At 41.0% G+C, this 144,179-nt stretch overlaps 1 protein-coding gene across 1 annotated transcript; it reads left to right on the plus strand.

The window, feature by feature from the left end:
- The first annotated feature begins 3,924 nt into the window (after positions 1-3,924).
- Positions 3,925-119,189, plus strand: PPP1R3A (protein phosphatase 1 regulatory subunit 3A). The gene is made up of 5 exons (XM_056569369.1): positions 3,925-4,700; positions 88,230-88,282; positions 88,389-88,510; positions 117,024-118,482; positions 118,531-119,189. The coding sequence occupies exons 1-5, from the start codon at positions 3,925-3,927 to the stop codon at positions 119,187-119,189; spliced, it is 3,069 nt and encodes a 1,022-aa protein (XP_056425344.1).
- Positions 119,190-144,179: the final 24,990 nt, after the last annotated feature.

Consider the following 144,179-nt stretch of genomic DNA (forward strand, 5'->3'; position numbering starts at 1 on the left):
TCAGTTCCTAAAATGGACAGAGATGTCAGCAGAGAGCACTGTGCTTGTGATGTCAGCAGAGAGCTCTGTGTTCCAAAAAGAAAAGAAGAATTTCCTCTGTAGTATTCAGCAGCTAATAAGTACTGGAAGGATTAAGATTTTTTTAATAGAAGTAATTTACAAATCTATTTAACTTTCTGGCACCAGTTGATTTAAAAAAAAAAAAAGTTTTCCACCAGAGCACCCCTTTAACCTCTTAAGGACCCATGACATACGCGTACGTCATGAGTCCGCTCCCGATCTATAACTCCGCGTCTAAAGTGAAAGCATGAAGCTCAGGGAGCTGTTCGGGATAGCCACGGCGAAATCGCGGCATCCCGAACAGCTTACAAGACAGCCGGAGGATCCCTACCTGCCTCCTCGCTGTCCGATCGCCGAATGACTGCTCAGTGCCTGAGATCCAGGCATGAGCAGTCAAGCCGCAGAATCATTGATCAGTGGTTTGTTATGAAAAACCACTGATCAATGTAAAAGATCAGTGTGTGCAGTGTTATAGGTCCCTATGGGAGCTATAACACTGCAAAAAAAAAAAGTGATAAAAAAGTGAATAAAGTTTGAATCACCCCCCTTTTCCCATAAAACAAAAACTGTGTAAATAAAAATAAAAATAAACATATATTGTATTGCCGCGTGCGGAAATGTCTGAATTATAAAAATATATCCTTAATTAAACCGCACGGTCAATGGCGTACGCGCAAAAAAATTCCAAAGTCCAAAATTGTGCATTTTTGGTCACTTTTTATATCATGAAAAAATGAATAAAAAGCGATCAATAAGTCCTATCAATGCAAAAATGGTACCGCTAAAAATTTAAGAGCACGGCACAAAAAAATTAGCCTTCATACCGCCCCATACGCAGAAAAATAAAAAAGTTATAGGGGTCAGAAGATGACAATTTTAAACGTATAAATTTTCTTGCATGTAGTTATGATTTTTTCCAGAAGTACGACAAAATCAAACCTATATAAGTAGGATATCATTTTAGTCATATGGACCTACAGAATAAAGAGAAGGTGTACTACATAGAAACGGAAGCCCCCAAAATTTACAAAACAGCATTTTTTTTCTTTCAATTTTGTCTCAATGATTTTTTTCTGTTTCGCCGTAGATTTTTGGGTAAAATGACTGAAGACATTACAAAGTAGAATTGATGGTGCAAAAAATAAGCCATCATATGGATTTTTAGGTGCAAAATTTAAAGAGTTATGATTTTTTAAAGGCAATGAGGAAAAAACGAAAATGCAAAAACGGAAAAACCCCGGTCCTTAAGGGGTTAAACAAATTACTTCCTGGTTATAAGAATAGTTAATTAGAATATTTAAACCATAATATTGTCACTTCACAATAACATCAAGATAAGTGATTACCCTTCTTAATAAAAAATACATAACAACTGAGACCAATTTTGGAACTAGTAACCAGGTTTAGAACCTGAAAGTCATGATTTTTACAGTGTATGCACAAGGCCATATTGAGCTGCCATAGCTTAGGGCCCTAGTTTGCTGCCCAAGGATCCTGGACTGAATACACCCCATTAGGGTGAGTCTACTAGTGTCAGAACTTTTTCATGCAGATCTGTTGCACATTACAAGCAAAAATACAGATTTTGTTACAGGTTTACCTTGGATCTTATCCCTTTACACAGAATGTGGTGAAATCAACCACAAATCCACAGTATAGTCATCATGCTGTGGCTTCAAATCTGCAGGTTAAAAAAATGTAGCTGTTGTGACCCATATGGATTCACCCAAAGCGAGAAAATATCTATAGTTCTTTTTACTCACTGGAGTGCTGCCCCCCCTACCCCCCTCAACACTGCTGCCCTATGCACAGACCAATGATGCCTAATGACAATTCCACCCTGTGTACACTCCCAGTTAACCGCTAATGGGTTCATTGACTTGCTCTATGACTCGCAAGTAAGGGTGGTTTCATACAAAACATTTTTGGAAAAACACCACTACAGTTTTGATGTGGTATTTTGGGCCAGAGCCGGAAGTGGATCCAGTAGAAAGGAGAAATACACATCCTTCCTTTATATTTACCATTTCTTTTGATCCCACTGTGTATGTAGTATACGTTGGAACATTTAAACAGTATGTAGGGTGCACTACGAACCCTATGACATATAAAAATGCATCCAAAGACATACAGCAGATATTAGAAATGAAAATGTGAATGTATCAGCAATCTCTCAGCATTTCAGGGACATACATGGAGGGGACGTTTCCAATCTAACAGTGATGGCATTGAAGAAGTTGCCCCCTTTGTGAGGGGAGGAGACATACACAAAAACTTGTGAAAGTTTCTGGATATTTGTAGCAGGCACAAAGAAACCTTATGGTTTAAATCTATGCCATGATCTTATCTTAACGTATTTATGCATGTGTGCTTATGCAGTGTATGGTAAGTCACAAAAATAATTTGTTTGTGTTCAGACATAATAATACATTGTAACGATGCTGGATGTGGATCCACTGACCTGAGTGGCTGATGACATGAGCCGTATCAGGGAGCGGAGTCTAAGGTGCCGCTGGTCTTCACCAGAGCCCGCCACAAGGCAGGATGAGTTTGCTGCGGCAGGCGGCACCCAGGTCGCTACCCCCGATATTACTTGACCACACAGGTAGCTGGGTGAGGCGAAGTACAGTAGGATGAGGCAGAAGCGTAGTTGGACTTAGCAGAAGGTCAAGGTAGGCGGCAAAGTTGCATAGTAAAATAACATAGCGGAAGGGTCAGAACATGGGTAAGGCAAACAGTCAGTATGGAACGCTTAATCTCAGGCAAATGGCACTGAAGATCCAGCAGGGAAGTGTGGAAGATGCAGGGACTTATAATGTGGTGTCAGGTGCAAACACTAATTATGGGCGCACTAGCCCACTAGGAGACGGGGGCGCGTGTGCCGGAGCTGAGACACAGAGGAAGCGGAGCATGGTAAGTGACGGACTGGGATTCGCATGCAGGCGCGTCCTGCAATGCGAATCCCAGCCCTGCCGGCAGACGGGGACACAGGGACACTGCGCTCACAGCTGGAGCTTGCGGCCGGAGCGCAGAGTGTAACAAGGTGGGCAGTGCACTTACGGCCTGGGGAAGTGGCCGGAGCGCAAGGTGTAACATGCATGTACCTATGCATAGGCATAAAATATCCCAATAGGGTTTCAAGAGACCTTATATATTTTTTTAATACAGGCATTTGTTTAGCTTGTTTATGTTATAAACTGGTAACACTGGTGGAGGCGGGACATTGCTTCATACAGAGATAAGCTGAGCTGCAGTCTGAAGTACCAACCTTCGCAAACTAGGAAGAGGACCACAATGGAGGCCGGAAATAGGATACTGGAGGTTCTGTGGGAGTGCTCATTCTGACCAAAATATAATGAGCTTAAAATCAGAAGTCTGTATTTCTAATATGTTTGTGAATATGCTATAATAAATATTGTTGCTGCTAATATTGTGCTTAAGTGTTTATTTTAACCCCTTTATGCATATTTGGCGGAAAGTAATTATTTAACTTGCCATTCATGTATACGCAGGAGGAGATTGTATGTTGCTATAAGTGTGTGTGTGTGTGTGTGTGTGTGTGTGTTTCAAATCGCAGATAAACAATTTCTTGTAGCTATATCACCAGACAGAGAAAAATGTAGCATAAAATAAATATGCATGAACTGGTCTGATTTCTAAGCTAGTAAGTAACACTAAGGGCATCAGAAATGAAACCTTTGGATGGAAGGCCAACATAGTTTACAAGCCACCACACTTATTAATAGGCCTGACTACCCTTTGCAATGTCATGTGTAATGTTAATCCTCATTCTAAGTCACACAGTCTCAAATGTCAGCTGTCAGTAGCCGTCCTGCTTGTCTCCTGTACACATCTAGGAGAAAGATGGAGAGGTTTGAAGAAAGTAATGCAAGTAAAGATAATCTATTAGAACCAACAAGTTTATATGATTCTACTACAGATGAGGAGGATGTAAAAGCTACAATCAAACCTCGTTTATCTCCACTTCCTAGAAGACGTAGCTCTGTGTCTTCAGATGATGGAGACCTGGAGCCACCACCTACAGTAGCAAGGAAAGTGTCCTTTGCAGATGCTTTTGGATTCGATCTGGTATCAGTTAAAGAGTTTGACACATGGGAAATTCCAATTGTAACACCAAGCTTTGCAATGGAAAGCATTAAAATTGAGGAATTTTATTTAACACCAAGCTTTATCTTGCCTCCAGTTGGTGGAATTATGGAAAAGGTGCATGCAAAAAAAGTGACACTGGAATCGGTGGATTTCATCCCAGGTGTATCATCCATGAAGGGGATTATTCGAGTTCTCAATGTTTCTTTTGAAAAACAGGTCTACGTTAGAATGTCACTGGATGACTGGCACAGCCATTATGATATATTGGCAGAATATTTACCGGACTCTTGTAATGGAGAGACAGATCAATTCTTTTTTACATTATCGTTGGTCAGCCCATATCAAAAAGAGGGAGCAAAAGTGGTTTTCTGTATATGCTATGAAACAGCAGTTGGTACCTTTTGGGATAACAATGATGGACAAAATTATGTACTTACGTGTCAGAAGAAGGAACAAATTGTAGAAGTTGATATGGTTCCAGATGAGGAAATAGACAAAAATAAGAAAAGCTGTTTAAAGCCTTCACTAAGGTAAGCCTGATAATAAAGCCTGATAATTTATTTTAACATATATATATATATATATATATATATATATATATATCAGTAATATGACTGCAGACTTATCAGACAAGTTGGATAAAATAGACATATTACATGTGAAAAGATCTCAATTTATGTTTTTGCATGTTTTTTATTTTTTTTTATTTTTACCAAAGGACCAATTAAAGCACCAAGTAAGCACAATAAATGTAAAAAGTAACATATAAATAATGTAGTAAAACACAACTATAAAATATAAATGCCAAAAACATATTCTTATCTATGTCTTATCTGTGTTCTTGCATAGTCTGCATGTTTTTGTTGTTGTTTTTTTAAAAGGAGTTTAGTATATAAAACAGTTATTTTATTTAGTTTTTTGTTTTAATTCAGTTTTATATTGAATTGTGATTTGTTTATAGTTTAGTATCATCATTATAATAGAAAGCACAAGAGTAGCAGACACATGCATCCTTACTGGGTACAAGTTACTTTTTAAGTTGTCATTAACACAAAATTAAGGTAATACCTTAGTAATATGCACCAATACTACTGAAAATAAAATATATATATATTTTTAAGTAACCTAAAAGGTATTATCATTAAGCTGAAGAGCCAATACACTACTGGTATAATACCTAGCAGTTTATGGTCATGTGATCTGGCATAGATGTCACTGTTACGTAAATGAACGTATGCTTGGCTCTGGAGTTTGGTCTCACCTTTCTCTAGCACCATGTGTCATAAGTAGGAAATTGGATAACAGAGGGTAAAAGGGTGTTTCATCAAGGTCAAGAGTGTCTACAAATCACATCTGAAAGTATTCTTGGCCAGATTTATCAAGACATTTGAATGGTGGCTGCTTGGCCAATCTGTGCCAGCCTAATATGCAGAGAATTTTCTTTTCTTTATTGTATATTGCAGTATTCTGTCTGACAATAGCTCATTTTTTAAAAACACTTCTATAACTCCCATATGAACAAATATACATTCAATTTAAGCTTATTTTATTGATATATTTTGCATTGAGCTTTTCATGATAATCATAAATCTTTTACTGAACCAAGTTTAGATTGGCCTAGATCTGTGTTTCCCAAACAGGAAGCCTCCAGCTGTTGCAAAACTACAACTCTCAGCACCCCTGGAAAGCCTTTGGCTGCCTGGGAATGCCGGGTGCTGTAGTTTTACCCTTTAAGGACCAAGCCCATTTTAACCTTAAGGACCAGGCCAATTTTATTTTTGCGTTTTAGTTTTTTCCTCCTCGCCTTCTAAAATCCATAACTCTTTTATATTTCCATCTACAGACCCATAAAAGGGCTTTTTTTTTTTTTTGCGTGATCAATTGTACTTTGTAATGAAACCTCTCATTTTACCATAAAATGTATGGCGAAAATGAGGAAAGGAAGGGAGGAAAGGAAGGGAGGAAATTTAAATGAATACCCAAATTTTGCACATTTTGGAGGGTTTTGTTTTCACACTTTACGGTAATAATGACATGTGTTCTTTATTCTGTGGGTCAATACAATTAAAACTATACCCATGGTTAGATACTTTTATATTTTTGTACCGCTTAAAAAAAATCTAAAACTTTTTGTACAAAATCAGTAATCTAAAATCACCCTATTTGGACAACCTATAACTTTTTAATGTTTCCGTATATAGGGTGGTATGAGGGCTACTTTTTTGCACCGTCATCTGTACTTTTTATTGATACCACATTTGCATATATAAATCTTTTAGATCATTTTTATTATTTTTTTTTTCATGAAATGTGACAAAAAAGCTGCATTTTTGGACTTTTTTTTTTATTTTTACGCTTACGCCATTCACCTTACTGGATAGTTAACATTATATTTTGATAGTACTGACATTTACACGCGCGGCGATACCAAATATGTTTATTAAAAAATTATGCTTTTTGGGGGTAAAATGGGAAAAACTGACAATTTTAATTTTTATTGGGGGAGGGGATTTTTAACTTTTTTCTTTGACTTTTTATTTTTACATTTTCCAACTTTTATTTTACACTTTTTATATCCCCATAGGGGACTATTCATAGCAATCCTTTGATTGCTAATACTGTGCAGTGCTATGCATTGGACACAGCACTGCTCAGTATTATCGGTCATCTTCTGCTCTGGTCTGCTCGATCTCAGACCAGAGCAGAAGACCCCGGGAGATGGCCGGAGCCAGGTGAGGGGACCTCAGGCCGCCATGCCGGATGATCGGATCCCGCAGCAGCGCTGCGAGCGGTCCGATCATCCATTCAAAGTGCCGTACTGCAGCAGCATCTGAGGGGTTAATGGCGGACATCCGCGCAATCGCGGATGTCGGCCATTACCAGTGGGTCCCCGGCTGCTAGCAGCCGGAACCTGGCGTGTATGACGCGAGCACCGTTCCGATGCTCGCGGTCATACACAGGACGTAAATGTACGTCCTGGTGCGACAAGTCCCGCCAAATCAGGACGTACATTTACGTCAGTGGTCGTTAAGGGGTTAACAACAGCTGGAGGCTCCCTTTTTGGAAAAAATTGCCCTAGACTATGGAGATGTAAGTTCAGTTCAATAGAATTTAGTAATGAAACCACCATAATACAAACCATCACAAACAGATGCAAGTATCACTGTCATCTGAAATGGGTGTAAAACCAGTTTTAAAGCCTCTTTGAGGCTATGTACATGGGCATACAAAATAAAGGAGATATTTATCAAACCCTGTACAGAGGAAAAGAGAAGCAGTTGCCCAAAATAACCAATCAGATTACGTCTTTTATTTTACAGAGACCTATTTAAAAATGAAAGAAGCGATCTGATTGGTTGCTATGGGCAACTGTTTCAGTTTTCCTCTGCACAAGTTTTGATAAATCTTCTATCTGAGTATTTTGAAAATACTACATGCACTTTTTTTATCTGTTTTGTAGATTTAAAACACCAAATGACACCTATGGAGCATGAATAACCCCTTACTCCCCCTGTACTAAACAGAGGTACTGGCTGGTAGTGTGGGGGAAGCTGATCAATTTGCTGCCTACCATGCCCAGATCCGTCCCCCCGTTATCTTCTTTTTTGTGGATATGCAAATGAGCTGCTAATTGGCATGGGCGGGGTTACAAGGCACCTCCGGGCACTCTGACATCAGCGCAGCTCATCCACCGCATTGCCCGGCTTATGAATACTCATCCTCTCCTTCCGACTTTTCCTCCCCTCCCTGCTCTGTACTGGACTCCACTGAGGAGGGAGGGGATGAATATTCATAAGCCAGGTGATGCGGCGGACGAGCAGCACTGACGTCAGAGTGCCAGAAGGTGCCTTGTAACCCCCCCCCCCCCCCCGTGCCAGTTAGCAGCTCATTTGCATATCCACAACATAAAGATAACGGGCGAATGGCGGGACGGATCCAGGCATGGTAGGCAGCAAATTGATCAGCATCCCCTGCACTACCAGCCTCTGGTTAGTGTGGTGGGAGTTTACTGACAGTTTTCCTTTAACTTGTTGGGGACGGAGGGCGTACGCCCTTCACCCACTCCCTTTCTATAACGCGGGGCCACAGCGCCATAGTGGGTCGGGCCCGGCCTCTAATAGCCCGGCCGTGGCTAATAGCTCGCTGCACTGATCGCGGTGCCGCATGATGTTAACCCTTTAGATGGGCATTCAAAGTTGAACGCTGCATCTAAAGTGAAAGTAAATGAATGCCGGTTAGCTCAGGGGGCTGTAGAACAGCTGTGGGACAGCAGGAGGGTCCCCTACCTTTTGCTCAATGTCCGATCGCCGAATGACTGCTCAGTGTCTGAGATCCAGGCATGAGCAATCAAGTGGCAGAATCATTGATCAATGGTTTCCAATGAGAAACCATTCATCAATGTAAAAGATCAGTGTGTGCAGTGTTATAGCCTCCTATGGGAGGTATAACATTGCAAAAAAAAAAAAGTGAAAAAAAAGTTAATAAAGATCATTTAACTCCTTCCTTAATAAAAGTTTGAATCACCCCCTTTTACCATTAAAAAAAACCCAGTGTAAATAAAAATAAACATATGTGATATCGCTGCATGAGAAAATGTCCAAATTATAAAAATATATCATTAATTAAACTGCACCGTCAATTACATACGCGCATACCGCTTCGTACGCAGAAAAATAAAAAAGTTATAGGGGTCAGAAGATGTATAAAGTTTCCTGTATGTAGTTATGATTAGGGTATCATTTTAATTGCATGGACCTACAGAATAAAGATAAGGTGTCATCTTTACCAAAAAATGTACTGTGTAGAAACGGAAGCCCCCAAAAGTTACAAAATGGCGTTTTTTCTTAAATTTGCCAAATTGAAAGGGTTATGACTTTAAAAAGTTAAGGAGGAAAAAAACGAAAGTGCAAAAATGGAAAACCCTCCATCCCCAAAGGGTTAAGGACACAGTGGATTTTGGCCTTGAGGGCACAGCCATTTTTTTTTTTTTTTTCAGTCTTTCATATGCGGGCTGTTTTTTGGAGCGACTAATTGTACTTTGTAAAGACACCTTTCATTTTAACATAAAATGTACAGCAAAATAATATACATTTTGATCAAAAAGTGCGCTGAGAGCCTCCATTTTTTGACCTAGAGTGCTGTTGCAACTTTCTTGTTTATATATATATATATATATATATATATATATATATATATATATATATATACTATTTTGGAAACTACACCCCTAAAGGAATGTAACGGGGGTACAGTGAGCCTTGACACCCCGCAGGTGTTTGACGACTTTTTGTTAAAGTCAGATGTGTAAATGAAAAACATTTTTTTTCACTAAAATGAAGTTTTTCCCCAAATTTTATATTTTTAAAAGGGTTAAGGGAAGCCCCCATGATGCAAGAACAGGGCCCCCCCCCCCCACACACACACATGTGACCCCATTTTGGAAATTACACCCCTGACAGAATTTAATAAGTGCAGTGAGCATTTAAACCCCTCTGGCGTTTGACAGATCTTTGGAACAGTAGGCTGTGCAAATGAATAATGAAATTATTTTTCATTTTCACGGACCACTGTTTCAAAAAATCTGTTAGACACCTGTGGGGTGTAAATGGTCACTGTAGATGGCCTTAAACTCCAGACACATTCTCTCTCTAAAAGCCCAATGGTGCCCCTGCTCTTCTGAGCATTGTAGCTCACCCTCAGAATACTTTATATCCACATATGGGGTATTTCCATAGTCAGATAAAATGGGGTCACAAAGTTTGGGGGGCTTTTTCCCAAATTTTCCCTTGTGAAAATGAAAAATTTTGGGTAACACCAGCATTTTAGTAAAAATGTTCACATCCAACTTTAACAAAAATTGGTCAAACACCTGTGGTGTGTAAAGGCTCACTATACTCCTTGCTACGTTCCGTGAGGGGTGTAGTTTCTGAAATGGGGTCACATGTGGATATTTTTTCTTTTTTTTGCATTTATGTCAGAACCGCTGTAAAATCATCCACCCCTGTGCAAATCACCAATTTAGGCCTCAAATATACATAGTGCGCTCTAACTCCTGAGCCCTGTTGTGCGTTCGCAGAGCATAGTACATCCACATATGGGGTATTTCCGTACTCAGGAGAAATTACATTACAAATATCGGGGGGTCTTTTTTTCCTTTTACCTCTTATGAAAATGAAAAGTATGGGGCAACACCAGCATGTTAGTGTAAAATTTTTTTTTTTACAATAACATGCTGGTGTAGACCCCAACTTTACCTTTTCATAAGGGGTAAAGGGCGAAAAAGCCCCCCAAATTTGTAACACAATTTCTCCCAAGTAAAAATACCCCATATTTGGCCCTAAACTGTTGCCTTGAAATATGAAAGGACTCTGATGTGAGAGAGCACCATGTGCATTTGAGGCCTAAATTAGGGATTTGCATAGGGACGGACCCAGATGCAGGCATTACACTTGCCTCTGATACCAAAAAAAAAAAACATACAGCAGTGTTTCCCAAAAAGGGTGCCTCCAGCTGGTGCAAAACTCCCAGCATGCCTGGATAGTCAATGGCTGTACGGCAATACTGGGAGTTGTTGTTTTTCAACAGCTGGAGGCTCCGTTTTGGAAACAGTGCCGTATGAGATGTTTTTCATTTTTATTGGGGGGGGGGGGGGGGGTAACTGACTAGGGGTATATGCATATGTAGTTTTTTACTTTTTATTTTGCGTAGTAGTGTAGTGTAGTGTTTTTAGGGTACATTCACATGGGTGGGGGTTCACAGCGAGCTTCCTGCTGGGAGTTTGAGCTGCGGCGGAAACTTTGCCACATCTGAAATCTCCAGCTGTTGCAAAACTACAACTCTCAGCATGACCTTTGGTTGTCAGTGCATGCTGGGAGTTGTAGTTATGCAACAGCTGGAGGCACACTGGTTGCAAAACACTGTGTTTGTTACTTAACTCAGTGCTTCACAACCAGTGTGCCTCCAGCTGTTGCAGAACTATAACTCCCAGCATGTTTGGTCTGTCAGTGCATGCTGAGAGTTGTAGTTTCCAACAGCTGGAGGCACAATGGTTGTGAAACTAAGTAACAAACTTTGTGTGTGTGTGCCTTCAGTTGTTGCAAAACTACAACTCTCAGCATGTACTGACAGACGAAGGGCATGCTGGCAGTTGTAGTTCTGCAACAGCTGGAGACACACTACTACAACTCCCAGCATGTCCTTTGGCTGTTCGTGCATGCTGGCAGTTTTAGCTATGCAACAGCTGGAGTCACACTGGTTGCAAAACACAGAGTTTGTTACCTAACTCAGTGTTTTGCAACCAGTGTGCTTCCAGCTGTTGCAAAACTACAACTCCCAGCATGTACGGTCTGTCAGTGGATTCTGGGAGTTGTAGTTTGCAACAGCTCGAGGCACACTAGTTGTGAAACACTGAGTTAGATAAAAAAAAAACTATCAGTGTTTCGCAACCAGTGTGTCTACAGCTTTTGCAAAACTACAACTCTCAGCATGCACTGACAGCTGAAGGGAATGCTGGCAGTTGTAGCTATGCAACAGCTGGAGGCACATTACTACAACTCCCAGCATGCCCTTTGGCTGCCCGTGCATACTGAGAGTTGTAGTTATGCAACAGCTTGAGGCACACTTTTTAATAGAAAAAAATGTGCCTCCAGCTGTTGCATAACTATAACTCCCAGCATGCAAAGACAGCCAAAGGGCATGCTCGGAGTTGTAGCTGTGCCTCCAGCGGTTGCAAAACTACAACTCGCAGCATGCCCTTTGGATGTGCATGCTGGGAGTTGTTGCTTAGCAACAGCAGGAGGCGAACAGGACTCACCTCCTGCTGTATCCTGCCGCCTCTGCTACTTCTGCCGCTGCCGTCCCGATCCTGCCACTGCCGCTGCCTGAGGGGACCCCCGCAGACCTCCACTGAGGCTAGTAAGGCCTTAAAGGGGTACTCCGGTGGAAAACTTTTTTTTAAATCAACTGGTGCCAGAAATTTAAGCAAATTTGTAAATGACTTCTATTAAAAAATAATAATCCTTCCTGTACTTATTAACTGCTGAATACTACAGAGGAAATTATTTTCTTTTTGGAACACAGTGCTCTCTGATGACATCACAAGCACAGTGCTCTCTGCTGACATCTCTGTCCATTTTAGGAACTGTCCAGAGCAGCATATGTTTGCTATGGGGATTTTCTCCTACTCTGGACAGTTCCAAAAAGAAAAGAATTTCCTGTGCAGTATTCAGCAGCTAATAAGTACTGGAAGGATTAAGAGTTTTTAATAGAAGTAATTTACAAATCTGTTTAACTTTCTGGCACCAGTTGATTTAAAAAAAAATCCATCGGAGTACCCCTTTAACTCCTAAACGACGAAGGACGTATATTTACGTCTTGCGCTGGCTCCCGCGATATATCGCGGCGGTTTCTGCGGCCATCAACGGCCGGGACCCGCGGCTAATACAAGACATCACTGATCGCGGTGATGCCCTGTATTAACCCTCCAGACGCAACGATCAAAGCTGACCGCCGCGAAAGTGAAACTATCCCGGCTGCTCAGTCGGGCTGTTTGGGACCGCCACGGTGAAATCGCGGCGTCTCAAACAGCTTGCAGGACACTGGACCTCCCTCCTCGGTGTCCGATTGGTGAATGACTGCTCCGTGCCTGAGATCCAGGCAGGAGCAGTCAAGCGCCGATAACACTGATCACAGGCATGTTAATACATGGCAGTGATCTGTGTAAAAGATCAGTGTATGTAATGTTATAGGCCCCTATGGGAGCTATAACATTGCAAAAAAAGAGTAAAAAAAAGTGTTAATAAAGATCATTTAACCCCTTCCCTAATAAAAGTTTGAATCACCCCCCTTTCCCATAAAAAAAAATAAAACAGTGTAAATAAAAATAAACATATGTGGTATCGCCACATGCGGAAATGTCCGAACTATAAAAATATATAATTAATTAAACCGCATGGTCAATGGTGTACACGTAAAAAAATAATTTTAAGTCCAAAAAAGCATATTTTTGGTCACTTTTTATACCATTAAAAAATCAAAAAGTCTGATCAAAACAAAAATGGTACAGATAAAAACATCAGATCACGGTGCAAAAAATGAGCCCTTAAACTGCCCTATACGTGGAAAAATAAAAAAGTTATAGGGGTCAGAAGAGGACATTTTTAAACGTATAAATTTTCCTGCATGTAGTTATGATTTTTTCCAGAAGTACGACAGAATCAAACCTATATAAGTAGGGTACGATTTTAACCATATGGACGTACAGAATAATGATAAGGTGTAATTTTTACCAAAATATGCACTGCGTATAAACGGAAGCCCCGTTTTTCCCGTTTCACTGTGGATTTTTGGCTAAAATGACTAATTTCACTGCAAAGTAGAATTGGTGACGCAAAAAATAAGCCATAATATGGATTTTTATGTGGAAAATTGAAAGGGTTATGATTTTTAAAAGGTAAGGAGGAAAAAATGAAGATGCAAAAACTGAAAAACCCTGTGTCCTCAAGGGGTTAAGGACCAGGCCGATTTTATTTTTGCATTTTTGTTTTTTCCTCCCCGCCTTCTAAAAATCAATGCTCTTTTATATTTCCATCCACAGACCCATATGGGGGCTTGTTTTTTGCGTCACCTATTTTACTTTGTAATAACATCACTTATTTTACCATAAAATGTACGGCGCAACCCAAAAAAAATATTATTTATGTGGGAAAATTTAAAAGAAACCCGCAATTAAGCAAATTTTGGAAGGTTTTGTTTTCACACTGTACACTTTATTGTAAAAATTACACGTTTTCTTTTTTCTGTTGGTCAATACTAGAGATGAGCGAACTGACAGTAAATTCGATTCTTCACGAACTTCTCGGCTCGGCAGTTGATGACTTTTCCTGCGTAAATTAGTTCAGCCTTCAGGTGCTCCGGTGGGCTGGAAAAGGTGGATACATTCCTAGGAAAGAGTCTCCTAGGACTGTATCCACCTTTTCCAGCCCAACGGAGCACCGGAAAGCTGAACTAATTTATGCAGGAAAAGTCATCAACTGCCGAGCCGAGAAGTTCGTGACAAATCAAATTTACTGTAAGTTCGCTCATCTCTAGTCAATACGATCAAAATGATACCCATTATATACGCTTTTCTATAATTGTAACGCTTTAAAAATAATCTCAAACTATTTTAACAAAATTAGTATGTTTGAAATTGCCCTATTTTGACCACCTATAACTTTCTCATTTTTCCATATATGGGGCGATATGAGGGCAAACTTTTTGCGCCATGTTATTTAGTTTTTATTGGTACCACGCTTGCTTAGGTTTTACTTTTCAATAATTTTTTTATAAAAATTTTTGGAAATAAAATGTGACCAAAAAGCAGCAATTTTGGAATTTTTTTATTTATTTATTTTTTTACATTTACGCCGTTCACCGTACAGAATAATTAACAATATATTTTGATAGCTCAGACTTTTACGCATGCAGCATTAACAAATATGTTTATTAATTTTTTTTTACGCTCTTTTGGGGATAAAATGGGAAAAACAGATGACTTACATTTTTATTGGGGGGAGGGGATTTTGCCCATTTTTTTTTATTTTTTTTTACTTCTTTCTTACACTTTAATAGTCCCCATGGGGGACTATTTATAGCAATCATTTGATTGCTAATACTGTTCAGTGCTATGCATAGGGCATAGCACTGATCAGTGTTATCGGCGATCTTCTGCTCTGGTCTGCTCGATCTCAGACCAGAGAAGAAGAAGACCCTTAGAGATGGCCAGAGGCAGGTGATGGGACCTCCGGCTACCATGCTGGATGATTGGATCCCCGCGGCAGCACTGCGGGTGATCTGATCATCCATTCAAAGTACCACACTGTCACACTGATAGCAGCCGGGACCTGCCGCACAAGTACTGACCTGCTCACGGTCATGGTGGAGTGTAAATCTACGTCATGGTGCGTTAAGTACCAATGCACTATGATGTACATTTACGTCAATTGTCGTTAAGGGATTAAGTACCAGGATGTCAGGGTGTACCTGTATGCCCTTGGTCATTAAGGGGTTAATAAAAATTAGTCATAAGAATACACCACATTGTTGTATAGGGGTTAGAAGGGGACAATATTAAGCCTGCAAAATTTCTTGCAACAGTGATTTTTTTTTTCAATAGCAAAGTAAAACAAAACTTATATAAATTGGGTATCATTGGAATTGGATGGACCTACAGAATAAATGTAATGTGTCCTTTTTACTGAAAAGTGCACTACGTAAAAAAGCAACCCCCTAAATGTTGCATGATGACATTTTTTTCAATCTTGCCCCACAAATAATTTGTTGTTGGAAAATGAGTGATGTCATTACAAAGTTCAAAAAGCCCCACAGACAACAAGCCCTATAGATGAAAACTTGCTTAACAATTGGAAGAGCTATGGATTTTAAAAGATGAGAAGGAAAAAATGAAACCGCAAAAATCTAAGGGATTAATACTATGCTCAAATACGGAAATTTAGCTCCAGTGAGGAAATTATTGGTGTCTTCTTTAGTATATCAGATGCTAAAGATATCCATACACATTACTTCACTGATATTTACATCTTGCCGTTTTTAGTCATACCCTTTCATTCATTCACAACCAAATGATATCAGCCATGTTTGATGTCATGCCAATCCAGTTAACCCTCATACCCAGGAGAAGCAGCTGAAGAGGTGTAACTGCTTTCTTCCCATTCCTTTTGTATTGGCCAGTGAGAAAACTTTCAGTTTGTGTTTATGTCACATATATCTGGTCCCCATGTTATATTTACTCTAGCAAGTGGGGGGAAACATTTTGTTGGGAAACTGATCACAAAATGATGTAGTTATTTATTTGGAAAGGTATGTATCTGGCAGCATTAATTATGCCTATTATCATCTCCAGAGTCAATTATTTTTGAGTGAGGTTTGTTATCATGGTCTGTGACATCTGGGTCCTTTAACACGGAGGAGGAGGCTGAGCTCTTATTGTCTTTTCTAACTACTAGTGTCACCTTTTTACTGAAATTTTGTACAGATCACTTTCCAGTTATCAGCAGTTTCAGCTTAATTTTAGGCTTAGTGATGGAATAAAAAAACAGCTAGATTTCAGGTTTATTTAAACAATATAGATAGTAAAATCAAAAATTTTAAACAAACAACCCCCCAAAAAAGTTAAACATTGAGGCCAGGTACACACTATGGAATTTCTGACTGGAATCCTGCTATGGAATTTCGGCCAGAAATTCTGCTGCATGGAGGTAAAATGCAGGTGAATGGGTTTTCCATTAACCCATTCAAACTGCGGAATTTTCTGGGCAAAATTTTGTCAGAAAATTCAGATCAAATAACTCCATCAGAACATTGAACCTGCTGAATATTCTGGTGGAATCTGTGTGCAGACATTGCCAGCTATTAGGACATCAATGTCCATGTGGTTCTAACACCGACCAATTGAGTGGCCGCACTCAGACAAAGATTCAGCCAGTATCATCTGAAATGCACGATTGCCCAAGTCCTAAGCACTTAAAGGGAATCTGTTAGCTCTGTTTGCTGTTTAGAGCTGCAGACACTGTTGGATAGTTGTTAGAATATGAAGGCAAACTACCTTTCCTGAGGCTGATGGTGGTTGTCAAACTAATAAAATCACCTTTTCATTTATTAGTCAAGTATCAAGGAGGTGGAGAAAGACAAAAGAAACTCCGGCTCACCAAATCCATATTCGTAAGTGGGAAAACTTCATAGCAGGGAGCACAGGAGGGGACGCTGAGCCGTACGCTCAGTTCAAGCAGTGGGTAGAAAAACAGGGTACTCCAGCTCCACAAAAAATTTGGATAAAATCACTTGTTTATTAAGGCTTCATATTAATATCCCAACATGGAAAAACAGCACAAAAATGAAAAGTGCAGTAAAAACCTCATGCCAACGTGTTTTAAACCCTATGGGTTCTTATCCATGGCTCCATTGCCACTGCCATTCCAGACACTTTTATACTGATACTAGAACTTGCCAAAATTCAACTTGAGCTCCATCCCTTACTCCGGAAGCACAGGTTATCATGGGGGAGGGGAATTAATCAACAGGTGGCTATTACTATGTGTGTTAACTCGTAGACCTGGGAATATAGAAATCCAGTCTGAACTGAGTCATATAGCATAATTGCAGTAAGTATACAAATGACTAGAGATGAGCGAACTTTTCAAAAATTAGATTCGGACAATTCGCCGAATTTTCCCGAAAAGTTTGTTTTGATCCAAATTTGTTCGCGGCGAATTGATATTAAAGAAGGCTATTTCTAGCCTACATACCGCCTCTATAGGAGTATAGAACACTTTGTTGTGTCCTAAAACGCATATGGAGTGTGCTGGGGTAGTGAAATAATACTGTTATTCAGAATAGCATGCAGATTACCGGCATCGTTCTTAGAATCACTGCCGCACAGCGGAGGTGTTGGCAGCATGAGGACACCATATAGTGGCTGAATGGCACAGCGTGGAGGTGTTGGCAGCATGAGGACACCATATAGTGGCTGAATGGCACAGCGTGGAGGTGTTGGCAGCATGAGGACACCAAATAGTGGCTGAATGACACAGCTTGGATGAGGCTGAAGCATGAGGACACCATATAGTGGCTGAATGACACAGCGTGGAGGTGTTGGCAGCATGAGGAGACCAAATAGTGGCTGAATGGCCCAGCGTGGAGGTGTTGGCAGCATGAGGACACCATATAGTGGCTGAATGGCACAGCGTGGAGGTGTTGGCAGCATGAGGACACCATATAGTGGCTGAATGGCACAGCGTGGAGGTGTTGGCAGCATGAGGACACCATATAGTGGCTGAATGGCACAGCGTGGAGGTGTTGGCAGCATGAGGACACCATATAGTGGCTGAATGGCACAGCGTGGAGGTGTTGGCAGCATGAGGACACCATATAGTGGCTGAATGACACAGCGTGGACATGTTGGCAGCAAGAGGAGACCATTTAGTGGCTGAATGGCACAGCGTGGAGTTGGCTGATGCACTAGTACACTACACACCAGGGCTTCACAATCCCCCCCCCCCCCCAAAAAAAAAAAAACAACACAATATATGACATTTTTGACAAAGATTTCTCATAGGTAGCACCCGCTATCCAAAAATTAGAAATTTCCAGACCCAGGCCCCACCTCTGCGGCATCAGGAACCCATATATTGCCTGAAGGACACAGCCTGGAGTTGGCTGATGCACCAGTACACACCCGGGCTTCACAATCCCCTCCAAAAAACAACAACATTTTAGAATTTTTTTAAAGAAATACCTTTGTGTAAGAACAACAGTTCACAAGACTCTATAATGCAGGACCGTGGACCACCCAAAGACATTCTTCTCAAAAATAATAAACCACTCAATGTTTGAATTTTTTTTACAAAAACTAAGTCAATATGTGTGTAAGCGCATCTGTCTCCAAAAGATCAGATCACCAAAGGACTTTTTTCGCCCAAAATGATGAAGCAGAGTTAATCCCTGTCCATATTTTTTATTCTTTTTTATTTTCATTAAAAAATCACACGCAACAAGAGTTCCGTTGTGTAACAATTAGCATTCTGGAAAATTCAATTTTATTACCGATTAAAATTATCAGTAAATTAAAAAAAAACACTATCCAAGAGTGTTTAATTACCCCATACATATCACCAGGAGCAGTCAGGAGTAGGCCTCAGCAGTACCCAAGAGGCTTTAATAACCCCCTACCTTTGCACAATCAATTGCGAGATCGAGCAATACAAGGTGTGTTATGCCCTCAGATTTCCGGGGGCCGCAGGCGCGCTCCACTGAACGGATTAGCGTGTCTCTATCTTTCATCGACCGGTGCTGGTAACCCGCTAACTCCCGGAAAGGTAAGCTGCCGCGAAGCAGGTGGTCTTCCCCGGGCACGTTTGGCTCCAGAATTTCCACTACTGCCAAACCAACGCTGATTGCCAACCGTGCTACCGCCTTGCTGCCTCATAGACAAAGAAAGAGCAAATCTCTTCTCCTGATGATGATGAAGCCCTGGCTTCTGCACCCAATTGCGATCGGCTTCATCCTCATCAAAAGATGTGTGCACGTCACTGATGTCCTCCACGTGTTCCACAACAGTGTCTGCCTCAGGACCCTGAACAATTGAAACACTGCCTCCCATGTCACTCTCCACATCACTACTTGCCCGACTTGCGGAGCAAGCGACGCATGTCTCCTCACATTCTTGGCTGCCCATTAGATTCTGACTGTCCTCTGTTACATCGTCCTCACTAAATAGTGGAGCTGAACCCAAAGCATGAGATACTTCTTTGGGAGAGGGAACAGCATAGGACAAAGGCAATGGGATTACGGGGACTGCTCCCGGGCCATGCCTACTGAGGGTTGCGTCTGAGGAACCCACCGACTCTTGACTGGGGTTGTCAAATGTCGCTTGTGATGATGGGGATGAGTGTGCAAACCAATTGACGAGGAGAGATGGGTCGACGACACGACCGCTGGGTGTTAACGGGAGCTCAGGCCTATTGCTGCAACTCCTGCTGCCACTCGCCCCAAGTCTGCTGCCAACTCTGCCTGTCATATGTAGGCCTCTGCCCCTTCTCTGTGCACGTCCGGGCACTTCCCTGCCTGACATACTTAGTGCGTTTATGAGGGTATAGAACAGCAGCAGGCGATTACTTACAGCTGTCCTTTCAAAGTATATAGGCCCTAGACAGAATAACAGTTACTAAATAGTACACTCCTTTGTTGTATGTATGCCCTTTGCAATGATGAGTGCACTGTTAAGCGTATTTGTATGCAGGAAAAACTTTTTGATTTTTTTTTAATACACCGGCAGGTGTATAACGTGTGGTATAACACTGAATTTAGCACAGAGACAGAAAAAAAGGTAGTATATGGTACGCTATTTGCTTGTATGTAGGCCCTTTGCAATGATAAAGCCACTGAAAAAGCGTATTTGTACTCAGGAAAAACTTTTTTTCTTTAATACACTGGCAGGTGTATAACGTGTGGTATAACACTGAATTAAGCACAGAGACAGAAAAAAAGGTAGTATATGGTACGCTATTTGCTTGTATTTAGGCCCTTTGCAATGATAAGGCCACTGTTAAGCGTATTTGTACGCAGGAAACCCTTTTTTTTCTTTAATACACCGGCAGGTGTATAACGTGTGGTATAGCACTTAATTTAGCACAGAGACAGAAAAAAAGATGGTATATGGTACGCTATTTGCTTGTATGTAGGCCCTTTGCAATGATAAGGCCACTGAAAAAGCGTATTTTTAAGTAGGAAAAACTTTTTTTTCTTTAATACACTGGCAGGTGTATAACGTGTTGTATAACACTGAATTTAGCACAGAGACAGAGTAACAGGTGAAAAATGGTAAAAAGGCACTAAGGTCCACACAGCAGCAGGACCCAACAGTGCAGCACCACAAAAAAAAATCCAGGGATTAAACCCTAAATTGCGCTCTGTCACACAATTCTGAGCAGCAGAAGATTTGTGGAGCAAAAAAAAAACTCAATTGGGCTGAACAATAAGGAGATGAGATGGTTGATAAAGTTCAGGCAGCTTGAAGATCTGTATGAGGCAGCTGACAGCTATCTGCCCCTCTCTGCTGCAATGCTCAATAACGTGAATAGGAGGTTTAGCAATCATCATCATCCTTCTCAGTGTAACAGCACAGCACTCTGCACTCCTGCCTTTCCCTAATGCTGATGTGACTAGCAGTTGCAGTGTAACGCTGTGGTATGAGCTATTCACACACACGCAGTCCCGTCCTCTCCATCTGAGTGCATAGATGAACTGAAGTGAGGCAAGATGGCCGCCGATTATATAGGGGCTGTGACATCACAGGGGTCAGTGAACACTGATAGGCTGCATCTCACATGTGGTTCAGGGTCAGCCCGCCTACCTTCATTCCCGCCGCTGTTTCCCGCCCTCCCATAATCCCCTGCCCCATGTACTCACATGTGAATCCGCCATCTTAGGTCTCCAATAGGCTGGAACGCTGTAAAATGGAGTTTAATGAAGCAATTTGTGCGATAGAATCGCGGCAATATTCGTATTCGTTGCAAATCAAATTTTTCATGAAATTCCTAACGAATTCGGGTTCGTCAACTTCGATTCGCTCATCTCTACAAATGACTACACTATGTACAAGAAGCTAGAAAGGTGAATGCACAAAATAAACTAATTATATCCATAATGCAAAAGCACAAAATCCAAAATGCCTCTCTCAAAAAACTACAGTGCTACAGTGCCATGGGTTGCAAACTTCTTGACAATGTAGCGCTTTGTGAACAAAGGCAAATCTAGATCTCTGGAGATGGACTTGTAACCTTGAGATTGTCGATATTTTTCCACAATTTTGGTTATCAAGTCCTCAGACAGTTCTCTTCTCCTCTTTCTGTTATCCATGCTTAGTGTGGCACACACAGACACAATGCAAAGACTAAGTGAACTTCTCTCCTTTTTATCTGCTTTCAGGTGTGATTTTTTTTTATTGCCTACACCTGTTGCTTCCCCCAAGTGAGTTTAAAGGAGCATCACGTGCTTTAAACAATATTATTTTTCCACAATTTTGAAAGGGTGCCAATAATTTTGTCCAGCCCATTTTTGGAGTTTGGTGTGACATTATGTCCAATTTGCTTTTTTTCCTCCCTTTTTTGGTTTAGTTCCAATACACAAAAAGGGAATAAACATGTGTATAGCAAAACATATGTTACTGCAATCCTTTTCTGTGAGAAATACTTCATTTACTAGAAAAAATTCAAAGGTGCCAACATTTACGGCCATAACTGTAGCTATTTGTATTCACTTTGTTAAAGAAAGTGGAGGTAAGAAAATTCTGCTGGTCATGAGTTATCACCAAATCTAAGAATTTGATGGATTCCCTGATGGTATGCATGGTGAAAGATATCCCCCAGTCATTGGTGTTGAGGTTCTCTAAGAGTTCATCTGTGGATGACTGGGATCCCTTCCATATGGACACTAACTCGTTGATAGCATATAATGTGTTCCATAAGAAGGGTGTTACCCCATATATACTGGGATTCAAATGCTCCCATAAATTAATTAGCATAGGAGGGGACTACCCTGGTCCCCATGGTGGTGTTTTTACATTGTTGATATGTAACGCCATTGTATGTAAATAAATTATTTTCTAAGATGAATCTTAGACCTTCCGTCAAAAAGTTACATTGTTGTTCCTGTATTTCGTCATCTCTTTTCAGGAAGCTTTCCACTGCCTTTAGTCCCAGTTGATGGCTTATGTTTGTATATAGGGAGGTGACATCACAGGTTGCCATGATGTATGACGGGTCCCATTTTAGGTTGGATAGTTGTGTAATCAGTTGGGATGAATCATGTAAAAAACTTGGAAGGGTGGTAATGTATTTTTGAAGATACAGATCAATAAAGTGTGCTAGATTACTGGTGGGAGAATTGGTACATATAATTGCTATAATTGGTCTGCCCGGTACTTTTTTTTAGAGATTTGTGTATTTTTGGCAGAAAATAAAGATATGGATGATTGTGATTATAAACTGTAAGAAATTGATACTCCTGTTTGTTTAAGATATTGCCTTGGTATGCCTGTTGGAAGATGGATCCCAGTTCTTTAACCATGTTGGTGAATGGTTCTATGTGGATTCGCTTGTAGAATTCTTTATCCGATAGTATCCTCAAAGCCTCTTCATGATACTGTTGGTAACTCATAATTACTAGGCCTCCCCTTTGTTCGCTGGGCGGAACACAAGTTCTAGATTTTTTTGCAGATTTTTCAAAGCTTGCTTTTCACATGTTCCCAAATTGGATTTGTTATGTTTCCTTGGTAATTCCTTAAACTGGAGAGATACTATTTCATGAAAGGTACTAATAAATTGTTCTTGTGAATGAACAGGGTAAAAGAGGGATGGTGCCTTTACTGGCTGATGTACAATTCCAACTGTAGGGATTTATTCATTAATGAATGATTCTTCATTGTAAGATTCCTTTTGTTGTTGTTGCATGTTGAAATATCTCTTAAGAGTGATCTTTCGGGTAAAATGATGTAGGTCTAGGAAGAGTTGGAATTGATCCATCTTTTAAGTGGGAGAGAAGGATAACCCCTTTTTTTAGAAGGGATATTTCATATGGGTTTAAATGATACGGTGAAAGATTAAATATCTGAATTGTATCTTTTGGTTCCCAGGCCATTTTCTTCCAGGCTTTGACCCTTTTCCCTATTTTTGCCTCCTCTCTTTCCTCTTGCTCTGTTTTTATTTTTTGTGTTTTCACTACCGGTTTGTGTGGGGAAAAAAATTGGGGCTATAGGGGGGTTGGTCTTCACTGCAGGTACCCCTAAAAAAAATCGACATTCTTAGAGGGAAATTGAACCTCTGTGGTAGGTGTAGTAGTGTTGGCCCCTGTGGTGTTGAGAAAAGGTAACAGCATAGATGAATTATTAGAGTTATCTATGAGTACAAGGTCCCTCTTGTTCCTGTCTCTGGGGCTGGCCTCACAGGTATTGGAGCAAGGGATGTCACTTATATCGTGGATAGAGAGATCGAGCATGTGGGGCCATTTTTGACTTGGTTATTGATTGGACTCGCTGGTGATCTAAGGGGAGAGGTCGCATTTTTTTTTGTAGGATTGCTTCATACTTCCTTTTAAATCTTAATCCAGCTTGTAGAAGTCGCACCATCGGTGTATTTGATAACTCTGGTGTGGCTGATTCTACTCCCTCATTTTGGGTTGCTGTTGTTACAGCGATCGCTCCGATCCCCGCCTCTGGATCGGAGCGCCCGCTGCCTACCTCTGTTGTCCCTGGTCCCCGGTGTCTCCCGGTCAGAGACACCGACCTGGAGCGCGGGTCCTACTGTCCCAGGGACGCGGCTCGCGTGGCGGCTGGCCACCGCTCATGCGCCGCGTCCCCCTCCTTCTCACCTGCGCTCCGGCGCGCTGCGGCCCTGTCCTCGGCATTCCGGCTCGCGCGGCCCCGTTCCTCAGGGCGCACCCGCGCCGTGTATGGTAAATTTAAAGGGCCAGCGCACCGATAATTGATGCGCTGGTTCCTGATTCCCCCACTGTGTCCCTGCCTATTTAAGAGCTCTTCCCCTTCCTGCCCTTGCCGGATCTTTGTGCCTAGTGCCATTTTGAAAGCGTTCCCTACAGTTGTGTATTGCCTTGCCCGTTGCCGTACCCATTGCTATTGTCCTCTCGCCTGTGAACCTTTGCCGCCTGCCCTGACCTCTGCTACGTCCGACCACGCTTCTGCCTTCTCCTTTGTACTTCGCCTGTCTCAGCAGTCAGTGAGGTTGAGCCGCTACCGGAGGACACGACCTGGTTGCTACCGCCGCAGCAAGACCATCCCGCTTTGCGGCGGGCTCTGGTGAAAACCAGTAGCAACTTAGAACCGATCCTCCGGTACGGTCCACGCCAATCCCTCACTGACACAGAGGATCCACCACCAGCCTGCCGAATCCTGACAGCTGTCCTGGTGGGGGTCTCAAATCCTAGTGAAGGACATTCCTTTTGTCCCAGATCCTGTGTTGCATTATCCATTGGGGGAGTTTTACTCTTCATAGGATTCTTATCCTCACGTATAGGTGTTTTTTTCTTCATTATGGGAGTCTTTTCTCCTTGGTTCTTTTTTCCTCTGTTATGTATGTCAGAATCTTCTCTCTTCCTTTTATAGTTGGTGTTTAAAAAAGGATTTCGTTGGCATACAATTTCTTGCCCCTCCTTCCGGATTCAGAATGTATGGACCAAATTTATTTCTGTTTTGATTCTCATTTTTATTATTGTTGTTATTGCTATATTTGGGGTCTGGTTTGGTATAGGGTTTATATGTTCTGGAATTATTAGGGGTATAATCCCTGTAGGGTTTCTTATTATGATTGGTATGGCTGTTATGTTCATTTATCTTTTGGTTACTTAGTGTTCCCAGATTTTCTCTCTATTACCAGAGATTTCCCTTAATGTAGTTGTTTATGTCCCTGTTTAGTTTTTGTACTTTTTTTTATCAATGGTATAGAACTCTACTTTAGTCAGCCTACTGTTAATGTTTTGATTAATATATAGAAAGTCTTTGTGTATGGTAAATTTAGTAAAAATGTCTCTAATATTGGTATCAGCTTCTATACACAATTTTTGTCTTTTATCAAACAACATATGCATCATATTGAACGTACTTTGGTCAATCAGTTTATCCCAGCCTTTAGAATAATCAGCATCATCAGGAAAAGCTGGGTTAACACATAGTCTTAGACCCCTAGGGGTGATGCCCTCTTTTAAGTAGATATTAACCCCTTAGCGCATATGGGCGTTTATGAACGTCCAAATGCACATCCCCATTTATAATACGCGCTCACGAGGTGAGCGCGCATCATACCCTGTGGGTCCCGGTTGCTATAAGCAACCAGGACCCACTTTAATGCCGGACATTGCCGATCGGGCTGATGTCCGGCATTAACTCTTTAGACATGGTAATCAAAGTTGATCGCTGCGTCTAAAAGTGAAAGTAAAAGCATCCTGGCCTCTCAGTCGGGCTGATCGGGACCATCACGATAAAATCGCGATGTCCCGATCAGCTAGGACGCAGCAGGAGGTCCCCTCACCTGTCTCCTGTGCGTTCAAATGGCGATTGATTGCTCCAAGACTGAAATCCAGGCTTGAGCAATCAACCGCCGATAACACTGATCCCTGCCATTGAATTCAAGTGTATTGAATCAATGTACTGCATGTCATAGCCCCCTATGGGGGCTATGACATTGCAAAAAAAAGTTTAAAAAAAAAGTTAATAAAGATCATTTAACCCTTTCCCTAATAAAAGTTTGAATCAACCCCCTTTTACCTATTTAAAAAAAACTGTGTAAATAAAAATAAACATAAGTGGTATCACCGTGTGCGTAAATCTCTGAACTATAAAATTTATAATTAATTAAACTGGATGGTTAATGGCATAAGCGCAAAAAATTCCAAAGTCCAAATTAGCGTATTTTTGGTCACTTTTTATACCATAAAAAATTTTTAAAAAGCCATCAAAAAGTCTGATAAAAAAAAAACTTTAGAGTACGTCGCAAAAAATGAGCCCTCATACTGCCCCGTATGTGGAAAAATAAAAAAGTTATAGGGGTCAGAAGAGGGCAATTTTAAACGTATACATTTTCCTGTATGTAGTTATGATTTTTTTCAGAAGTATGACAAAATCAAACCTATATAAGTAGGGTATCATTTTAATCGTATGGACCTACAGAATAAAGATAAAGATTAAAAGATTTTTACTGAAAAATGTACAGCGTTTTTTCTTCCATTTTGTGGCACAATGATTTTTTTTTCCATTTCGCTGTAGATTTTTGGGCAAAATGACTGATGTCATGGATTTTTAGGTGAAAAATTTAAAGGGTTCAGGTAAGGAAGAAAAAACAAAAGTGCAAAAACAAACAAATGCTCTGTCCTTAAGGAAAGGAAAGGTTAAGAAAGGAAACATCTACCTGATGTTGTAGTTAGGTATACAGTTGTAATTCAAGGACATTAAATAGATCAGTCATAGTTTTAACTTCAATATCTGTAAATCGATTACCGGTATCCTCGGCAGGTGGTCTTTATGGTACCTCCGTCTTGAGGTGAGAAATCTGCTGGTCACGGAAATTTATCCTGTTCTTGTAGTAATACATGTTAAAGAGAAGTTACTTCCACAATAGGGCAGTGATATCCTGAGCCTCAGCTCACAACGAATGGATCATTGATCCTCCACAGAAAAATGCACAGGAAAAACAGAAAAAGGGATATGCGTCCCTAGTGAAATACGTCAAAATTCACAATACATATGATAAGTGGAATTACACTCACCAAGTAGGGCTGCGTTCAGAGCACAAAACCTCAGAAGACATCTAGTAATAGCAATGACAGTTTACGATCTGCAGCCGTGGCTCATCTGGTGTTAGCCATGCTAGTCCGTTAAATAGACACTGGTAGAGAGTAGGAAAAAATCCGAACTTCTAGGTGCTGGTTCAATAGGCTAAAGTAGTTAGGACACAAGGTTTATGTCCTACAATCAGGTTTATTTGCACTAGAGCAATATGTTTCTGGTCCATAACGGACCCTTTGTCAGGCAAGGTGCATACACATAGACAACAAGACAAACAATAAATATCCTCATGGTGTCCTTGTAAAGGGCACATCAATTAGGTAATTCACAACCCATCTTATGCATGGAGCTGCATTAAAAAATAGACAAACAATGCATAAAGTTGCAAACATGTTTAAAAAAACTATATGACATTAGTGCTGTGTCCCCTATTGAATAATGCTAAGTATTGTATTGTAGTATTACAGTAATGTAACTGTTACGTGCAGTTTATCTGTGAAGATAGGCTGAGCTAATGCCGTAGTCATTAGTGTTCCACAGCTGAAAGATATCGGGCAGAGGTAATACTCGCAGTATAAAAGAGTTCAGAAGAACTGTACAGATCATAAAGGCTTCCTTGTACAAGCAGGGATCCTTAAAAAACTCTTTAAAGCAAAGAAATATCCCAACTACTTTCAGATGCATTCGAAAAAACAAAGACTCTAACCCAAGAAGAGTGTCTGAAGCCCCGCATTGAAACTAACAAAAAGAAAAAGACCAAACAATTTGAATACAATTTTATTACCACCTTTAGTTTGTCCTCCCATGCCATCCGAAGAATTCTTAAAAAACAATTGGCATCTTCTAGTAAGTGACAACTTCCTCAATGGGACACCACCAAAAAATCCGGTAGTTACCTACAGAAGACCACCATCTCTAAAGAATTTGCTTGGCCCAAGCCAGCTGAAACAGCAACAACAGAAACAGCCGGAACACAAAAAAACAGGGAGCTTTCGATGTGGGAAAAGTCGCTGTCTCGTCTGCAAAGTGATTATCCATGATCGTTGGTCACTTCACTCGGAAACAACAGTTGAAGCCTTTGATATTAAATATCATTTAACCTGTGAATCGGACTTTGTTATTTATCTAATACAATGCTGATGCAGTCTCCAATATATATGAATAGGTATAGTTGATAGAACAACTAAGGACCAGTCCTCAAGGTGTATCAGAAATATAAGATGTGAGAAATATAATTAGCGTATGATCCAGATAATATAAATGGTAATTTAATAATAAAAGCCACAGATGTATATAAGTCACTAATACCTGTCCCTGCAGGGCCCTTGCAAGGGACATGGAAATCAGTGCATAGAACTCAGTGTAAACATATCAAATAAATAAAACAAATATTCATAAAAAGAATAAAATATGTTGAGAACTTGCATCCATATAAAAAAGTTCAGTAGCTAGATATATTGTACTAGCAACAGTTCAATGTTCTCGTAATAGAGTTCCAGTAACTAAATATGATGTGCTGGCAACAGAGTTCAATTAATAGCGATCCTTGTACGGAATAAATGATAACAATCGTTGGTGGTACAGTGTTGCAACCTGTATCACAATTATAGAATCCTGCTAAGAATGAAAGTTCTAATGATACGAGGTCTGGTGCACGGCACCACTCACCACTCCTGAGAACTCCTGAGTTCCAATATATAGGTGGAACCACCCAGAAATTGAGAAACAGGATAAATAAACACCAGTTTAACAAGAAAACCGTTTTTTATTACACAGTCTTTCTAAGCACTACTACAATGTCCACAGAGGAATAGAGAAACCCTTTACAGTAACCCCCATTGAAACAGTTCCAATAAAGGAATCTAACTGGTTCGAGATTCTAAAAAAATTGGAAGTCTTCTGTATTTATAAATGCAGCTCTTTGCAGTCCCTAGGCCTGAATGAAATATCAGAAACCATCCTAGTATAATCTATAATGAGATCACCATCTAGTGAAATAATCCTGGGTCCCCCTGTCCTCTAGTGAAAATCCATCTTAATCTAGCAGACTAAATCCAATAGCTGGAAAAATCTATTATAAAAACAATATATTTTAACTGTAAATAAATAAGTGTTAAAAATGATCCTCTTATAAAGTCCATTTTAATCTGTATATCCCCCAGGAGAATCATGACTACTAAGATTTTAACTAGTCCACATTATATAGGACTTTGTGTGAGCACAAATTATATACATTTATATTTATATTATATGTATATTATACTATTAGCCAGTTTTTAATTATCCCACATTTTATATATTAATATGGGTGAGTACATTATTGTTATCTATATTAAGATTATGCACATTTATATTACTATACATCCTATACATACTAACTGTATGCCATGCTATACTTTATATGTTATACCCTTCATTGCACATTGGTCTCAATACTACATGTTTGGTCTCAATACTACAACTGCTACATACACATCAGTCCAAATTCCTAAACAGGAATTAGCCCCACCCCCTTTATACATCGTTACTGATACAGTGGTCCCTCAACATGCAATGGTAATTCGTTCCAAATGGACCATCGTTAGTTGAAACCATTGTATGTTGAGGGATCCGTGCAATGTAAAGTATAGGAAATTATACTCACCTGTCCCTGCTGCTCCGGACCGTCACTGCTGCCTTGGATGTTGCCCTCCTTTACTGTCGCCGTGTCCCCGCCGCTCCAGACGTCTCTGCTGCCTGGGACCGTCGCTCTTCATCGCTGTCATTACGTCGCTAAGCACGCCGCTACCATTTGATGATGGGACGGCATGCGCGGCTACGTGATGACGATGAAGGAGAGCGACGGCAAGGCAGGGGATCCTGAAGAGGATGGTCTGGAGCACCGAGGACAGGTGAGTGATCATCACCGGACCACACGGGGCACCGTAAACGGATATCTGGCAGCAGCTGAAGCAGTCTGCACTGCCGGATAGCCGTTTATGCGATGGCCCCGACATACAAAAGCATTGTATGTTAATGCTGCCTTCAACATGCAATGGCCTCTGAGAGGCAATCATATGTTGAAATTATTGTCTGTCGGGGCCATCATAGGTTGGGGGGGTCACTGTATATCACAAAGGTCCTACCTCCTGGAGGAAGCTGGCCCCACCTCTTAAAATCGCAACAGCCTGAATTGGCCTGAGCCAAACTCCTTAATGGAAGTTGGCTCCGCCCCTTCTCAACATTGCCACTGCTATATATCGCTGCCATACGCAAGCAGATAGAAACTCAATACAGGGAGCCGAGGCTTTCCCTTTTTACTCCTCACTTCACACTATGGCAATAACCATTGAGAAATCTAGTTTCTGTATCTCTATATCTATGAGTCCTACCCTTTGCAACAACGTGACAGCTCTATATCGCGGAACTTCTGCTGACTACGGCATTAGCGCAGTCTATCTTCACACATAAACTGCACGTAACAGTACTGTAATACTACAATAGAATACTTAACTAATGTTTCTGCATTATTCAATAGGGGACACAGCACTAATGTCATACAGTTTTTTAACATGTTTGCAACTTTATGCATAGTTTGTCTATTTTTAAATGCAGCTCCATGCGTAAGATGGGTTGTATATTACCTAATTGATGTGCCCTTTACAAGGACACCATGAGGATATTTATTATTTGTCTAGTTGTCTATTTGTATGCACCTTGCCTGATGAAGGGTCCGTTATGGACCAGAAACGCGTTGCTGTAGTGCAAATAAACCTGATTTTAGGATATAAATCTTGTGTCCTAACTACTTTAAACCTATTGGACCAGGGCCTAGAAGCTCGTTTTTTTTTCCTATTCTCTACCAGTGCAAAATACAAATAAATGTAACTTAAAACCTAAAAACAGACATTCCTGAAAACTATTACCATATTACAAATGCAATATTAAACAGTCTAATGTTGAATTTATATACTACCATCTTCTAAGTATCAAGTATGTTCTGCGCCTGTATTTCTAATCTGCTGCAATTATTTTGATTCTTATTATTTACATAATTCACTTACAATTCCCTGCTTATTATTTATTCCTGTTATAAGGTGGAAAATAATTTGTATAATGCATTTTTAGATTAAGAAAATGTTTTGAAGGTAGCGTCTTTTTAGACACTTCTGCTTCCATTGTCAGTTTGAAGAAGATGTCCACATTTCAGTTTAAACGCAATTGGGTCTTCATGACATAGGAAGTACAATCACTGACATAATGGAGACAGCAGGGAACATATTTCACATCTTTCGCCAGTCTAACCTATCACAGGTTGCTTTGCTCCTAATAAGAGACTCCTCTGGGTTGAAAGGATGATATACTGATAATTCTATCTGAACATCTCCGGTTTCCTACAAACAACAATCTCATGTAATGTGTAAAGACATCAATGTGTCACCAGCTCTTTTATTCCTTAATCAGTATTTATCTGTTGCCAATCAAATAGTTGAGGATGTAACCTCATAATGTCCTTGTTTGTGTAATGTCCAGGTGAAAGTAAGGTAACATCAAGTTATGTTGGCTTTTAAAATTTTTTTTTTTATGTCTGCTGAAGTAATATACACTGTCAATTTTATTAGGTACACCTATTCGAATGCTTGTTAACTCAAATAGCTAATCTCATGGCAGCAAAGTTCAACCTGAGTATCAGAATGGGGGAGAAAGGGAATTTTAGTAACTTTGAACGTAGCATGGTTGTTGCTGCCAGACGGGCTGGTCTGAGTGTTTCAGTAATCTAAAAAAATTGTTAATGTCGGAGAAGGGGCCGACTGGTTTGAGATGACAAAAAATTCAATTAAAAAAACTTCTTGTTACAACTAATCTATGTTGACTGCCATCTCTGCATGCACAAGACATCCAACTTTGAAGCAGATAGGCTACAGAAACAGAAGACAACACTGGGTGCCACTCCTGACAGCTAAGAACAGGAAACTGAGGCTACATATCACACAGGCTACACAATGGAAGACTAGAGGAATGTTTCCTGGTCTGATGAAGCTCCATTTCCTGCTGCACCATTCAGATGTCCGGGTCAGAATTTGAAGTAAAGAATATGAAACATGGATCCGTACTACCTTGTATATTGAACATGTCCTGAACAATCACCAATAGAGCACCTCAATAGAGCACCTTTGATATGTGGTGGAAAAGGAGATTTACAACATAGATATGCAGCTGACAAATCTGCAGCAACTGTGTGATGCCATCATGTCCATATGGACCAAAATCTCTGAGAAATGTTCCCAGCACTTTGTAGGAAGTATGTCATGAAGAATGAAGGCACAGCAAAGGGGGGTCCAACCCAGTACTAGCAAGGTGTACAAAATAAAGAGGCCAGTGAGGGTATTTGTGTACTACCTTTTCTTGCCTTACTTATAGGGGACTATAAGGCTAGGTTCACACCTAATATTTTAGCATAAACCTGGAGTGGTGTAAACATTTCTATGCCAATATATGTCGCATCAGCACTAGGCTCAGAATGAGCTGACATTGATGCTGCATTCCTCCAAAATCTCCTATACAGGCCCCGGCTCTCACCACTCGATTTATCCTACTTCTAAGAACTTCTGCCCCCACCTTCGAAGAAGAAAGGGTGTAATGTCCAGCTCAATCACCAGCTGAGATTCCCCCCTATCTCAGCCAATAATTAGTTGAGCGGACTGTCACATGAACATGTTTCTGAAGGTGAAGGCAGAGTTCTCAGGAGTATGTTAAAAGGAGAGGAGCTGCTGAATGGTTAAGCCCAGAAGATTGCAGGGGCTCCCAGTTGGACACCACCCAATACTATTACTGTGTTGGGGGCACTGAGTACTGTTATTGTGATTATTATTGTGTAGAGGTCACTAAGGGCTAAAAGGTCACTATTACAATGGTTGACCCAAGAGTGTCCATTGTTACTCCGTGGGTAACTATTAATATGTTTGATATGTTTGGCACTTTTCAGGGGGCTATGTAACTATTGTTATGAGGACCAGCAAGCAAAATATTGGGGGAAGCAAAAGATGGTTTCCTTAAAGGAATGATGATATATGTAATGTGAGTAGGGGAATGGTTAGGAAGTGTTCTGCAGAAACAAAGAATCCAAACATGTACTGCAAGTATAGCTCTGGGCTGGATGGAGAAGAACAGGAAAAGTAAACAACTTACTGTCTAAACAGCACCTTTACTGGTATCTACCTCTCATGTTATGTGTATGTGTCTTATTACCCTATACTGGCAGTATTGGTCTGTGTTCATTCTTTTAATTCAGTAACAAACAGTATGTTGGTATTAGTTGGTCACTATGTGGTGGTAATGTTTGTTCCTGGTGGAGAGGTTTTACTTGGTAATAGCTTGGTAGTATTATTCAGAGACTATGTAGAGGCAATGGTGGTCATGAAGAAGAAATATTTTTTGATGAAGCAATATTATTTGCCACTTTTATAGTGGTATTACATAGTAACTGTATAACTGCATAATTTAGAGACAATACATCAGATTCTGCTGGACAGATGATGCATCTGCTATTCTCCCAAATATAGTAACCTAATTCTTTGCTTAGAAAAGTCTTCTATACTATACCCAGCCTGCTCTGCCTGTCTTAGCACTGGTAGAGAGCAAGTGCTGACTTCTACTTCTGTGAGCAAGTATTTCCGCCCAGCACAGAAGCCAAGGACAGGTAGCGCAGGCTATAGGATCTCTGTCATACCCAGAATGACTAGGAACCTGTCACATCTGGGCAGGGAAAAGAGTGCACACTATTCTCGCCCACTCCCCCCTGTCCATGCCTACTTGTGTATCTGTCCTAAATAACAGGTCCACAACCACCGAGACAGTCCCTTCCTATATACGTGAGGGGCATAATTGTCAAAATAATAAACTACAATAACACAGACTAGGTCCGGGGACAGTAGGATAACAGACATACTAATAAAGAAAGACTAAACACTCACACAATAAGTACAATGTCAACTATCTGCGTCTGAAGCCAGGAGATGTCACATTACAAAATTGCTAATACCAGAGAGAATAGTCAGAGAGAGGAGCCAAAGGATCAAGTAGCCAGATATAACAAATATGAAAACAAAAGAAGGTAGCAGCACTCCTAGTGATGAGTAGATGCTGGGTGCACTTCAGAGGGGGGACCCCTGGCCACAGGACCCCCAAACTGGATACAAGCACAAGAAGATAACCGCGGCACCCCAAAGCGGGGGTTAAGGTAAAAAGTGTTTATTCCATCCAGAAATACAACAACGTTTCAGCTGCTACAATGCTTGAGAAAGGCTGCATTGTAGCAGCTGAAACGTTGTCATGTGTTTCTGGATGGAATAAACACTTTTCACCTTAACTACCGCTTTGGAGTGCCGCAGCTATCTTCTTGTGCTTTTATCCAGATATAACAAGTAGAGATGAGCAAATCTAAGCAGACGAACCCGAATTCATTTCGAATTTCAGGAAATATTCGATTTGCAACGAATGCGAATATCGCCCCAATTCTACTGCGCAAATCGCTTCATTAAACTCCATTTTACAGCATTCCAGGCTCCAGGACACCTAAAATGGTGGATCCAAATGTCAGTATATGGGGCAGGGGATGCCGGGTAGGCGGGAAGGGAGGTAGGCGGGATGACCCTTAATCACATTCAGAATGCAGCCTATCAGCATTCAGTCACCCCTGTGATGTCACAGCCCTATATAATTGGCAGCCATTTTGCAGCTGTTCATTTTACACTGCAGAGGATGGACTGTGTGTCTCTGTGTGTTACACAGACGCTGAATTGATCATACCGCAGCGTTCCACTTCCAACTGCTAGTCACAGCAGTGCCGTGCTTTGCTTGTTCTTACTGAGAAAGATTTTTACGCTAGCCAAAACCTCCCAGTCACTTTATTCAGCATTTTATCAGAGAAGGGAAGATAGCTTTTTGTTGACTCATATATTTCAAAAAGCTGTCTTAACTTCATGAACCTTAGCAGAGGAGGCATGAATGATTTTTCAGCACAATTCTGTATATTTTTTTCCACAAAAAACATCTGCTGCTTATACTAGTCTGTAGACGGTATAATAACCAGCAGTTCACTCCATTCTTAATACTCTGACAGAGTGCAATTTTAGGTGTAATGCACGTTTTTTTTTTGTGGTGCTGCACTGTTGTGTACTGCTGCTGTTGTGCAAAAATATGTTTTTTCAGTGGACTGTAATGCATTTGTCTGCCCTCATACATGCATATCACATACCTACATCAAAGCAGTCTACTATTTTGTAGCTGTAAATCTGTAACAAGTCTAGATACTGGGAAAGTCCAGGCAAAAGTAATCACCAGCTGGAGTTTTACGAAAATACGTTTTCCAAGTGATTGTAGTGCATTTTTTTTGCCCTCATACGTGCATACCACATACCTACATCTAAGTAGTGCACTTTTTTGCACCTGTTAATCTGTCAAAGGCCTACATATTGTGAAAGGCCAGGGAAAAGTAATCACTGGCTGTTGTTTCATGAAAATTAATTTTCCAAGTGTACTGTTGCAAATTTTTTTGCCCTCATACGTGCGCACCACATACATACATCTAAGTAGTGCACTTTTTTTGTACCTGTTAATCTGTAACAAGCCTACTTACAGTGAAAGGCCAGGGAAAAGTAATCACTGGCTGTTGTTTTATAAAAATATGTTTTCCAAGTGTACTGTAGCACATTATTTTGCCCTCATACGTGCATACCACTTACCTACATCTAAGTAGTGCCCTTTTTTGTACCTGTTAATCTGTAACAAGCCTACCTACAGTGAAAGGCCAGGGAAATGTTTTATGAAAGTACGTTTTCCAAGTGTACTGTAGCACATTTTTTGGCCCTCATATGTGCATACCACATACCTACATCTAAGTAGTGCACCATTTTGTACCTGTTAATCTGTCAAGGGCCTACATACTGTGAAAGTCCAAGCAAAAGTACTCATTGGCTGGTGTTGTACTCAGATACTTTTTTTAGTGTACTGTAGAGAATTTTTCTGCCCTTATCAGTGTATACCACATACGTACATCTAAGTAGTGTACTATTATGTACCTGTTAATCTGTCAAGGGCCTACATTCTGTGAAAGGACAGACAAAAGTAATCACCAGCTGGTGTTTTAAAAAAAATACAGAGTCTTTAGGCGCATTGTAGCGCATTTTTCTGCCCTCATAAGTGCATGCCGCATATGTACATCTAAGTAGTGTACCATTTTGCACATGTTAATCTTTCAAGAGCCTACATACTGTGACAGTCCAAGGTAAAGTACTCACGACTGGTGTTTTACAAAAATACAGAGTTTTTAGCCGTAATGTAGCACATTCTTCTGTCCTAATCAGTGCATACTTGTTAAGGGCCTAGATACTGTTAAAGGACAGCCAATAGTACACACCTGCTGCTGTTCTAGATAAATACTGTTTTAAGTGTAGTGAAGCGTATTGTACTCCCGTCATATACGCTTCAAAAGTATGTCAGGAATAGTATTGCCAGGACATGCACAGAGGAGTGGCATAGGCCTAAATTCATCAGGCACAGGCAGAGGTCGCAGCAGAGTAGGAAGTGTGTGGCAGCTGGAGTCGCAGCGAGAAGTCTGAGCTCCCGGTGTCAGCTAGCAGTCATGTCACGACCAGCAACCCAGCAGCCGTGATTGATCCGTTCACTCGGTCATCCGCTTAATCTCAAGTGACATCCGACACCCCCAGTCAACAGTTGGTGGGTTCCTCACACTCAACCCTCAGTTGGCATGGCCCTCATGCTGCTGCCACCTCCAGGCTTTTTCATTGTGCTGCTCTATGGTCTCCTCATGCTGTTGCTGCCACCTCCAGGCTCTCTCAATCTGCTGCTCTTTGGTCTCCTCATGCTAATGCTACCACCTCTATGCTCTGTCATTGTGCCACCATATGGTCTCCTCATGCTGATTCTACCACCTCCAGGCTCTGTCATTTTGCCGCCATATGGTCTCTTCATGCTTATGCTGCCACCTCCTGGCTCTCTAATTGTGCTTCTCTATGGTCTCCTCATGCAGATCCTGCCACCTCCAGGCTCTCTGATTGTGCTGCTCTATGGTCTCCTCATGCTGATGCTACCGCTTCCATGCTCTGTCATTGTGCCACCAAATGGTCTCCTCATGCTGATGCTACCACCTCCAGGCACTGTCATTGTGCCGCCATATGGTCACCTCATGCTGATGCTGCCACCTCCAGGCTCTCTAATTGTGCTGCTCTATGGTCTCTTCATGCTGATGCTGCCACCTCCAGGCTCTATAATTGTCCTGCTCTATGGTCTCCTCATGCTGATGCTACCACCTCCAGGCTCTCTCATTGTGCTGCCATGGATACTGCAAAACATCCATGCTGGTCCCAGTTTCAGAAATTCCTTGCATTAGGGTAACTTTCAGGACTCCTGATGCCACCTCCAGGCTGTGCCATTCAGACACTGTATGGGCTCCTTATGCTTTCCCCACCTCCAGGCTGTGTCATTCAGCCAATATATTTTTTTCCGATGCTGCTGGGACTGTCTTGGATATTACCTACAATTTTTTTATGGTAGCACTAGCAAACATACATGCTCAGTAAAGATTTCAAAATTGATCTTTTAATGTTAGGGGTTGTGAAGCCCTCTTATGTACGCATCATGCTGCCTGATCCAGGCTGTGTGTTTCAGGAATTACTTGGTTTACTGATGCTGCTGGGCCTGTGCCTAAATTTTTTTGATGTTAGCACTAGCTAACATACATTTTCTATACAGATTTCAATATTCACCTTTTAATATTAGAGATTATTAAGCCCTCTTGTGTACATCTGCTGCTGCCTGATCCAGGCTGTGTGTTTCAGCAACTTTATGGTTTAATGATGCTGCTGGGTCTGTGCCTAAATTTTTTTGATGTTAGCACTAGCTAACATACATCTTCTATACAGATTTCAACATTAACATTTTAATGTTAGGGGTTGTGAAGCCCTCTTGTAAACTCATGCTGATGCCTGCTCCAGGCTGTGTGTTTTGGGAACTACTTGGCTTAGTCATGCTGCTGGGCTTGGGCCTAAAATTTTTGGATGTTAGCACTAGCTTACATACATGCTTAATTGAGATTTCAACATTAATCTTTCAATCTTAGGGGTTATGAAACCCTCTTGTGCACTCCTGCTGCTGACTGCCCCTGTCTGTGTCATTCAGCAACTACATGGTTTAGTGATGCTGCTGTGCTTGGGGCTTAAATTTTTGGATGGTAGCACTAGCTTACATGCATCTTCAATAGAGATTTCAACATTCACCTTTTAGTGATACGGGTTGTGAACCCCTCTTGTGTACTCATGCTGCTGCCTGCTCCTGTCTGTGTCATTCAGCATCTACATGGTTTAGTGATGCTGGTGGGCCTAGGACATTACCTATATATGTTTATGGTAGCACTAGGTACCATACATCTTCAATGGAAATTTCTAAATTCATCTTTTATTCTTAGAGATTGTGAGGCCCTACTATCTCCTCATCTGCCGCCAACTCCAGGCTGTACCATTCAGACACTATATGGTCTCCTCATGCTTCAGCCACCTCCATGCTCTGTCATTGTACTGCCATGGGACATGTGACTCCTTGTTAGATTTGGTCCTTTTACCCACATGCCGGGGCCAGGGACACTAAAACTTGGGAGTTAAAAGTTCAATTTCACAATTCTTAATTTAAATTTCAAAATCTTAAATTTAAATTTAAAATTCATACATTTCAATGGTCTCCTCATGCTTCTGCCAACTCCAGGCTGTGTCATTCAGGCAATATATGGCTTACTGATACTGTTGCATGGCCTGGGTCTGGGAATAAAAATTTTGTTATGGTAGCACTAGCTACCCAAAATCTTTGGTTTAAATTTCTGAATTAATCTTTTAATCTTAGGGATTGTGAAGGCCTAGTGTCTACTCATGCTGCTGCCAACTCCTGACTGTGCCATTCAGCCACTATATGGTCTCCTCATGCTGCCAACACCTCCACGCTGTGTTATTCAGCCACGATATGGTCTCCTCATGCTTCAGCCACCTTCAGGCTGTACCATTCAGATGCTCCTTATGCTTTCCCCACCTCCAGTCTGTGTCATTCAACCAATATATTGTTTTCTGATGCAGCTGGGACTGGGATATTAACTCCAAATATATTATGGTAGCACTAGCTAACATAAATGCTTAATTGAGATTTCAAGCTTAATCTTTTAATGTAAGTGGTTATGAAACCCTCTTGGGTACTGCTGATGCCTGCTCCTGACTGCTCCTGTGTCTTTCAGGAATTACTTGGCTTACTGATGCTTCTGGGCTTGTGCCTTACATTTTTGGATGTTAGCAATAGCTTACATACATGCTCAATAGAGATTTCTACATTGATCTGTCAATCTTAGGGGTTATGAAACCCTCTGGTGTACTGCTGATGTCTGCTCCTGACTGTGTGTTTCAGAAACTACTTGGCTTAATGATGCTTCTTGGCTTGGGCCTTATATTTTGTTATGTTTAGCAGTTGCTTACATACATGCTTAATTGAGATTTCAACATTGATCGTTCAATCTTAGGGATTATGAAATCCTCTTGTGTACTGCTGATGCCTTTTCCTGACTGTGTCTTTCAGGAACTACTTGGCTTACGTATGCTGCTGGGTCTAAAATTTTTGGATGGTAGCACTAGCTAACATACATCTTCAATAGAGATTTCAACATTCATCTTTTAATCTTAGGGGTTGTAATTTTTTCAAGACTGAGGCCCTTTGGCCGTCGACATCATATTACCTATGGAATTATCACAAGAATCCAATGAAACATGTTGGAGCAATAGAAATGAACCATAACTGATTAAATGAAACATTCATACTTTCATAATCAGGGTGGCACTGAGAGGCAGGGGTTGGAACAGGTGGTATCTTGCCTGGCGGAGGACCGCCAGCTCGATGCTCACCAGAATGGATAATTAAAAAATTGAATTTTCACATCAAATTACATTAAATATGACATAAAAGATCTCTTTATCCTCTTCAATTTTGACACCTTATGGTCTCCCTGCTGCCACATAGACGCTCTGCAGCAGTGATTCTAATGGCAATGCCTGTGATCTGCATTTCATAATGAATAACAGTATAATTTTACTAACCCGGCACACTCCCTATGCGTGTTCTACACCCCTATTGGGGCTCTCTGTAGGCCAGAAATAGCCATTTTTAATACAGTTTCGCCGTAAAATTATTCGACCCGAAACAAACTTTTCAAAAAAATTTGGCGAATCGGCCGAATTGAATTTTTTAAAAGTTCGCTCATCTCTAAGAACAAATACAGAAGACAGCTAGCTAGAGTTCAAACTGAGCTCTATAGCAAGCACTGACTGGGAGAAGACTGCCAGCTTCTGAGCCAGAACAAGTGCTCCAATCAAGGTCAGCTGACCAGTCAGACATCTGGGCATAACCCAGCAACAAAAAAATCTAAATTTAACCCTGTAGGTTCTGACAGAACCTCTTCTCCACAATAAGCAGCCACCATATCCCCCCTCTTCAGAAAATCCTGCAGTTATGTTGCTTACCTTCTTGGTATGACAGCTGCTTTTAATTTATTATTATAATGTATGAATGAGGATTTACTACATTCATATTTCAGAGTGAATATTACTGAATCACAAAATAGTTTTCAGGTTTAAATACATGAATAAAAGGGGTGGAAAGAAAATTATTTAATTTGCCATTTGCTTGCATTGTGGTAAAATATAATTTTTGACAAATCTGACTATTTAGAATATGAAGCAAGCAAATGCAAATAGCATGATATTTATTCACCCATATGTGATTGCAACATTTCAACTTTGCATTTGTCTTTTTAAAGCATCAATGTTAATCACATATGGGTGAATAAATAACAAATTATTTAGATTTATTGGAGTGTCAGCTGCTGCCTTTGGTTGTTTTATGTGAATTTGTTTCAAGTGAATTTGGAGTCAGAATTTTGTAAGCCCCTCTTTACCATCTTCACATTGCTGTCCCTTTTGAAATATTGGTGACTATTTATTACCTTTCACACTGTAAAGCAATATTAAAAAGTAAATATTAGTGTTGAGCAATCTAAACGTGTAGAACTGTCTGTGAGTCAGTATGGCTGGGGTTTTATTTATTAATTTACTAGCTGAATACCTGGCATTGCCCAGTTTTTCCATCCTATTCCTTGTTGGGAAAGAAAAGTAATCATATCCCCTCCTCATATCCCCTCCTCATATCCCCTCCTCATATCTCATCCTCATATCCTGACCTCATATCCCGTCCTCATATCCTATCCTTATATCCCATCCTTATAACCCAACCTCATATCACGACCTCATATCCTGACCTCATATCTTGTCCTCATATTCTGTCCTCATATCCCGTCCTCATATCCTGTTCTCATATCTCATCCTCATATCTCGTTCTCATATCCTGACCTGATATCCTGACCCCATATCCCGTCCTCATATACCGTCCTTATATGTCGTCCTCAAATCCCTTCCTAATATCTAGTCCTCATATCTCCTCCTCATATCCTGACCTCATATCCCGACCTTATATCCTGTCTTCATATGTTGTCCTCATATCCGGTCCTCATATCCCGACCTTTTATCCCATCCTTATATCTCAACCTCATATCCCATCCTCATATTCCGTTCTCCGGTGGGGCTGAGTTGTGATGAAGATATTGTAAGCCAAAAATAGAAGGGGACATGGCTTTGTGGGAGTGGGTGTGATGGGACAAAAACATCATCCTTCACATAATGGAGAAGGTCAGGTTAATTTAACTATCCTATATTTTTATTTGACATGTAAGTAATATTATTAGTATCATTGAAATATCTCCAGCCGTTTGGAAGTTATGCAGTAAGATATATTTCCCATAGACTTGTATGGGACTTTAAACAAAAACCCAGACCCTCACAAATGGGGGAGGGGGGTAAGGGTTAATTAACCTATCCTACATTTTTAGTTGACATATTAGTAGCATGTGTACACGTGTGTTTCATGGAAATATCTTTAGCCGCTTGGGGGTGATACTGGAACATACATACATACACACATACCATTAACCCCTTAAGGACTCAGGGTTTTTCTGTTTTTGCACTTTCGTTTTTTCCTCCTTACATTTTAAAAATCATAACCCTTTCAATTTTCCACCTAAAAATCCATATTATGGCTTATTTTTTGCGTCGCCAATTCTACTTTGCAGTGACATTAGTCATTTTACCCAAAAATGCACGGCAAAACGGGAAAAAAAATCATTGTGCGACAAAATCGAAGAAAAAACGCCATTTTGTAACTTTTGGTGGCTTCCGTTTCTACGCAGTGCACATTTCGGTAAAAATGACACCTTATCATTATTCTGTAGGTCCATATGGTTAAAATTATACCCTACTTATATAGGTTTGATTTTGTCGCACTTCTGGAAAAAATCATAACTACATACAGGAAAATGTATACGTTTAAAAATGTCATCTTCTGACCCTTATAACTTTTTTATTTTTCCACATACAGGGCGGTACACGTACAGGGCGCCATGATCTGAAGTTTTTATCGACATGATTTTTGTTTTGATCTGACTTTTTGATCACTTTTTATTCATTTTTTAATGGTATAAAAAGTGACCAAAATATGCTTTTTTGGACTTTGGTATTTTTTTGCGCGTACGCCATTGACCGTGCGGCGATACCACATATGTTTATTTATTTATTTTTTTACACTGTTTTATTTTTTTTATGGGAAAAGGGGGGTGATTCAAACTTTTATTAGGGAAGGGGTTAAATGACCTTTATTAACACTTTTTTTTTACATTTTTTTGCAGTGTTATAGGTCCCATAGGGACCTATAACACTGCACACACTGATCTTTTACACAGATCACAGGCGTGTATTAACACGCCTGTGATCAGTGTTATCGGCGCTTGACTGCTCCTGCCTGGATCTCAGGCACGGAGCAGTCATTCGCCGATCGGGCACCGAGGAGGCAGGTAAGGGCCCTCCCGGTGTCCAGTCAGCTGTTCGGGAAGCCGCGATTTCACCGTGGCGGTCCCGAACAGCCCGACTGAGCAGCCGGGTCACTTTCACTTTAGAAGCGGCGGTCAGCTTTGACCGCCGCTTCTAAAGGGTTAATACCGCACATCGCCGCGATTGGCGATGTTTGGTATTAGCCGCGGGTCCCGGCCGTTGATGAGGGCTGGGACCGACGCGATATTATGCGGGATCGTGGCGCGATCCCGCTTCATATTGCGGGAGCCGGCACAGGACGTAAATATACGTCCTGCGTCGTTAAGGGGTTAACATTGCTAATGTTAACTCCCCCCCCATACACACACACACATACACACAGATACACCAAAATCTGGAATAACCTGGTAATTGGTTTTGTATCAAGTTGGTAATAGGGCAGACCCAAAAAGAAGAAAAGTGCAACTGTCATTATAAGCCTGACTGCTTTAATCTCCACCCCCATGACGTACTATGGCGAATAATACAGCAGAGCCGCTTAAACCAAAATAGCCAAGCTTGCCTTTTTTTGCTCAGCTGGCTCTGCTGTACTCTCTGTACCTATGACATAGTCGGCATAGAAGCAAGTATAACCATATCCAGGGTCTTCTGCACAGCCAGAAAAGATTTTTGCTTCTGGGTGGGAAATCCTGTACCTGTCAGCCATTGGCAGTAAGCCAAAGCTGTATATGTTGAATAATGATTCCCTGGGTTGAATGCAATGCGTCTGGTCTTGGCAATCTAAAAAAAAAAGTAATAACATCCAGTTTGGACAGAACTGAGGTAGAGGTTTGGCCGAGACAGAACAACATTTTTCAAAAAAGTTCAATGAATATTAAGGCTATGGTTTAAACTGTACATTTAAATATTTACACACATCACTAATGTTATTCATAATGGCCCTGATTTACTAAGAGTGTTGTGTAGGTTTCTTTGTGGGTTTTAATTCCCTACATTTTGCACTTATTCCTACATTTAGCTTTTTTTACACATGCTCTGATCTGTAGGGTTTTTCCCCACTACATTTTCTGTGGAAACCTTAGTAAATATGTTGGGTTTTTGTGAAAATGTCAGGAACACGCCACTTTTCAGTGACCATGCCCCCTTTTCCCAACAGCCACACCCCTTTTTCGGGTTTTCTCAATAAAATGGAGAGTTAGTCGGGTCTTTTTCAATTCTGGCGCAAATTCTGGCGCAGAATCTGGTGCACAACCTGACAATACATCTCGGGTTTGCAATAGTAAATGAGAGACAATGTGTACAGAAAAATGAAGCACCAATATAGTGTTATTCATTCTTAAAACATTGTATTTGCTTTAATTTTATGTTCTTAAAGGGAATTTCTATTTTATGTAAATAAAGTGTAATCTTTACAAAAGTTACATAATTTTCTAATCTATTGTGATTTAATTCCTATTTTTGAAGTCTCTGTTGTTTGCCAGTGAATAAAATAATTCTTGTTTTCATGCAAAGGTTAAAAAACTATAAAGACCTGATATTTAAAGAGTTTTCCCCACAAACTGTGTTAAGCTGCGAAAGAACAACCAACAATCTACTGAAGCACTCAAATGCCATTGAACATTAAGTGATTTAAATAGCTTTATTTCTATCCTTAAAGGGGTACTCCATAGGAAAAAATCTATTCAAATAAACTGATGAAAGAAATTTGAAAATAAGTTCTATTTAAAAATCTTATCCAGTACTTATCATCTGCTTTATTCTTTGGTGGAAGTAATATAGTCTTTCCTATTCTTTCTGTCAGTGTCAGGAACTGTTTATAGCAGAAGAAGTTTGTTCGAGGGATTTGCTTGTCTTATTGCGTATGTTTTCTTTTGTGTCCCTGGAGGACAGAGAACCGATGGCCTGTGTTACAGACGGTTCTGGAGAACAGGAGGGTTTAGGGTACAGAAGTGTTTGGACAGGACAGAGGGGTCTAGGGGTACAGAGGGGTCTGGAGAACAGAGGACAAATGGTCTGGGGTACCGAGGAGTCTGGAGGAAAGAGGGGTATGGAGTGAACAGAGTGGTATGGAGTATAGGGATCAGATTTACATGGGGGTCAGAGGTACAGAGAGTCTGGAGAGGACAAAGGGGTCTAGGATATCGATTGGTCGGGAGAACAGAGGGATTAGGGGTCTATATAGATAGCAGTGGGAGATGTCAGAAGCCCAGCAGCTGTCATGGTTGGAGGATCACAGGCTGTCAGTGTGCACCAGCAGTAACGTGACAGTCCTAAAGCATGTGTGTAACACAAAATTATCTTGCTCCATCACATAAAAGGGATCAAAACGGGCACTGCCACTGATGAAGGAACCAATCCGGTTCTGAAATGCATTGTACGGTTTTTCTGTTCATTAAAGATTTTTGTCCTACTTGGCAGCACCCGTTTTGATCCTTTTATGTGGTGGAGCAAGGTCGTTTTAGATTACTATTTGTGCCTTTGGCGCTATTGGGAGGTGCGGCAGCCATTGGTCTTCTATACGTTCCATATGTGTGTTGTGCCTTACATGCACAACTCTAGCCGATGAGTGGTTTGATGATCACTTTCCCTATTTATCTTACTTGGGAGGTTTTCGTACAGGGGAGCACCTCATGTGTGTTGTTTGTGTTTAAAACATGTGTGTGGCAAAAAAAGGCTCCTTACTTTCCCTGTAATCCACCAGTGTGCCCGCCCTGCTTATGACCTGTGTCCTCTGGTCACCATGGTGCAGCCTGAACCAGATAGAACAGATATGAAATATTAATTCATTGTAGCAGTAGAATCAATTATTAGGATGTAATTTATTAGAACATGATAAGTTATGTAATTTATGTATAGAATGACTGCACTAGCAGAATAATGAGTGAAGCTCTGGAGTATATTACAGGATGTAACTTAAGATCAGTACAGAATAATAATGTAATGTATGTTAACAGGAACCCCCACCAAAAGAATAGTGAATGCAGCTCTGGAGTATAATACATGTAACTCATTATCAATACAGGAATAGTACTGCAGTTTAGGAAAACATATTCCACTACCCACAGTCCTGCCTAAATCTCCTGAATTCACTACTCCTCTGTAGTACCAGTATTGAGGAGCCTGAAGCTCAAGTTTGTGTGATTCCACCCCTTTTGTTCCCTCCTCTTTTGGCCCCTCCCTTTTGCGGCTCTGCCCTCACATTGCCACGCCTAGTTAAAATGCTGCTCCCCCAGATTTGTAGTGGTTCCTAAGGTTGTCTCTCCCATTACATATTCAACAGCATCCCTGGCAAGCAAAGAAGACACTGCCAGAAATGCTTGAGAACAGGAGTTAGGGATTTGTAATGTCTAAAAGCCCAGGGCACTTCACTACTATGCAACTAAACTGAGCAGTTTGGGGAAGTGAAAATAGCTGACAATTTCTCTTCAACAAAAACCTTTACTTTACAAATTACTTTCATGCTGCTTAAACCACAAGTAATCAGGACAGTCCCCAGTTGCTTCAGTCTCTCCAACCAACTTTGATTGATAGATCTTTCCCTAAAACCAAACAGGGAAACATCTATTAACTCCTTAAGGACAATGAATGTATATTTACATCCACTGCTTTCTCCCGTTATGTGAAGCGTGCTCAGGAACTGAGGGCCCTTCATATGTGGTGGGTCCTGGTTGCTATCAGCAACCAGGACCTGCGGCTAATACCGGACATCGCTGATTGGGCTGATGTCTGGTATGAACCCTTTAGCGCCATGTTCAAAGTTGATTGCGGCAACTAAAACGGGAGAAAATACATGCCGGTTAGCTCAGCGGGCTGTTCAGAACTAGTGATGAGCGGCATTGCCCATATTTGAATTCCAAATATTTCACGAATATATAGATGAATATTCGTCCTATATTTGCGAATTTCGCGTATTCGTTATATCCGCATATTCACATATGCGAATATTCGCATATTCGCATTTATGAACATTCCCATATTTGTGTATTGGCCCACAAGTGAAAAGAAGGAATATGCGAATATTCACATATGCGAATATGCGCATATACGAATATTCTTGAATGCTAATGTGCGCATATGAACACTATTCAGAACCCCAGTGGTGAAATTGAGGCTTCCCGAACAGTTGAGAGGATGGCGGGAGGGCCCTTACCTGCCTTCTCACTGTCTGATCTGTGCCTCCATGCTCCAGCCAGGCTCTGCAGGCTTGAGCAATCGAGCACAGATAACACTGATTAATGCTATGCTATGGCATAGCATTGTTCAGTGTATGCAATCTAAGGAACGTATGTAATAGTCCCCTGTGGGGACTAAAAAATGGTGTAAAAAAAAAAAAAAAGGTCATCAATGTGATTTCACCTCTTCCACAATAAAAGTTTGAATAACCACCCTTTTACCATTAAAAAAAATATATATATTATATGTAAACAAAAATAAACATATGTGGTACTGTTGCATGCGTAAATGTCCGAACTATAAAAATATAGAGTTAATTAAACCACACGATCTCTGACGTACACGTATAAAAAAAATTCCAAAGTCCAAAATTGCGTATGGTCACGTTGCATACCCTTAAAAAAAGTATAAAAAGCATTCACAAAGTCCCATAAAAAATGGTACCAATAAAATCTTTGGATTGTGGCGCAAAAAAGTGAGCCCTCATGCAGAACTGTCTACGGAAAAATTCAACTAAATAAAATGTAAAATAATAGAGTTCCCAGTCCTCAAATACCTCAGCCAAAAAGGTTGTACAATGGATGTTTGGAAAGATGCATACATTTTATTATGAATAACTTTTACACAGGGCCCGTGTGATATAACATAAAATAACATAAAAATATACTTGATAATAAATGGACAATCTATCAAAAAGGGAAACCTGTAAGATACTAGAAAAATGTCCAGTGTGTATGGAAGGACACTTCTAAATATATAATATATAACTGCAATAGTGATTGACCGCTATTCACATTTAGTAACAGTTCGTATTCAATAAAGCGGTATCTGAGTAACTGATGGTACTATGTACCGCTCACCGCTCCCTGAATAATCGCCATCCACCACTCTGTAAAGGCTTCGCCGATGTATGTATAAGTACATTACAATATATAATATTGCAACTCTGCCTGAACAGTATACAGGCAAGGTGCTCCAGACCGGGCGCGTGTAGATGGTAAGTGAAAGCGGAGTCTGACGTCACTCAGTCACCGCAGAGCTCCGGTAATTTTGAAGCTCTGGAGACACACGGTGGTATGTAAAGTAGTACCTGGCAGGGTACACAGATGGAGGCACACAAAGTGTTATGCGCTGGTATATGAAATAGTACCTGTCAGGGTACACAGATGGAGGTAGCTGGGATAGTACCTGGCAGGGTACACAGATGGAGGTAGTTGGAACAGTGTGGTGGCAGGAGCGGCAGAATTTTCAATCTAATAGCGGTCAGATAGTAATCCAGGTAAAGTTCCTAAATAAGAAGTCCTTCCTTAGCACCTTGTTCAGACAGGGTAGATAGCACCTTGTACTATCTGACCACTATTAGATTGAAAATTCTGCCGCTCCTGCCGCCACACTGTTCCAACTACCTCCATCTGTGTACCCTGCCAGGTACTATTTCATATACCACCACATACCACTGTGCTTGCCTCCATCTGTGTACCCTGCCAGGTACTATTTCATATACCACCACATATCACTGTGTGTGCCTCCATCTGTATACCCTGCCAGGTACTACTTTACATACCGCCGTGTGTCTCCAGCGCTTCAAAATCACCGGCGTTCTTGCTGCCGGTCGCAGCAGAAACAGCTGACTGAGTGATGTCAGATGCCGCTTTCACTTACCATCTACACGCGCCCGGTCTGGAGCACCTTGGCTGTATACTGTTCCGGTAGAGTCGCAATATTATTTACTGTATACCGGCAACTTTTACATACATCGGAGAATCCTTTACAGAGTGGTGGACGGCGATTATTCAAGGAGCGGTGAGCGGTACATAGTACCATCAGTTATTAAGATACCGCATTATTGAATACGAACTGCTACTGAATGTGAATTGCGGTCAGTCACTATTGCAGTTATATATATATTCAGAAGTATCCTTCCATACACACTGGACATTTTTCTTGTTTCTTACAGGTTTCCCTTTTTGATAGATTGTCCATTTATTATCAAGTATATTTTTATGTTATTTTATGCTATATCACACGGGCCCTGTGAGAAATTGTATGTGCAAGAGTTATTTATAATAAAATGTACACATCTTTCCAAACATCCATTGTACAACCTTTTTGGCTGAGGTATTTGAGGACTGGGAACTCTATTATTTTACATTCCATTGTCATTTCACCTGAGGGTACAGGTGCACCCAGTTAACCTGGTACAATTTTTGTTGTGAGCTTTCCATCTATTTTGATATTAAAAATAAATAAGACCTATATAAGTTATCATTTTATCACCTATATCACCTACATTTTATCACCTATATAAGGTATCATTTTAATCGTATGGACCTACAAAATATATGTTTATTTTAGTTTCACTGTAGATTTTGTGGGGAAATGATTGATGTCATTACAAAGAACAATTAGTGGCGCAAGATAAAAAAAGCTCTCAGAGGGGTAAGGGCAAAATTGAAAGTGTTCAGATATTTGAAGGTGAGGTGGAAAATACGTAAGGGCAAAAATGAAAAAAAACTCTAGTACCTCTAGGGATGAATCAAGGCCGGTGGGGAGGGGAGAAGCTTCAAGGGACCGCCACAATGACTTGTGGTTAAGGCAGCATGAAAGTGGTTTCCTTCTAAGACCTACAGCATACAGAGCACCTTGTGAACTTTTATACAAGAGACAGCCCATGTATGGTTTATGACCCTAGTAACTCAATTTTACTTATTATGAAAATGTGAGTAGGGTTTCACTTTAAAGTGTACATACAATGTAATTTCAAACAAATGGCTATCATGCAGCATGCTCTGGGTCTCACACGGGAAACGGGAAAGCGAAGATGGAGCTTGAATCTGTCTCTTCCAATATCTACTTATAGATAAAAAGAGAAGACCTGACTCACTGACTCATCAACGCCCAGCCTAAACCCTTGGACCTAGACACCTGAATTTGTGCACAGGTGTTGTTATTAAGAAGTAGACAAGGAATAAGAAAGGATTTTTCAAAATTCCCCATTTAAGGGGGTGAAAAAGGGGTTTTTGTTTTTTTTTCAATGTCCCATAGAAGTCTATGGAAAATATCTGTTACTGCATAACTTCCAAACGGCTGGAGATATTTTGATAATACTTGGTCACATGTTACTTATATGTCCACTTAAAATATAGGATAGTTAATTTGTGAGGGTCTGGGTTTTTATTTAACCCCTTAAGGACCAGGCCATTTTACACCTCAGGACCAGAGCGTTTTTTGCACATCTGACCACTGTCACTTTAAACATTAATAACTCTGGAATGCTTTTAGTTATCATTCTGATTCCGAGATTGTTTTTTCGTGACATATTCTACTTTAACATAGTGGTAAAATTTTATGGTAACTTGCATCCTTTCTTGGTGAAAAATCCCCAAATTTGATGAAAAATTTGAAACATTTGCATTTTTCTAACTTTGAAGCTCTCTGCTTGTAAGGGAAATGGATATTCCAAATAAAAAAAATTTTGATTCACATATACAATATGTCTACTTTATGTTTGCATCATAAAATTGACGTGTTTTTACTTTTGGAAGACACCAGAGGGCTTCAAAGTTCAGCAGCAATTTTCCAATTTTTCACAAACTTTTCAAACTCACTATTTTTCAGGGACCAGATCAGGTTTGAAGTGGATTTGAAGGGTCTTCATATTAGAAATACCCCACAAATGACCCCATTATAAAAACTGCACCCCCCAAAGTATTCAAAATGACATTCAGTCAGCGTTTTAACCCTTTAGGTGTTTCACCGGAATAGCAGCAAAGTGAAGGAGAAAATTCACAATCTTCATTTTTTACACTCGCATGTTCTTGTAGACCCAATTTTTTAAATTTTTACAAGGGGTAAAAGGAGAAAAGGTATACTTCTATTTGTAGCCCAATTTCTCTCGAGTAAGCACATACCTCATATGTCTATGTTAATTTTTCGGCGGGCGCAGTAGAGGGCTCAGAAGGGAAGGAGTGACAAGGGGATTTTGGAGAGTACGTTTTTTTTAAATGGTTTTTGGGGGGCATGTCACATTTAGGAAGCCCCTATGGTGCCAGAACAGCAAAAAAAAAAAAACACATGGCATACCATTTTGGAAACTAGACCCCTTGAGGAATGTAACAAGGAATAAAGTGAGCCTTAATACCCCACAGGGGTTTCACGACTTTTGCATATGTAAAAAAAAAAAAAAAAAAATTTCACTAAAATGTGTGTTTCCCCCCAAATTTCACATTTTTGCAAGGGTTAATAGCAAAAAGACCCCCCAAAATTTGTAACTCCATCTCTTCTGAGTATGGAAATACCCCATGTGTGGACGTCAAGTGCTCTGCTGGCGCACTACAATGCTCAGAAGAGAAGGAGCGCCATTGAGCTTTTGGGAAAAAAATAGTTTGGAATGGAAGTCAGGGGCCATGTGCGTTTACAAAGCCCCCCGTGGTGCCAGAACAGTGGAACCCCCCACATGTGACCCTATTTTGGAAACTACACCCCTCACAGAATTTAATAAGGGGTGCAGTGAGTATTTACACCCCACTGGCGTTTGACAGATCTTTGGAACAGTGGGCTGTGCAAATGAAAAATAAAATTTTTCATTTTCACGGACCACTGTTCCAAAAATCTGTCAGACACCTGTGGGGCGTAAATGCTCACTGTACCCCTTATTACATTCCGTGAGGGGTGTAGTTTCCAAAATGTACATAGTGAGCTCTCACTCCTGAGCCTTGTTGTGCGCCCACAGAGCATTTTACGCCCACATATGGGGTATTTCTGTACTCAGGAGAAATTGCGTTACAAATTTTGGGGGTCTTTTTTTCCTTTTAACACTTGTGAAAATAAAAAGTAAAGAGCTACACCGGCATGTTAGTGTAAATTTTTTTATTTTTTTACACTAACAAGCTGGTGTAGCCCCAACTTTTCCTTTTCATAAGGGGTAAAAGGAGAAAAAGCCCCCCAAAATTTGTAGTGCAATTTCTCCCGAGTACGGCGATACCCCATATGTGTCCCTAAACTGTTTCCTTGAAATACGACAGGGCTCCGAAGTGATAGAGCGCCATGCGCATTTGAGGACTAAATTAGGGATTGCATAGGGGTGGACATTGGGGTATTGTACGCCAGTGATTCCCAAACAGGGTGCCTCCAGCTGTTGCTAAATTCCCAGCATGCCTGGACAGTCAGTGGCTGTCCGGAAATGCTGGGAGTTGTTGTTTTGCAACAGCTGGAGGCTCCGTTTTGGAAACACTGCCATACAATACGTTTTTCATTTTTATTGGGGGGACAGTGTAAGGGGGTGTATATATAGTGTTTTACCCTTTATTATGTGTTAGTGTAGTGTAGTGTTTTTAGGGTACATTCGCACTGGCGGGTTACGGTGAGTTTCTCGCTAGAAGTTTGAGCTGCGGCCCAAACTTGAAGCAGGAAACTTACTGTAAACCTGCCCGTGTGAATGTACCCTGTACATTCACATGGGGGGGCAAACCTCCAGCTGTTTCAAAACTACTGACAGACCGTGCATGCTGGAGTTGTACTTTTGCAACAGCTGGAGGTACACTGGTTGGAAAACCTTCAGTTAGGTTCTGTTACCTAATAGTGTTGAGCGGCATAGGCCATATTCGAATTTGCGAATATTCGCGAATATATGGACGAATATTCGTCATATATTCGCGAATATTCACATATTCGTTATATTCTCGTTTTATTTTCGCATATACGTAAATTCGCATATGCGAAAATTAGTATATGCTAATTTTCGCATACGCGAATTTTTGCACGCCAGTCTCACACAGTAGTATTACAGCCTTCTTTACACCACACAAGCTGGAAGCAGAGAGGGGTGATCACTGTGATGTGTACTGTGAAAAAAAAAATTTAATAAATAAAACGAATATTCGTAATTACGAATATATAGCGCTATACTCGCGAAATTCGCGAATAATATTCGAATTGCGAATATTCGCGAGCAACACTATTACCTAACTCAGTATTTTCTAACCAGTGTGCCTCCAGCTGTTGCAAAACTACAACTCCCAGCATGTACTGATCGCCGAAGGGCATGCTGGGAGATGTAGTTATGCAATAGCTGTAGATACGCAACTATAACTCCCAGCATGCTGAGACAGCTGATTGATGTTTGGACATGCTGGGATTTGCAGTTTTGCATCTAGAGGGCTACAGTTTTAGAGAACACTGCAAAGTGATCTCCAAACTGTGGTCCTCCAGCTGTTGCAAAACTACAATTCCCAGCATGCCCTGACAGCAAACAGTTGTTTGAGCATGCTAGGAATTGTAATTTTGCAAGATCTGGAGGGCTACAGTTTAGGGACCAATGTATAGTGGTCTCAAACTGTAGCCCTCCAGCTGTTGCAAAACTACATATTCCAGCATGCCCAAACAGCTGTCTGGGCATGCTGGGAGTTGTAGTTTTGCAACATCTGGAGGGCTACAGTTAGAGACCACTGTATAATGGTCTCAAACTGTACCCTCCAGATGTTGCTAGGCAACTCACCGGCTTCCGTCCGATCCAGCGTCATCGCCGCCCGCCAATCTCCGTCGCCCGCAGCCTCCGACGCCCGCCCAAATCGGTAAGTGGATCTTCGGCGCCGGTCCCTGTCGGTTTCCCCGTCCTGCCCCGCCTATTGTGGGAGGGCAGGACGGGGAAAACGAAAGTAAACCCCCCCCGCCCCCGATCTGCTATTGGTGGTCGCGTCTAGACCACCAATAGCAGGGATAGGAGGCGTGGCAACCCTGCCACCTCACTCCTATCGCTTCAGGGGGATCGCGGGTGTCTTAGACACCCACGATCCCCCTTACATTCCGGGTCACCGGGTCACTATAGACCCGTAATGACCCGGAATCGCGCAAATCGCAAGTGTGAATTCACTTGCGATTTGCCGCGATCGCCGACATGGGGGGGTCTGATGACCCCCCTGGGCATTTGCACGGGATGCCTGCTGAATGATTTCAGCAGGCATCCCGCACCGATCCCCGCCCGGCGCACGGCGGGGACTAAATCTGCCCATGACGTAAATGTACGTCCCTGGTCCTTAAGACCCAGGGTGTCGGGACGTACCGTTACGTCATGGGTCCTGTAGGGGTTAAAGTCCCATGCAAATCAATGGGAAATGTATGTTCCCAGTTAACTTCCGTATGGCTGGAGATATTTCAGGATAGGAGGTCGGGATAGGAGGTAAAGATAGGAGGTTGAGATAGGAGGTCAAGATAGGAGGAAGGGATAGGAGGATGGGATAGGAGGTTGGGATAGGAGGTCGGGTTAGGAGGTCAAGATAGGAGGTCAAGATAGGAGGATGGGATAGGAGGATGGGATATGAGGACAGGATAGGAGGACAGGATATGAGGTCGGGATAGGAGATCGGGAAAGGAGGATGGGACAGGAGGTCAGGATAGGAGGTCAGGATAGGAGGACGGGACAGGAGGTCGGGATAGGAGGTCGGGATAGGAGGTCAGGATAAGAAGATGGGATATGAGGACAGTTTAGGAGGTCGGGATAGGAGGACGGGATAGGAGGTCAGGATAGGAGGTCGAGATAGGAGGACGGGATAGGAGGACAGGATAGGAGGACGGGATAGTAGGACGGGAAAGGAGGTCAAGATAGGAGGTCAAGATAGGAGGATGGGATAGGAGGATGGGATATGAGGACAGGATAGGAGGACGGGATATGAGGTCGGGATAGGAGATCGGGAAAGGAGGACGGGATAGGAGGTTAGGATAGGAGGTCGGTATAGGAGGACAGGATAGGAGGTCGAGATAGGAGGTCGAGATAGGAGGACGGGATAGGAGGATGGGATATGAGGACAGGATAGGAGGACGGGATATGAGGTCGGGATAGGAGATCGGGATAGGAGGATGGGATAGGAGGTCAGGATAGGAGGTCAGGATAGGAGGACGGGATAGGAGGTCGGGATAGGAGGTCGGGATAGGAGGTCAGGATAAGAAGATGGGATATGAGGACAGTTTAGGAGGTCGGGATAGGAGGACGGGATAGGAGGTCAGGATAGGAGGTCGAGATAGGAGGACGGGATAGGAGGACAGGATAGGAGGACGGGATAGGCAAATCCCCATAGCAAACCTATCCTGCTCTGGACAGTTCCTGACATGGACAGAGGTGTCAGCAGAGAGCACTGTAGTAAGACAGAAACGAAATTCAAAAAGAAAAGAACTTCCTCTGTAGTATACAGCAGCTGATAAGTACTGGAAGGATTACAAATTTTAAATAGAGGTAATTTACAAGTTTAACTTGTTTAACTTTCTGGCACCAGCTGATTTAAAAAAAAATAGTTTTCCACCACCCCTTTAAGTATTGGTACAAATTTTGTCAAATCAATCTTGTTTATAGAAGGTGGATTCTAAACTAGATCTATTTAACCCCTTAAGGACCAAGGACGTACCGGTACGTCCTTGGTCCTGCTCCGGTGATATAACGCGGGGTTACACGGTAACCCCGCATCATATCACGGCGGGCCCGGCATCATAGTGAAGCCGGGACCCACCGCTAATAGCGCGCAGCGCCGATCGCGGCACCGCGCGCTATTAACCCTTTAGCCGCGCGCTCAGAGCTGAGCCGCGCGACTAAAAGCGAAAGTGAAAGCTGACGGTTAACTCAGTGGGCTGTTCGGGATAGCCGCGGCAAAATCACGGCATCCCGAACAGTTTACAGGACAGCGGGCCTACCTGCCTCCTCGCTGTCCGATCGCCAAATGACTGCTCAGTGCCTGAGATCCAGGCATGAGCAGTCATGCGGCAGAATCATCAATCACTGGTTTCCTTTGAGAAACCAGTGATCAATGATAAAGATCAGTGTGTGCAGTGTTATAGGTCCCTATGGGAGCTATAACACTGCAAAAAAAAAGGGAAAAAAAAAAGTGAATGAATATCATTTAACCCCTCCCCTATTAAAAGTTTGAATCACCCCCCTTTTCCCATAAAAAAAACACAGTGTAAATAAAAATAAACATATATGGTATCCGAATTATAAAAATATATCATTAATTAAACCGCTCGGCAAAAAAATTCCAAAGTCCAAAATAGTGCATTTTTGGTCACTTTTTATATCATTTAAAAATGAATAAAAAGCGATCAATAAGTCCTATCAATGCAAAAATGGTACCGTTAAAAACTTCAGATCACGGCGCAAAAAATTAGCCCTCATACCACCCCATACAGGGGAAAATAAAAAAGTTATAGGGGTCAGAAGATGACAATTTTAAACGTATTAATTTTCCTGCATGTAGTTATGATTTTTTCCAGAATTACGACAAAATCAAACCTATATAAATAGGGTATCATTTTAACCGTATGGACCTACAGAATAAATATCAGGTGTCATTTCTACTGAAAAATTTACTACTTAGAAACGGAAGCCCCCAAAATTTACAAAACAGCGTTTTTTTTTTTTTTTTCAATTTTGTTGCACAATGATTTTTTTTTCCGTTTCACCGTAGATTTTTGGGCAAAATGACTGATGTCATAACAAAGTAGAATTGGTGGCGCAAAAAAATAAGCAATCCTTTTAATTTTTAGGTGCAAAATTGAAAGAGTTATGATTTTTTAAAGGCATGGAGCAAAAAACGAAAATGCAAAAACGGAAAAAACCCTGGTCCTTAAGGGGTTAAGGTTGTGTCTAGAAGAAATTTTCATTATCAATAAAGGTTATGTTTTAGGAGGTTTTAGTTTTTGATATGCCATGTTTAGATGTTTGAAAGATATTCAGTACTTTTCTACATAAAGTGTTGGTATAAGAATGCTAGATGAAGGAAAACTGTAAATAATTGGACAATTATCTGGCTAAGGAAAAGAAAACATATCCGTTGTTAATTTAACATGGTCTAATTGGGCCATAGTTACTAGTGGGGTACTGCACAGTCAGTATTGAGCTCTTTCTTTTCAATATATTGTATTTATTAATGACCTTTTTTAGGCTTAGAGAGTAAGGTTTAATAAATACAGATAATACTAAACTCTGTAGACTAACACATAATATTGCACTACAAACAGATTAAAGGAGTAGTCCAGTGGTGACTCAGTGGTGAGCAACTTATCCCCTATCCTAAGGATAGGAGATAAGTTGCAGATCGCGGGGAGTCCGGCCGCTGGGGCCCCCTGCGATCTCCTGTACGGAGCCCCGACAGCCCGCGGGAAGGGGGCGTGTCGACCTCTGCATGAGGCAGCGGCCGACACGCCCCCTCAATACAACTCTATGGCAGAGCCGAAGCACTACCTTCGGCAATCTCCGGCTCTGCCATAGAGATGTATTGAGGGGGCGTGTCGGCCACCGCTTCGTGCGGGGGTCGACACCCGCTATCTGGGCCGAGAGCCGGGGCCCCGTACAGAGAGATCGCAGGGGGCCCCAGCGGTCGGACCCCCCGTGATCTCAAACTTATCCCCTATCCTTAGGATAGGGGATAAGTTTTTCACCACTGGACTACCCCTTTCAGAGAAGTCTGAGGTTTGTTCAGAGAATTGGAAATTAAGTTTAATGTAGATAAATATAAGCTTATAAACTTGAGAAGTATGTTTTATGATTAAATAAAATCATAAAACACTTGGTTAATTTGACACTTAAAGGGTTTTGATGATATTGGTAAACAGTTGGAGTATGTTCACACGGAGGAAAAATGTGCGGAATGTCCACCCGGAAAATATGGGCGGACATTCCGCACATTTGCACAATCTGGTGGGTGCTAGGACAACTTGAAAATGCAGTCTTATAGACAGCAATGCATTCTCAAATAAAAAGCCGGAAAAAGAAAAAGACAAGTCTATTCTTTTTCATACACCAGAATCCGCAGAAAGTCCATTGTGTGAACAGTGCAGCAGAATCCCATTGAAACTTATCAGCTGCTGTATGCTCCAGAGGAAGTTGTGAAGTTCTTTTCAGTCTGACCACAGTGCTATCTGCTGACACCTCTGTCCATGTCAGGAACTATCCAGAACAGGATAGGTTTGCTATGGGGATTTGTTCCTACTTTGGACAGTTCATTACATGGACAGAGGTGTCAGCAGAGAGCACTGCGGTTAGACAGAAAAAAACTTCACAACTTTCTCTGTAGTAAACATCAGCTGATAAGTACTGGAAGGATTAAGATTTTAAATAGAAGTAATTTACAAATCTATAATAAATGAGGAAGTAGTAAAGGGAGGCACATACCAAAAACATGTGTGTATAAAATACGAGTGGAAGTGGCGTGTACAAACAACAATAGGAGTCCACGTGTCAAAAGTAAAACAAAGCAGTCCAACCAATATAATAAATTGTAGTCTTGTGGTGGTGCCGGGATCCAAGGAATAAGAACAAATATGCAATAATGAAGAAAAAAGATCCAGCAACTCACGGCCAAGATGACCGAACGAATCATTATTCGTTCGGTCATCTTGGTGGTGAGTTGCTGGATCTTTTTTCTTGATTGTTGCATAATTTACAAATCTGTTTAACTTTCTAGCACAAGTTGATTTGAAATTTTTTTTAAAGCCTCTCCAGATTTTCTCTTATACATTTTGATAAATCAGGGCTTGTTTACTGATCACCAGTTAACAGGAAGGAGACTTTTATTCAAGACTTTCATTGTCGCCATGTGTGTAAAAATCTAATCTAATGTAAAACATTAACCATAATCAGTTAAAGATAGCAAATTAGAATGTTGAACACTGCAACTGCTACATATAAACAAGAGGGTACGATTAGGCCTGTATCATTCTGTTGGGCCGCAGTATAGTTCCCACGGTGGGATATAATCCACCTAATTTAGTACAGGACAGTGTCAGATGTTAGCTCTGTTAGCATCTTGATGCCATCTCATTATCATTGAACTCTTTGATGACTCTAAACTCCAAGGAGCCTATGGTACCTGTGGATGCTCCTTCTAGCATCTTCACCGTGTGCGTAACTGTCTGAACTATCAAACGATGATGTTACTGATCAAGAACGGGGAACAGCATAAATGCAAAAATATTCCAGATGCCAAAATTGATGATTTTGTTGTTCACGTCATATCCCAGAAAAAATGTAATAAAAAGTGATTACATATATGCAGAAGTGAAAACAGTTAAAAACTGCAGTTCATGGTGCAAAAAAGTTTAAGTTTTCAATTTATAATTTTTTTTTACCTTAAAACTAAACCAAAATGTATCATTGGAATCATACCGACCCATAGAATAAAGTTAGAATGTTAGATTTACATTTATGAGGTCTCTGGTGGTAGGAGGTGCTCCAAACCAAAGTGCAGTTGTGCACCAACATTGGAGTGGAGGACCTGCACTTGTGGACCCCAATATGGGTTCACTCCTGTGGTAGATGTAAACAATGACATTGGCGATCCCTCAAAACTGATGTAAAATTGAAACATTAGCCAGTGTATCCTTATATGAAGGACACACCTGAGACCGCACACCAACGCCAAGGATGTTAGAATGTTAGATTTACCATATTGTGAACTTTAAAAAAAAATTATTGCCCCATAAAATTGCACAATTACATATTTTTTCTATTTTTCTTACATATATTTTTTTCCTGGCTCTGTAATACATTATATGAAAAATTATATGAAAACGTTTAAAAAAAAAAAAAAAAGCCCTAATTCAACTTTTTCAGTGGATAAATAAAAAGTTATGGGTCTTAGAATGTGAGTAGGAAAAAAATGTGAGCCCAAAAGAAAAAATGCTGGGTCATGAAAGGGTTAAAAAATGCTTCATGTCGCCATACTCTGACCCTATAACTTTTTAATTTTTCCATCCAAATAGCTGTGTTAGGGCTCATTATTTTCTCTTTAATCTATAGTTTTTATTGGTTCTTCATTGGACTCTTAGGAGGTGCTAATTAGTCACTGAACTCTGCCATCTCAGTATGCATGCTCCTATAAGGAAAAGTATCAATCATTCAGTAAGACCGCCCTCTAGACCCCTAATTTCAGAATGAGCAGAAGATTCCATAATATCCAAGATATATTGAACACAAAACTATATATCAATCTGATCAGTTCCTCCTACTTTATAGTGTGATGCCAGCAGACTAGTCAGCATTTTCATGTAAATAAGTTCCCTTTAAAAAAAGAAAAACATCCTAATACCTTTTACAGGCTCCTAATGCCTGACGCGCCCTGCTATGCAGAGATCACTTATTAGTCATATAATTAACATCACAGGATTATAGTGAAAGGTAACAACTATATATAGATCAAACAACATCAAACTATTCACAATAAGGGTATGTTCAAGCTGAAGAATTCAAGAGGAGTTATTCCGCTTGCTTTTTCTGCTCCAATTTATTCATTTAAGGGGTACTTTGGTGGAAATAAAAAATTCTAATCAACTGGTGCCAGAAAGTTAAACAGATTTGTAATTTTTTTTCTAGTTAAAAATCCTAATCTTCCAGTACTTATCAGCTGTTGTATGCTACAGAGGAATTTGTATAGTTATTTTCTGTCTGACCACAGTGCTCTCTGCTGACACCTCTGCCAACTTCAGGAACTGTCAAAAGAAGGATAGGTTTGCTTTGGGGATTTGTTCCTGCTCTGGACAGTTCCAGTTCCTGACATGGGCAGAGGTATCAGCAGAGAGCAGTGTGGTCAGACAGAAAAGTACTTCACAACTTCCTGTGGAGCATACAGCAGCTGACAACTACTTAAATGATTAATATTTTTTAAATAGAAGTAATTTACAAATCTGTTTAATTTTTTTGGCACCAGTACCCCTTTAAGTCATTTTCAATTGACTTTAATGTACTTTCTGCTGTCGTGTTTAAACTGAGGAATTTCCGCTAGCAGAATTCCAATGCTGAATGTTCATTCTTCAGACGGAATCCTCAAATAAAAGCCCATTGAAGTCAAATGGAAATTCAGAACAAATTCACATGGAAATTCAGTGCAAATAACGTAACATTTTAGTAAATTAAAGTTCATCTCTGGTTCCTGTGAAAAAAAGACAGTTTTGATTCCTATAGTCCATTTGAACCTATAAAACATACCTCTAAATGCTGTTAACAGTAGAGCAGCAAGATTGCCACTCCTATAATTAAGTACAAAAAATAGAATAAAATAAATGTACCATCCAAAAATAAAAACAGATTACAAAATAAAAAATGTATCACAATCAGCTTTTACTGGTATAACATAGGTAGAGATTCTGCTGCACCTGAATTTCCAAGTGAAATTGATCTACTCTGACTATCTGCCATGTGAACGTGTGTTAAAGTAAAGGCTAGAATAAATGGTAAAAATGTATCAAAACACTTAGCTTACCAATACCCCGCTACATCATGTAACCTGTGGAAACGCAGGCTTCAGTGACGTCGTGCCTGCTGGGGAACACCCACTTTCTCCTGCCGGGAGCTCACACAATGTGACCAAGGGGAAAAGTATGTTACAGAGTAGTTAGGGAATATAATCTGAATTAGTTTAGAAAATATGGTTTGATGACAGGTACTCTTTAATACCTTAAGGACCAAGCCCATTTTGACCTTAAGGGCCAGGCCAATTTTATTTTTGCATTTTCGTCTTTTCCTCCTCGTTTTCTAAAAATCATAACTCTTTTATATTTTAATCCACAGACCAGTATGAGCGCTTGTTTTTTGCGTGACATCACTCATTTTACCATAAAATGTATGGCACAACAAAAAAAATACTATCTGTGTTGGGAAATAAAAAAAAAAAAACGCAATTTTGCTAATTTTGGAAGGTATTGTTTTCACGCCGTACAATTTAAGGTAAAAATGACGTGTTCTTTATTTTGTGGGTCAATACAATTAAAATGATACCCATGATTACATACTTTTCCATTATTGTTGTGCATAAAAAAACGCTAACTTTTTAACCAAATTAGTATGTTTAAAATCCTTCTATTTTGACGACCTATAATGTTTTCATTTTTCCGTATAAGCGGCGGTATGAGGGCTCATTTTTTGCGCCATGATCTGTACTTTTTATTGATACCACATTTGTGTATATGAAACTTTTATAAATTTTTTTTATAATTTTTTTTAAATAAAATGTGACAAAAAAGCAGCAATTTTTTTTAACGTTCAAGCCGTTATTAACATTATATTTTAAAAGTACTGACATTTACGCATGCGGCAATACCAAATACGTGTATTATTATTTTATTTTTTTACACTTTATGGGGTAAAATGGGAAAAAATTACATTTTACATTTTTATTGGGGAAGGGGACTATTTAGGACATAGGGCATAGCTCTGATCAGTGTTATTGATCATCTTCTGCTCTGGTCTGCTTGATCTCAGACCAGAGCAGAAGACCCGTGGAAGGCGGCAGAGGCAGGTGAGGGGACCTCTGTGCGCCATTCTGGATGATCGGATTGCTGCGGCAGGGCTGCTTGTGATCCGATCATCCATATTTCTGACAGCACTGCCGCAGATGCCGTGATCTGTATTGATCACGGCATTTGAGGGGTTAATGGCAGAAATCCCCTTGATTGCGGATGTTGGCCATTACCGGTGGGTCCCTGGCTGTGTTCTGATGCTCAGTTCTGATGCTCGCGGTCATGTACAGGACGTAAATATACTTCCTGGTGCACTAAATGCCGCAGCACCAGGACATCAGGACACCCCTGTTCTATCCACTGGTGCTGGTGGCGCCGCTGTCGCAGGCATCCGCCGGCCCATAACTTACCTGGCCATGCTCCTGCCCCCTCTGTCTGCTGGCGCACGCGTGGCCGCTTCCTAGGGCGCGCGCACACCGGCTCTCAGAAATTTAAAGGGACAGTACCCCGTAATTGGTTCTTGCAAATGAGTGAAATTATAAGTGTCAGCACTTCCTCTATTGTCTTGCTGGATCTTTGTGCCATCATTGCCTTAGAGAAAGTGTTCATTTGTGTCTTGCCTTGCCGTGTATCTGACCTTTGCTACGTATCCTGACCTTGCTCCTGTGCCGCCTGCCTTCTGACCTCTTGCTATGTGACCTCACCTTGCTACAGTGCCACCATCCCTGACCTCCTGCCTGTCCTGACTACGAGTTGTCTCATCCTTCCTGTGCCACGTTACACCTCGGCAGCCTGTGTGGACAAGTCGTATCAGGGGAAGCAACCTGGGTGCCGCCTGCCACAGCAAGTCCATCCCGCTTTGCGGCGGGCTCTGGTGAATACCATTGGCACCTTAGACTCCGTTCCCTGGTACGGCCCATGCCATCATCCTAACAGGTCCAGCGGATCCACTTCTCCACCTCCAGCCATTACAAGTTGCTTATGTAACATATAACTTGCTCCAAATATGTAGCAAATATATGTAAAAAATCCAGACAAAGCCAGAAAGGACGTGTTTACATGTTCAGGTTTTTAATTGAAATTATTGAATACAATGGTATGAATGGATCTGAAATGAGAGGAAGTCACAGCCTTTATTTAAAAAATGCCCTTAATTTATGATCTCTTCCTGGCTTATTTATGGTCATAATATGACTCGCTGGGAATTCCAAACAGAAATATAAATAGAAACATTTTTTTAATAGGCCATCAATATAATATGCCAAGAATGCCTAGACTTCTATATTAACTGTTTTGAATCATGAATATTTGTATTACAATGTGCAATGTAAATATGGTCATGATGATGTTATTGTGGATGGGATATGCTGCATTGTAGGTGTAGAGTATGTGACGCGTCCCATGTGAAAGTATAAGTTAATTGTCGGATGGATCATCACCCATGGTACTATCAGCAAGCTAAGGGTATAATTATTTGTTACACTGCTGAGATATAGTTATAAGAAGTTTAGAAATATAGGGAGTAAGTGTGTAAAAGAAATACAGATACATATAAAATATGACTATATATGAATATAAATATATATATATATATATATATATATAGCAACAGATATATATATCTGTATATATATATATATATATATATATATATATATATATATAAAAGGGGTCAGTACTTTCCTCAGGGAGAGGACACCTCTTCAGGTGTAACGGAGATTCAGGTTAAGCCATTTAGCACTCCGCAGGCATTCTGGGTAGGGGAATATGCAAAGCAGCTCATTACACAACCTTTTCAGGTAGTGTTCCCTGGTATCAGCTTAGCTCCTGTTAAGGAATATAAAAAGCTATCAGCTTAGCTCCTGTTAAGGAATATAAAAAGCTTTTTATATTCCTTAACAGGAGCTAAGCTGATACCAGGGAACACTACCTGAAAAGGTTGTGTAATGAACTGCTTTGCATATTCCCCTATATATATATATATATATATATATATATATATATATATATATATATACAAATATGACAACAAAAAATAAAAAATAAAATTAAAAAATATTAAAACACAAAAACACAAATGAAAACATATAAACAAATAAAAGAATGAAAAATATAAAAATAGCAAAAAATAAAAATAAAAAATTGAAAATAAAATTATATATAGAAAATTGAAAAATTACAAATAAAAAATAACAATACAAAAAATCAAGAAATAAATAAAGAATGGCAAACACAAAAAATACGGAATAAAATGTTAAAGATAGCAATATCAAATATACTTTTAATTAAGTACATAATAACAAAATAAAAAAATAAAACTCAGTTTGAAACAAAAATACAATAAACACCAATAATTGATGATAAAATTATAAATGGAAGAGAATAACCGGCCTGCGACGGAACGCATGGGATTCTGTGGCCCCATTCCTGCCTTTACTATCTGAATCACTGGCTCCTGTTTGATTTGCTATGCTTACAGATTGATTTTTTTTAGTTGCATTTTTTGACTAGAATGTATTCAGACTGGTTTGCACTATTACTGTGTATATACTATTATCGTTAATATTATTATAAACTTCATTGTGCATACCAGTATTGAACAATGCATTATTATCTCAATTTGTGTATTGCAACCTTGTGCACTGTGATATATTTATGCAGAAGCTGTGTGTAGGACTCATTATTATACAGCAGGACGTGGTCATATGTCAGGAGTGGGGGTTCATGGCCCTGCCCTGAGATTGTGTTGTGGATATTAGTGAGCATTTTAAATGTTTTTAAATGTAATGTGACCATTATTTTGTTGTGTTTGATATATAATAAAATCATGTGATCTAATTGGTAATATAGGGGTGTGCACTCTGTGTTCAGTGGTTGCTTTTCTTGGAGATAGTTGTAAGTATATTCACTGAGGGTTGCACCCTGTTTTTAATATTGCGGTTGAGCCCCACTGTTTCTGTGTATAGAATTATGTACTGACCTGTGACTCGCTGGGAATTTCAAACAATTTTTGTACTGTTCTGATTTGGTGAAATATAATGCATTCGGAAAGTCTTCAGACTCTTTTTTCCACATTTGATTATGTTGAGTAGGGATGAGTGAATTGAATCTGATGAATCCGATTTCATTGAAAATTCCGAATCCTGGGAAGGCGGGAACAAGGGTTAGTGGGATGACCCATATGAATCCGATTTCATTGAAAATTCCGAATCCTGGGAAGGCGGGAACAAGGGTTAGTGGGATGACCCATAATCACATGCAGCATGCAGCCTATCAGCAGCCAGCCACCCCTGTGATGTCACAGCCCTATATAATCGGTAGCCATCTTGCGGCCAGTCACTTAAACCTTTTATTGCAGAGAGGGAGAGAGAGGGACAGACAGCAGTGTGTGTTGCACAGAAAAGCATTTTTACAGTAGCCATTTACCTCCCAGTCACATCAGCGTTCTATTGCAGAGAGGGACAGAGAACAGTGTGTGGCACAGAAAAGCTTTTTTACAGCAGCGATTCACCTCAAGCCCAAATCCAGCCTAGAAGCACTGGTAGGGAAGGGCGTGAGATTGAGAGAGAAAGTGAAATTTTTGGTGTATTACACAGCGACTGTTTGCTGCAGCACTGGTGTGTACAACAACTGAAAAGCTAATAGTAGCCAATCAGTTAGGGTGAGCAGAGCACTATAACCATTTTGTCCTCTATTAAGTGTAACCTGTGCATACATCTAAGTGGTGTACCATTTTGTTCCTGTCAAAGTCTTAAGGGCCTAGATACTGTGAAAGGCCAGGCAAAAGTACACACCTGCTGGTGTTGTAGACAAATACTGTTTTAAGCGTACTGAAGCGCATTGTCCTCCCCTCATAAGTGCATACCACATACGTACATCTAAGTGGTGTACTATTTTGTTCCTGTTAAAGCCTTAAGGGCCTAGATACTGTGAAAGGCCAGCGAAAAGTTCACACCTGCTAGTGTTGTGGACAAATACTGTTTTAAGCATACTGGAGCACATTGTCCTCCCCTTATAAGTGCATACCACCTACGTACATCTAAGTGGTGTACCATTTTGTTCCTGTTAAAGTTTAAGGGCCTAGATACTGTGAAAGGCCAGGCAAAAGTTTTCACCTGCTGGTGTTGTAGACAAATACTGTTTTAAGCGTACTGGAGCGCATTGTCATCCTCTCATAAGTGCATACCACATACGTACATCTAAGTGGTGTACCATTTTGTACCTGTTAAAGTCTTAAGGGTCTAGATACTGTGAAAGGCCAGGCAAAAGTACATACCTGCTGATGTTGTAGACAAATACTGTTTTAAGCGTACTGGAGCGCATTGTCCTCCCCTCATAAGTGAACACCACATTTGTACATCTAAGTGGTGTACTATTTTGTTCATGTTAAAGTCTTAAGGACCTAGATACTGTGAAAGGCCAGCCAAGAGTACACACCTGCTGGTGTTGTAGACAAATACTGTTTTAAGCATACTGGAGTGTAATGTACTTCCCTCATATACGCACTAACTATGTCAGGCAGAGAAGTGCCAGGATGTGCAAAAGCCTAAATTCATCAGGAAAAGGTCCCAACAGACTAGGGACGAGTGGCAGCAGGAGTCGCAGCGAGAGGCCTGAGCTCCCGGTATCAGCTAGCGGTCGTGTCTCCACCAGCAACCCATCTGCCTTCATCGATTGGTTAACACAGTCATCTACTTCATCACAAGTACATCTGACACCCCCAGTCAAAAGTCGGTGGGTTCCTCAAACACAACCCTCAGTTGGCATGGCCCGGGAGCAGTCCCTGTCCTCCCATTGCCTCTGTCCTATGCTTTTCTCACCCCCACAGAAGTATATTATGATGTGGGTACAACTCCACTATTTAGTGAGGATGATCTACTAGAGGACAGTCAGCAGCTACTGCCCAGCCAAGAAGTGGAGGAGACATCCACTGCTTCCTCCACTAGGCAGGCAAGTAGTGATGAGGAGAGTGGTGTGGGAGGTGGTGTTGCGAGTGTTCAGGCTCCCAAAGCAGACACTGTTGAGAAACCTGAGGAGGATATCAGTGATGTGCAGTCACAACTCGATGATGATGAAGCCGATCACACTTGGGAGCCGGGTGCAGAAGGGGCTTCATCATCATCAGGAGAAGAGGGTTGCAGGTTGTCCGTGAGGCAGCAGCTGAGCCAGCAAGGTGGTAGCATGGTTGGCAGTCAGCATGGTGGCAGAAGTGGAAGTCTGGAGCCAAACGTGCCCGGGGCAGACCAACTGCTTCGCGGCTGCCTACCTTCCTGGGAGGTAGTGGAACAGGGGTTACTGAAGTCTCCGGCAGTAGCAGTCAATCAGTGCAGACTGTTGGGGGGAAAATCAGCTACTCGACAGTGTAGCAGTTTTTCATCAAGCATCCGGAGGAGGTTAACCACGGCCCTGCGTCAACATTTGCAGCATCACCATGAAGTTGGCTGGGAGAACCGTGGCTCCGATGAGGTGGTCCAGCCTGTTGCATCACCCAGTGGCACGTCGCTCCCTGTTTCAGCCAGCCAAAGCTCCAATACCTCAGCCACAGGGAGCCCATCTTCTGTCGCTCTAGATGCTCCTGCTCCTCCTACTTCGAGTCAGTCATTTCACCAGCACACCCTCCTTGAGCTGCAGCGTCAGAACAGTGTCCCCCAACATAGTCTGATTTGCGATGTTTCCACACGATGGAATTCCATCCTCTATATGTTGGACCGACTATACTAACAGAGAAAAGCAATCACCGATTTCTTGATGATCCAAGCGGATAAGGGGACACCTTTGTGTAACTTCAATGTCAACCAGTGGCAGCTCATACGTGACACCTGCCGTTTGCTCAGGGCCCTTTGAGGAAGCCACATTATATGTCAGTCACCAGGATTAAGGGATGAACAACGTCATTACACTGCTTTATCTACTACAACACGTGTTGGCAACAATGGCTGGTCAGGGTGTTGGAGACGTGGCACCTACATTGGCGCCTACATCTCATGGCGACCTGAGCCCTGTAGGGGCTGAACTGGAGGAGGAGGAGGAGGAGGAAGGGGAGGGACACAGTGGAAAACAATTTAGGTTTCACGAGATGGGCGGTTTTTCTAGTCATCTGACAGGAGAGGAGGAGCAGGAGCAGCTAGAGGAGCTAGAGGGTTATGCAGAAGGCGAGACAGAGGACCCAGACACCCCGTGGCAGTATGCAGTGGAGATGGAGGCAGGGAGTCCCTATGAGTCACTTGCACAAATGGCACGATGTATGCTCACTTGCTTGCATAGTGACCACCAAATTGTCACCATTCAGCAGCGGGATGACTTCCGGCTCTCCACCTCATTGGATCATTGCTACGGGCACAAAATGGGGGCTTTTTTTACACTCACTGAGAAGGAGGACAAACTGACCTACTACAGAGACATCCTACTTATTCAGTTATGCACCATCTGCGCCATCATCCATCCTCTCGTAAGTCTGACTCAGGGGCCCTCTGCACTCACCTTCCACTACCATGGCTGCTGGGGAGCGGTGGCAGGAGCAGTACCAGCTCCATCAGCAGCAGCCTAAGTCTACAGTCACTGATGAGTAGCTTTCTTCACCCGCATAGTGAAGTAACTCATCAGCAGCAGGTAGACCTGGAGCAAGACCTGAACCAGCAGGTTGTGGCATACCTTGACATGACCATGCCAACACACCTTGAACATCCGCTGGACTTCTGGACAGCCAAACTTGATTTGTGGCCGAACAAGCAGAGTTTGCCCTGGAAAAGCTGTCCTGCCCGGCCAGTAGTGTGCCATCAGAGCGGGTGTTTAGTGTGGCCGGGGCCATAGTCACCCCAAGGAGAACCTTTGTAAAGATGAATCAGGCATGGATCAGCTAGGATTTCCACCCATTAATGCCTGATAAATCAGATTAGATTGACCATGGTGCCACACCAACATGTCACAAACATGGATAGTGCTAAACATTTTTAAAGTGCTGCTCCCCAGATATGCATTAAGTAAAACTTAACTTTTAATAATATTCCTAGGATAAATATAAAATATATGTACACAACATTTTTTTTTTTTATCAAAAAAGGAAAGGTGTGCTAAAAGCACCATGTGCCACTTACACCACCAAGTATGATGTGATGCCAAGACCTCCAAAAGGTGGAATGGAACAACGTATGGTCCATTGTAACCGGTGGGGGTAAAAACTTCCCCTGTAAGGCTCTACTCTCGCATTATTAACTCCCTTCTTGGCAAGTGTTACTTGCCTTAAAAAGGGTGTCCCCACACAGGAACCTCTCCCTATTTCCCCCTACAAACACTGCCATTTCCCAGGGTTTTTACATGGAAATAGAGAGAATTTCCTGTGTGGGGACGCCCTTTTTAGGGCAAGTAACACTTGCCAAGAAGGGAATTAATAGGGCAGGAGTAGGGCCTTACAGGGGAAGTTTTTACCCCCACCTGCTACAATGGGCAATACGTTATTCCCTTTCGAGGAAAGTTTTACTTTTCTTAAAAAGGGTGGTCCCACACAGGAACCAATCCCTATTTCCACCTAAAAACCCTGGGAAATGGCAGTGTTTGTAGGTGGAAATAGGGAGAGGTTCCTGTGTGGGGACGCTTTTTAGGGCGAGTAACACTTGCCAAGGAGGGAATCAATAATGCAAGAGTAGTGTCTTACAGGGGAAGTTTTTACCCCAGCGGTTACAATGGACCATGCGTTGTTCCCTTCAACCTTTTAGAGGTCTTTGCATCTCATCAATACTTGGTGGTGTAGGTGGCACATGGTGTTTTTTGCACACCTTTCCTTTTTATTTAAAAAAAATATTTTGGGTCCATATATTTTATCCTAAGCATATTATTAAAAGTTACGTTTTACGTAATGCATATCCTCAATACTTACTTGTGCACACTAACACTTTTACAAAAGAGACCGTTTACTTTCAGCATACCTGCCTTAACTACTATTCTGATCCTGCCACCATTCTGATGCCACACATCTGATGCCAAGTTCTTCTTTATTCACCCACCTACCTCACCGGGTACTGGTATTGCCACACACCGCCCCACTCTGTCACCGGGTCACTTTCAGGACTCCTGATGCTGCTGCTGCCACCTCTAGGCTGTCTCATTCTGCCACCATATGTTCTTCTCGTGCTGATGCCAGCTCCAGGCTGTTGCTTTCTGCCACCAAATATTCTCTTCATGCTGATGCCAGCTCCAAGCTGTCTCATACTGCCACCATAAATTCTCCTCATGCTGCCGCCAACTCCAGGCTATGTCATTTAGCCACTATATGGTCTCCTCATGCAGCCGCCACCTCCAGCTGTGTCATTCAGCCACTATATGATCTACTCATGCCGCCGCCACCTCCACGCTGTGTCATTCAGTTACTATATGGTCTCCTCATATTGATGCCACCTCTAGATTCTAATAGTGACACCTCTGATCTGCAGGTCTTACTGAATAACAGTATTATGTCATTAACCCATATGTACATCTAAGTAGTGCACTATTTTGTACTTGTTAATCTGTCAAGGCCTAGATACTGTGAAAGTCCAGGCAAAAGTAATCACCGGCTGGTGATTTACTTAAATATGTTTTTTAAGCGTACTGTACCACATTTTCCTTCCCTCATAAGTGCATAACACATACGTACATCTAAGTAGTGTACTATGTTGTACCTGTTAATCTGTCAAGGGCCTAGATACTGTGAAAGTCCAGGCAAAAGTAATCAGCGGCTGGTGTTTTACAAAAATAATTTTTTTAAGCGTACTGTACCACATTTTCCTGCCCTCATAAGTGCATACCACATACGTACATCTAAGTAGTGCACTATTTTGTACTTGTTAATCTGTCAAGGGCCTAGATACTGTGAAAGTCCAGGCAAAAGTTATTACTGGCTGGTGTTTTTACTCAGATACTTTTTTAAGTGTACTGTACCACATTTTTCTGCCCTCTTAAGTGCATACCACATACGTACATCTAAGTAGTGTACTATTTTGTACCTGTTAATCTGTCAAGGGCCTAGATACTGTGAAAGTCCAGGCAAAAGTAATCACCGGCGGGTGTTTTACAAAAATACTGAGTTTTTAAGGGTACTGTAGTGCATTTTTCTGCCCTCATAAGTGAATACCACATATCTTCATCTAAGTAGTGTACTATTTTGTACCTGATAATCTGTCAAGGGCCATAGATACTGTAAAAGTACAAGCAAAAGTAATCACCATCTGGTGTTTTACTCCAATATGTTTTTTAAGCGTACTGTAGTGCATTTTTCTGCCCTCTTTGTTCCACAACAAATGGTCTGCTGGTTATAATAGTCTTTAGACAGTATAATACATACCCAGCAGTCCATTCCTAATAGTCTGCGAGAGAGTGCAATTTTGGGTTTATTACACAGCAACTGTGTGCTGCAGCACTGTTGTGTTTTTTTGTCCTTTGTTGGAGAACACCAAACCCCCCAAACTTTTTCAAAGGGCAGGTTTTTTTTAAACTAACTATTTCACTTTTTAATCGCTGCTCAACAGAGGATAAGGGTGCTGACTTCATTTTTCACTTAAGAGCTGCAAAGTGTCAATTCAGTTTTGTAATAAAAGACAGCAAACACATAACAATTATTTAAATCACAAAATCTTTCAAATATAAATAAAAATTACAAATTAACACAGTCATATATTGTGACTCCTAACAAACAAATATATAAAATGGCTATAGACACTTTAAGCAAGTGCCCTGAGAAAAACTCTTGTATAAAAAAATAAGTATTTCGCTTATAAAAATGAAATACTGGCGAGACATGTTAACTTTAGATAATATAATGCAAAAACATACAAAAAAGTTAGCACAGTTAAGAAATGTGCGAAAAACTAAAAATGTCATTGGTATAAATAGTACTACTGCAAGTAGTCAACTGCAATTTTTTTATCCATTAAAAATTCAGATATTGAATCCAGAGATCATTGTCTTGTTTCATCTTTTCATCTTGTTTCATCTTTCATCATGTTTCCTTCATTATTGCCAAGAACTCCATGGTCAGCCTGTATTTCCAGTAGAACTATAAGAGTATGGATTTGGCACTGGATTCTGATTTGAAGAAGAGGATGGATCTGCATAATTGTATGGCAAATTGGCACCAAAGGGGCCAGAAACTGAATATATCTGTGCTTGAATCTGTCCATTGAAATAAGAGTAAGGCTGGTTTGTATTATAGGAATTTGGCACTGCAAATGCAGATGACTGATTATAAGTATTGGTTGACTGTGTATTGTAGGAAACATGTGGGTATCCTTGAGTTACTCTCCCAACATTATTGCCATGTTGATACCAGTAATAAAAGGAATATTGACAAGGATTAGCAGAAACAGGGAACTGTGGATACTGACCACTGGCTGTTGGAATTGACTGACTATCCCATTAGATTTACCATTTTGTAGTTCCTCAGTTCCAGTAGGCTTTAAGTCGTTCATTCTTTGTTGTGGTTCTTCAGTGGCAGAATTAAGTTGTATCATGTTTTCCTGTTCCTCCGATGAGCCAATGTCACTGGAACACACAATACTCATATTGTCATCTAATGAAGAATTCTTTTCTTCAGAGAACATATGTATCCTTTTATTATTTTGAATGTCAGGTGGAATTCTGACATTTTCTGATTAGAAAGGAATTTTGAAATCTGGGACACAGGTAAAAATAAGTATTTTTAAGCGTACTGTAGCACATTTTTCTGCCCTCATAAGTGCATACAACATACCTACAGCTAAGTAATGTACTATTTTGTACCTGTTAATCTGTCAAGGGTCTATATACTGTGAAAGGACAGCCAATAGTGCACACCTGATGCTGTTCTAGACAAATACTGTTTTAAGCGTAGTGAAGCGTGTTGTACTCCTCTCATATACGCAATAAGTATGTCAGGCAGAGTAGTGCCAGGACATGCACAGTGGAGTGGCAGAGATCTAAATTCATCAAGCGCAGCCAGAGGTTGCAGAAGACTGGGGGCTTGTGGCAGCCGGAGTCGCAGCAAGAGGTCTGAGCTCTCGGTGTCAGCTAGCAGTTGTGTCTCGAACAGCAACCCAGCAACCATGATTGATCGGTTCACTTGGTCATCCACTTCATCCCAAGTGACATCCAACACCCCCAGTCAACAGTCGGTGGGTTCTTCAGACTCAACCCTCAGTTGGCATGGCACTCATGCTGCGGCTGCCACCTCATTGCTTTCTCATTGTGCTGCCATGTGACATGTGACTCCTTGTTAAATTTGGTCCTGTGTACCCACACGCTGGGGCCCGGGGAACTAAAACTTGGGAGTTAAACTTTCAATTTCAAAATCCTCAATTTAAATTTAAAAATCTTAGATTTAAGTTTAAAAATCTTAAATTTAAATATCTTAAATTTAAATTTAAAAATCTTACATTTCAATGGTCTCCTCATGCTTCAGCCACCTCCAGATTCTAATAGCGACACCTCTGATCTGCATGTCTTACTGAATAACAGTATTATTTCACTAACCCAGCACACACCCTATGCGTGTTACAGCAAGGCAAATAGTTCTACACCCCTATTGAAGCTCTCTGTAGGCCAGAAATATATATTTTTAATAGCGATTCACCGCAAATAAATTCAGACCGAAGAACATTTTGGGGGGGAATTTGCTCCTCTCTAATGTAAAGGCCTTGTGCTAAAATCAAAAAAGTAAAACAGGCCTTGGTAAGAGAGGTGAACAAGAACCCAGTGGTCACTCTGGCTGAGCTTCAAAGATGCTGTGCGCTGATGGAATACACTTCCAGAAGATCCACCATCACTGCAGCACTCCACCAATCTAAGGTTTATGGCAGAAATGGAAAAAAAAGCCTTTCTTCAGTAGAATACAAAAGAAAGCCTGCCTGAAGTTTGCAAAAAAATGAAGCGCCTAAAGTTCTCTCAGACTGAGTGAAACAAAACTATCTTTTCCAGTGTTTCCCAAGCGTGATCCTCAAGTACCCCCAACAGTTAATGTTTTCAGGATTTGACCTATTGGAAGTATTTAGTCTGACAAAACCAAGACTGAACTTTTTGGGCTCAATTGTAATCAGCATGTCTGATTGAAATTGGGCACTGCTCATCACATGCCCTATATCATACCTACATTTTAGTAGGGCAGGGGCAGCAGCATGCTGTGGAGGGGGTGGTTCAGTGACAGGGAAATTGGTCACGGTTGGGGGAAGTTAAATGGAGCAAAATATTTTAAAAGATATTTTAAAAGGAAAATGGTCATCCTGTACATCCAATACACTGGGTTATAGTGTTGGTGAAAAGGAGACCGATGAGGGTTCACTGACTCCTATACATACCTGCACTCCAGAGATCTGTCCCTCTGAAGATCGGCTTCCATCTTCAATAAATTGCGCACTGGAGGTGGGCCAGCCAGCTCAATTTGAATATTTATTGTGGCGGGTCAGGTGAGCGCTCTGTCGGCACAGTGCTAACATGACCCGTGGCAATGAATATTCATATTGAGCTGGCGGGACCTCCTTCAGTGCACAATTCACAGAACATGGAAGATGATCTTCGGAGGGACAGATCTCCAGAGTGCAGATACGTATAGGAGTCAGTGACCCCACATGGGTCTTCTTTTCATCCACACTATAACCTAATGTATTGGGTTTAGTGTGGGTGAACAGGATGAGCGTTTTCCTTTAATGAAAACCTGATCCAGAATGCTCTGAACCTAAGACTGGTCCGAAGGTTCAACTTCCAACAGAACAATGACCCTAATTACTGACAAAATTGCAAAGGCAACACAGGAATAGCTAAGCCATTACCTGAACCCAATCAAACATTTATGGTAACATTTTTGTTTTGTTGAAACTTTATGGTCACTTTTTATTTATTTTTTCTGACATATGATATGACAAAAATAAGCAATCATGGTGTTCTGACATTTTTAAGAAAGAAAATAGATACAATTGTTTCAAAAACAAGCAAATTTATATTATATTTTTAAAACAGTTTTTACTTTCTTTTTTTTAACACTTTTAAATGAACATAGGGGACTACTGATTGCTAATACTGAACAATGATTGCTAATACCGAACAATGCAATGCATAGCATTGCTCAGTTTAAGGCAGACTCAGGAATTCGACTGTCATGGGAATAGATCGGACCCTTGCTTAAATGTTGCAGGGGTGCCAATTGGTCAGATGAGCTGTCATTCAGACTCTTAGGTGCCATTATCGCTATTGATCACCTGATATGCGCCATTAACTGTGAGTGCATGGCTGCAGATAACAGTACATAAAAGGAAAACTGACAAGCTGTTTACCCACACTAAACGCTTTACACTGGGTAATAGTCAGCCCTCAAGTCCTGCAGGAATGCGTGGGAACTGAGTTCCTGCACTTTTTTAACAGCAGGAACACCAAGCCCATTAGCGGGAGTTCTGCAGGACCAGATCTTGAGTGGAAATCTTGGGTGAGTTCCTGCACTTTTTTTCTCCAGGACTTGACCCTGGTAATATTGCAGGTGAACAGTACAAAGAGATACCTCTTACTGAAATTATGCAACCGTTTCTCTATGCCGCGCAATACTGGCCCATCTTTTGCATATACATTTTTCTTCACTTTCACACACTAAAGAGATTCAGCAATATGGCATTGAGAGCCATATCTTCTAAACGGCTGCACCAATTTCAGTAAGTGGTACTTCTTTGTAATCCTGTTCACCCGCACTACAACCCAGTGTATTGGGTTTAATGTGGGTTAACAGCCTGCCAGTTTCCCTGTAAGTATCAGGGCAATAGGGCATACATTTATTTTTATTGTTATTAATGGGGTACTACAGTGGAAAACATTTTTTTTTAAATCAACTGGTGCTAGAAGTTAAACAGATTTGTAAATTATTTCTTTCAAAAAAATCTTAATCCTTCCATTACTTATCAGCTACAGAGGAAGTTATTTTCTTTTTGAAATTCTTTTATGTCTCACCACAGTGCTCTCTGCTGACACCTGTCAGAAACTGTCCAGAGCAGGATAAGTTTGCTATGGGGATTTGCTCCTGCGCTGGACAGTTCCTGACATGGACAGAGGTGTCAGCAGAGAGCAATGTGGTCCGACAGAATGGAAATTCAAAAAGAAAATAACTTCTTCTGGAACATACAGCAGCTGTTAAGTACTGGAAGGATTAAGATTTTTAAATAGAAATCATTGTTTAACTTTTAACTGTTTAACTTTCTGGCACCAATTGATTTAAAAAAGTGGTTTTCCACTGGAGTACCCCATTAAGTACCAGGACGCAAGGGCATACCCATACGCCCTGCATACTTTAATAGTATGATTCTGTTAAACGTAATGAAAAATATAAAGACCGTTGCAAAAATAATGTGAGTACATACAAAATATTGTGGCAAGTTGAAGTTTGACATTAGTCTAATTATCGTAGGTCAAAACCTAATACTGTGATAATGCTTTGTGGTGCCTGTTCTGGAACTACAGATATTGCATTTCTTTCTGATACAATGTGATAGAATTTAATACAGAGCTGGAATGTTTTCCTAAAATATTCAACACCAAGATAACTTATGAGCACATAGTAATTCTAGAAGAATAAAAAAAGTATGTAATAATGAAATGCTTTTAACCCCTTCTCATCCCATGACGTACAATTACCTTATGGGTTGGTGGGTTTGGAGGGGGCTAATGGGGACCAACGGTAATCGCGGGGTCCTAATCAGCTAGGATGCTAGCAAGGGTAACTTACCCTCTGCTGTGCCATCCAATTTTCACTCCAGGAAGCCTGGAGTGCCAATAACACTGATCAACGCTGTGCCTATTTCGTAGCATTGGACAGTGTATGTAATTAAAAGATTGCATCACTTCTTATACCAGATAAAAATAAAAACAATCAAGAAGTCCTATTAAGACAAAACAGTACCCATAAAAACTACAGATCACCTGCAAAAATGTGTAATTATCAAGCCCTTTATACAGAAAAATGAAAGAGTTTTAGTGGTCAGAAGAGGACAATTTTAAGCATACTCATTTTCTTACAAAAAGTTCTACTTTTTTTAACTTTTAGGCTAAGTTTCCACTTTTTTTTTTCTGGCAGTTTTTGGAAAACTGCCACTGCAGTTTTTCAGTCAAAGCCAGAAGTGTATTCAAAAGGAATAGGGCGTATAAAGGAAGAACTTACACTTCTCCCCCTTAAGGATCCACTTCTGATTTTGGCTCAAAAACTGCAGTGGCAGTATTCCAAAAACTGCCAGAAAGAAAACCAAGTGGAAATTACAAGTGTAGTAATTACAAAATACAATTGGCCCTGCATACAATAAGTTCTCATATGGGTCTGTAGTTGAAAATGTCAAAGAGTTAGGGATTTTAAAAGGCAAGGAGAAAAAGAACAAAACTCAAAAACGAAAACTGGCCTAGTCATTAATGCCAAAACAACCCCACGTCATCAAAGGGTTACATGATTTATATTTAGGGTTTTATTTACTTCCAAGTAAAATTTTAGTGACAATTGCACTGGTTTAGAAATGGGGAAAAAGCTAGAAAATAACAGTCATTAAAATGTTCAATCACATTTACTGTAAACCTGGATAAAAGAAAAAGCCAAAGTATAATAATAACTTGTGATACTTGTGATAACTTGCAGACACTTGAGCTGGCCATATATGTTGGCTTCTGACTGTTATCTCTTCTGACCCCATACCCATGCTCGCTCAGCTACCTTGATAAGAAAATTGGCATGTTGAAATCATGCTATGTTCACAGGGTGGAATTTCTGAGCGGGATTCAGTGGGAATATTCAGCTCGTAAATTCAACTGTAACAGAGTCCCATTGATTTCAATGAGATTCTGCTGTACTGTGCACACGATAGAAATTCTATTTTTCTGCAGATTCCGCTCAGAAATGCATTTCCGTCTATAAAGATGGTACATTTGTTGTTGGGGTAGGAGCATGTGAGGGAGTGTGTGTATATCTAGGCACTGACTCATTAGCTGGGCTATTTCATTTGCTGCATATTCAAAGTGCTGCTATTTCTAAGTGCACTGGAAAGATATTGCAGGAGACTGACTTGGAGTTTTCAACTGCAACACCTGTGTTTTTGCTGGCCGCTGCAAAACAGGGTTGATATTCCTGGAGGGATATGCAAAGTAGAAAAGAATTTAGGAAAACTAGAAGAATGGTCAGAACTCTGGCAACTAAAATTTAATGTGGATAAGTGCAAGATAATGCACCTGGGGTGTAAAAACCCTCGGGCAGAATATAGAATATTTGACACAGTCCAGACCTAAGAATCTGAGGAAAGGGATTTATTTCAGAAGACTTAAAGGTAGAAAGACAATGTAATAGAGCAGCAGGAAAAGCTAGCAGAATTCTTGAATGTATAGGGAGAGGTATAAGCAGTAGAAAGAGAGATGTGCTCATGCCGCTGTACAAAACACTGGTGAGAATTGTGTGCAGTACTGGAGGCCGTATCTCCAGAAGGATATAGATACTCTAGAGAGAGTTCAGAGAAGAGCTACTAAACTAGTACATGGATTGCTGGATAAAACTTACCAGGAAAGGTTAAAGGACCTTAACATGTATAGCTTGGAAGAAAGAAGACAGAGGGGATATGAAAGAGACTTTTAAATACATGAAGGGAATCAACACAGTAAAGGAGGAGAAGATATTTAAAAGAAGGAAAAACTACCACAAGGACATAGTTTTAAATTAGAGGGGCAAAGGTTAATGCAGTAATATCAGGAAGTATTATTTTATTGAGAAAGTAGTGGATGCATGGAATAGTCTTCCTGCAGAAGTGGTCGATGCAAATTCAGTGAAGGAGTTTAAACATGCATGGGATAAGCATAAGGCTATCCTTCATATTAGATAGGGCCAGGGACTAATGATAGGATTCAGATTATTGGGCAGACTAGATGGGCCAAATGGTTCTTATCTGCCGACACATTCTATGTTTCTATGTTTCATTTCCGAACAGTCCTGGGGCGCCAAATCAAGCAAATGTGCAGAATGTCTGTCTGTATTTTCCAGGCAGACATTCTGCACATTCTTGGCCATGTGAACATAGTCAGAAGGAGTAACAGGAAGCTGTATGATTACTTTCTAGGATGGGAGCATTGGCAGTGTATACTACCATTCCATTGGACATGAAAACTTGTAGACCACTTGTTCTCTTGCTTTGTGTGAATGGAGTAGTAATATTCTTGTTTGACCCCTGCTCTGTTCATCGCCAATGATAATGAATAGAGATGAGCGAATCGAAGGTGACGAACCCGAATTCGTTACGAATTTCATGAAATATTCGATTCACAACAAATGCGAATATTGCCGCGATTCTATAGCATGAATCACTTCATTAAACTCCATTTACTGTGGTCCAAGCTCCAGGGCATCTAAAATGGCAGAACCACGTGTCAGTACATGGGGCAAGGAATTCTCGGAAGGCGGGAAGGCAAGGCGGGAAGGGAAGTAGGCGGGATGATCCTGAATCACATGCATGATGCAGCCTATCAGCAGCCAGTCACCCCTTTGATGTCACAGCCCTATATATTCGGCAGCCATTTTGCAGCTCGTCATATCATTCATTACACTGCATAGAGATAGGACGGACATCGCTGTGTGTGAGTTACACAGAAAAGCTTGTTGCAGCAGCGTTTCACATCCCAGTCACATCAGCATTCTGGTGGACAGAGAGCAGTGGTTTTTTTCACTGAAAAGGATTTCTACTGCAGCCATTAACCTCCCAGTCACTTTCTACAGCATTGTATTACAGAGAGGGGCAGATAGCTGTGTGTTGCCTCATACATTTCAACAAGCTGCCTCAACTTCATAAACCTTAGCAGAGGAGGCAGGAATAATTTTTCAGTTTCAATTCTGTGTCTTTTTTCTACAACAAATCATCTGCTGGTTATATTAGTCTGTAGAAGGTATAACACTCAGCAGCCCATTCCTAATAGTCTTTGACAGAGTGCAATTTTGTGTTTAGTACACAGCTTTTTTGTGCTGCAGCACTGTTGTGTACTGCTGGTGTGCAAAAATACGTGATTTTTAGCATACTGTACCGCATTTTTCTGCCCTCATAAGTGCATACCTGTTACGCCGAGCGCTCCGGGTCCCTGCTCCTCCCCGGAGCGCTTGCGGCGTTCTCCCTTCTGCAGCGTCCCGGTCAGACCCGCTGACCGGGAGCGCTGCACTGACATTCGCGATGGGGATGTGATTTGTATAGCGGGACGCGCCCGCTCGCGAATCGCATCCCAAGCCACTTACCCGTCCCAGTCCCCGGCTGTCATGTTCTGGCGCGCGCGGCTCCGCTCTCTAGGGCGTGCGCGTGCCAGCGCTCTGAGATTTAAAGGGCCAGTGCACCAGTGATTGGTGCCTGGCCCAATCAGTCTAATTAGCTTCCACCTGCTCCCTGTGTATATTACCTCACTTCCCCTGCACTTCCTTGCCGGATCTTGTTGCCTTGTGCCAGAGAAAGCGTTTAGTGTTGTCCAAAGCCTGTGTTTCCAGACCTTCTGCTATTGTTATTGACTACGAACCTTGCCGCCTGCCCCGACCTTCTGCTACGTCTGACCTTGCCTCTGCCTAGTCCTTCTGTCCCACGCCTTCTCAGCAGTCAGCGAGGTTGAGCCGTTGCCGGTGGATACGACCTGGTTGCTACCGCCGCAGCAAGACCATCCCGCTTTGCGGCGGGCTCTGGTGAAAGCCAGTAGCAACCTAGAACCGGTCCAATGACACGGTCCACGCCAATCCCTCGCTGACACAGAGGATCCACATCAAGCTAGCCGAATCCTAACAATACCACATATGTACATCTAAGTAGTGCACTATTTTGTACTTGTTAATCTGTCAAGGGCCTAGATACTGTGAGAGTCCAGGCAAAAGTAATCACTGGCTGGTGTTTTACTAAAATACGTTTTTTTAAGCGTACTGTACCGCATTTTTCTGCCCTAATAAGTGCATACCACATATGTACATCTAAGTAGTGTACTATTTTGTACCTGTTAATCTGTCAAGCGCCTAGATACTGTGAAAGTCCAGGCAAAAGAAATCACCGGTGGGTGTTTTACAAAAATACAGAGTTTTTAAGCATACTGTGGTGCATTTTTCTGCCCTCATAAGTGCATACCACACACCTACATCTAAGTAGTGTACTATTTTGTACCTGTCAATCTGTCAAGGGCCTACATACTGTGAAAGGACAGCCAAAAGTAATCACCAACTAGTGTTTTACTCTAATACATTTATTAAGCGTACTGTAGCCCATTTTTCTGCCCTCATAAGTGCATACCACATACCTACATCTAAGTAGTGTACTATTTTGTACCTGATAATCTGTCAAGGGCCTGGATACTGTGAAAGTCCAGGCAAAAGTACCCACCGGCTGGTGTTTTACTCAGATACTTTTTTAAGCGTACTGTAGCGCATTTTTCTGCCCTCATATGTGCATACCACATAACTAAATCTAAGTAGTTTACTATTTTGTACCTGTTAATCTGTCAAGGGTCTATATACTGTGAAAGTCCAGGCAAAAGTACCCACCGGCTGGTGTTTTACTCAGATACTTTTTTAAGTGTACTGTAGCACATTTTTCTGCCCTCATAAATGAATACCACATACCTACATCTAAGTAGTGTACTATTTTGTACATGTTAATCTGTCAGGGGCCATATATACTGTGAAAGTCCAGGCAAAAGTAATCACTGGCTGGTGTTTTACTCAGATACTTTTTTAAGTGTACTGTAGTGCATTTTTCTGCCCTCTTTGTTCCACAATAAATGGTCTGCAGGCTATATTAGTCTGTATATAGTACAATACATACCCAGAAGTCCATTCCTAATAGTCTGTGAGAGAGTGCAATTTTGGGTTTATTACACAGCAACTGTGTGCTGCAGCACTGTTGTGTTTTTTTGTCCTTTGTTGGGGAACACCAAACCCCCCAAACTTTATTAAAGGGCATGTTTTTTAAACTAACTATTTTACTTTTTAATTGCTGCTCAACAGATGATAAGGGTGCTGACTTCATTTTTTACTTAAGAGCTGCAAAGTGTCAATTCAGTTTTCTAATAAAAGACAGCAAACACATCACAATTATTTAAATCACAAAATCTTTCAAATATAAATAACAATTACAAATTAACACAATCATATATTGTGACTCCTAACAAACAAATACATAAAATAGCTATAGACACTTTAAGCAAGTGCCCTGAGGAAAACTCTAGTATAAAAAATGGTAAAATATATAAAAATAAGTATTTTGCTTATAAAAATGAAATACTGTCGAGACATGTTAACTTTAGATAATATAATGCAAAAACATACAAAAAAAGTTAGCACAGTTAAGAAATGTGCCAAATACTAAAAATGTCATTGGCATAAATAGTAGTACTACTGCAAGTAGTCAACTGCAAATTTTTTTCATTAATAATTCAGATATTGAATCCAGCAATCATTGTCTTATTTCATCTTTTCATCTTGTTTCATCTTTCATCGTGTTTCCTTCATTATTGCCAAGAACTCCATGGTCAGCCTGTATTTCCAGTAGAACTATAAGAGTATGGATTTGGCACTGGATTCTGATTTGAAGAAGAGGATGGATCTGCATAATTGTATGGCAAATTGGCACCAAAGGGGCCTGAAACTGAATACATCTGTGCTTGAATCTGTCCATTGAAATAAGAGTAAGGCTGGTTTGTATTATAGGAATTTGGCACTGCAAATGCAGATGACTGATTGTAAGGATTGGTTGACGGTGTATTGTAAGAAAACATGGGGGTATCATTGAGTTACTCTCCCAGCATTATTGCCATGTTGATACCAGTAATAAAAGGAATATTGCCAAGGACTAGCAGAAACAGTGAACTGTGGATACTGACCACCGGCTATTGGAGTTGACTGACTATCCCATTAGATTTACCATTTTGACATTCCTCAGTTCTAGTAGACTTTAAGTTGTTCATTCTTTGTTGTGGTTCTTCAGTTGCAGAATTAAGTTGCATCATGTTTTCCTGTTCCTTCGATGAGCTAATGTCACTGGAACACACAATATACTCATATTGTTAACTAATTAAGGATCCTTTTCTTTAGAGAACATATGTATATTTTTATTATTTTGAATGTCTGGTGGAATTCTGACATTTTCTGATTATAAAGGAATTTAGAAATCTGGGACACAGGTAAAAATAAGTATTTTTAAGCGTACTGTAGCATATTTTTCTGCCCTCATAAGTGCATACAACATACATACATCTAAGTAATGTACTATTTTGTACCTGTTAATCTGTCAAGGGTCTATATACTGTGAAAGGACAGCCAATAGTGCACACCTGCTGCTGTTCTAGACAAATACTGTTTTAAGCGTAGTGAAGCATATTGTACTCCTCTTATGTACGCAATGAGTATCAGCCAGAGTAGTGCCAGGACATGCACAGTGGAGTGGCAGAGACCTAAATTCATCAGGCGCAGCCAGAGGTTGCAGAAGACTGGGGGCGTGTGGCAGCCGGAGTCGCAGCGAGAGGTCCCGCTGTCAGCTAGCAGTTGTGTCTCGAACAGCAAACCAGCAGCCGCGATTGATCGGTTCACTCGGTCATCCACTTCATCCCAAGTGACATCCGACACTCACAGTCAACAGTCGGTGGGTTCCTTAGACTCAACCCTCAGTTGGCATGGCCCTCATGCTGCGGCTACCACCTCACAGCTTTCTCATTGTGAAATCTTAAATTTCAATGGTCTCCTCATGCTTCAGCCACCTCCAGGCTGTGTCATTCAGCCACTATATGGTCTCCTGATGCTGCTACAAACTCCAGGCAGTCATTCAGCCACTATATGGTCTCCTCATACTGATGCCATCTCCAGGCTCTGTCATTGTGCCACCATGTGACTCCTTGTTAAATTTGGTCCTGTGTATCCATACGCCGGGGCCCGGGGCACTTAAACTTGGGAGTTAAAATTTCAATTTCAAAATCCTCAAATGTCAATTTCAAAAATCTTAAATTTAAATTTAAATATCTTAAATTTCAATAGTCTCCTCATGCTTCAGCCACCTCCAGGCTGTGTCATTCAGCCACTATATGTTCTCCTCGTGCTGCCAACACCTCCAGGCTGTGTAATTCATCCAATATATGGTTTACTGATGCTTCAGCCACCTCCAGGCTGTGCCATTCATCCAATATATGGTTTGCAGATGCTTCAGCCACCTCCAGGCTGTGACATTCATCCAATATATGTTTAACTGATGCTTCAGCCATCTCCAGGCTGTGCCATTCATGCAATATATGGTTTACTGATGCTTCAGCCAGCTCCAGTCTGTGTCATTCAGCAACTACATGGTTTGGTGATGATGCTGAGCATAGGACATTACCTATATATGTTTATGGTAGCACTAGGTACCATACATCTTCAATTAAAATAAAAATTCACAATTTATTCTTAGGGCTTGTGAAGCCCTCTTGTGTACTCATGCTGCTGACATCTCTATTCTGTGTCATTCAGCAACTACATGCTTTAGTGATGCTGCTGGGCCTTTGACATTACCTATATATGTTTATGGTAGAACTAGGTACCATACATCTTCAATGGAAATTTCAAAATTCATATTTTAAGCTAAGGGATTGTGAAGCCCCAGTGTCTACTCATGCTGCTGCCAGCTCCAGGCTGTGTCATTCAGCAACTACATGGTCTCCTCATGCTTCTGCCAACTCCAGGCTGTGCCATTCAGACACTATATGGTCTCCTCATGCTTAAGCCAACACCAGGCTGTGTCATTCAGCCACTATAGGGTCTACTCATGCTTCAGCCAACTCCAGGCTGTGTCATTCAACCACTGAATGGTCTCCTCATGCTTCAGCCACCTCCAGGCTGTGTCATTGAGCCAACATATGGTTTACTGATGCTGCTGGGCCTGGGCCTTATAATTTTTATGGTAGCACTAGCTACCATAAATCTTTAATTTAAATTTAAAAATTCATCTTAATTTTAGGGATTGTCAAGCCCTAGTGTCTACTCATGCTACCGCCAGCTCCGTACTATGTCATTCAGGAACTATATGGTCTCCTCATACTGATGCCACCTCCAGGCTCTGTCATTGTGCTGCCATGTGACATGTGACTCCTTGTTAGATTTTGTCCTTTCTACCAACACGCCGGGGACCGGGACACTAAAACGTGGGAGTTGAAATTTTAATTTAAAAATCCTCAATTTCAATTTAAAAATCTTAAAATTATATTTAAAAATCTTACATTTCAATGGTCTCCTCGTGCCAACTCCAGGCTGTGACATTCAGACACTATATGGTCTTCAGTCAACTCCAGGCTGTGTCATTCAGCCACTATATGGTCTCCTTATGATTCAGCCACCTCCAGGCTGTGTCATTCAGTCAATATATGGTTTACTGATGCTGCTGGGCCTGGGCCTAAAAAAATGTATGGTAGCACTAGCTACTATAAATCTTCAATTTAAATTTCAAAATTCATCTTTTAATCTTAGGGATTGTGAAGCCCTAGTGTCTACTCATGTTGCTGCCAGCTCCAGGCTGTGTCATTCAGCAACTATATGGTCTCCTCATACTGCCAAAACCTCCACGCTGTGTCATTCAGCCAATATATGGTCTCCTCATGCTGCCAACACCTCCACGCTGTGTCATTCAGCAACTATATGGTCTCCTCATGCTGCCAACACCTTGATGCTGTGTCATTTAGCCACTATATGGTCTCCTCATGCTGCCAACTCCTCTACGCTGTGTCATTCAGCCACTATATGGTCTCCTCATACTGAAGCCACCTCCAGGCTCTGTCATTGTGCCGCTGTACGGCAGTGATTCTAAAAGCAATGCCTGTAATCTGCATGTCATACTGAATAACAGTATTATTTCACTACCTTCAGCACACTCCATATGCGTGTTAGAACAAAGAAAAGCGTTCTATACCCCTATTTCATGAAAAAATTTGATTTGGATCGAATCCGAACTTTGACTCAATTCTAAATAATGAATTTCTTCATTAGCGACACCCCTGCATATCCTGTATAATGTATAGATGTGAGCCGCTTTCTCCTGCGCTTGCATCTCTGCAATAGATAGAATGATCGCAGAGGGTGTCAGGAGTGACACTTGCTGTGACCTGTCCTCAACTGCAGGTACTGCTGCTCCCAACATGGATCCCACTCTGCTCCATTTTGGGAGATGTAGTACCTGCATTAATAGACAGATCACAGAGAGTGTCACTTCTGACACCCTATGCGATCGTCCTGTATAATGTATAGATGAGGGTGGGCGGCCGCTCTCTTCGGGAAATATTACAGCTCTCTTCGGGAAATATGAATAGGTGTATATATATATATATATATATATGGCAGTGCAGGGGACCAAAGAAGAGCGGCCGGCCGCATCTATACATTATACAGGAGGATCGCAACAGGCGTCAGAAGTGACACGGGCGATCTGTCAATTTTGCATCTAAAAATCCATATGACGGCTTATTTTTTGCGCCACAAATTCTACTTTTCAATTACATCAGTCATTTCACCCAAGAATCTACAGCGAAATGGGAAAATAAATCATTGTGTGACAAAAGTGTAGAAAAAAACTCAATTTTGTACATTTTGGGGGCTTCTGTTTCTACGCAGTACATATTTCAGTAAAAATGACACTTTATCTTTATTCTGTAGGTCCATAGGATTAAAATGATACCCTACTTATATAGGTTTTATTTTGTCGTACTTTTGGAAAAAATTATAACTACATGCACGAAAATTGATACATTTAAAATTGTCCTATTATGACCCCTATAACTTATATACAGGGTGGCATGAGGGCTAATTTTTTGTGCCGTGATCTGAAGTTTTAATTGGTACCGTATTTGTTTTGATCTGACTTTTATTCCTTTTTTATGGTAAAAAAGTGACCAAAAATACGCTATTTTAGACTTTGGAATTTTTTTGCGTATGCGGTTTAATTAATTATATAATTTTATAGTTCGGACATTTATGCACGCAGTGATACCACATTTATTTTATTATGTTTATATATTTTTTATATGGAATTTGAGAAAAGGGGGGTGATTTAAACTTTTAATAAGGAAGGGGTTAATGTGTGTGTTTTTAAACTTTTTTTTTTTTTACACTTTTAGTCCCCTTAGGGGACTTTTAGGAGGAATCATTTGATTCCTCATACAGATCAATGTGTTGTTCTGCGGTCTGATCGGTGTGTTCTGCGCTCGATTGATAAAGCCTGGTCCTGCCAGGCTTTATCATTCTGAGCGCCAAAGCCGACACAGGAGGAGAGGTAGGCCCTCAGGCTACCTCCACAGTGGATCACCCCCACCCCCACCCCCCCGTGATCGCACTGCAGTGGGGACCACCAGGGATGGGAAAAGGCACCTTTAAGTCCTCTAAGTTGTGAAGTCAGGCCTCCATGGCCTAGATTTGTCTTGCAGTACATTCTACAGATAAGATTTGAATCTTGGGAATTTAAAGGAAAATCAATATATCTAATATTTTGTCAAGGTACTGAAACCATTCCTAAACAATAATAGAATATCTTTGGGATGAAGGGTTGTATTTGGTCTGCTCCCCAGGTGGTTGTAACCACTTTACACCATAAACACCCCACAAGCCCCATTGCCTCACTATAGCCATGACAATTTGGCCCTTGACAAAGCTCAGATCCTTACATTTGACTATTTCTCCTACTTTCAAGACATTACTTTCAATGACTCACTGTCAACTAGCTACCTAAAATATTTTGTCCCTTGATGGGTGACATTGTCAAAAGGCATTTAATCTTATTCACAGAAAATATTAGTGATTTTAAAGTTTTATGACTGTTCAGTGTAAAGCAGTTCAACATTTTATCACTTTCGACTGCATATATTTACGGGTTAATAACTGTTTATCTTTTATTGTTTAGCAAAGAAGATGAAGAATCAGATGTTTTTCAGGCAGAAATTCCGGCAGCAACAGGTACTATATTAAACATCTCACATCAATGCCGATCAAATAACTATGTTTAATATGTTCTGTGTCCTTTTAACCTATACAATTCTTTTAAAATATCTTTCTGTTCCAGAGAAATTTATTCCGAGAATAATTTGTTCACATGATGACTTTTCTGAAAATAACAATAGTGAAGAAAAAGAAGATACAAGTGAAGAAAAGAACAATGAGGACGAAAGCGATGTGCAATTGTTTGTAAGTCTTTTTTGGGGCGATATTGAATCTGTCAATGTTCTTGTTTTAATTCTAACAAATTGGGGTAATTTACTCTTCTTTCATATACATGTAGTTTTGAAAAGATAAAGATAGTATGCTTTTTACTGCATTTCATTCTTTGTTGGAAAGGTATTCCATTGTCATTTCATTTTGTACACTTGGATTCTTTTTACATCTTTACAAAGCAGTGGCTTTATTGTGTGGGCTAGAATATGCACATTTAAATATATTCTTCCTATTTATCATGTTTAATAGGAAATGGATCTATTGTTCACTTTATATTTTTATTCACACTGGGGATAATTATGTTTTTAGCTTCAGCTTCTATTTTTTTCAATTCGTTGTTAATTACCGTTTATTTTTATTCTATTTTGCTGTTTTTCAGAGCCACTGACTGAAATGTTAAAGGGAAACTAGTGTAAAATTAGCTTATTTCCTTTTATTATATAGTGTATGCTACAAAAGACCTTTATTATGGGTTTCAGAAAGAGCACTTGTAAAGGATGATTATAGTAGGAATACATGACCTCCTACTCTCACCTTTACACAACATAGAATCCAGAGCCACCTGTGTTCTGGGCATAAATGGTTGCCCTCATCTACATTTAGAATGTATTGTAGTTTCAGGAAGTTAGAAATGCTACTTAGGAAACACCACACAAATAATGATTTTTAAGTGGTAAAATGGGATAAAATTATTAAAAATTATCCAGATGATAAACACAAAAATACGCAGTCATGAATAACACCATTAATATACCGTAAAACAATGTATATTTGTAAAACAATAAACTATAAAAGCAGTACCCATTTTAGACAAGCAGAAGTAGCAGAATGTAACAAGATATGGCTGTGTGTCCATAAGACATACTGCTGCATTCAGTACCTCAACATTAGGCATTATTTAGCACAGTATTCTTCTCAGAATATGTAACCAAAAACACTGAGCAAAATATTGACCAAAGAACAGTTTGAGCTTAGCCTTAAACAAAGAAAACTAAAGGGGTTAAAGGGGTTTTGGAGGATAAAAATTATTTATTTCATCGGTTGGAGGCAGTGTAAAAAAAATAAATAAAGGTATGAAACTTACCTTCCCCAATCTCCCAGTTACTGATTCCCACTCGTCACTGCCTTCACCTGGTTACATTGATGTATGTTTCTCGCAGAAGCTGTACTGCTCAGTCAATTTCTGGCCATAGTAGTGCCCTGACCGGTTGAGAAAGCAGTTCATGCGGGGACAATGCATTACTGAATCCAACCCTGGCTGATAACAAGTGATCACAGTGGGTCTCAGGAGTGAGACTTGGTATGATCAAAACTTTTGACATGTGTGGGCACGTTATACTTTTTTTTTACTAATTAAATTAACCCTTTAATACTTAATATTATTTTAAAGGGGTTATCCACCATAAGGTGATTTTAGTACGTACCTGGCAGACAGTAATGGACATGCTTAGGAAGGATCTGCACTTGTCTTCGGGCTAAATGGCTATGTTGTGAGATTACCATAATATTGTGACTAGCTTTTTGCGAACTGGTTTTTCCTGTTTGAATTTTCCTCCCTCCCACACATCAGCCACCCCATCCATTGAAACATAAATAAGTTGCATCCATTAAAAAGACCTGTGGTTTTCAATCAGTGTGCCTACAACTGTTGCATTAGATGCAGATTGATCTCTCTCCCACCAAGCGATCACTTCACCCACTGAAGGAGACAGGCTCCCTGTCATCAGCTGACTAGTGAGTCAGGTCTCGGCTGCATTGCAACCTGGGAAAAGTAATTTTGTATGCTGTTAAAAATAAATATTGGGGTAAAAATCACATAAGAATTGTGAGAAAACTGTCACACACAGGTACAGACACTATATTATGAACTACACTAACTTTACAGCCCCTGTCGCATAGTCAAATAAACCAAATTCCTGGAATAACTCTTCAACCTTCATTTTTTATTAGGGCCATTTTTGACATTTTTAAGACTAAGTAAAGGTATGGTGTGATTATGTGATTGCTTTCCAACCAAAATAAATGAATCAGTTAAATCTAAAGTGCATGCACTATTTCTCCCGTTCAATCGCATGTCACAAAATGATATCCGTTATTAATAACGGGCGATAACGGGTTAAAACGGCTATTAGAAAAATCCCATAGACTGTAATGGGATTTTTTAATGTACGCTAGGGATTTTCAAATGGCCATTTAACCCCGCGATCATCCACAATTTTTTAACGGGCGTTATATAACGAGTACTTTAAATAGTATGAAAGCCCCCTTAGGGTAGGGTCACAAATAGCACATCCACAGCATATTTCACACTGCGGATGTGCCAATGACCATCCCTAGAGTGAGTTCCCTGCTGTATCCGTGTGTCCTACGTGTCTGCTCTAAGCAGCAATCTGCTGCAACATGCAGACACACAGGGTTCTGTGAGTCTGCAGTAAACTGTGAGCACATGCGCAGCTCACTCTCAGACATCACGGATGCCCTTGGCCTAGTTCAGGGAGCAGGGGAATTGACTGCGATGTCTGTGAATAAACTGTGCATGAACATGCAGATTGCTACAGATTTGCAGATCCCTGTGTGTCTGCTCGGGCACAGCAGGGAGATCACTCTAGGGAAAGTCATCAACGCATCTGCAGAGTGAAATACGCTTAACATTGTGCCACACGTGAAGCCTCCATAGAGAGCCACATTTGCTCCCTATTATAAAATAGAAGGAAATAAGAACAAGTACTTTGCCTCTGTTATTTAAATTATGGGGAAAAAATGTCAGCCAGCAGAAGACTATTGGAAAAATGTAACTTTCTGTTAAATTTAACTTCATGGCAAACTGGTAGCAGGCAAGCATAGAATCAATAACTTCTCTAAACCTTGGTAATAAACCTCAGGGTATTACAGTTTGCTAAGAAAGATAAGGAATAAAATACTTTAACTTTAAATTATGTCTTGTTCAATATATCATGATTTTTTGAGGTTTAAATCTAATTCTTAAACATTAATTTTAAGAATTTCTGTTCTTTAAAGTCAACTCTTCAGAACATTAATTTAGTGATTTATAGCACCAGTAGTTTTCTCTCTCCAAAGGGAGTTCAACTACTAAAAGCTGGAAAGGATTAAAGGGGTACTCCAGTGGAAAAAAAAATCTTATAATCAACTGGTGCCAGAAAGTTAAACAGATTTGTAAATTACTTCTATATAAAAATATTAATTCTTCCACTACTTATCAGCTGCTGTATGCTCCAGAGGACGTTGAGCTGTTTTTTTCTGTCTGACCACAGTGCTCTCTGCTGACACATCTGTCCGTGTCTGGAACAGCCCAGAGCAGGAGAGGTTTTCTATTGGGATTAATTCCTGCTCTGGACAGTTTCTGACATGGACAGAGGTGTCAGTAGAAAATATTGTGGTCAGAAAATGACTATAAAAACTTCCATTGTAGCATACGGCAGCTGATTAGTAATGAAAGGATAAAGATTTTGAAATACAAGTAATTTACTAATCTGTTTGGCACCAGTGTCTTTTTGGCACCAGTGGATTAAAAAAAAAATAGTTTTCCACTGGAGTACCCCTTTAAACACCAAAAATGTATGTGTAGACTACTTCAGTGATTTTTTTGGGGGCGGGGGGGCTGGGTTCACACAGTGAAAGGATAAGTTCACACATCATAAAAATGTACTGATTTTACATGTGCATTTTCATCCATAAAAAAAATTTAAATAAATAAAAGCAGATTTTTTTTTACAATTCACATGTAAAATAAATAACAGTACATTTTACAATGTGTGAATATTTTTAATCTTATAATGTGTTCTATGAAAAAGCGAGCAGCAATGCAAACATTGTTTACAAAAAAGAATGTCAGTTTTTAACTGAAGCTGAAAATGAAGCTGAAGCTGAAAATAAGCCTCAAAACATTTTTTGAAAACAGCCTTATGATTAATAAAAAAAATGTTATCTGCCAAATTCGTAGCTTAACAGATACAAACAAACATGATAGAATTAAGGTTCAATAATATGTAATACAGTATATTTATTCTTCAGTAATTATCATGGTTTCATATCATGTACTATCAGTGTATCATACTATTATGTTAGTTCATCAGTATTCCATACATTTATTTCTGTCTGTAATATAGAGCTAATGTTATCCTATGGGGGTTGTTTAACCCCTAAAGGACCACAGGTTTTTCCGTTTTTGCATTTTCGTTTTTTCCTCCTCACCTTTTAAAAATCATAACCCTTTCAATTTTGCACCTAAAAATCTATATTATGGCTTATTTTTGGTGCCGCCAATTCTACTTTGCAGTGACATCAGTCATTTTACCCAAAAATCTACGGCTAAATGAAAAAAAAAATCAGTGTGCGATGAAATTGATGAAAAAACACCATTTTGGGGGCTTCCGTTTCTACCCAGTACATTTTTTGGTAAAAATGACACCTTATCTTTATTCTGTAGGTCCATACGATTAAAATTATACCCTACTTATATAGGTTTGATTTTGTTGTACTTCTAGAAAAAATCATAACTGCATGCAGAAAAACGTATACGTTTAAAATTGTCATCTTCTGAGCCCTATAACTTTTTTATTTTTCCGCATATGGGGCGGTATGAGGGCTCATTGTTTGCACCGTGATCTGAAGTTTTAGAGGTACCATTTTTGTATTGATTGGACTTTTTGATTGCTTTTTATTCATTTTTTTATGATATAAAAAGCGACCAAAAATAGGTTATTTTGGACTTTGGAATTTTTTTGCGCGTACGCCATTGACTGTGCAGTTTAATTAATGATATATTTTTTTTGCAGTGTTATAGCTCTCATAGTCCAGGTTGGCAGGCGTTCTGGCACCTGGACGTCTATACTCGTCCATTATTCTCGTGGGTGCTGCCCAGTGATCGCGGCAGGGACTCGGCGGTATCACACAGCCGGGACCCTGCTGCACTGCCGGGACCGACATAAACTTCGGTCCCAACACTTTTAACCCTTACAGCCGCGGTCGGAAGTGACCGCGGGCTGTAAGTGTTATGACAGAGGGAGGGGGCTCCCTCTGTCTCCTCTGCAGCACCCCGCATCGCGATCACAGTGTGCTGTGTGTGGCCGTGGCTGGCCGGGACCTGCCGCACTGCCGGGAGTGAAGTTCACTTCACTCCCGACAGTTTAACCCTTACAGCCTCGGTCAGAAGTGGCCACGCGCTTTAAGGAGTTCTGACAGAGGGAGGGGGCTCCCTCCATCTCTCCTGCAGCACCCCGGAGCATCGCAGGGTGCTGCTGCATACCTGGGCAGCTGGGGGTCCTACAAAAAAACCCAGGTCTGCCCTGGGTATTGCCTGAAAGGACGTGCCAGAGGCACATCCTAATATGCTGCCTGCTAGTGAAAACTGGCAGGCAGCATACAACTGCAATGCTTTGGAATACTAAGTATTCCAAAGCATTAAAAAGTGTAAAAATAAATAAATAAATAAAATAAAAGTGTAAAAATAAATAAAAATGTAATTAAAGTGTAAAAAAAAGAAAAAAGAAAAAAAATATTAAAAATACATTTATTAAATTAATCTAATAAAAAAAATGCATAATGTGTAGGATCGCATTGGCGGACATCCGCAGCATGTAATATGCTGTGTATGTCCACCATGTGATCCTACACATTATGCAGCAGTCACGGTAATGAGCTCCCTGCTGCGGCTGGGTAGCTTTGTGTGCCCACTCATAGCGGCGGATTTCCCGCCGGCAGTCATGAGTGGACACACTGAGCTACCCAGCCGCAGCAGTGATGGATATATTCGCCATGAGCGGGTGCTTATTCCCACAACATGATGGATGTATCCATCAGGAGCCTTCACTGTCACAGACAGACGCGTTATACTGCTAGCCGACCAACGACCAATCAGAGAGGTCCCTGGTCCAGCCAATAACTTGTAGGGGTGCGGTATATAAATGGGGTCACTTGTGGGGGTGGGGGTACTGTTCTGCCCTGAAAGCCAAATGGCGCTCCTCTCCTTCTGAGTCCTACCACGCGGCCAAGGAACCATGTCTGGCCTAAGCGGGGGTATTTCCAAACATGGGACAAGTAGCTAAATAAAATATAGTGTGCATTTCTTTCAATATCAGAAGTGACGTACAAAAAATATGTCCCACAAATAATGCATTTGTGAAAAAAAGCTAGTTTCGATTTTTTAACACTGACTTTGTAATAATTCCTGCCAAAAAACTATGGTATTAAAATACTCACTGTACCCCCTAGCGAATACCTTGAGGGGTCTAGTTTTTAAAATTGTGTCAATCGGCGGGGGGGGGGGGGTTCCCATGTTCTACTACTTCTCAGTTGCTAAACCTTGCTTAGCACAAAAAAATAAGATGTACTTTTCAAATTTTCAAAATGTCAAGTAAATTTGTTAGGCCTCTAATACATCTAAAATGTGAATAATAATAAAAAAAAAAGTTGAGAAAATAAAGTAGACATATGAAATTATCATTTTTGATAAAAAAAAATAAACATTATGTAGAAATATATGCAACCTATTAACGTCAAAATAACAAAAAATCGTCTTTTTTTCAAAAATTTCACAGTTTCTTGCGTTGTAAATAAAAAAATACAAATGATATCGATTAACTTTTACTATTTTCATGTAGTACAACTTGTGACAAAAAAACAATGTCAGAATTGTTTTCATTGGCAAAACATTACCAGAGTTATTCTCAAATGAAGACATACATCCCAGATTTGAAAAAACAGGCCTGGTCTTTGAGGGGCTTACAGGCTTAATTAGCTTGGCCCTTAAGGGGTTAAGCATCTATCTGGTGAGTGCTGGGCCTCTATTTAAACACTGTTGGAGCATCTGTAGCATGAAATACACTGCAAATGCACCCCATGTGACCCTGTCCTTAGAGTAGATCTTAAACAAAGAAGAGATGCAGACCTTTCCATTACATAGTATGTTTACTCTGTGTTTGTTCTAGTCCTGGTTTTGACATAAAAAAACACTGACCTATATACTGCCATATAGGAGTGGCCTAATGCCACAAATCCTGGCTCTATCTCAGATCTAATCACCCACATTGGATTCATCATAAATCCCTATGATGCTCTTATTTCGAGTAATTGAACCTGAGGTCAGGACAGGACTTGCAACCATAATAAGAACATTTGTCTGAAACTGGTCTAAGGGTAAATACAATCAGTGTAAGATGATTCAGTAGAAAGACACACGTGTATGGTACAGCAGCAAATACAGGTGTAAGTACATGCACTTGAATTGATATAAAGATTTATCTTGGTGGAGCAATTTCAAATTTCATGTTAATACACCTTACATATACTTGTAGTAATTCTTCTTTATTTATTGTGTTTATTTCTGAATATAATTATGCACCAACTTTTACTAATGAATATCCAATGAGAAGCCTAAACAATTCAGGTGAGGTTTACCTTAACATATGTTTGAATGTATTATAGGCAGATGTTCATCAATTATTACCACTGTTCCATAAAAATAAAAAAAATAGATTTAACACAAATGACAATCTTCTATGCTGTGTCAAAACATTACTTTACCAAAGAAAGTTATCAGAACATTTTCTGTAGCGTAAATGGTTCAGATAAGGTAATAAAGCAAATTCTGACCATCTTATATGATTTTCTAGAGGTATATTCTTTTAGATATTTGTAATTTAGATTTGTACTTCCAACACTTTAATGACTTAAACAATGAAGCAGTATAAGATCTTGAAATACAGCCATCTAGCATGGTTGAAACCCACAGGCATTAGCTCACTAGACAGCTGAGCAGTTGACAAGTAGCATGAACCTTATGTTAGAAAAAGAAGAAATTGTAAGATTTGCATATAATTACCGAGATCATGCAAATGTCAGTTATGAATATAAAAAAACACAGGCATTTCACTGTTAAATCCTGACAGTTGGCATCACTGAAAAGCTCAAATGCATTTGAGTACTAGTTGGCAGAAGGTCATTAAAACAGAATTTGCAGATACATTAACACTCTCACTTTTCTTTGAGTGATAGTTTGCTATTTATAGTTGGCTGAGAGTTTCCAGAAAACATACTAGCACGATAAGTTGTAGTGGGCTTCCACATAAAAATTGCATGGAGAAGTATGGGGACATTGAGCTTTTTTTAATTGATTTGAAAGGAGCTATCAATATACAGTACGTATGCATAAAGTTGAGATAGAAATGATGGTTCTGACATTTGAGGGAAAAAAGACCGAAATGATTGGAGGTTTTCCATTGGAATGACAAAATTAACTACCTCCACACAGAATACCAACAATAGCTAATGGAAAAAAAAGAGAGAGGAAAAAAACTGTAGTTTGCGAAACTTCCCAAAATTTAGGAAACACACTGGCAAAAGAACGAATGTGAAATCAGCTATGATATTGTGAATATCTGTTAGGTATTCAAGGTATGAAAACACCAAGGCAAACAATGATTTAATGTGTCCCCTATGCTAATATTACATTATTGTCCAAAAAGCGACATTGCTGATAAATCAAAAGGCTACAGAAAAAGTACTAAATATAAAATATTAATAATTTCAGCATTGGTAATGTTACTTCTGTTTTACCTATTTTATTAACTTATTAAAGATTCGAAGTAGCATATTATATTCAGAGTATTACAGTTATCCCTATATTATGAGTTCTTAAGAAAAGGTTCTTAATAAGCACATGCTGCATAATAGACCATTTATTTATTTCTCATTTCAAGACATTGAACTGATTATGTTACATGACAAGGTCTGATGTCCCAAAGGTTTTATATTAGAAGTGAGGCAAAGATATGTTACTATATTTTACTTTTAACCATGTAGTTGAGCCTTCAATTTAAGAAATTGCAAAGACAGTGAAACCTTTCCAAAAGACTTACTCTTCGAAAAGAATACTCCCTTAAACCAGACCATATTTTCTTTGGTATACTTTTACTTTGACATTTTTTTTTGCCAATTATAGATGAAAATGTGTGGGTATATTAAAACAGCCATATTTTATTTACAGCCTTTTTAAGTGGATTACAGCAAAAAAAAAAAAAAAAAAAAAAACACAAATTGCAAGTTTTTACCATCACCAGCTAAAGACAAATGACTGTAAATAAAAGATGCCCCTATTAAGTATTAAGAACATGGCCTGATACTTAGTTTCTGTGAATGACCATCCTTGCTTAGCAACACACCAATGAAATACTGTACTAAGGTTAGCAAATTAATAACTCCAGAGCACATTTTATACCATATCGGATTTCTAATGTACTATAGTCTCATTTAAAATGTATAGCATACTATTTAAATCATAATGATAGCATCATCTAATAAATTTTGTTTTGACTTTTAAAAGCGATAAAGATCTTCAAATAATGCATAAAGTAATACAATATAGTACAATGAAATACATTAATCTTAGATAAAAAATAATTTACCTATTTATAATAGCCCTATGTTTATCAATAGTGGACACAATTATCCTTTAATAAGTATATTACACCAATATATTTATGAAGTAACTAAATATAACAAAAAAAATCTTCTGCATTGATTTTCCAGAATTGTCCCAAGATGAAATTAATATATATATATATATATATATATATATATATATATATATATATATATATATGAAGATATATACATTTCTCATTATTGACACTTCAAGATAAAAATCTGTCTGATTCACTGCGAATCTTAGTTTTGCAATCTTTAATAGCAATAAAATAATATGTTGATTGTACATGATGTAAAGTACATTAAACACTGCTATGGCAGTATTCAAGTGTGCCTAATATCATACACTCAACATATTATTTTGTAAAAGTGATTCAGCATATTTGAGATTCACAGTTACAATATAATGTTAATCACACTAGTATGCTACTTTAATTGTAGTTTACAGTATTTTTAAACAAACATTTTTAACAAAGAATAATCTTTTCAATATCAACTGGCTCCAGAAAGTTAAACAGATTTGTAAATCACTTCTATTAAAAAACACTTACTTATGAGCTGCTGAAGTTGAGTTGTTCTTTCCTGTCTAAGTGCTCTCTGATGACACCTGTCTCGGGAACTGTCCAGAGTAGAAGCAAATTCCCATAGCAAACCTCTTCTACTCTGTGCAGTTCCCGAGACAAGCAGAGATGTCAGCAGAGAGCACTGTTGTCAGACAGAAAAGAACAACTCAACTTCAGCAGCTGCTAATTATTGGAAGGATTAAGATTTTTAATAGAAGTAATTTGCAAATCTGTTTAACTTTCTGGAGCCAGATGATGTAAAAAAATAATTTTTATCCTGGAATACCCCTTTAACTCCTATATTTGGTTGAAAATACTGAGCAAAACACTGACCAAAATATAATGTGTAAACACAGTCTAAAATGTATTTCTTACTTATTAAAATGATAAGTCAATAATCAACCATTGTAAAAGTGAACTTGAGGTCATAAAGCTTAACCCTACTGCAGTGACAATGCAAATAGATTGATGAATATCACATAACATTGCATAATTTAGGATGAGGCTAAGTTCACACATAGTAAAATGAAAACAAAAATACTGCTGTAAAATGGATGTAAAATGGATGACACACATTTACATTTATTTTTTTAATCAAAAAATGTGTTCGATTAAAGTCTATGAAAAAGTGTAAAACATGTAGCTCAGGAACCACTTTACTTTCTTTTCGTGTTTATGATCACCTTGTTTGTATTGTATTTAGATGTTTACAGAAAGTTCTAGTGCCAAATACAAGGGCAAATATACTTTTAGGATGCCTAAAAGGAGAAAGATATAAACACATACAAATAAAGAGAAATAAAACACACTACTAGATTATCAAATGTAGGGTTATTTAATTCACAAAAAAGAATTCTGAGGGGAGACCTAATAACTATGTATTCATTTATTAAAGGTAAATGCAGAGATCTCACACATGATCTATTTATACCAGGACTGCATCTGTAACAAGTGGGTATACTCCAAATCTAGAGAAGAGAAAGATCCTACAGTGGCACAGACTGGGGTTCTTAACTGTATCAGTGAAACTATATAACTTTCAGTAAGTTCACCAAGACAGTTTCCACTGGCAGAAAGCATTTAAAATTATGCATTTTTGGAGTGTAGTAATTATTAGTTATAGTTAATAGTTTTTGGAATAAGTATTGCAAGAGGATAGGCCAAACTAGATGGACATATGCCTTTTATCATCCTTTCAAAACTATGTTACCATTTATTATTATTATTATTATTATTATTTATTTATGTATTTATATAGCACCCTTGGTTCCATGGCACTTTACATATGACAAAGGTAACAGTACAGTACATAACACTAACATTGGAACAATGAGGATTACACAGATTGATTTGCCCATTGACATAGAGGGGGAGAGGGCCCTGCCTGCAAGGGCTTACAATCTAGAAGGAGGGGGGAAGGAACAGTAGGTCAGGGGGACAGTAAGTCATCTGTGAGCTGGTAGTAAAGTAGCCATTAATGGTGCAGAGGCAGAAGGATTATTGAAGGTCATAGGCTTGCTTGAATAGATGGGTCTTCAGTTTGCTTTTGAAGGTCTTGATGGTGGGTGAGAGCCAGATGTGTTGGGGAAGTGAGTTCCAGTGTATGGAGGAAGCTCTGGAGAAGTTATGGAGACGGTCATGTGAACTGTGGATCAGGGAGAGCTTAGGCGGACGTCTTGAGATGATCGGAGATTACGTGCAGGGAAGTATAGGGAGATCAGGTTAGAAATGTATGGAGAGGACAGGCTGTGAATGGCCATATATGTCAGGATGAACAGTTAAAATTGAATTCCTTGGGCAATGGGTAGCCAGTGTAGGGATTGGCACAGGGGAGAGATACAGGAGAAGCGAGGTGAGGGGTGGATTAGTCGAGCAGCAAAGTTGAGGATGGAATGGAGGGGAGCAAGTGTTTTTAATGGAAGGCCACAGAGGAGGACATTGCATTAGTCCAAGCAAGAGATGATGAGGGCATGTACCAATAGTTTAGTTGAGTCAAAGTTGAAGAATGAGCGGATTCAAGAGATGTTTTTGAGGTGAAGGCAACAAGCAGTGGTAAGGGTCTGGGTGTGTGGTTTTAAAGACAGTGCTGAGTCAAAGGTGACCCAAAGCCATTGACTGTGATTAAGACCGGGTGCGGGGTTTGAGCAGGATGAGGGGAAAATTATGAATTACGTTTTCTCCATGTTGTGTTTATAAAATGGGAGGAGAAAAAAAGAACATAGAGCTAACAGGCAATCTGGAATTTTGGATAGGAGGGAGGAGACATCAGGGCCGGAGAAGTAGATTTGAGTGTCATCAGCATAGAGGTGGTACTTGAGGCCATGGGATTCTGTAATCTGTCCCAGGCCAAGGGTATAGATAGAGAAGAGTAGGGACCCCAAGACAAAGCCTTGGGTGACTCCAACAGAGAAAGTGCAAGGTGAGAAGGTAGCATGGGAGATGCTGAATGTGCGGCTGGTGAGGTATGAGAAGATCCAGGAGAGGGCTAAATTTGTGATGCCTAGGGACAAGAGGGACTGTAACAAGAGAGAGTGGTCTACTGTGTCAAAGGAAAAGGAGAGGTCAAGGAGAAGGAGAACAGAGTATTAGCATTCAACTTTTGAGGTCAACAGATAATTGGCCACCTTTGTTTGGGCTGTTTAAGTAGAATGGTGGGGATGGAAGCCAGATTGTAGGTAGTTGAAGAGTGAGTTGGATGAGAGGTGGGAGGACAGTTTAAGATAGACATGTTGTTCCAGGAGTTTTGAAGAAAAGGGAAGAAGTGAGATTGGGCCATAGCTGGACAAGGAGAATGGGTCATGAGATGTTTTTTTGAGAATGGGTGTGATGGTTGCTCGTTTGAATGATGAGAAACATAGAAACATAGAGTGTGTTGGCAGATAAGAACCTTTTGGCCCATCTAGTCCATGTCCCTATCTTATATGAAGGATAGCCTTATGCTTATCCCATGCATGCTTAAACTCCTTTACTGTATTTGCAGCGACCACTTCTGCAGGAAGGCTATTCCATGCATCCACTACTCTCTCAGTAAATACTTCCTGATATTACTGCATAAACATTTGCCCCTCTAATTTAAAACTTTGTCCTCTTGTGGTAGTTTTTCTTCTTTTAAACATGCTCTCCTCCTTTACCGTGTTGATTCCCTTTATGTATTTAAAATGTGTATTTATTTATCCCCTCTGTCTCTTCTTTCTTCCAAGCTATACATGTTAAGGTCCTTTAACTTGTCCTGGTAAGTTTTACTCTGCAATCCATGTACTAGTTTCATAACTCTTCTCTGAACTCCCTCTAGAATATCTATATCCTTCTGGAGATGTGGTCTCCAGTACTGCGCACAATACTCCAAGTGAGGTCTCACCAGTGCTCTATACAGTTGAATGAGCACTTCCCTCTCTCTTCTGCTTATACCTCTCCCTATACATCCAAACTTTCTGCTAGCCTTTATTGCTGCTCTATTACATTGTCTTCCTACCTTTAAATCTTCTGAAATAATTACTCCTAAATTACTTTCCTCAGATACTGAGGTCAGGACTGTGTCACATATTTTATATTCTGCCCTTGGGTTTTTACGCCCCAGGGGCATTATCTTGCACTTATCCACATAAAATTTCAGTTGCCAGAGTTATGACCATTTTTCTAGTTTACCTAAATCATTTTCCATTTGGCGTATCCCTCCAGGAACATCAACCCTGTTACATATCTTTGTGTCATCAGCAAAAAGACCAATACCTTACCATCGAGACCTTTTGCAATATCACTAATGAAGATATAAAACAAAATTGTTCCCAGTACAGATCCCTGAGGTACCCCACTGGTAACAAGGCCATGCTCTGAATATTCTCCATTGACTACAACCCTCTGTTGTCTGTCACTCAGCCACTGCCTAATCCACTCAACAATATGGGAGTCCAAGCTCAAAGACTGTAGTTTATTGATAAGTCTTCTATGTGGGACAGTGCCAAAAGACTTACCAAAATCTAGATAAGTGATGTCTACTGCCCCTCCGCCATCTATTACTTTAGTCACCCAATCAAAAAAATCAATAAGATTTGATTGACATGATCTCCCTGAAGTAAACCCATGTTGTTTTTCATCTTGCAATCCATGGGATTTTAGATGTTCCACAATCCTATCCTTTAGTAGGGTTTCCATTAATTTCTCCACTATTGATGTCAGACTTACTGGCCTATAGTTGCTTGATTCCTCCCTACTACCTTTCTTGTGAATGGGCACGGCATTTGCTAATTTCCAATTTCCCGGGATGACTCCTGTTACCAGTGATTGGTTAGATAAATCTGTTAATGATTTTGCTAGTTTACCGCTAAGCTCTATTAATAATTGTGGGTGTATCCCATCAGGCCCCTGTGACTTATTTGTCTTAACTTTAGACAGCAAACGTAGAACCTCTTCATCTGTGAAGACAAATGCATCAAATGATTCATTAGTCTTCCTCCCTAATTGAGGTCCTTTTCCTTCTGTAAAAACTGAACAGAAGTATTCATTAAGGCAGTCCACTAGCCCTTTATTCTATTCTACATACCTTCCTTCCTTTGTTTTTAATTTAGTTATTCCTTGTTTTAATTTCCTTTTTTCATACATATATATATATATATATATATATATATATATATATATATATATATATATATATCTGAAGAATGTCTTATCCCCTTTTTTCACAGACTGAGCAGTTTTTTCTTCTGCCTGCACCTTAGAAGTTCTTATAACTTGCTTGGCCTCTTTCTGCTTAATCTTGTAGATTTCTCTATCTTCATTGCTGTTTTTTTTTTGTTTTTTTAAATAATCACTAAATGTTAGCTTTTAGTTTTTTTTTTATGATTTTGGCCATTTCTGATGAGTACCAGAGTAGTTTCTTTCTTTTTCTGCTTTTACTGACAAGTGTAATGCAATTTTCTGTTGCCTTCAATAATGCATCTTTTGAGTAGTCCAATTTCTCCTGGACTCCATTTAATCCATTCTAGTCTGATAGAGACTCATTTATGACTAATCTAATTTTTGAAAAGTCGGGTGATCACTAGATCCCAAGCTTTCATCTACAGTAACATCATATACCAAATCCCCATTTGTGAATACCAAATCCAAAATGGCCTCCCTCCGTGTTGGCTCCTCAACCATTTGTTGTAGAGATAATCCCAGTAGATTATACATGGAGTGATGTGTTTGAGAGGTTAGATATGGAGCAGAGACGGGTGAAGAGTGTGTGACCCTTTTTGTGAGTGGCCCTGGAGGACCACTGTGAGAGGCCATAAGAGGAGGTTAGCGATGCATGTACCTATACATTTCAGGAAAAAAAATTAAAAAAATAAGGACTTTAAATTTACTCTATGTTTATGTTTTTAGTCTATGTTTAGTGCGTTCTCTCCAGGCTGTGTCCCATAACCTTGATGGACTTACTCTAAGTCTAAGGGGCCATCCAGGTTTTATAGACACAGAGCCGAAAGAGGAGAGCACTGCTGCCCCCTTCTCTCCTTGCTTATTCCCGTTACAGGTCCACAGGTCTGGACTTTGGACTGATCCCTGAGGTATTCCAAAAGTAAAGGGGAAACAACAAGAAAAAGAACATCAAATGATGTACTGAACCACGGGTTAGAAAGAAAAACAAAGAGACAAGAGGGGACAATATCTTTGAGGCCTATATAATAAAGCATACTGAATAGGAATTGGTGTTCTAGCATCAGGGATCAATAATAGAAATTAATTTCTGTAACATTTAGATGTCAGATCATTTGAGATTTTAGCATAGGCAGTTTATTTTATATGTAAAAGAGGATGTGGGGTTCTAACGTTATATGGATTTGAGAACAAATACAGACTGCACAACTGTAGGATAACTTGGCACCCTTGGCTTTAGAAATAATAAACTGTGCACTCAACAGTGTCGGTAGAGTTTTTGTAGAGATTTACTGTATGGCTATGTAAAATATTGTTATTTTATTATTCCTTCTTTATTTTATAATGTGTTTTAGACTCTTTGGGGGAGATTTAGCAAAATCTGTTTATCAAAAGTTGCCCATTGCGACCAATCAGATTGATTCTTTCATTTTTAACAAGGCCTCTGCAAAATGAAAAAGGTAATCTAATTGGTTGCTATGGGCAACTGTGCAACTTTTTCTCTGGACAGGTTTTGATAAATCTCCCCTTATTTAATTCAGAGACAGTTTGATCAACATAATATATGTCAACATATAGATGCTCTATTGGCTATACAGTTCTAAGTGTTTGCATATATTCAGCTATTAAATACAGTTGAATATATCATGTGATCTAGGGGTCATCACAGGGCCCTATTGGTTCTGATACAGATCACCCATTTGATAATACTATTCTATCTGAATTATTAAATAAAATTCTGCTTAAAAATGGGAACTTGGTAAAAGCAAGTATATAAAAAATAATAATAAAAATATGATTTTACAAGTATTAAAACTGTAGGTTAAAGTTGTTAAATAAGCCTCAATGTGTGTTTTAGAGTTCAATAGTTGTTTTTGTTAGAATACAGCTGGCTTTAGTAAGTCCATGAAATACCCCAAACATGTTCGAAAACAGTGGTTGCAGACGTCACCCTCCCTTACATCATGTCTATTGGAGGGGCGTGACGGCTGTGGTCCCAGCCATCACACTCCCTCCCATAGACATAAATGGAGTGGGGCATGACATCACAACCACGGTTGCCCGAAGCCTACATTGTGAGCATAAATGTTCAGAACGCCAGAGTGCCAGGCCGAAGATCACCCATTCTTTGTTTGGGGATTAAATGTTTATATATATATATATATATATAGCAACAGAAGAATGCAGCAGCACACTGCCAGCACAAAGATATAGGTGCAACATGAATATGCAGTTAAAACATGGAGAGCTATACAGCTATGGTGTAATAGATGCAAATGTGAAACTATGAAATAGTGAGGCACTTAGCTCGCAAATTTGTCTCCGCCGGCGGTCAAATAGCTTGGACCGTCCCACCGCGATAAGGTAGCCTCCTGGGACGGACCCTACACTGTGAATATGCCTCTGTGTGAACAGTTCAGTAAGCATGGCAGGATCTGGAACATCCAAGCCACCTTATATACACACCTGATAGAGGTGGGTGGGGTGCAAGGCCAACATGGAGGTAGCCACTCCCCCGTATGTGCAATACAGACAAAGAATAAGTCAGCCAGCACTTTAGTTGATACCAAACTATTAAATGGACCTGGCCTACAGGTGCACGCTACTAGGCTAGATATACAGCAACAGAAGAATGCAGCAGCACACTGCCAGCACAAAGATATAGGTGCAACATGAATATGCAGTTAAAACATGGAGAGCTATACAGATATGGTGTAATAGATGCAAATGTGAAACTATGAAATAGTGAGGCACTTAGCTCGCAAATTTGTCTCCGCCGGCGGTCAAATAGCTTGGACCGTCCCACCGCGATAAGGTAGCCTCCTGGGACGGACCCTACACTGTGAATATGCCTCTGTGTGAACAGTTCAGTAAGCATGGCAGGATCTGGAACATCCAAGCCACCTTATATACACACCTGATAGAGGTGGGTGGGGTGCAAGGCCAACATGGAGGTAGCCACTCCCCCGTATGTGCAATACAGACAAAGAATAAGTCAGCCAGCACTTTAGTTGATACCAAACTATTAAATGGACCTGGCCTACAGGTGCACGCTACTAGGCTAGATATACAGCAACAGAAGAATGCAGCAGCACACTGCCAGCACAAAGATATAGGTGCAACATGAATATGCAGTTAAAACATGGAGAGCTATACAGCTATGGTGTAATAGATGCAAATGTGAAACTATGAAATAGTGAGGCACTTAGCTCGCAAATTTGTCTCCGCCGGCGGTCAAATAGCTTGGACCGTCCCACCGCGATAAGGTAGCCTCCTGGGACGGACCCTACACTGTGAATATGCCTCTGTGTGAACAGTTCAGTAAGCATGGCAGGATCTGGAACATCCAAGCCACCTTATATACACACCTGATAGAGGTGGGTGGGGTGCAAGGCCAACATGGAGGTAGCCACTCCCCCGTATGTGCAATACAGACAAAGAATAAGTCAGCCAGCACTTTAGTTGATACCAAACTATTAAATGGACCTGGCCTACAGGTGCACGCTACTAGGCTAGATATACAGCAACAGAAGAATGCAGCAGCACACTGCCAGCACAAAGATATAGGTGCAACATGAATATGCAGTTAAAACATGGAGAGCTATACAGCTATGGTGTAATAGATGCAAATGTGAAACTATGAAATAGTGAGGCACTTAGCTCGCAAATTTGTCTCCGCCGGCGGTCAAATAGCTTGGACCGTCCCACCACGATAAGGTAGCCTCCTGGGACGGACCCTACACTGTGAATATGCCTCTGTGTGAACAGTTCAGTAAGCATGGCAGGATCTGGAACATCCAAGCCACCTTATATACACACCTGATAGAGGTGGGTGGGGTGCAAGGCCAACATGGAGGTAGCCACTCCCCCGTATGTGCAATACAGACAAAGAATAAGTCAGCCAGCACTTTAGTTGATACCAAACTATTAAATGGACCTGGCCTACAGGTGCACGCTACTAGGCTAGATATACAGCAACAGAAGAATGCAGCAGCACACTGCCAGCACAAAGATATAGGTGCAACATGAATATGCAGTTAAAACATGGAGAGCTATACAGCTATGGTGTAATAGATGCAAATGTGAAACTATGAAATAGTGAGGCACTTAGCTCGCAAATTTGTCTCCGCCGGCGGTCAAATAGCTTGGACCGTCCCACCGCGATAAGGTAGCCTCCTGGGACGGACCCTACACTGTGAATATGCCTCTGTGTGAACAGTTCAGTAAGCATGGCAGGATCTGGAACATCCAAGCCACCTTATATACACACCTGATAGAGGTGGGTGGGGTGCAAGGCCAACATGGAGGTAGCCACTCCCCCGTATGTGCAATACAGACAAAGAATAAGTCAGCCAGCACTTTAGTTGATACCAAACTATTAAATGGACCTGGCCTACAGGTGCACGCTACTAGGCTAGATATACAGCAACAGAAGAATGCAGCAGCACACTGCCAGCACAAAGATATAGGTGCAACATGAATATGCAGTTAAAACATGGAGAGCTATACAGCTATGGTGTAATAGATGCAAATGTGAAACTATGAAATAGTGAGGCACTTAGCTCGCAAATTTGTCTCCGCCGGCGGTCAAATAGCTTGGACCGTCCCACCGCGATAAGGTAGCCTCCTGGGACGGACCCTACACTGTGAATATGCCTCTGTGTGAACAGTTCAGTAAGCATGGCAGGATCTGGAACATCCAAGCCACCTTATATACACACCTGATATATATATATATATAATTTTTTTCTTCTTTAACCACTAACCCCGCCCGCCTCTAGTAAAATTCTGTGGCGTAACGTCATGTCTTTGATCCCGCTAACTCAAAGGTTTCTGAGATTGGAGCAAAATCCTGGCACAGAATGCCGGGTGCTGCATGGAGATCGTGGGGGGTCCCAGCGGTGCCCCCCCCCCCCCCACGATCAGACATCTTATTCCCTATCCTTTGGAGAGGGGTTAAGATGTCTATGGCCGGAATACCCCTTTATGTGTCTGTTGTATCTGCAGTAAAAAATAGAGAATACATAAATGAACACACAGGAAAAATGCTCACACCTTAAATATCCATCTTTATTAACCCACACATAAAGTTAAAAACTGTTTAAAATCACTTAAAATCAAAACACTTAGGTCCAGTGTAAAATGCTATGTACATCACCACATGTACCAAACTCTAGTTAAGAATAAGAATAAGATATGTATAAATTACAAGGCACAAATAAAATATAGAACAATAAACATCCCCTGCTGTGCAGTACAATTTAGATAACAATTCACAAACTCCAATAGTTATGTATATATACATATATATATATATATATATATATATATATATATATATATATCTCAAGACACAATTTATATTAACCCTACAAAAAATGTGTAAACATAGTAGTAAAGTTCTATTTGCATTTGCAGAATAGAAAAAATAGAGGATAAACTTACTTCTGATATACAACAAATACATGTAGCCTGGTGAAACAACAGCCCCATATAAAATACAAAAAATAGCTAACATGCAAATTCATTCCCCTTTAGGTAGCTTTCCCCTGAGGCAAGTATAGTCTTTGTACATTTTTTCCCTGTGTTCTTTCATGTATTATCTGGATCTACATTACAGGGTTGCGACACCCAATATATTATTTTGGATTGAGCCCGTGCTATGTGTTATCATATCAAAAATATCATACCACCTCCAGCTGTCATTGATTATGTGCATATTACATAAGTGATTGCAAAAGAGTAATAGCAGGTCTAAAAGATGGAGGGTGGGCTGGGATCTGTCCTTTCCCAGTAAAATGTAGTTTGCAGGTCATAGATTCCCACAAACTCTCCTTTACTCTTTGGGAGACAGCCATCTAGTAACAGCTGCTGGGTAGAGTAGCACCCAACTGGCAGTAGTCTCATGAATTGGAGAAACTATAATCAGTAATTCAAGTACTAACTCATATGTATATTGTCACAACTGTACATGCTTTTCATTATATTGGATTGGACTGTAAAAGAGTTGTTAAATGGTGTATCATGATATATAAAACTGGAAAGGTTTATAGATCTGAATTTAATGTTTAAAGGAATATTTTTGGAATAAATGCATTGGAGCCATTTATGTAATGTATAAAGGTACGGTCTATGATCAATGGATTGTATGATCAAACAAAAGTAGCCTGATAGTATCACCTTTAAGATTTTCAAACAGTGATACAAGCAATCCAGAAGATCTAAAACTAGGGGGTGATTCCTACCAACTAAAATTCATTTTCACAAGCAGATTATTGTTCATATATCAATCTAGTGAGGTGAGAGGAAAAAATAGTTTAATATGAATTCAATTCATAAACAACTGGGGAGAAAATACTTGTTAATTGCATAAGAAATTGTTAATGTGAAAGTAAATGTATCACTTACTACTTAAAAGATTGATGCTTGATAACAGAAATCACATGATTTGTCACTAGTAAGACTGTACAAGGTATAACTGGCTATAAATTCTGACACCATATTTAGAGTTAAGTGCAGAATCTAACATTGAACTTCAAAATGAGCTTCATTGTACTGATGCCTAAGGAAGATACATTGCTCAAAAAAATAAAGGGGACACTAAAACAACACAATGTAACTCCAAGTCAATCACACTTCTGTGAAATCATACTGTCTACTCAGGAAGCAACACTGACTGACAATCAATTTCACATGCTGTCGTGCAAATGGAACAGACAACAGGTGGAAATTATAGGCAATTAGCAAGACACCTGCAATAAAAGAGTGGTTCTTCAGCTGTTGACCACAGACCACTTCTCAGTTCCTATGCTTCCTGGCTGATGTTTTGGTCACTCCTGAATGCTGGCGGTGCTTTCACTCTAGTGGTAGCATGAGACGGAGTCTATAACCCACAAAAGTGGCCAGGTAGTGCAGCTCATCCAGAATGGCACATCAATGCGAGCTGTGGCAAGAAGGTTTGCTGTGTCTGTCAGCGTAATGTCCAGAGCATGGAGGCGCTACCAGGAGACAGATCAGTACATCAGGAGACGTGGAAGAGGCTGTAGGAGGGCAACAACTCAGCAGCAGGACCGCTACCTCTACCTTTGTGCAAGGAGGAGCCGGAGTAGCACTGCCAAAATGACTTCCAACAGCGCCACAAATGTGCATGTGTCCACTCAAACAGTCAGAAACAGACTCCATGAGGGTGGTATAAGGGCCCGACGTCCACAGGTGGGGGTTGTGCTTACAGGCCAACACCGTGCAGGATGTTTTGCATTTGCCAGAGAACACCAACATTGGCAAATTCACCACTGGCGCCCTGTGCTCTTCACAGATGAAAGCAGGTTCACACTGAGCACATGTGACAGACATGACAGAGTATGGAGACACTGTGGAGAATGTTCTGCTGCCTGCAACATCCTCTAGCATGACTGGTTTTGCGGTGGGTCAGTAATGGTGAGGGGTGGCATTTCTTTGGGGGCGCCGCACAGCCCTTCTTGTGCCTGCCAGTGGTAGCCTGACTACCATTAGGTACCGAGATGAGATCCTCAGACCCCTTGTGAGGCCATATGCAGGTGCAGTTGGCCCTGGGTTCCTCCTAAGACAATGCTAGACCTCATGTGGCTGGAGTGTGTCAGCAGTTCCTGCAAGAGGAAGGCATTGATGCTATGGACTGGCCCGCCCATTCCCCAGACCTGAATCCGATTGAGCACATCTGGGACATCATGTCTCGCTCCATCCACCAACGCCACATTGCACCACAGAGTGTCCAGGAGTTGGCAGATGCTTTAGTCCAGGTCTGGGAGGACATCCCTCAGGAGACCATCCGTCAAGAGCAGGATCAGGAGCATGCCCAGGCATTGTAGGGAGGTCATATGGGCACGTGGAGGCCACACACACTACTGAGCCTCAATTAGACTTGTCTTAAGGACATTACATCAAAGTTGGATCAGCCTGTAGTGTGGTTTTCCACTTTGATTTAGAGTGTGACTTCATATCAAGACCTCCATGGGTTGATAAATTTGATTTCCATTGATCATTTTTGTGTGATTTTGTTGTCAGCACATTAAACTATATAAAGACGAAAGTATTTCATACAATTAGTTTATTCATTCAAATCTAGGATGAGATATCTTAGTGTTCCCTTTTTGAGCAGTGTATAAAGGTTACCCTTTGAATGTATTAACCCCTTAAGGACTCAGGGTTTTTCCGTTTTTGCACTTTCGTTTTTTCCTCCTTACCTTTTAAAAATCATAACCCTTTCAATTTTCCACCTAAAAATCCATATTATGGCTTATTTTTTGCGTCGCCAATTCTACTTTGCAGTGACATTAGTCATTTTACCCAAAAATGCACAGCGAAACGGAAAAAAAATCATTGTGCGACAAAATCGAAAAAAAAACGCCATTTTGTAACTTTTGGGGGCTTTCGTTTCTACGCAGTGCATATTTCGGTAAAAATTACACCTTATCATTATTCTGTAGGTCCATACGGTTAAAATGATACCCTACTTATATAGGTTTGATTTTGTCGCACTTCTGGAAAAAATCATAACTACATGCAGGAAAATTTATACGTTTAAAAATGTCATCTTCTGACCCCTATAACTTTTTTATTTTTCCACGTATGGGGTGGTATGAGGACTCATTTTTTGCGCCATGATCTGAAGTTTTTATCGGTATGATTTTTGTTTTGATCGGACTTTTTGATCACTTTTTCTTCATTTTTTAATGATATAAAAAGTGACCAAAATACGCTTTTTTTGACTTTGGAATTTTTTTGCGCGTACGCCATTGACCGTACGGCTTAATTAATGATATATTTTTATAGTTCGGAGATTTACGCACGCGGCGATACCACATATGTTTATTTTTTATTTTTTTTACACTGTTTTATTTTTTTTATGGGAAAAGGGGGGTGATTCAAACTTTTATTAGGGAAGGGGTTAAATGACCTTTATTAACACTTTTTTTTTACATTTTTTTTGCAGTGTTATAGGTCCCATAGGGACCTATAACACTGCACACACTGATCTCTAATGCTGATCACTGGCGTGCATTAACACGCCTGTGATCAGCATTATCGGCGCTTGACTGCTCCTGCCTGGATCTCAGGCACGGAGCAGTCATTCGTCGATCGGACACCGGGGAGGCAGGTAAGAGCCCTCCCGGTGTCCGATCAGCTGTTCGGGACGCCGCGATTTCACCGCGGCGGTCCCGAACAGCCCGACTGAGCAGCCGGGTCACTTTCACTTTCACTTTAGAAGCGGCGGTCAGCTTTGACCGCCGCTTCTAAAGGGTTAATACCGCACATCGCCGCGATCGGCGATGTGTGGTATTAGCCGCGGGTCCCGGCTGTTGATTAGCGCCGGGACCGACGCGATATGATGCGGGATCGCGGCGCGATCCCGCTTCATATCGCGGGAGCCGGCGCAGGACGTAAATATACGTCCTGCGTCGTTAAGGGGTTAAGCAGGCAGCCCAGGAGATGTTGGGGGTGAGAAGGAATAGACAGGAGCTCTTCTCACGTCTGCTGTAACCTCCCTGCGCTCTCCACACTTGGCTGCAGTGAGTGGTTGAAGAACCTGTGTGCTCATGGTCATCGCAGGTCCTCTACCTGCATTATCAGTGTAGTCTCTGCTCAGGAGTCCCTGCTGTCTGCCAAGGATCTGGCGCCTCACGGGAGAAAATACAAGAAGGAAGGTGAAATGAAGGGTACTAATCAAGGTGTGAGGGATAGGATCACTAGGGCAGGAATAAGAGCAGAGCTTAGAGACTGGTAAAATGCTGAAAGTGGACAGGGGACAGTTGGAGGAAAGGGCATTGATCCTACCTAGGTACTGGAAAATGATTTCATGCCACATGTCAATTTAACTTGGAAATAAGTGGCTATGTCTTTAACACAAAGGTCTGTTATAGGTTACAGCACTTTAAGAATAAGGATGGAGTGAATATTGTTAAAAGTCATTTTTAGGTTAATAAATAGCATGGTTATCAGAGAGTTAAAATAGGCTTGGTGATAGGAAGAGTTGTAGATTTTAAGCACAAACAGTTAAATATGCAGACATATGTGATTTCCTCCACAGAAGCTGAAAAAAATGTGCTTGAGATGTGTGTCAAGGTTTCCACCTTCTGTTTCAGGAGGTTCAGAGTGTCAGGAACGCTTCTTTGTTCAGGGCACTTTTGTTTCATTGTAATATTTGTCTGCAAGATTGAGGCCGGAAAGGTAAGAGACTAGGAAAAAAGAACATGGTAGACCGCCTGAAAGTTGCTAAGTGTTAGTCATGTGTAGATGCCTGTATGTGTGATAGCTAGGTATATCTAGAAAAGATTGAGAACTGTTCATAGTAAAGGAGAGAATGTTTTGTCTATGCCGGGGAGGGGAGTTTGCATTAAATGGATTTGGCTGTAAACTGCTTAACATGGTTTAAAAACAGCCTTACCTAGACTAAAAATAATTTAAAGCCATAAACTGAATGGGAAATGAGATTGGGTTGTCAATTGGGATTTTTAATATAATATAATATATTAATCTAAAAAATTCACTGATTTATGTGATTGATGTTTTTTTCATTTTTTTTCTTCTCGCTTAAAAGTAATAACTCTTTTATTATTCCATCCACAGACCCATATGAAAAAAACATATTTGTGGTAGAAGTTGAAAAGAAAACCATCATTTTCAAATTGTGGGGGGGGGAGGGATTATGCAGTGCACTTTATGGTAAAAATTATATATTCTCTAGTTCAATACCATTAATAGGGTATCAAATTAATATTGTTTTTGTTTTATTCTCCTATATGGGGAAAAAAATTGTCAAACTTTTTTTTTTTTTTCACAAAATCAGTATGCTTATAATTGCCTTATTTTAACCCTGATATATTTATCTTTTTTTGAATACAGGGCTGTATCAGGGCACATTTTTGCGCCATGCTGTGTAGTTTTAATATATACCATTTCTTTGTGTGTGTGTATATATATATATATATATATATATATATATATACAGTGGTCCCTCAACATACGATGGTAATCCGTTCCAAATGAACCATCGTTTGTTGAAACCATCGTATGTTGGGGGATCCGTGCAATGTAAAGTATAGGAAGCTGTACTCACCTGTCCCCACCGCTCCGCACCCGTCACTGCTGCCCTGGACGTCGCCCTCCATCGCTGTCGCCGCGTCCCCATGGTGTCCCCTATGCTGCGGACGTCTCTGCTTCCCCGGGATCCTCACTCTCCGCTCTCCGTCGCCATCATCACGTCACTACGCATGCACGCCGCTCCTATTGGATGATGGGACAGGGTGCGCGCGACGTGAAGATGACGAAGGAGAGCGCCGGCGATGGAGGGGATCGTGAAGAGGATGCTCCGGAGCCCCGAGGACAGATAGGAGACCATCATCGGAGCACACGGGCACTGTAAACGGCTATCCGGCGGCAGCTGAAGCAGTCAGCGTTGACAGATAGCCATTTATGCGATGGCCCCGATATACAAACGCATCGTATGTTGATGCTGCCTTCAACATGCGATGGCCTCCGAGAGGCCATCGTATGTTAAAATTATCGTATCTCGGGGCCATCGTGGGTCGGGGGGTCACTGTACATATATATATATATATATATGTATGTATATATATATATATATATATATATATATATATATATATGTGTATGTATATATCAGAACTCCACCCTTCAAACTATTTTGCCAGTAAGCCAACAGACCACCCCAAACAGGCAGGTATCACAGTTTAGTAGTCCTTGGTTTCTTGTAATAATTCACTAAAAGCAATAAATTCTACTTGCAGAAACTTAAATGTCCTGCACATCAGATTCTTAAGATAAACACAAACTTCTGAGCTTCTTGCCCCAAACTTGCCAAGTTTAATCCCAAAGTCAGTATTTTTGGTGCAAAGTATCAGTATACAACATACCACAGACAAGTTGACCTGCTTCAGAGCAATTGCCCTCTATTGCTCTCTGACAGTGCTCCCACACTTGCAAGATCAGATTCAGGACTCTAGCACTTAGACAAGCACTGGAGTATGGGAGTGAACCTTTGGTCTATCCCAAAACCCTGACCCAAACTCTTGTGTTATGTCACTGACGCAAGAAGCCCTAGTGATACATACCTCCTGTCCACTATTTTACAGGCTACTTGCTTACTACATATATATATATATATATATAAATATATATATATATATATATATATATATATATATATATTCTAGTAACACTATTTTTGGGGGAAGGAGTACGGTGAATACGGTGGAGTACGGTGAATAAACTATGGAAATTGTGTCACTGTCCAAATACACAACTATATGAAACGGCATACTCATATGGCTCAGTTATAAAAATGTATATCCTTCATAGCCTTTCACACCAGTGGGAGCCATATATAAATATACGTTATTGTTTACATTAACTTGTATTTGCCTACAATATCTTTTATTAGTTTTCATAGAGTCAATCAGGCACATATCTTTACAGTGAATGGCGAAGGAGGAGGCTGTCATTAGTTGCCAGGGACACAGAAGAAAGAAAGGAAAAAAGCCATAGATTAAAACACAGACTTTGTGTAACCAGAAGATTAAGGCTATTTTCTCACACAGCTTTTCAGGTTGTATTGAATTGAATGGAAAACAGCTCATAGTTGTTAAGGATGTGAAATTAAGTGTCAGGTCATTTTTTTGAGCAATTTATGGGCTAGAATTCAGCCTTTTAAAAAAAAAATGCATAAATAGTAATATTGTATGGAAAATTTGGCAACGCATTTATTTATTTATTTTTATATATTTTTTAAGTCACAACTATGTATTGTGTTTAATTCTGTCTCATATACGAAACATTGTAGCACTAACACACAAACAAAACATATATTTCCATGTTATTGGAAATATTTTTAAGAAGAAAGGAATTTTAAAAAGTAGGCATTGTGAAATATGTTTTCTTGAAGTAAGTATTTGCCTTTCTCAATATATGCATTCAGGATAAGATTAACAAATATTGTAATACTACTATATTGAATTAAGCCAAGTGCATTCAATTCCCTCAGCTATCAAGCCCAGGCAAATGCAGCCCTTATTCCTATGAGCTGCAAAACCTCTCCTACACGCACCATGGGCAACATTCAGAGTGCCTGGGATATAATGACAGGTATGCTTCTAGGTAATTAACTCCTTATGGGGATTTACTGATAAACATTAACTTGCTTGTTATGCATAGGTCATTGAAGAACAGTGAATGTGAAGACATGTTTACTACCCTCATATAACCATTGCATTTTGAGAGATCAAATGTGCCTAACTGCTTGATTGTTACCCCATTGTGGAAATTGCAGGAGCATGGTTGCCCCTATAAAGAAATTCATATCACAACATGTACACTACCTCCAACATGATTTTGTTTGTTTCTTTAACGGAGAAGTATAACGCTAAAAAAACTTATCCCCTATCCAAAGGATAGGGGATACATTTTAGATTGCAAGGAGTCCGAGCACTGGAACCCCTGTGATCTCCTGTATGGCGCCCCGGCTCTCTCCAGGAAAAGAGCGTCACATCTACTGCATGAAGCTGCATCCAACACGACCCCTCGATATATCTGTATGGGAGAGCATGCTTCTCCAATAGAGATACATAGAGGGGGCACATCGGCAGGAGTGCAGGAGCCCCGTGCAGGAGATCGCGGGAGGGTCCCAGAGGTCGTACCCCCCACAATCTAAAACTTATTCCATATCCTTTGGATAGGGGATAAGTTTGACAGCATAATATATCTCCTTCAATTGATGATTAAAAGAAAAAAAGAAAATATACTTACTTTACATTTTCTAATTTGTTTTCTTTTCCTTTTTGTCTTACTTTTAGCTAAGCCAACGACTCATGAATGCCAGAATCACTTCTGGGTTTTCTGAAAAAGCTATTTTACCAAATGATCAACAAGTGGATGAAAGAAATGAATATCTGAAAAATATGTATTCTGGCACATCAGATTCACAACAGCTGGAGGAATGTGATGAAAGTGGAGAATATCTTCCTTTCACTGAGGTTACCCCATGTAAGGACACTAAGGACTTTATCTATTTGCTAAGCAGTGACCATCATTCTGGACAATACCAAGAACTCACAAAGACACAGGAATGTTTGGATGGAAGTGAAGAAACAGATTTATATGAACATGACTCAGAAATAAATGAACTGGAAAAAATCTCCCCAGTGATCATCGATGAAGTATCATACAGGGAACCAAGTCTGCGGTCATCATCTAGAGAGCAAAGTGAGGACTTCCTAAGTGACAGCTGTCTTAAAATATCAGAAACTCCATGTATTGTACAAGCTGACACCATGCAGTTAACAGACATAGAGGAAGTTTTAGATGATAATGCAAATCCAAATTTTAGCCACAGCATAGTTACTTTGCCTTACTTTTCAACACAAGACACAAAGGGAATAAAAGATGAGCAAAGTGAGAAAAATAAAAGTGAAACAATTGAGAATGACACACTCCCGCCAGTAACAACAGAACATACAGAGCAAGAACATCTCATCTTATTTTCACAGAAGGATGACTTCCAGAATCCTTTATATAACAGTGAATCTTCCAGTAGCAATGTCATTGAAAAGGAAAATACAGAACCAAATGAAAAGGTTTGTAGCTTTACATCTTCAGGTGATACTTTCCTGTTTAGCGAGGGCAAAGCGAGAGACATAAGAGAAGATGAAACAGCCCAAAATACAAATCTTACTGCTTCCTTGAGCAAAGATACAAAACAAGTAGATGATGAAACCAATCTATCAGGTGACAAACAATACATTACTACTAGGAAGGATAAAGAAATCCCATATTCTGACATTACAACTGCTTCTTTGTCCAAAAAATATTATCTCACAGACCCAGATAGCCAAGGTGATCAGGTACATGAAAATATACAGGTCACTGATGACAAGGATGTGACATCAGAAACAGGTGATCACAGAGATAAAGATGTACGTGCAGTTTATGATTCAGAAAAAGAATCAACAGTGCTTGACTTCTCTCCATCAATAGCTTGTACTGCAGCTCAATATGTCTCCCAGAGCACATTGCATGAATGGAATGCAAAGCTGGGAAGCCTTCCAAGTGAGCAGACACAAGCACACAAGGTTATCATTGCTAAGATAACAGAAGAAAAAGGTCAAAGTCAAAGAGGATCTCAAGATAGACAGGGTAGTAAAGGCTCCTATATGGATATTGGGTATAGTGAGAATGAAAGCACGCAACAAGGAATGGATGAGAAGTCAGAACAAAAAGTTACATCTGCCTCAGGGAGTAACATAGAACTCATAAGTGAAAATATTGTATGCTGTGATAAAGGGGGAGGTGAAAATTTAGCAGAGGAGAACATGTTGGAAACCAGTGATATTTCACATATATCCACAGAAGATGTACATTATTGGGGTGTGACATATATTTCCAAAGGACAAAATGAATTAGAACATTATGATGGCAGGTCAAATGGTTTAGTTGGGCAAAGCGCAGTAGAATATGATGTTCCAGGTACTCTCTTCACTAGTGGTAATACAAAACTGGGGCAGAATTTAAATGGAAGATCAGAGGAGGACGTGGCAGCTAAAAAGGAGACTGTTGATTTCACAGAACCTTCACAACTGGTTATTACAGAAGATAAAGAAAATGTGGATAATGTACAGGCTAATATGGAAAAGAGATCTTTTCAATCCATTCTTATCAGTGAACCCCATGATGAAGGGAATGCTCAAAGGTCGGAAGCAGAACATAGAGAGCTGGAGGATACACAATACTATCCTCATGATGATCAGACAACAAGTCTTGACCAGCAGACTGGCACAATTGTCACAGAGCCCATGAATATGGGTCACATAAGCTCTAAGGTCTTGTGTTTTCTAATGTTTGTGGTGTTTGCTGGCCTTATGTATCATTTTGATTTTCTGGTATGTTTTGGCCTCTACCTTTTTTCATTATACTGGCTATACTGGGAGGGTGGCAGAAATAAAAATCCTGTTAAAAAGGAGTAACACTGTTGCTCCATAATTTACATAACAAAAGAACATTAAAGAAGCACTCCAAGATTTATTTTTTTGCTGATATATGGCAGCATAGGCTTTTACTAGAGAATCATGTAATTGTCTTGTATATGCCTTGTGCTTACCTGTTCTAGCTGATGTGGCAGGCATGCTTTTTCATTCATTTTTTTTATCACGAAACAATTTCCTATTGCTGCCTACACTATCCATAAAGCCTCTGGCTTCGCACAGAGAGGGGGTGGAGTCTCATCCCTACAGTCAATAATTAGGCTGCTGGTGATAAAGTCTAACTAGGTGAACTGATTAGATTCATAAGTGAGTTGGGGTCAGTTCACATTATATGCAGTTTTGATGCATTTTCTTATTTAAAGTGTTTTTTTAGAGAAATAAATGTAGGTGTTTTACGAAGACATCTAAAGGATAGGGGATAAGATGCCTGACCTCGGGGGACCCGCTGCTGGGGACCTTTTCTCCGTGCAGCTCGTAAACGGGAATGCTGAAGGAGAGACTGCGGGGGTCCCCAGCGGTCGGAACCCCGCATTCAGACATCTTATCCCCTATCCTTTAGATAGGGTATAAGATGTCTAGGGGTGGAGTACCCCTTTAAGCTATGTTCATTAATTGAATTATTACTCCATTTCTAATACATTATTACTGCATTGTGGCTGTGTTTTTGCTGAAGTTTTCCAAAGTCTCAGTAAAGATGACAAGTTTTTAGTGTTTTCCACAATTATGGTAAAATAATGCCAAACTGAAGAAAAAAATGCAGCAAAAATGCATTGTGTGAGCACAGCCTCAGGGAAAGTGTATAATCATTATGTATCCTAATTCAATAATAAGAGGAGCACAAATAGTGGCACTTTGGCACTGAAGAGATTCCTCCACCCTTTTCAATGGCACACGGGAGATACAGGTCCTGGGTCCGGCTGTGCTGGGAACCAGAAATATATTCAGGTAACTAAGATATTCAAGTACAAAGAACAAACGGTATCCTGCAATCACCGCAAGGCTTACATCCGAAGACTCCACTGCACATCCTCCTCAGAAGAAGGCCAGAAGAAGTGTGTACAAGCGTGAAACCGCCGGCAGTTCTCTGTGAGCGCTCTGCAGGAAGTCTGAAGCTGGGTCTGGTAGAGGATGTGAAGCGGAGTCCTCGGGTGTAAGCCTTGCAGTGAGTGCAGGATACTATTTGTTCTTTGTACTTGAATATTATGTATCCTTATCCCATAGAGATAGCAGCAGCAGCAGCATACAGATATAGCTTGGAGGGGAGGGGTTTGGAGGAGTCTGTGAGCTGCTAGGAGGGATCTAATTGGTGATGGTGTCATCATGTAGTGCACAGGAAGTCAGCTGACCCAGGACTGACCACTTCCTCTGACACATTAAACACTGTGATTTCCTGTGGGTCAGTCTGGTGATCAAATGACCCAGTTACATAAACGAAAAGCATGTTTACAGATGTGCTGGAATATAACAAATGGTGCTGTATGACTAGTGAAGGTAAGTGTGCATAATATGGGCAAAAAAACTGGAGTGCTTCTTTAAGTCAAGTTATTAGTGGACCTTAGTGGAAGTACATACTTATCATCAGCTTTCTTAATCAATTGTTATTTGAGATAGGACCACAGACCACATGTGAGTGATATTTGGGGTTGTTACTTACATCTGCAAAAATCTGGGACATTTATTATTGCATATTTTAGTTTTTATTATAAGTAAAATGAACCTCATCCTGTTCTGCAAGCCACATTACCAAAGTGCACTTCTTATGGACACAAGTTCAGTGAAGAAAAAAGGTGTTGGTCATAGTAACCAGTTTAGTCAGTTTAAAGCTAAACGTTTTATATTTTGTGTAATAAAATAATAGCAGGCATTTTGACTGACTGAATCCTTTACAAAGATGAAAGAAAAATAGTATCAATGTTATCAGAGGTGTAGCTTGTAGCTTCTGGGCCCCGATGCAAAATCTGCAACAGGGCTCCATATACCAATTATGATGCTGGTCTCTTATGTTGCAGATGTGCTTTGGGGCCCCCTTAGGAACCAGGATCGACTGCTACCTCTATAGCTACACCTGAATGTCATAGTCCTGGACCTGGTTACCACATTGTTAATCTTTGCAAATCCCAAGCTAATTATGGAATTCTAATGTGTCAACAAAACATGTCAAAGTTTTGATTGTTGTGAATTTTGGTGTTCAGACCCCCATTGATCGCCAGAATGAGACAGCAGAAGCGTGCGGCTAAGCATTTCTTTCCTAACCTTGCTGCTCCATGCATAAGACATATTCGTGTCTATGGAGTCCGTCTTGTGTTTAAATAGCGAGACCAGGGAGAAAAGTGCCTAGTAATATGCTTTTCCACCTTGTTCTGACAATCATCGGTGGTCTGAAAACCCTGACCGATCAAAATTTTTAATATGTCTGACACGTCAAAAGTTTTTTGTTTTTTAAGAGAGATTCAGACTATGGTGTTGATGTAAAAAAATATCAACTTGCATAGAAACACATTTAGGGTACATAGAGAACATGGTTAAACGGGTACTCCCGTGGAAAAGTTTTTTTTTAATCAAATCAACTGGTGCCAGAAAGTTAAACAGATTTGTAAATTACTTCTATTAAAAAATCTTATTCCTTCCAGTACTTTTTAGGGGCTGTATGCTACAGAGGAAATGCTTTTCTTTTTGGATTTCTCTGATGTCATGACCACAGTGCTCTCTGCTGACCTCTGCTGTCCATTTTTGGAACTGTCCAGAGCAGGAGAAAATCCCCATAGCAAACATATGCTGCTCTTGACAGCTCCTAAAATGGACAGCAGACGTCAGCAGAGAGCACTGTGGTCGTGACATCAATGAAATCCATAAGTAAAAACATTTCCTCTGTAGTATACAGTCCATAAAATGTATTGGAAGGATTAAGATTTTTTTAATAGAAGTAATTTACAAATCTGTTTAACTTTCTGGCACTAGTTGATTTAAAAAAAAAATAATTCCAATGGGAGTACCCCTTTAAGAAAACACTTTATCATGAATAAGAAGAACTTTTGTACCAAGTGTCTTGCTATGTAATTGATGTTACTGGTATATTTTCTTCTGTGAGAGAATAATTTAGGTCAAACTTGCTGTTTAAACTTTTAGATCATGGGGCTCAAAGTTTTGCATTTAGGTAAATAGGTTGTCTGTTTTACCAACACTTGAAATTACAACATTGGTTATTTTCTATAAAGCAAAGATCTCTACTCCTATCTAGCGCATTAAATACAACATATGATGTTGAGCCACACTAAATTTTAAAAGGGAAATAACCCCTGAATCATATGGCCCAGTAATATGGCTTTGCCCTATTTGCTATTGATATGGTGTTAACCCTAGTATGAATTTTTATGATATGACCTCTCTGGTGCCACTAGGGCACGACAGTGTATGCAGCTACTAGAAGCTAGGGAGCCACATGTAGAAATCCTAAAACAAAACATGTGATTCCTAAGACACGCGTTGGGGAAAACGGCCATAAACAATTGCTAACATTCAAGTTTTCTTACTGAATGTTACCTAAACACTCATCTATCTGCAAGCCCATTGTGTTGACAGAAGGAAGAATTGGATTTCAACATAGGCAATCCTTTGTTCCCACAAGAGATAATCCACTGCCAAACCCCCCATTCCCTCTATAGAAAACACATGCATGTTATCTAAGCCAGGCAGCATAGGTAGAGAGGAGGTGGGAGTCATTTGTCACCTAGAAATCTGCTATAAAATAACTAGTAGTGTTGCTCACGAATATTCGCAATTCGAATATTATTCGCGAATATCGCATATTCGCGAATTCGCGAATTTCGCGAATATAGCGCTATATATTCGTAATTACGAATATTCTTTTTTTTTTTTTTTTTTTTTTCACAGTACACCTCACAGTGATCATCCCTCTCTGCTTCCAGCTTGTGTGGTGGAAAGAAGGCTGTAATACTACTGTGTGAGACTGTCGTGCGAAAATTCGCATATACGAAAATTCGCATATATGAAAATTCGCATATGCGAAAATTAGCATATTTTAATGTTCGCATATGCGAATATTCGCATATGCTAATTTTCGTATACGCGAATATTCGCAAATGCGAAAATAGAACAAAAATATAACGACTATGCGAATATTCGCGAATATATGACGAATATTCGTCCATATATTCGCGAATATTCGCGAATTCGAATATGGCCTATGCCGCTCAACACTAATAACTAGCATGTAGCTCTGGTACCAATGAGAATGAGCGTACATGTACTTAGCTTGTCTGTGGCCTAAATACAGGAAAAAAAAATTCTATCCCAGTCTGAAGGGTCAAAGTGGTGTGTAGGTGCCCCAGGCTGCAATGTCTATCCCTGCTTGCTTCCATTTCCGCCCTTCACCTTCTATAGTTGACAGGGCTCTAAGAGACCAGGCAAAATCCCACCTATATGCCGTTCATCTGTATTGCAGCGCACACACGGTGAGCTTGCTGGGTGCAGCAGTGGCTTCACTTTGTCATTGTGCATTTGAGCCCTGACTGTGGAAGCGAATGGGGAGAGGAATTGGGGCTGGACATACCTCTTTGACACTTCAGATGGACATATAAAAGCATGTCATTTGGTTTTGGGGCCAGGGACAAGATAAGTACAGATACCTTTACTCTCAATGTTACTAGTGCTACATAGTCATGCTAGCAGTTATACAGCAGATTTTCTAGGTGACATATTTCTTTTAGTTTTGTTAACTAGAAAAAGAGCGCATTGAACAAGGGTGAGGTGTCTTAGCAGATGTAAACAAAATAACCAGGATCTAAATTTTATATCAGAAGGATATCTATTTTTTGTCATATTCCTTACAATGAATACAGTACATGACAAGCCAAAAGGAAACAAGCAATGCAATATTACTGATTTTTAATTGTTCAATGATTCTTTAGTGCTAGTATTTAATGTATGAGGTTCATGTACTGCATATCTCATGTTTATTTCACCTATTAGTTTTGTTCTCACAAAAGCTGTTTGGAAAGATATTTCTGTCTACACAACATTTCAATAAAAAATCAGGTACAAGTTCTGCAGTGTGAGTTTTATGCTTACAACTAAACTAAATGGCGATTTAAAATAGGTCTAAGTGTAAGGATAGCAAATGCAGCGCAAAAGTAAGTAGCTATAATGATTGTATGACCTGTATGACCTGTAGGACCTCAGATGGACTCCCAAGGGTTCATAGTACAGACCTGCTGGCACTCTGCACATTATGGGGGAGATTTATCCAAACCTGTGCAGAGGAAAAGTTGCCCATAGCAACCAATCAGATTGATTCTTTCATTTCTGAAAACACCTCTGAAAAATAAAAAAAAGCAATCTGATTGGTTGTTATGGGCAACTCAGCAACTTCCTCTGTGTGTGTGCAGAAATATATATGGGGAGATTTATCAAAACCTGCCCAGAGGAAAAGTTGCTGAGTTGCCCATAGCAACCAATCACATTGCTTCTTTCAGTTTTGTAAAGGCCTGTAAAAAATGAAAGAAGCCATTTGATTGGTTGCTATGGGCAACTCAGCAACTTTTCCACTGGACAGATTTTGATAAATCTCCCCCATAGTGTAGACCACTTTCTCTTCACAACCTGGAGTGCCACTGCTTTTTTCATTGATCCCTGACCAGGATTAACAGCAGCAGGCACCCGTGCTGCTTTTCCTGTTTTGCTATATATATATATATATATATATATATATATATATATATATATATATATATACATATATATATATATATATATATACACATGCTATATATATATATATATATATATATATATATACACATGCTATATATATATATATATATATATATATATATATATATATATATATATATATATATATATATATATATATATTTCTATACTAAGGCCTAGATTTATCAAACTGTGTGAGTGAAAACAGGGACCAATCACAGCTCAGCTAACGAGCTCTGGTAAAGTGAAAGCTGAGCTGTGATTGGTTGCTGTGGGAAAATCACAATATTTTTTTCTCCCACACAGTTTGATAAATCTGGGCCTATATCTTAAAATTTGTGACTCTATATGAAATCAGAGGCAGATGGAGGTACATTATAGGCCCGCAGCAGTCTATTAGTGCTGTATTCAATATAGTATCATCTGGAGGAAAAAGCTAGGTAAACCAATCTTTCTCTTTCACTAATTATGTAAAATTTGCACATTGTTTTAAAAAAAAAAAAAAAAAAAAAAATTGAATAAAACTTTACTTGTGCATTGGGGGTGTCTGACTATAAAAGATTTGTCTGGAATTTCTTTTATACATATACATATATATATATATATATATATATATATAGATAGATAGATAGATAGATAGATAGATAGATATATTGTGAATTCAGGTAGAAAAACAGACATGGTGCACATCTACAATCTTGTATAATGATCTGATTGCTTCTCAGCATAATATCAAAAACTAACAGGTTGTTAGTATACATTTTTGATCAAAAAGTACAAGCCCACTCGCCACTTCAAGGCCACCTATTTAGAGTGGGTCCCTAACGTCCCTAGCATAAAGTGGCGTAGCACTGGGCGGCGACCACCACCGCCGCGACACCAGTGCTCACGGGGGGGGGGGGGGGGAACGACCCACTGGCAGAGCGGCCCCAATGCCACTCAAACCAGTTTATGGGTCGCACCTCCCCACAGACACGGCGCCACGGCAGCAACGGACACCGCACAGCACCACACCAGTGGGAACAGGGTGTAATAGCACACTTACCAAGCTCTCCCAGTCAGACTGGGAGGCTGCTAGAAAAGAAATGGCCCTTGTGTAGCTAACTACTACTTAGATAGGGTTAGGCTGAGGGGGTGGGGAAGAGTACAGAAATACGTGTGTGTACGCCAAGTGGGAAGGCACCCTTAAAGTGATTGTATTCACTTATTACCTGGTGAATATCATCACATTGCTAGCATAACAATGAGATTTAAGTGCATTATGTTGGATTATTTTCCCTTATACCAAAAATCCAAATTATGTATTAATAACCTACACACATTTAAAAATAAGTGTTTATGTCCCCAATTGATGTATGATAGAACACGTCATGAATAGGGCCAACTGACCTAACAGCATCAGGAGTATAACAAACTATCCACAAATGCCTGCAGTGCACATGTACTAATTACCCACATAGACCAGTATATGGTGGGATAATACATTTTTGAACCTATAGATCACCTCAGTGATCCAACAAAACCCTTTTTCCCTTATACCCAATAAAAGTGCTTTATTCACAATGGCACATAATGGTGGATTTAAAAACGAAGTGCACATCTGCTCCCAGCCAATCATTGTACCACACTGATCACAGAATATGAACGCCTCATGCACTGCAGTTGCTGGGCTTCTAACTGGGTAAATGTGTCACTGTGTTAAAAACCGCTACACCTCGGCCCCCCTCAACATGTTTCGCTGCTGCCGCAGCTTTGACAAGAGGAACAACGGGCCACTGAGGGTAAACGCCGTGACAGGGGTTTATAATACCTCCCCTTGTGACATCTGCAATCTCGATACAGTGCAGTGATTGGTCAGCGCCGCTACCTACCAACCACATGTCTGCATATCTAACTGACACTAACGCTGACCTATTAACATGCTGATTCTAAATCCAATCATCTGCTTAAACATCATGATAACGATTACGTATAAGCGCTGTGACCTCTGCACCGGCACATGGTCTCTCACTGTTATAATGTCAGTGTGCGCGATGACCCCTGCGCGCACATTTACTCTCCATCTCTACAGCGAGACCGGAGTCATATCGCGCAGGCGCTGGCACTTAGAACCGGAGTGCCCAAGTATCAAAAACAGCGCATGCGCCGGCACTTGGACTTAACATCCTTACCATGTGAGCACAGCCTGTGCACCGACTCTTACACTCTCGGCCGTTCCCTAGCCACGATCCATATCATCCTGCTGACTCCTGGGACTGCATCTGCATAGACTCCTCAGGTAAGTATATCGTTAATAACAATTGGTCCTGCTGACACCATGGACCAACCTTAAGTACCAGACATTCATCTTGTCATATTGCATAGGTTTTATTGGTGCATAATGATTGTAAACAAATAGGGGTGATCAAGTGTTATTCCTGAAATCTTCCTCAGTATGACAATATAGTCAGACTATATATACCCCCTATATCCTGCTAACCATCTCCACTCAATATGGGCTAAACCAACGTCCAATGCTAAAATAGCTATATATATAAAGACAAAATAGTAATTAAGTGATGGAAATAGGGTATGAAAACATAAAGATGGTATGGTGAGCATCCTTGATAATGACTGTACATCGTTTTGGAGTGTAAAATGTACCTAGTAGATAAAGGGTTAGCTTAGGGCATCCCCACCGGACCCCAACTGTATGGATAAACCCAAAACTACAGCTATTCCAAACCCCTAAGATTGATCCATAGTGTTAGCAGGACCAATTGTTATTAACGATATACTTACCTGAGGAGTCTATGCAGATGCAGTCCCAGGAGTCAGCAGGATGATATGGACCGCGGCTAGGGAACGGCCGAGAGTGTAAGAGTCGGCGCACACGCTGTGCTGACATGGTAAGGATGTTAAGTCCAAGTGCCGGCGCATGCGCTGTTTTTGATACTTGGGCGCTCCGGTTCTAAGTGCCAGCGCCTGCGCGATATGACTCCGGTCTCGCTGTAGAGATGGAGAGTAAATGTGCGCGCAGGGGTCATCGCGCACACTGACATTATAACAGCGAGAGACTATGTGCCGGTGCAGAGGTCACAGCGCTGATACGTAATCGTTATCATGATGTTTAAGCAGATGATTGGATTTAGAATCAGCATGTTAATAGGTCAGCGTTAGTGTCAGTTAGATATGCAGTGATGTGGTTGGTAGGTAGCGGCGCTGACCAATCACTGCACTGCATCGAGATTGCATGATCACAAGGGGAGGTATTATAAACCCCTGTCACAGCGTTTACCCTCAGTGCCCAGTTGTTCCTCTTGACAAAGCTGCGGCAGCAGCGAAACATGTTGAGGGGGGCCGAAGTGTAGCGGTTTTTAACACAGTGACACATCTACCCAGTTAGAAGCCCAGCAACTGCAGTGCATGCGGCGTTCATATTCTGTGACCAGTGTGGTACAATGATTGGCTGGGAGCAGATGTGCACTTAGTTTTTAAATCCACCATTATGTGCCATTGTGAATAAAGCACTTTTATTGTGCAGTGCACATGTAGCACACTTTGGGCTATGCACACATTAAATATTTATTACTCAACCCCCTCAACATGTTTTGGCGCAACACAGTGGCTTTGTCAAGAGGCAGTCGGCCACCCCAAGTGTACTACATGTGCACTGCAGGCACCTCTGAATAGTGTGTGATACTGCTGATACTGTGTGGTCAGTTGGCAATTTTCATGACATGTTCTACCATACATCAATAGGGGACATAAGCATTTATTTTTAAATGTGTGTGTAAATTATTAATAAAGTATATGGATTTTAGGTATATTGGAACATACAGGTATTTTTGGATTGCTTAAGTTGGTAATATATGGGTTACTTTGTGTAGAGTAGCCCTCCAGATACTGGACTTGTCACTAGTAATTATGTTGAATTATGACTCTTGTTAGTCCTCATAAAAAATTGATAGGGCTTGTGACACACTTAGCTTTAATGATGTAATGTAGATTGATAGATAAATAGATAACAGAATACAAAACTTGACAATATACAAATAAAATAGTAACATAAAAAAAAAAGCATAAAGCTTATTTCCCAATAGTTATTAGCATGCATCATTTGTCACATCAGTTTTTGCTAGCTGGAAGTATGAGATCAGCAACACATTGCTCCACAACAATATCAGACATAACATGGCAGAGGCTGCCAAGAATATGATACTAGCAACTGTTGCCATGACCTTTACATTTAGATGATGCAGACAGGCGGACACCTGGAGCTGCTCATCAAAGTTTGGCCTCCTGCACTACACAAAATGCCTGCTATTTTTAGGAACGCATGTAGCCCATGATTATCAACAGAGCCCTACTGCTGAATCATCTTTCACTAAGGACCTCGAATGAGATCAGGATACACGTAGGCCATTACAAACAAAAAACCTTGGAAATTTTGTCCCCATAAAACAATCACCATATTTTATAACACACTTAAAAAACGAAAAATCTCAGTAATACACAAACTGTGAACACAATAATTAATAATGTAGTAATGGTGTCTAGTACACCCTGTTGCTCTCCTACTTATAAAAGCATATGAAACACTACGAACATCCCTGATTCGGTAACTCAAGTAAACAGCCTACTTAGGCCCTATATACAGAATATAGATGGACACTAGAACCTGTATAGATAATATTGGTATAAAATGTACGGGCCCTAGACTTTGAAAATAGTGTCCATAGGCAGGGTAGGGGGAAGGCTAAATCTAGGTTGGCCCTTATGTGCCCTACCTGGCTATATACCCCATCCTAACATTGGAAGATGACCACTCTTACAACGGTGATCCTGCATTAAGCCTCCTTGGTATCTCTAGGTAGGAGGAGAATCTACCGTACAACAGGGATAAGACTAGACAATTTTAGCACCACCAATAGGCTTCTGTGTATATACAGTATGAGGTACAATGTTAGTGCAGAGCCATAGGTCCAAAAAATTGCTCCTGTTCCCATATGCTATTTCCTATAAAAAAAAATATTGGGGGCTTAATAGCAGTATGGAGAAGGGTATGTGTGATAAACAGATAATAAAGGCTCATAAAAATAACCAATATTACACACTGAAAATATCACACAACAATAAAAGAACAAGCTATTTGCACAACAGCAACACATCTCCCTGTACTATATACAAGATAGCACAGCTTATCAAAGAGTGTGCAGATTTAAAGGTGTATTCCGGGATCTAACATTTCATCGCCCATTTTATCCAAAGGATAGGGCATAAGATGTCTGATCGCGGGGAACCCGCTGCTGGGATCCGCCCGCAATCTCGCTGCAGCACCCACATTGTATACGGAGCTGCGTGACATGACATAACACCACGCCCTCCTCATGATGTCACGACATGCCCCCTCCATTCATCTCTTTGGGAGGGGGTTAACGGTCATTAACGGAGGGGGCGTGGCATGACATCACAAGGGGGGGGGTGGCGTTACATCACCTCTCCAGTCCCAGAAACCAGAGGTTTCCGAAACTGGAGACGCAGCTCTGAATACAATGCGGGTGCATAAAGGATAGGGGATAATATGTCTGATCACGGGGGGCCCACCACTGAGACCCCCCGCGATCAGACATCTTATCCCCTATCCTTTGGATAGGGGATAAAATGTTAGATCCCGGAATTCCCTTTTAACCATGGGCATGTATGATAAGACTCACCTACCTAATTTAATAGATACTGGGCTAAGAGAAATTATACCAAAACAATTGATAATAGATGCAATGGTGTCCAACAAGACACATGACAGATAAACACCACTACTGTCAAGGTGTCTAAAATAGCAACACCACTACTGTCCAGATGTCTTCAAAACAACACCAAAAAGATGAAGTGTCTAAATGACACTAGAGGTCTAGAAAATGTGACATATAATAAGCATTAATACAGATGGGTGCTGTTGGACCTATACTCCCTGAACCATCCTTTAATAAATATACTTATAATAAGATGGACCAAGCTTAGTGCAATATAGTATATTAATGAGAACTAGAAGCTCACTATTGCCCAGATAACATTGATCTGAGTGTGAACGCTCGAAGCATCATAAGGAAATACTCTATTTTTGGGTACTGGCGTTATGAAGGATAATCGGTCAGGTTTCTATGGTGACTAAGTAAAGGAAATGAGCTATATCATATCAGGAATATCAGAAGGAAAGTTTGCTATATGAAGGTATTTGCAAAAATGTTTAGCTTGACATGCCTTACAAGGTTAACTATGTTAGTTGAGATGAGAAGTAGGGTCACACGTGTCGTATTTTGCTGTGTATTTGCTGGTATGTATTTTCCTTCCCATTGAAATCATTGGGTTGCAAAATTACATAGTAACATAGTTCATAAGGTTGAAAAAAGACCAGAGTCCATCAAGTTCAACATATAACCCCAATGAGTCCCTACTGAGTTGATCCTGAGGAAGGCAAAAAATTCCTTCCCGACTCCAAATATGGCAGTCAGAACAAATCACTGGATCAACGTTCTGTCCCTATAAATCTAGTATACATAACCAGCAATTATTACGCCGAGCGCTCCGGGTCCCCGCTCCTCCCCGGAGCGCTCGCAGCGTTCTCTCATTCCCAGCGCCCCGGTCAGACCTGCTGACCGGGTGCGCTGCGATATTACTCCCAGCCGGGATGCGATTCGCGATGCGGGACGCGCCCGCTCGCGATGCGCATCTCGGCTCCCGTACCTGACCCGTTCCCCGTCTGTGTTGTCCCGGCGCGCGCGGCTCCGCTCCTTAGGGCGCGCGCGCCGGGTCTCTGCCATTTAAAGGGCCACTGCGCCACTGATTGGCGCAGCAGGCCTAATCAGTATTCTCACCTGTGCACTCCCTACTTATACCTCACTTCCCCTGCACTCCCTCGCCGGATCTTGTTGCCATTGTGCCAGTGAAAGCGTTCCCTTGTGTGTTCCTAGCCTGTGTTCCAGACCTCCTGCCGTTGCCCCTGACTACGATCCTTGCTGCCTGCCCTGACCTTCTGCTACGTCCGACCTTGCTCTTGTCTACTCCCTTGTACCGCGCCTATCTTCAGCAGTCAGAGAGGTTGAGCCGTTGCTGGTGGATACGACCTGGTTGCTACCGCCGCTGCAAGACCATCCCGCTTTGCGGCAGGCTCTGGTGAATACCAGTAGCAACTTAGAACCGGTCCACCAGCACGGTCCACGCCAATCCCTCTCTGGCACAGAGGATCCACCTCCAGCCAGCCGAATCGTGATAGTAGATCCGGCCATGGATCCCGCTGAAGTCCCACTGCCAGTTGTCGCCGACCTCACCACGGTGGTCGCCCAGCAGTCGCAACAGATAGCGCAACAAGGTCACCAGCTGTCTCAACTGACCGTGATGCTACAGCAGCTATTACCACAGCTCCAGCAACAATCTCCTCCGCCAGCTCCTGCACCTCCTCCGCAGCGAGTGGCCGCTTCCGGCTTACGATTATCCTTGCCGGATAAATTTGATGGGGACTCTAAGTTTTGCCGTGGCTTTCTTTCGCAATGTTCTCTGCACTTGGAGATGATGTCGGACCAGTTTCCAACTGAAAGGTCTAAGGTGGCTTTCGTAGTCAGCCTTCTCTCTGGGAAAGCTCTGTCATGGGCCACACCGCTCTGGGACCGCAATGACCCCGTCACTGCCTCTGTACACTCCTTCTTCACGGAGATCCGAAGTGTCTTTGAGGAACCTGCCCGAGCCTCTTCTGCTGAGACTGCCCTGCTGAACCTGGTCCAGGGTAATTCTTCTGTTGGCGAGTACGCCATCCAATTCCGTACTCTTGCCTCCGAATTATCCTGGAATAATGAGGCCCTCTGCGCGACCTTTAAAAAAGGCCTATCCAGCAACATTAAAGATGTGCTGGCCGCACGAGAAATTCCTGCTAACCTGCATGAACTTATTCATCTTGCCACCCGCATTGACATGCGTTTTTCCGAAAGGCGTCAGGAGCTCCGCCAGGATATGGACTTTGTTCGCACAAGGCGGTTTCTCTCCCCGGCTCCTCTCTCCTCTGGTCCTCTGCAATCCGTTCCTGTGCCTCCCACCGTGGAGGCTATGCAAGTTGACCGGTCTCGCTTGACACCTCAAGAGAGGACACGACGCCGCATGGAGAACCTATGCCTGTACTGTGCCGGTACTGAACACTTCTTGAAAGATTGTCCTATCCGTCCTCCCCGCCTGGAAAGACGTATGCTGACTCTGCACAAAGATGAGCCAGTTCTTGATGTCTACTCTGCTTCTCCACGCCTTACTGTGCCTGTGCGGATATCTTCCTCTACCTTCTCCTTCTCTGCTACGGCCTTCTTGGATTCCGGATCTGCAGGAAATTTTATTTTGGCCTCTCTCATCAACAGGTTCAACATCCCGGTGACCAGTCTCGCCAGACCCCTCTACATCAATTCTGTTAACAATGAAAGATAGGACTGTACCGTGCGTTACCGCACGGAACCTATCCTAATGTGCATCGGACCTCATCACGAAAAAATTGAATTTTTGGTCCTCTCCAACTGCACTTCTGAAATTCTTCTTGGATTACCGTGGCTTCAACGCCATTCCCCAACCCTTGATTGGTCCACAGGAGAAATCAAGAACTGGGGTACTTCTTGTCACAAGGACTGTCTTAAATCGGTGCCCAGTACTCCTTGCCGTGACCCTGTGGTTCCCCCTGTATCCGGTCTTCCTAAGGCTTATATGGACTATTCTGACGTTTTTTGCAAAAAGCAAGCTGAGACTTTGCCTCCTCACAGGCCTTATGACTGTCCTATTGACCTCCTCCCGGGTACTACCCCACCCCGGGGCAGAATCTATCCTCTGTCTGCTCCAGAGACTCTTGCCATGTCGGAGTACATCCAGGAGAATTTAAAAAAGGGGTTTATCCGCAAGTCCTCCTCTCCTGCCGGAGCTGGATTTTTTTTTGTGTCAAAAAAAGATGGCTCCCTACGTCCTTGTATTGATTACCGCGGACTTAATAAAATCACGGTAAAAAACCGCTACCCCTTACCTCTTATCTCGGAACTCTTTGATCGCTTACAAGGTGCCCACATCTTTACCAAACTGGACTTAAGAGGTGCTTATAATCTCATCCGCATCAGGGAGGGGGACGAATGGAAGACCGCATTTAACACCAGAGATGGACACTTTGAGTATCTGGTCATGCCCTTTGGCCTATGCAACGCCCCTGCCGTCTTCCAAGACTTTGTTAATGAAATTTTTCGTGATCTCCTATATTCCTGTGTTGTGGTTTATCTGGACGATATTCTGATTTTTTCTGCCAACTTAGAAGAACACCGCCAGCATGTCCGCATGGTTCTTCAGAGACTTCGAGACAATCAACTTTATGCCAAAATGGAGAAATGTCTCTTTTAATGTCAATCTCTTCCTTTCCTAGGATACTTGGTCTCTGGCCAGGGACTACAAATGGACCCAGATAAACTCTCTGCCGTCTTAGATTGGCCACGCCCCTCCGGACTCCGTGCTATCCAACGTTTTTTGGGGTTCGCCAATTATTACAGACAGTTTATTCCACACTTTTCCACTATTGTGGCTCCTATCGTGGCTTTAACCAAGAAAAATGCCAATCCCAAGTCCTGGTCCCCCCAAGCGGAAGACGCATTTAAACATCTCAAGTCTGCCTTTTCTTCCGCTCCCGTGCTCTCCAGACCTGACCCATCTAAACCCTTCTTATTGGAGGTTGATGCCTTCTCAGTGGGAGCTGGAGCTGTCCTTCTACAAAAAAATTCTTCCGGGCATGCTGTGACTTGTGGTTTTTTTCTAGGACCTTCTCCCCGGCGGAGAGAAACTATTCCATCGGGGATCGAGAACTACTGGCCATTAAATTGGCGCTTGAGGAATGGAGGCACCTGCTGGAGGGATCAAAATTTCCAGTTATCATATACACTGATCACAAGAATCTCTCCTACCTCCAGTCTGCCCAACGACTGAACCCTCGCCAGGCTAGGTGGTCGTTGTTCTTTGCCCGTTTTAACTTTGAAATCCATTTTCGCCCTGCTGACAAGAACATTAGGGCCGATGCCCTCTCTCGTTCTTCTGATGCCTCTGAAGTAGAGGTCTCTCCGCAACACATCATTCCTCCGGACTGTCTGATCTCCACTTCTCCAGCTTCCATCAGGCAAACTCCTCCAGGGAAGACCTTCGTATCTCCATGCCAGCGTCTCGGGATTCTCAAATGGGGACACTCCCGCCACCTCGCAGGCCATGTGGGCATCAAAAAATCCTTGCAACTCATCTCTCGATTTTATTGGTGGCCGACTCTGGAGACTGATGTTATTGATTTCGTGCGGGCCTGTACTGTCTGTGCCCGGGATAAGACTCCTCGCCAGAAGCCTGCTGGTCTCCTTCATCCTCTGCCTGTTCCTGAACAGCCTTGGTCACAGATTGGTATGGACTTTATTACGGACTTGCCCTCATCCCGTGGCAACACAGTTGTTTGGGTGGTCGTTGATCGATTTTCCAAGATGGCACATTTTATTCCTCTTCCTGGTCTTCCTTCAGCGCCTCATTTGGCAAAGCAATTTTTTATACACATTTTTCGCCTTCACGGTTTGCCCACGCATATCGTCTCAGATAGAGGCGTCCAATTTGTGTCTAAATTCTGGAGGGCCCTCTGTAAACAGCTCAAGATCAAATTAAACTTCTCTTCTTCTTATCATCCCCAATCCAATGGGCAAGTAGAAAGAGTTAATCAGGTCCTGGGTGACTATTTACGGCATTTTGTTTCCTCCCGCCAGGATGACTGGGCAGATCTTCTACCATGGGCCGAATTCTCATACAACTTCAGAGTCTCCGAATCTTCTGCTAAATCCCCATTTTTCGTGGTGTACGGCCGTCACCCTCTTCCTCCCCTCCCTACTCCCTTGCCCTCTGGTTTGCCCGCTGTGGATGAAGTGACTCGTGATCTTTCCACCATATGGAAAGAGAGCCAAAATTCTCTTTTACAGGCTTCATCCCGGATGAAAAGATTTGCTGATAAAAAAAGAAGAACTCCCCCTATTTTTGCTCCCGGAGACAAGGTATGGCTCTCCGCTAAATATGTCCGCTTTTGTGTCCCCAGTTACAAACTGGGACCACGCTATCTTGGTCCTTTCAAAATCAAGTGCCAGCTGTCTCTTACAAACTCCTTCTTCCTCCTTCTCTCCGTATTCCCAATGCCTTCCATGTCTCTCTCCTTAAACCACTCATCCTTAACCGCTTCTCTCCCAAAGTTGTTTCTCCCACTCCAGTTTCCGGATCTTCTGACGTCTTTTCTGTGAAGGAGATTCTAGCATCCAAAACGGTCAGAGGTAAAAGATTCTTCCTGGTCGACTGGGAGAATTGCGGCCCTGAGGAGAGATCCTGGGAACCTGAGGACAACATCCTGGACAAAAGTCTTATCCTCAGGTTCTCAGGCTCCAAAAAGAGGGGGAGACCCAAGGGGGGGGGTACTGTTACGCCGAGCACTCCGGGTCCCCGCTCCTCCCCGGAGCGCTCGCAGCGTTCTCTCATTCGTAGCGCCCCGGTCAGACCTGCTGACCGGGTGCGCTGCGATATTACTCCCAGCCGGGATGCGATTCGCGATGCGGGACGCGCCCGCTCGCGATGCGCATCTCGGCTCCCGTACCTCACCCGTTTCCCGTCTGTGTTGTCCCGGCGCGTGCGGCCCCGCTCCTTAGGGCACGCGCGCCGGGTCTCTGCCATTTAAAGGGCCGCTGCGCCACTGATTGGCGCAGCAGGCCTAATCAGTATTCTCACCTGTGCACTCCCTACTTATACCTCACTTCCCCTGCACTCCCTCGCCGGATCTTGTTGCCATTGTGCCAGTGAAAGCGTTCCCTTGTGTGTTCCTAGCCTGTGTTCCAGACCTCCTGCCGTTGCCCCTGACTACGATCCTTGCTGCCTGCCCTGACCTTCTGCTACGTCCGACCTTGCTCTTGTCTACTCCCTTGTACCGCGCCTATCTTCAGCAGTCAGAGAGGTTGAGCCGTTGCTGGTGGATACGACCTGGTTGCTACCGCCGCTGCAAGACCATCCCGCTTTGCGGCGGGCTCTGGTGAATACCAGTAGCAACTTAGAACCGGTCCACCAGCACGGTCCACGCCAATCCCTCTCTGGCACAGAGGATCCACCTCCAGCCAGCCGAATCGTGACAGCAATGTTATTACTCTCCAAAAATGCATCCAGACCTCTTTTAAATTCTTTTACAGAGTTCACCATGACCACCTTCTCAGGCAGAGAATTCCACAGTCTCACTGCTCTTACAGTAAAGAACCCCCGTTTGTGCTGGTGTAGAAACCTTCTTTCCTCTAAATGTAGAGGATGCCCCCTTGTTATAGATACAGTCCTGGGTATGAATAGATCATGGGAAAGATCTCTGTACTGTCCCCTGATATATTCATTCACAGTTATCAGGTCTCCCCAAGCCTTCTTTTTTCTAAACTAAAAAGAAGCTCACCTTCTCATAAAAGCTGATCCGGTTAGTTTGACAGGACCGACCGATCCCTCATAAAGCCATGCTGATATGGGGTCATATATTTATTTTTATCAAGATATTCCAAAATATCATCTCTTAAAAAACCCTCAAACAATTTACATACAACAGAGGTTAACAGGTCTATAATTCCCTGGGTCACCTTTTGTCCCCTTTTTAAATATTGGCGCCACATTTGCCATGCGCCAGTCCTGGGAAGCAGTCCCTGTTACTATAGAGTCCCTGAATATTAAAAATAGGGGACTGTCTATTACATTACTTAATTCCTTTCGAACACGGGTGTGAATGCCCTCCGGACCTAGCGATTGTCTATTTAGATTTTTTGTAGGTGGCGCTGTACTTCTTCCTGGGTTAGACATATCTCGTTGTATTTCACCTGGCATTTCATTTTCCACTGGGAATTAAGTGGAGAAGAATATGTTTAATATTTTTGCTTTTTCCTGATCCCCGTTTATAATTTCTTTTTTATCGTTTTCTAACCTCTTAAGGACCAATGACGTACGCGTAAGTCCGTGGGAATTTCGGTCCCCGCTGCGCGCCGAGTGGGGACCGGACCGGGGTGACTGATGATATCGATCAGCAGGCCCCCCGAGCAAATGCTCAGGGGGGTCATCGACCCCCCCTCCATGTCAGCGATCGGCGCAAATCGCAAGTGAATTCACACTTCCGATTTGCGCCTATTTCGGGTCATACGGGTCTATGGCGACCTGGTGACCCGGAATATAAGGGGGATCGTGGTTGTCTAAGACACCCACGATCCCCCTGAAGGGTTAGGAGTGAGGTGGCAGGGGTGCCAACCCTCCTATGCCTGCTATTGGTCGTCAAGACGCGACGACCAATAGCAGATCGGGGGCGGGGGGTTAACTTTCTCTTTCCCCATCCTGGCCACCCACAATAGGAGGGGTAGGACGGGGAAACCGAGGAGGACCGGGGCCGAAGTTCACTTAACCATCGGTGGACGCTGCAGGACGCGATCGGCGGTGGCAGCAGGCGGCAGAAGAGGACGGCTGTGCGGTCTCCCTGGATCCTACGGAAGCCGGTGAGTTGCCTAGCAACATCTGGAGCGCTACAGTCTGAGACCACTATACAGTGGTCTCTATACTGTAGCCCTCCAGATGTTGCAAAACTACAATTCCCAGCATGCCCAGACAGCTGTTAGGGCATGCTGGGAGTTGTAGTTTTGCAACAGCTGGAGGGCTACAGTTTGGAGATCACTTTGCAGTGATCTCTAAACTATGGCCCTCTAGATCTTGCAAAACTACAACTCCTAGAATGCCCAAATAGCAAACAGCTGTCTCAGCATGCTGGGAGTTGTAGTTGTGTACCTCCTGCTGTTGCATAACTACATCTCAGAGCATGTCCTTCGGCGATCAGTACATGCTAGAAGTTGTAGTTTTGCAACAGCTGGAGGCACACTGGTTGGAAAATACTGTGTTAGGTAACAGAACCTAACTGAAGGTTTTCCAACCAGTGCCTCCAGCTGTTGCAAAAGTACAACTCCCAGCATGCACGGTCTGTCAGTACATGCTGGGAGTTGTAGTTTTGAAAAAGCTGGAGGTTTGCCCCCCCCCCCCATGAGAATGTACAGGGTACATTCACACGGGTGGGTTTACAGTAAGTTTCCTGCTTCAAGTTTGGGCTGCGGCAGCGCAAACTCCTAGCAGGATACTCACCGTAACCTGCCAGTGCGAATGTACCCTAAAAACACTACACTACACTAACACATAATAAAGGGCAAAACACTACATATACACCCCCTTACACTGCCCCCCCCCCCCCCCCCAATAAAAATGAAGAACGTATAGTACGGCAGTGTTTCCAAAACGGAGCCTCCAGCTGTTGCAAAACAACTACTCCCAGCATTTCTGGACAGCCACTGACTGTCCAGGCATGCTGGGAGTTTAGCAACAGCTGGAGGCAACCTGTTTGGGAATCACTGGTGTAGAATACCACTATGTCCACCCCTATGCAATCCCTAATTTAGTCCTCAAATGCGCATGGCGCTCTATCACTTCGGAGCCCTGTCGTATTTCAAGGAAAAAGTATAGGGCCACATATGGGGTATTTGCCATACTCGGGAGAAATTGCGCTACAAATTTTGGGGGGCATTTTCTCCTTTTACCCCTTATGAAAAGGAAAAGTTGGGGTCTACACCAGCCTGTCAGTGCAAAAAAAATTAAAATTTTTACACTAACATCCTGATGTTGTCCCATACTTTGTATTTTCACAAGCGGTGAAAGCAAAAAAAGACCCCCAAAATTTGTAACACATTTTCTCCTGAGTACGGAAATACCCCATATGTGGGTGTAAAATGCTCTGCGGATGCACAACAAGGCTCAGGAGTGAGAGTGCACTATGTACATTTGAGGCCTAAATTGGTGATTTACACAAGGGTGGCTGATTTTACAGTGGTTCTGACATAAACGCAAAAAAATAAATACCCACATGTGATCCCATTTTGGAAACTACACCCCTCACGGAACGTAACAAGGGGTATAGTGAGTCTGAACACCCCACAGGTGTTTGAAGAATTTTCATTAAATTTGGATGGGAAAATGAAAAAAATAAATTTTTCCCTAAAACGCTGGTGTTACCCTCGATTTTTCATTTTCACAAGGGAAAATAGGAAAAAAGCCCCCCAAAATTTGTAACCCCATTTCTTCTGAGTAAGAAAATACCCCATATGAGGATGTAAAGTGCTCTGCGGGTGCACTACAATGCTCCTTCTCTTCTGAGCATTGTAGTGCGCCAGCAGAGCACTTGACGTCCACACATGGGGTATTTCCATACTCAGAAGAAATGGGGTTACAAATTTTGGGGGTCATTTACTCTTATTACCCCTTGTAAAAATGTAAAATTTGGGGGAAAAGCAGCATTTTAGTGAAAACATTTTTCATTTACACATCCAACTTTAACGAAAAGTCGTCAAACACCTGTGGGGTAAGGCTCACTGTACCTCTTGTTACGTTCCTTGAGGGGTGTAGTTTGCATAATAGTATGCCATGTGAGGTTTTTTTTGCTGCCCTGCCACCATAGGGGCTTCCTAAATGGGAAATGCCCCCCAAAAAAACATTTCAGAAAAACTCACAAATCTCAGTGTCGCTCCTTCCCTTCTGAGCCCTCTATTGCGCCCATCGAACACTTTACATACACATATTAGATATTTCCTTACTTGAGAGAAATTGGGTTACAAAATTTAGGAAGATTTCTCTCCTTTTACCCCTTGTAAAAATTCAAATACTGGGTTTACAAGAACATGCGAGTGTAAAAAATGAAGATATTGAATTTTCTCCTTCACTTTTTTGCTATTACAATGAAACACCTAAAGGGTTAACACACTTACTGAATGTCATTTTGAATACTTTGAGGGGTGCAGTTTTTATAATGGGGTCATTTGTTGGGTATTTCGGATATGAAGGCCCTTCAAATCCACTTCAAAACTGAACAGGTCCCTGAAACATTCTGATTTTGAAAATTTTGTGAAAAATTGGAAAATTGCTGCTATACTTTGAAGCCCTCTGATGTCTTCCAAAAGTAAAAACATGTCAACTTTATGATGTAATCATAAAGTAGACATATTGTATATGTGAATCAATATATAATTTATTTGGAATGTCTATTTTCCTGATAAGCAGAGAGCTTTAATGTTATAAAAATGCAAAATTTTCAATTTTTTCATAAAATTTTGGAATTTTTCACCTAGAAATGATGCAAGTATCGATGAAATTTTACCACTGACATAAAGTAGAATATATCACTAAAAAACAGTCTCGGAATCAGAATGAAAGGTAAAAGCATCCCAGAGTTATTAATGCTTAAAATGATAATGGTCAGATGTGCAAAAAACGCTCTGGTCCTTAAGGCCAAAATGGGCCTGGTCCTTAAGGGGTTAAAGGGCCTAAACTTTAATTTTTTACCTTTTTGCTATTTATATAGTTAAAGAAAATTTTGGTCTTTCTGTCTCTATTTTTGTGGCTTTTATCTGTTTTTTTTTTACATATTTTAATTTTTTTTCTATAGCTTTTAATGCTTCCTCACTGCCGTCCTATTTTAATAATTTAAATTCATTCTTTTTGTCATTTATTGTCCCTTATCGTTTTTATTCATCCATATTGGTTTTCTTTTATTTCTGACCATTTTATTCCCATAAGGTATAAACATCTTACAGCGAGAGTTTAACCCCTTAACCCAGGGTTTTTTCCATTTTTGCATTTTCGTTTTTTGCTCCTTGCCTTTAAAAAATCAGAACTCTTTAAATTTTGCACCTAAAATTCCATATGATTGCTTATTTTTTGCGCCACCAATTCTACTTTGTAATGACATCTGTCATTTTGCCCAAAAATCTACGGTGAAACGGAAAAAAAATAATTGTGCGACAAAATTGAAAAAAAAAACGCAGTTTTGTAATTTTTGGGGGCTTCCGTTTCTAAGTAGTAAATTTGTCGGTAAAAATGACACCTTATCTTTATTCTGTAGGTCCATACGAATAAAATGATACCCTACTTATATAGGTTTGATTTTGTCGTACTTCTGGAAAAAATCATAACTACATGCAGGAAAATTAATACTTTTAAAATTGTCATCTTCTGACCCCTATAACTGTTTTATTTTTCCGTGTATGGGGCAGTATGAGGGCTCAATATTTTTATAATTTGGACATTTCCGCACGCGTTGATACCATATATGTTTATTTTTATTAACACCGGGTTTTTTTTTTATGGGAAAAGGGGGGTGATTCAAACTTTTAATAGGGGAGGGGTTAAATGATCTTTATTCACTTTTTTTTCCCACTTTTTTTGCAGTGTTATAGCTCCCATAGGGACCTATAACACTGCACACACTGATCTTTATCATTGATCACTGGTTTCTCATAGGAAACCAGTGATCGATGATTCTGCCGCTTGACTGCTCATGCCTGGATCTCAGGCACTGAGCAGTCATTCGGCGATCGGACAGCGAGGAGGCAGGTAGGGGCCCTCCCGCTGTCCTGTAAGCTGTTCGGGATGCCGCTATTTCGCTGCGGCTATCCCAAACAACCCACTGAGTTAACCGGCAGCTTTTACTTTCACTTTTAGCCGCGCGGCTCAGCTCTGAGCGCCCAGCACCGATCGCGGCGCCGCGCGCTATTAGTGGCGGGTCCCGGCTTCACTATGACGCCGGGCCCGCCGTGATATGATGCGGGGTTACCGTGTAACCCCGTGTTATATCACGGGAGCAGGACCAAGGACGTACCTGTACGTCCTTGGTCCTTAAGGGGTTAAAGGGGTATTCCAGGAATTTGTTTTTATTTGACTATGCTACAGGGGCTGTAAAGTTAGTGTAGTACATAATATAGTGTCTGTACCTGTGTGTTATGGTTTTCTCACAATTCTTATGCGATTTTTACCCAAATATTTATTTTTAACAGCATACAAAATGACTGTTGTCTCAATTTTTTCCCAGCTTGCAATGCGTCCGAGACCTGACTCACTAGTCAGCTGATGACAGGGAGCCTATCTGCTTCAATGGGTGGAGGGATCAATCTGCAACTAATGCAACAGCTGTGGGCACCCTGATTGAAAACCACAGGTCTTTTGTTTCAATGGGTGGGGTGGCTGATGTGGGGGAGGGAGGAAATGGCATTGTGGGATTTGTAATAAAAAAAAACACAAGTGGGACTCGGCCACACGTCATTCTAGCTGGGCGGAGCTGCCGCCCGGCTCATGAATATTCATGAACTTATCCTCGCGGCCCTCCCCACCAGACCTAGAAAAAGGAGTTAGACTAAGAGGATAAGTTCATGAATATTCATGAGCCGGGCGGCAGCTCCGCCCAGCTAGAATGATGTGTTGCCGAGTCCCAGGTGATAACACCTCCCACTGAGTCCCAAGCCAGGGAATAACAGAAAACTAAAAATAAAGATATCTGAAGAACCGTTGAACCATTTTTAACCAGGTAAGAAGCGTTTTAATCAGGATCACCCGCACTACAAGCCTGTGTAACAGGTTTAGTGCGGGTGATTCTGATGACAGATTTCCTTTAAGCTTGCGGCCTAAGTCCCTGAAATCATTTTTAAGGACACTCCACCTACCTCTTACTTTGTCATTGGTGCCAATATGTACTATGACAGCTGGGTCCTCTCCAGCCCCACCCAGCAACCTGTCACGATGTGCCGAACTCGAGTGCCAGGAAGACAACACACTATTCGGCAATCCCGGTCTTTGTGACAGATCGTTCTGTCTGTCCCCCTAATAATTGAGTCCCCGTTATTATCTGAAGAAAATACACAGCATAATACACAGTAAAATGTGGCACGTATGACTCAACCATTAGGGTAAGTTCCCATGTACAGTATCTGCTGCATATTTTGCTGCACATTTTGTGCTGCTAAGTTTCTAACCCATTGACTTCAACTGAAGGGAAATCCAGCAGCAGAAAATACACAGCAAAATATGCAGCAGATACTGTACGTATAAACATACCCATAATGGTTTATTCCCATGTTGCTTGAAAAATTCTAAAAATACAACAGAAAAAAAACATGGCTAATAGTTTCAAGCTCTTGTTCTCTACATGGCTCTTCCCATCCTCTGTCTCCTAGCACAGGTCCACTCTCTTCCACTGGACTTTCGACCATGTATATGGTGACTTCCTCAATCTATTAGACCCTACTCTCAAGTGCTATGATATAAATGTTGCTTCCCATCAAAATACTGCCCAGAAGGCTACCTCCCTCAGCTATCCTCACTAGGATTGAC

The sequence above is a fragment of the Hyla sarda genome, chromosome 4 (genome assembly GCF_029499605.1).
Source record: "Hyla sarda isolate aHylSar1 chromosome 4, aHylSar1.hap1, whole genome shotgun sequence".
Lineage (NCBI taxonomy): Eukaryota > Metazoa > Chordata > Amphibia > Anura > Hylidae > Hyla > Hyla sarda.

Bases quoted from the DNA above. Each gene is read 5' to 3' on its own strand.
- PPP1R3A (XM_056569369.1), top strand. From the start codon at position 3,925: ATGGAGAGGTTTGAAGAAAGTAATGCAAGTAAAGATAATCTATTAGAA. The intron at 4,701-88,229 runs GTAAGCCTGATA...TTTATTGTTTAG, and splicing joins TGTTTAAAGCCTTCACTAAG to CAAAGAAGATGAAGAATCAG. The intron at 88,511-117,023 runs GTAAGTCTTTTT...TCTTACTTTTAG, and splicing joins AAAGCGATGTGCAATTGTTT to CTAAGCCAACGACTCATGAA.